The sequence below is a fragment of the Phyllopteryx taeniolatus genome, chromosome 2 (assembly GCF_024500385.1).
Source record: "Phyllopteryx taeniolatus isolate TA_2022b chromosome 2, UOR_Ptae_1.2, whole genome shotgun sequence".
NCBI classification, from domain to species: domain Eukaryota; kingdom Metazoa; phylum Chordata; class Actinopteri; order Syngnathiformes; family Syngnathidae; genus Phyllopteryx; species Phyllopteryx taeniolatus.
In genome coordinates, this window is record NC_084503.1 from 37,085,293 (window position 1) to 37,229,471 (window position 144,179).

General features: G+C 41.7%; 1 protein-coding gene and 1 long non-coding RNA gene across 6 annotated transcripts; both read left to right on the forward strand.

The window, feature by feature from the left end:
- Window positions 1-8,135: 8,135 nt before the first annotated feature.
- mafa (MAF bZIP transcription factor a) lies at window positions 8,136-96,107 on the forward strand. Of its 5 annotated transcripts, none has more exons than XM_061766059.1 (3): window positions 8,136-9,479; window positions 20,433-20,498; window positions 92,835-96,107. In XM_061766059.1, the coding sequence occupies exons 1-2, from the start codon at window positions 8,455-8,457 to the stop codon at window positions 20,458-20,460; spliced, it is 1,053 nt and encodes a 350-aa protein (XP_061622043.1). In that variant the 5' UTR covers window positions 8,136-8,454; the 3' UTR covers window positions 20,461-20,498; window positions 92,835-96,107. The 5 variants fall into 5 exon arrangements, with proteins under 5 accessions (XP_061622043.1, XP_061622044.1, XP_061622047.1 ...); XM_061766060.1 differs by lacking the exon at window positions 92,835-96,107 and adding an exon at window positions 79,244-79,678; XM_061766063.1 differs by lacking the exon at window positions 20,433-20,498.
- Window positions 96,108-134,612: 38,505 nt separating this feature from the next.
- LOC133466217 (uncharacterized) lies at window positions 134,613-137,489 on the forward strand. The gene is made up of 7 exons (XR_009784887.1): window positions 134,613-134,746; window positions 134,841-134,951; window positions 135,109-135,245; window positions 135,331-135,369; window positions 136,688-136,837; window positions 136,968-137,138; window positions 137,203-137,489. It is a non-coding gene; the product is annotated as an uncharacterized LOC133466217 (long non-coding RNA).
- The last annotated feature ends 6,690 nt before the right edge of the window (window positions 137,490-144,179 follow it).

The window sequence follows — 144,179 nt, forward strand, 5'->3', positions numbered from 1 at the left end:
TATATCTTTCCGAAGTTAATCGCCTGTATTGGTATCTACAAACACAAAGAGAGTTGGTCCCATTCAGTGGAGTGACTGTAAGCGGTGATTAATTAATTTAGAGAATGAAAACAAAAGCTAATATCATGTCTGTGAGTTAATCATTCAACAGATGATAGTACAGTGGAAGCTCAAAGATTGACCACAAAGGTCGACCTCCAGTTTGTTCAGATTTAACAATTTTTCTGTCATAAATATCCATCCATCCATCCATTTTCTGAGCCGCTTCTCCTCACTAGGGTCGCGGGTGTGCTGGAGCCTATCCCAGCTGTCAACCTGTACTGGTTGCCAGCCAATCGCAGGTCATAAATATCAATCAAAAATTATTCATAATTGCACTTATCATTGGCGTACATGGTTACCTGTAAAGGGATATTACTGCTTGTCCTTCGGCGGTGAGTCGATTTACATTAACGCTGAACACAGTTGACTTTCTGATGTAATTTCTGTTATTATTATTATTGTTACAAGATCTGTATAACTCTGCTTCACTTTGTATATATTTTGGATACAATCTCTCCACACAATAAACTTTAAATCAATATTTTTTTGACAGTGACAATCGAAGCTACAAGTTGAATGACTTAAAGATTTGACTTTGACTAATCAATGATGTCATTGATGTTTTTTCAGTCGTCAGCTTGCTGTGCGCACCTCTAAACTTGCTCACTCACTCCCCAGACATGCTCAGTTGCACAGGCCCCACCCCCGCGACTCGTTTATCCAATCACATTCATACACTCGCTCACGCAATCACATTCAGATACCTTCATGACCTCGCAGACAATCAGCATTTCGAAAACTCTAACACCAATTAACATAAAAAAACCACATGGTCTTTAAGTTATAATAAAATAAAAAAACAATCTGAAGAAATACTGCTTTGCAGTAACTTATTGCAGCAAACTTGCAGTTGCGTTACGTGGAATGTTTTCTAAGAGCCCAGTGTGAGAACAAAGTTTTCTGCGATTTGTGATTGGCTGAATGAGTCGTGGGTGGGGGCCAGTGGAAGGAGGAAGAGGTTTGAAGACTGACATTTGAGACTGCAATATTTTCAAAGCTGCGATTGGCTGGCGACCGGTTCAGGGTGCGAGACCTCTCGTCCGAAGATAGCTGGGATAGGCTCCAGCACGCCCGCGACCCTAGTGAGGATAAAGCGGTATTGAAAATGGATGGATATTTTCCAAGTGACCGTGGTACCGGTCTGATTTTTTAGTGAAATACTGCCACACGCTTGAGGCACTGATGCCAGTTTGCTGCGTGAACCCACCACCTTTTGATTTTAGCGAGACATCCGAGTTGTTGCCAAAACACGTGATTGGTGATTAATCAACCTCAACCTATAAGCACCATTGTGGAGTAGCCGGCCTAGTAGTCGGTTCAACCGCTAACTGAAAATTGTTATCTCTGATTATTTGTCACAGCTCTGTTGCAAAAGTACCAAATGACTTGGTTAGTCCTGTATGTCTAAAAAAAAGTCAGTGATTATTTATTTATTTATTTATGTTTCCCTCTCGTACTCGTCGGAGTCAGTTTCGTTGCCGTGCGGCTCCTCAGAAATGATGCTGGCTTTTACGAAAGCTCGAACAACAGTGCAAGCAGACACGTTAGCCCAAGCATCCACAATCCATTCACATATGGTGGCGTAACTCGCCCGGCGCTGCCTCCTAGCCTTAGTAAAGCTGTGTTCGCCATCTGTCATCCATGGCTCCCACGCCGCTCGCAACTTCACTTTGAACGCCCTGTTTACACGGATGTCCAGCGGTTGGAGTTCCTTCGTCAAGCCTCCCAGAATGATGGCAAGCTCCGAGTTATTGCACTCAGTCGAATGGTGACTGTAGAGACGCTTCTCCCCACTGTTCTTTGCTCTTTAATCCATTGCAAGGGCCACCTCGCCTTGTTTCCGCGGAAATTCAGCTTCGTCTTCTTGACTTGGCGAAGCTCGTTTTCCTGCTTCCTCCACTTGCGAACCATGGATTCGTTGATCTTGAATTCTCTCGCGGCTGCTCGATGCCCATGTTCCTCCGCGTAACTCACAGCTTGCAGTTTAAACTGTGCTTCGTAAGCGCGTCTCTTCGTAGGTGCCATTTTCGGGGGTCCTTAGCCAAACCGATGCACATACCGGAACTATATACCTACTGGGGGTGTGTCTTTAGCATCCTCTGTCACGCGCAGCCTTCCCCCTTTACGTCCGCATGCTGTCGTCTGTCACGTCCGCCTTCCTCTATATAAGCAGCGTGTCGGCAGGAAATGCTCCCAGTCAGTCAAGCGGAGCGCTCATTAAAGTCACACAACAACATTTACAGATTTTGGAACTCTGTGCACACATAAAGCATGCCCCATTATAAGGCGCCCCGTCCATTTTGGAGAAAAATTAAGACTTTTAAGTACGCCTTATGGTCGTGAAAATACGTTAAATATAAAGAGACTCTATGTTTTTAACATTTCATCAGACAACACAGACACACACACACACACGTAAATATGATGCACAAAGACGTAGGGTAAACGTGGCAAACAAACACACACATAGTACATGACTTCTTGGTTGCAAAGTCTAAGTCAAGTGAAAGCAAATAGGACGAAGCGTTAACCTTGTAAATCTATCCAACAGTTCATATATCATTAAGTGCTGTACATATTAACTTACACATGACTCTAAACCATTGTGTTATGTTTATTTGAATGTAATTATGGCTAATTTGTGGAGTATTGACTCCTCGCCTTTGATTGTTATACATCTGATCGGACTTGGCAGCCTCTATTTGTCTTCAACCAAATAAATTAGCAACTTAATAGATATTTGCCGAGCGGCAAGGGGTGCAAATGTGCAACGTTAAAAGTCAAAACACGTTGTCACTGCAGGTCGGCTCACTTGTCACGAAGATCTCAAAAGACAAAAGACAAAGTCCTCTTGTCACACAGAGCCCACACGCTGACCAAATACTTGCCACCAGTGTCAGAGAGGCCATCCAAAATCCACTTCAGAGTCCAGATCTGTTCTACTTGTGGCCTTTTTTCTGTCTGTACTATCCTCTGTTGCACCCTCCACAGCCTCACCCTGACTCTAAGTAATGGATCAGGGTTATTATGACATGGCTGTGCCCACATTCTGTTGCTAGGGTGAAAATTAATATTGCAACTTTGTTGTTCTCACTCAACTGTTGATGAAATTGTACAGGCAGAGAGCAACACTTTGTACAAAAAGAAATGCATGTTGTGTCTTTCCTGATATATTCTTAACTACACAAATGGGGTTTGTGTTCTTTTAAAAAGTCGTGTTGCGTTCAAATGTTCTGATACTTGCAGCGGTATTATCAACTCGCAGGTTGTCTTCAGAGCTGATAATGTAATGGGCTCAGGTTAAGGACTGAATGCAAAAGTGATGGAATGCAAAGGAGCTGATTAGATTGCTGTCTGGACACACACACACACACACACACACACACACACACAATAGACTAACGGTCATACAACAACCAACTCAGTGAACTATGCTCTCTCCACTCACTCACGTCTATCATCGAACACTGTGGAGGTGTGCAGACCTCAAAGTCACATTTCAACAACAGTCTTCACAGTTATTTTTTTTGTGGTAATTACATTTGTATTCGCTGAACACATTATTCACACGGAACTGATTAAAAACTGTTACATCGTCTGCATTGTTGCAGCTCGCGATGGGCATTTGACTACGTTTCCTATATTGAAAATTACATGTTTTTGCATTATTGTTTTTATGACAGGTTTTAGAGGGGAGCCATCTCCAAATGTTATGAACTCCTACTTCCATGCCAGTGCTGTACTGAGCTGACTCGTTACCCACAGCTGACGTCATGATGGACTTCTTTAGCCAGCAAACTAGTCGCGACTGAATAAACAGTGTATATAATACACTTCATTCTTCTTCAATTCTACACAAACTAAATTCTTAACGATTATTCAATCAATTATTATGCACATCCCTATAGTTGAAATTGAGACAGTGTACATGTAACCATATTACATGGCTACTGTCATTATGAAAACAGCGCAGGATACTTCTATACAAAACTGTAACCACAAACTTTACCTCTTTTTTTTTTAACATTTATTTAATTTTTTTAAAATGCCCAAAACCTTCCTGTACCATAAAAGTCACATACTGCATTTCTTTGTACAGAAAACATTCTTTAGATATGTTTCCTTTTTTTGGCCTGACTTAACGTCCTTTCTTTTGCATTAGTATTCTGTAGATGTTTTTATATTTAGCATGTTTCCTTTCAACAGTAAGTGATAAATGGTTATGGAAACAATGACAGCGTGCATTAATGAGGCATTGGAGGGGGGGGGATGGGGGGAGGAAATGCCACAGTGTTTTAGCAATACTCTCCTATTTAACATAGTTGCTATGGTTTCAGAGGTACTTGAATATCACAAATGGCAAAAATATGAGACATTGCTGATACTGTACATAATGTTACAATGTTCAACCTCTTTTTTCCTTCACATTGTATGAATTCTGGTGGATTGATACCTTCTCTCTCCTCTCCGCACACATCTTTCCTCACCCGGCATCATCAATAACTTCAGCCACACAAAAGCAGCTAATTTAGGTCCGCCACTTTCTTCTGTCATGACTAATGAGCTCTCCCTTCGTTTGTGTATTAGTCTCGCTCTGCTGTGGCCGTACCCCAGGGAACGGGCCACTGCTGCGCAGGTAAGCCCAAACAGATGACAGGGCAACCGAGTGGAAATAGAAACAATAGGCTTCTATTGGAGATTGTGTTCTAATCTAAAAGTCGGAGCGCTGTATTGACGAGCAAACGCAGAAACATGTTATGTTGCAGGTATGTCTGCACCCAGAGTTGATTCATTTCAGTGCAGACCTGCTACTCAAGAGCAATCTCCCAAATATTACACTTGAAGGAGTATTTTGGCAACACTTACAATTAATACATGAAAGATAAAATTATGAGAACAAATGTGAAATGTCAGAAGAGAGTTGTATTTTTATGAGGAAAGAAAAATCAAGAATATACACTTGTATTATCCCCTATAATTACAATGCCATATTTCTGTTCTTCTTTATCATGATCAATATGATATGTTTAAGATGATGCATAGCATCTGTTGATAACATTGTGCAGTATGCAGTTATAGACGCATTAAGCACTATATTAAAATGTAACTATTATTGATCATGGACTTACTGGGTATTGTGCATTGTGTCGTATGCATTTTCTGGATGGGCGTATTGTGTGAATGGAATTTATCTGCTTATTTTCTATGTTTGATGTTGTGACTACAACATCCATTCATGGTCCATACAAAATGACTTATTTCAGTCCTATATTAGGTATGTGGAAGATTGCCAATACAATTTTGAATTGATTTGGTTAAAAAAAGAACAAAAACCAAAAAAAACATTGGAATAGCACCCAAAGGAAGAATACATAACTTTGAGGGCTATGAAATAAACTTTCACAACTATTGGCTTGCAGGGTTTCAACTGATTCAGCCTTTTATACAAGACAATTGTAAACTCAATTTACAGTTAGTAGAGCACATACTTTGGCCAATTAAAGCCAAACACTGCTAATTTGGATTAGCATCAAACTGTGTATTTAAATAAATAGCAACATCTTGTTAATGACTGGATTTTGACTTTAAGAAACATGCATTATGTACTATAAAATGAACAATGTGAAAAATGTGTGTTCCTACAATCTGGTGTAAAAGTGGACATAATATTTCTTGCATTGCATTGCTACCGCTAACTACCTAAAGAACCAAAAGGCAATGGAACACAAGCTAAAATACAAATAAGGTTTCTCTCCACCGTCAAGAAATAGCAATTTGAAAGCACCATGTCAGTCAGTTCCCCTCTCTTGCAGCATTATTACTGAATGCACCTTGTGCCCTCAGTTTATTGCATTTTTGCCATTATAGCATACACAATGGGGAGCTCATGCAAACGGCACAAAAATTCCACATGAATGCAATGCCTTTCTGGTCCTGTTACTGCGTGAGAACGAGCAATATGGAGGAGGAACTTTATCAGTGCAAGTATATTTAATGCCAGCCATCTTAATTGTTTACTCCACTGAAATACCTGTACATGTACTATATTAATAAGATATAACAAGTTAGGGGTTGCTATACCTCTCTACTGATAGCTACATTAACTTCAACACACACAAAAAGTCGAAAAACGTTGTTTACACCTAAACACATGGGGGTGAAAATCGTTGGTAGTCCTCTGTTGATGAAAGAAAAACATACAAAGATCCATAAAATAACTTGTTACTGACAAAAAGTGACAATGAACCCAAAATTACAGAAAACTAACAAATGACAATCGTATTCTGTTTTACTTTTGTGGTCCAAGAAAATATTCAAACTAATGAAACAGGCCTGGACAAAAATGATGTTACCCTTAACGTTATATTTTATTGCACAATGTTTTGAGGGAATCACTGCAATCAAAGGATTTCTGTAACCCGCAATGAGACTTTTAGCATGTCTCCACATGTATTTTGTCCCACTATTCAGGAGCAAAACGCTCCAACCCTTTCAGGTTTGGAGGGTGCCTTCTCCATACTGTATGCACAATAGTATTTATATCCGAACTCTTCACAATAGTCTGACGTTGTGTTCATATCCAATCTTGTTTTTTATTAGCTGTGTTTATCCCTTTGGAAGACCCATGACCAAGACATTTCGCTCCAGATCGCCTTGACAGTCTTGACATTTCTTTTCACACAGCACAGGTTCAAGACACCCTGCGCTGGATTTGGCCAAGCAGCCCCAAAACATAACCAAGCCTCTTCCTTGTTTCACTGTCCTGACTGTTTGTTTGTTTTCTTGTACACACGACAAAGGAAAAATTGTTTGTACACATTTGTTAAAGTAAGAAAACCCCACAATTGTTTCAAGAATATTGTTCAAGAAGCACTAAGCCTTGCCAGTATGCACTTCAGCAAATGCCAGTTTCATCAGTTTCAAGTTATTTTAATGCTCAATTGTAGCTTTTTCTCTCATTAACAGAGGGATAACAGCAATTTTGTCCACGTGTGTACAATAAGCACTAAACGGCATAGTACGTAGGGGTGAGAAGGTAACCGGGATCACTTACTATACAGCAGTCGTGTGGCTGTGTTGTACACTTGTCAAAGTAGGAGACCTCTGAACTGAGATAAAGTGCATTATACGACCGCCTTGCAACAAGAGCCACCAGTGCTTAGATAAAGTCATTTTATGGCCGTGGGATATTATATCAGTTACATGGAACACTGGATTCATGTTCATGCACAACAACATATTTGACTTCTTAGACTGTCGGATAATACCAAATGTGTTATAAAGTGTATTATTAAATATCTGCATTGCTTTAAGAAGGACAAACACTGTAATATTAAAGGTTTTATTGTACTTTTTTTTAATTTGATGATTGGGTGAGGGAATTTGATGAGGGGATTTACATCCCCGATATGTCCAAAAGGTGGCAGTGTTGAGTTTTATACTGGTGCTGTGGAATTAACAGTTTAACATTTTTTTTTTTTAAGTCATTTTCTCTGATATGAACTTCGATAAAGTCAACAACCCATGCATGCGGGGCATGTTAAAAGATATATTTAGTGTCAATATTGTAAAATATGTTTAAGTATGCATATACAGTAGAGTTATTAAGTGACGACATGAAAATGAAATGCAGTAATATTCAAAAGAACATCGATTAAAAGTGATCGTTTTAGAAATAAGACTATTAAATGGGAATGAGTCATGCACGTATTTTCCACTGACATAAATGAAACAACTGCAATGTTGTCATGCAAACATGCGTAAAAGAGTAGGGAAAGTCTGCTCCCAGCTGAGTGTCAGCTGACGGCCTTTGACAGTTGGACACGAGAGAGATTGGGAGGAAAAAAAAAAAAAAAAAAGAAAAAAAGTTTGGTATCTGTCGTCGACTAATATGCTAATTAGCACCCGGAGTGTGCGACCCCATTGGCTCCTCGTCCGAGACAATTTCCCACTTGCAGCCTGACGTCATGTCAGCTCCAAAGCTCTTAAACTCAACTGCTGTGTGATGCCTGCTTCAAAAAATCGCTCCCGTGTCCAGCCCTCGCTCGCAGCCAGCCGCCTCGGGTCGCGATGTCTCCGTGAGAAAACCGGGCGCGTGGAAAGTTGTGTTAAATGTTTGAAATTACAACGCGCGCGCCGAGAAGGGACTCCGCTCCTCGTGCGCGCGACAGCCTCCGCCGAGCGACGGCCGAAGTAGTCGGAGCCGGGACGCAGAGAAACTCTTCTCTGTGACGCTTTAAGACAAACTCCCTCAAAGTGGCTCACGTTCTCGCCAACCAGCCCGGCGCGACGGCTGCTGTTCAGCCCGCCTGGAGGACTGTGAGCAGCAGCAGCAGCAGCAGCAGCAAGAGGATGGCATCAGAGCTGGCAATGAGCAACTCCGACCTGCCCACCAGTCCCCTGGCCATGGAATATGTTAATGACTTCGATCTGATGAAGTTTGAAGTGAAAAAGGAGCCGGTGGAGCCCGATCGCACCATCAGCCAGTGCAGCCGCCTCATCGCCGGGGGATCCTTGTCTTCCACGCCGATGAGCACGCCCTGCAGCTCTGTGCCCCCCTCCCCGAGCTTCTCGGCGCCCAGTCCGGGCTCGGGGAGCGAGCAGAAGACACACATAGAGGACTTCTACTGGATGTCCGGTTACCAACAGCAGCTCAACCCAGAAGCGCTGGGCTTCAGCCCCGAGGACGCGGTCGAGGCGCTCATCAACAGCAGCCACCAGCTCCAGTCGTTCGATGGCTACGCCAGAGGCCAGCAGTTCCCAGGCGCAGCCGGCCCGGGAGGCGCCATGGCCGGGGAGGAGATGGGCTCCGCCGCGGCGGTAGTGTCGGCGGTCATCGCTGCGGCCGCCGCTCAGAACGGGGCTCAGCACCACCACCACCATCACCACCACAACCACAGCGGGGCCGGGGGAGGAGGAGGGGGCAGCGGAGGCGGAGGTGGCGGTGGCGGTCACCACCACCACCAGGCGCCGGGCATCCAGTCCAACGGCGTCTCCGGGACAAATCACCACCCGCACATGCGCCTGGACGACCGCTTCTCAGACGAGCAGCTGGTCACAATGTCCGTGCGGGAGCTCAACCGACAGCTGCGGGGGGTCAGCAAGGAAGAAGTGATCCGGCTCAAGCAGAAGAGGAGGACCCTCAAGAACCGAGGCTACGCGCAGTCGTGTCGCTTCAAGCGCGTCCAGCAGCGGCACGTCCTGGAGGGCGAGAAGACGCAACTGGTGCAGCAAGTGGAGCACCTCAAGCAGGAGATCTCCAGGCTGGTCCGGGAGAGGGACGCGTACAAAGAAAAGTATGAGAAGCTCATCGGCAACGGCTTCAGAGAAAGTGGCTCGAGCAGCGACAACAACCCTTCATCTCCGGAGTTTTTCATGTGAGTCTCCACATATTCGCGCAAAAGAGTGAAAAAAAAAAAAAAAAAAATTGCCCGGCTTTAAAAGTTTCAGTTTGAACTTTCTTTTCCTATCACCATTTGGCGCAAATGCCTACTAAGAACTATTTTGTCTTTTTTTTTTTTTTTTTTTTTTTACTTTTAGTTTTCATTTGACATATTTTAAACAGGTTGTTGATTTAGATGTGGAGAGATGTTTTTGACTTCACACAACTCATCGATTCTACTTCTTTATTTTATCATAATTGACCCATTTGTCATTATAGTTCTCAACCGCCATTAGATTTGCAGTGTCTTGATTTGGATCCCACTTAGTTCAGCAAGTGCATGCATGCACTCAACTTGCCCTTTGCCACTTTTTTTTTTTTTTTTGGAAATCAGTGTGCAGATACTTGTTAAAGTGCATTCATGGATTTGTTTTGTTTTGTTTGCCAAACTTGGAGGATTGCCAGCCATTTCATGCATTTGCTTCTTAAAAGACTATGTATTCATTTTTTGTTTCCCCAAAAAAAGTTTTTGGAACTATTCTGCATGCGGGACATGTATGTTCTTTTTTAAATGCTGTTTTATCTCTCTGTGCTATGTCTTTTTTTTTTTTAATTGTTATTATTTTGTGAGATGACTTCAGCATGGCATTCATATTTCATTTATGCCTCCTCACTTTTTTGGGACAGCTATACAAAAAAGTGACAGGACTTCCCACCTGTGTACAGTGCGATGGCGTTTCAGCTGTGTTGAAGTGCACCACCACCCAACTCTTATAGGCTGCAATGAATATGATGGAAGTGGATCAGCGGGGATCCTGGTTCAAGGAGAGGAAAAGGAAATCTTTTTAAAAAAAAATTTTTTTACTGTTATTTAAATAGTATTCCTCTGCATTTGACTAAAGATGAAAGTGTAATATAAGTACAAAGTTTTATAAATTTACGTTGAAGAATAGACAAAAAAAAAAGTGCCACCGTTTCATGCATATAGATGACTAATATAGTTCATAAGCAAAAGCATTTGGACACGATTTGATGTGACTGGCTCGGGTCAAGTGGATGCGGTAAGCAGAAGGTTGTACAGTGAATTTGCAGCATATGAGTGAGAACTCCATTTGCCACTATTTTCAAAATGCTAAATTGTTAAGCATTTGAGCTTGCGATGCTTTTAAAAGAGTTTTGTAAAGAAGTTGAAGTATTGTGAGTGCAGTGCACTAAACATTCTGGGAGTAAAGAATAACTGTTTTGCACAGTTATTTGGCCCTGTTAGGTATTCGTAACATGCAATACTTTCATTATCACGTAAGGAAAGAAGAAGTTGTGTTGAATTCAACAAACTCAATATTTACAAAGCAATAACAATTCTTATAATTGATAATGTCTGGACATTGTTAGATGGTCAGGGATTGATACCCTGCATGTACAACTAAAAAACGAGGGCGCTCCTTTTGAAAATATGTGAATTAATCTTACATCATACATACATATAAATATATAAATATATATATATTTTGCTGTGCAAAATGATTTCACTCACTAACCGTATGTGATGTTCATATGTGCTCGTTTTTGTCCTTTCATACAAATAAATGATATGCAATAAATGTATAACTGCCTTCAATAAGTTTCTCACTTTTCTTTAAATGGTCCTCAGAATTTTCACTGTCATCCAAACGGGAAAAAAACAAACAGTGAAATTCATCAGGAAAAGTTTTGCAGCACAAAAGATTTTTTTTTCATGTATCAATGTCACACAGACACCCCAAGATGGTATTTACCCCAATTATTATGCAATATATATATATATATATATTTAAAAAAAAATAAAAAATTGGGAAAGCAGTGCATGTTGAAATTATTAGAAGCAGAGATATCCTACACAGATTAATTCATGCAGTGATTGTTCTTGTTTTTTAATTATACAGTCGGCAGTTTGGTACGGACGTTTCCAATGCTACATTTCCTCTGAAAAACATTTTCCATAAGAGCAAGTCAATCTAGAATTATATTCATAGCAATGGAAAGGGTCCATGAATTAAAACATAACTAGGAAAAAAATATGTATAAGTGTCTTGTATATACTTGGAGTTTTATTTTTTTTCTCATACATGTACATTCTTTTACTTGCATGTTCCCGGTAATGAGGGTGTGTGTGTGTGTGTGTGTGTGTGTGTATGTATGCAAGCATGCATTTAAGTACTGTACATGTAATGTGTTTTAGTAAAAATGTGATTTGTGCATGTATCATATTCCCTCTCCCGTCATGTTGCGTGCTGCTTGATATGTTGTCAGGTTTTTTTTTTGGACAACGTGTGTGCACACACACTGTTATTTGTGGATCTTTCAATTCCATTCCACTTCATCCTGTTTGTCAGAGGGCCTGGATGTTGGCTCGGTGCAGAGTCCGAATGGAGGCGGGGGGCTGTAGGGAGGGGACAGTCATGTCATGTGAGGAGGCACTGCAGAAGGTGCCAATACCAGTGGGCAGAAGAAACCCAATCCTGTAATTTGGTCGCTCTTGGACTTCTCTAATAGATTGTTTTAAATATTTTTTATAAACATCACTGAACGTTTTTTTTTTCCTAACAAGGACTTCTTCTCAAACACAAGGAATTTGTGCAAGTTGTCTAATGGTCATGTTTGGTCAATTGTTGTGATGGAACAGGAGGTATAGACAGAGCAAGCCTGGATTTTTAACATAATCATGCAAACTCTGTTTGTGACCAGTTTGGGTCCTACATAAAAGACATGTTTTCAAATGAAAACTTACATGTGTGCCTGTCCAAAGATGAAAGTGAGGGACAACGGGCCGAAAGGGCATTTTCGTTTTGTGGCAGAAAGACTTTCGTCCGTAAAGGCTAATGAATCCATCAACAGATATTTTTGACGATGGCACGACTCCGTCACCTCCTTGCTAATCCTGCAGCCTTGTTGGGACATGGTTAGACTGCATTGAGTAATTTTTAAATAAAACTACATCTTAATCGTAGTAATGTGCAACACATTGGGTCATTTTGCTAACCAACGCTTGCATGTCTACTTTTATTCCAGCGATTTCCTCAGAGGTGTATGCTGTTTTGCGCAGCCGACAGAGGGGAGAGACTGAGACAATAGTTGGGCTCGTGCTGAATTAAATGGTTTTGCTGATGATTAATAGTGGTGTGGCCCACTAGCTCCTGCGATGTAGGGATGATAAATCGAGAGCGTTGCTCCGTGCAGCTGTGCCGCTGTCGGGTCTTTGCATGCGTGCACATGCTACGCAAATCACGGCCAAGCCGCTCTCCTTCCACACTGTATCCAATTACATCTATTTGATCTGAGATGCAGTGTTGCTATTTTCGTATTTCACTATAAGAGCGATGTACTGAAAGGCTTTAGAATGGATGGATATTTGTTTGCTTTTATTTCCATTCACAGAGGGTATTTGCTGATTCAAAGGGGATCTTTTAAATAGCTGGGCTTTCTTTCATATATTTTACAGCCTAGTGTTGTGGGTTTTTAGTGGTATGTAAAAAATTACAATATGGTTTCTGGTTTAAATGTTCTCTTTCAACCCTTTTTGCATGCTCATTTTGATTGTTTCCTTGTTGGCAAACATCAATTTGAGCTAAACTAACAACACACTTGCATACTTTTTAGAACTGAAAACACCCTCAGAAATGAACATTAAGTCGATGTGCATTGTTCCTCATGTGATTGTGGCGTTTAGGCTGCCTGAAGACTGATATAGTTAACAAAAGCACCATACATACCCATACAAAGTTCAATCTGTGGCATGATGTGGCTTGCAGTCAACATGTGGGCAAAGCGTGGACGTTAAGTCTTTAAAATCATCAGAAGGAACTAGAGGAGTCGCTGGGGAAGGATCTGTTGCTTTGCTGCTTATGTGTGCTCATGTTTTTGTTTAATGGGGATGTACACAAGTGTACAATAGGTGTGAGGTGTTTGTCTACCAATGTATGCGTGCATGTACAGTATCACCTTGTCATCTTCTCGAGCCGACGATGAGTAGAGGTCAAAAGGGACAGTACACAAGGCTGCTTTCAAAGTCATTAGAGTAATCTCTGCCCCGGGGAGCCCACGCTCATTTCCTCTGCCCAGAACCCACCAAATGAGATGGACAAGCACTTCCGACATACCACAGAACTCCGTCTATTCTAAATGATTCATTTTTATTTTTTTTTACCCATTTCCTGTGTTTTTCCATTGTCTTATTGTTAATGAGCAAACATGACAACATCATTTGATACATGGTGGATATAAAAAGTCTACACACCCCTGTTCAAATGTCAGCTTTTTGTGATATAAAAAAATGAGACCAAGATAAATATTTCAAAACTTTTTCCATCGCTGAAGGGATCTCAGCTGTATGACTCAATTGAAAAAAAAAGATGTTTTTTTTTGAAAGAGGAAGTAAAAATAACAAAACAAAACAAAAATCATTTGGTCGCACAGGGGTGCGCACCTTCATTACTGGGATGTGGCTGTGTTCGGAATTAACCAATCAAATTCAAATATTTATTTATAGTGTGCATTTCATACACAAGTCAACCTAATGTGTTTTACATGATTAAAATCATTTAAAAAGAAAGAAAAAAATAGCTTATAAACATTTAAAACAAATAAAAATAAAAATAGAATTAAAATGGCGGACAGTGCAAGAAATATTTAAAAGTGGAAATGCTCTAACAAGCATAAGCAAAAAGAAGAGGTTTTAACCTGAACTTAAAAACGTCAATTCTGTTGGCAACTTATTCCATGTATGTGCAGCATAACAGCTAAATGCTCCTTCACCATGTTTGCTTTGGACTCTGTACTCCACTATTTGACATGACTCTGTGGATCTCAGACCCCTACTGGGTTTATATATCATGAGCATTCCTTTCAGGACCTAAGTCCATCCATCCATCCATTTTCTGTACCGCTTACCCTAACGAGGGTCGCGGGCGTGCTGGAGACTATCCCAGCTATCTTCGGGTGAGAGGCGGGGTACACCCTGAACTGGTTGCCAGCCAATCGCAGGGCACATTTAAACAAACAGCCATTCGCACTCACAGTCACACCTACAGGTTATTTAGAGTTTTTAGAGCCTTCCAACCATCAGAATCAGAATCATATTTATTTGCCAACTATGTCCAAAAAACACACAAGGAATTTGTCTCCGGTAGTTGGAGCTGCTCTAGTACAACAACAGACAGTCAATTGACAGAGAACACTTTTGCGACATAAAGACATTGACAAAGAAAAAAAAAATAGTCACTGAGCAGTAAAGGGTTGCTAATGATGTGGTAATGCCGGTACACAACCATGCATGTTTTTGGGATGTGGGAGGAAACCAGAGTACCCGGAAAAACCCACGCAGGCACGAGGAGAACATGCAAACTCGACACAGGCGGGCTGGGATTTGAACTCCGGACCTCAGAACTGTGAGGCAGATGTGCTAACCAGTCGGTCACTGTGCCGCCGGACCTAAACCATTTAGTGATTTGTAGACCAGTAGCAGAACTTTAAAATATATTCTAAAGCAGACTGGGAGACAGTGTAGAGACTTTAGAATTGGAATAATATGTTCTGACCACTTTGCTCTGGTCAGAAACCGAGCTGCAGCATTCTGAATGAGCTGCAGCTGTTTAATGCTCTTTTGGGGGAGTCCAGTTAGAAGACGAATACAATAGTCAAGTCTATTTGAGATAAAAGCATGGATGAGCTTCTCTGGTCTGCTTGGCACATGCAAGCCTTCACTCTGTTCTTCAGCTGGTAGAAGGCAGTTTTAGTACACCAAGTTTTCTGACTGCATCTCCGTTTTTTAAAGAGAGTGACTCCACGTATTTACGAATAGCAATCCTCTTTTCTTTATTGACAAAAAACAATTATCAGTTTTCCATCCATCCATCCATCAATCCATCCATTTTCTACCGCTTATCTGAGGTGGGGTCGCGGGGGCAGTAGCTTTAGCAGGGACGCCCAGACTTCCCTCTCCCCAGCCACTTCATCCAGCTCTTCCGGGGGGATCCTGAGGCGACCCAGTGTCTCCAGCGTGTCCTGGGTCATCCCCGTGGTCTTCTCCCGGTGGGACGTGCCCGGAACACCTCACCAGGTAGGCGTCTGGGAGGCATCCGAATCAGATGCACCAGCCACCTCATCTGGCTCCTCTTGATGTGGATGAGCAGCGGCTCTACTCTGAGATCCTCCCGGATGACCCTATCTCTAAGGGAGAGCTCGGACACCCTGCGCAGGAAACTCATTTCGGCCGCTCGTATCCGGGATTTTGCTCTTTCGGTCATAAGTGAGGTTAGGAACGTAGATCGACCAGTAAATTGAGAGCTTCGCCTTTCGGCTTAGCTCCTTCTTGACCACAACGGACCGATACAAAGTCAAGTCAAGACGCTGTATTGATCTGCCTGTCGATCTCCCGTTCCATTCTTCCTTTACTCGTGAACAAAACCCCAAGATACTTGAACGCCTCCACTTGGGGCAGGATCTAATCCCTGACCTGTAGAGGCCACGTCACCCTTTTCCAACTGAGGACCATGGTCTCAGATTAGGAGGTGCTGATTCTCATCCCAGCCGCTTCAGACTCGGCTGCGAACTGGTCTAGTGAGAGTTGGAGATCATGGCTTGATGAAGCCAACAGAATCACATCATCTGCAAAAAGTAGAGATGCAATACTGAGGCCACCAAACCGGACACCCTGTATGCCTCGGCTGCGCCTTGAAATTCTGTCCATAAAAGTTATGAACAGAATCGGTGACAAAGGGCAGCCTTGGCGGACTCCAACCATAACCGGAAATGACCCCGACTTACTGCCGGATATGCAGACCAAACTCTGACTCCGGTCGTACGGGGACCGAATAGCCCATATCAGGGAGTTCGGTACCCCATACACCCGAAGCACCCCCCACAGAACCCACCGAGGGACACGGTCGAACGCTTTCTCCAAGTCCACAAAACACATGTAGACTGGTTGGGCGAACTACCATGCACCCTCGAGGACCCTGCCGAGGGTGTAGAGCTGGTCCACTGTTCCACGGCCAGGACGAAAACCATACTGCTCCTCCTGAATCTAAGATTCGACTTCCCGACGGACCCTCCTTTCCAGCACCCCTGAATAGACCTTACCAGGGAGGCTGAGGAGTGTGATCCCCCTGTAGTTGGAACACACCCTTCTTCAAAAGGGGGACCACCACCCCAGCCTGCACTGTCCCCGATGTCCACGCGATGTTGGAGAGGCGTGTCAACCAGGACAGCCCCACAACATCTAGAGCCTTTAGGAACTCCGGGCGAATCTCATCCACCCCCGGGACCTTGCCACCGAGGAGCTTTTTAACTACATTGGTGACCTCAACCCCAGCGATATGAGCGCCCGCCTCATAGAACCCAGACTCTGCTTCCTCATGGGAAGGCGTGTCGGTGGAATTGAGCAGGTCTTCAAAGTATTCTCCCCACTGGCTCACAACGTCCCGAGTTGAGGTCAGCAGCGCCCCATCCCCACTATATACAGTGTTGATGGTGCACTGCTTCCCCCTGCTGAGAAGCCGGATGGTGGTCCAGAATTTCCTTGAAGCCGTTTGGAAATCGTTCTCCATGGGCTCACCGAACAACTCCCACGTCCGACTTTTTGCCTCAGCAACCACCAAAGCTTAATTTTATTTATTTATTTTTTAAATAAGAGTCAGTACACACCACCATTTAACGTAACTCTGATTAACCTCAAATAAAGTTTAGCTGTTCTAGGCGGCATTTCCTGACATTTTTGGTTTCTAGCAGAAGCCTGAAGGTTTTGTCCTCACACTGACTGCTATTTTGAACTGTTCAAAATTCTTTCCACCATGACTCAGGTCTCAGTTCCAGCTGAAGAAATATGTCCCAAAGCTTATTATGCCACCACCATGCTTCCCTCTAGGTATGGTGGGTTTTTTTGGGGTGATGAGGAGTATTGTGTTTGCGCCAAACATACCTTTTGGAATTACAGCCAAAAAGTTCAATCTTGGTTTTATCGGACCATAGCAATCTTTTGCCACAAGTATTAGGGAGATTTCAAGTGAGCAGAATGTAGCTGTTTTTATTTGTAAGATAAGGTGTCCATCTTGACACCCTACCCCATAGCCCAGACATATGAAGAAGACAGGAGATTGTTGTTACATGTCCTAAACAGCAAGTACTTGACAAAAATTCCTGCAATTCCTTCAATGCTGACTTCTTGACTTTTGATTGACTTCTTAGCAGCCTCCCAGACCAGTTCTTGTCTTTCATCAATTTTAGAGGGATGTCCAGTTCTTGGTATTGTTACTGTTGTGTGACAATTTTCTCCACTGGATGATGGATCTTCACTGTGCTCCAAGATATATTTATTGTCTTTGAAATTATTTTCCACTCTTTTCCTGTCTGATAACGTTGAACAATGTTATCCCTCTGATGCCATAGAAGCTATAAGATGTGAATACAAAAATGTCAGGAAAAGTCTACTAGAGCATCTGAACTGTATTTAGGGTTAATCAGAGGAAATTTAAATGGTGGCAGAATGAATGCCATTGGTTAATTCTGAATACAACCACATCCCCAGTTATAAGCGGGTGTGCACATTTGTGCAACCACATTGTCAGTTTATTTATTTATTTATTTATTTTAACTGCTTTCAAATATATACAGCATACATCCATCCATCCATCCATTTTCTGAGCCGCTTCTCCTCACTAGGGTCGCGGGCATGCTGGAGCCTATCCCAGCTGTCATCGGGCAGGAGGCGGGGTACACCCTGAACTGGTTGCCAGCCAATCGCAGGGCACATCGAAACAAACAACCATTCGCACTCACAGTCATGCCTACGGGCAATTTAGAGTCTCCAATTAATGCATGTTTTTGGGATGTGGGAGGAAACCGGAGTGCCCGGAGAAAACCCACGCAGGCACGGGGAGAACATGCAAACTCCACACAGGCGGGGACGGGGATTGAACCCCGCACCTCAGAACTGTGAGGCTGACGCTCTAACCAGTCGGCCACCGTGCCGCTATACAGCATACAGTATATGTTTAACAGGTCATAGATCACATTCATGGTGGAAAAAAGTTTGAAAATGATTTATCTTGGTCTAATTTTTTATATTACAAAAAGCTGGCTTTCGAACAAGGGTGTGTAGACCTTTTTATATCCACTACTATCCCATCCATTTTCTGAGCCGCTTCTCCTCACTAGGGTCGCGGGCGTGCTGGAGCCTATCCCAGCTATCATCGGGCAGGAGGCCCAAACAAACAACCATTCACACTCACATTCACACCTACAGGCAATTTAGAGTCTCCAATTAATGCATGTTTATAGGATGTGGGAGGAAACCGGAGTGCCCGGAGAAAACCCACTCAGGCACGGGGAGAACATGCAAACTCCACACAGGCGTGGCCGGGGATCGAACCCCGGTCCTCAGAACTGTGAGACTGACGCTCTAACCAGTCGGCCACCATGCCGCCTTTATGTCCACTTGATTAATTCATTATTCTTGTACCTAAAGAACATTGAAAAACGTTTTCAGAGAACCAATTCCACTCCAATTCAATTTCTTCTACATCACTCAAATACTGATTGAAGCATGACACAAACTTGTTTCATACTATTTTATACTTTTTACAGTGTCACAAATGGCTATCACATCTGAGGATGGTATTTTCAGATTTACAGAAGAAGATAATGAAAATCCGGTCTCCTGTCATTCTATATGAGTGAGATAGAGTGTGGAAACACTAAACTCCTTCAGAATTAAACTGACATCAGGGAACCATTAAGGTGCTTATTCAATCTGAGAATGCTTTTGCTATTTCTATAAACCCCCCCACCCCTTTTTTTTTTTTTTTTTTTTTTTTTGAAGAGGGAAGTGACTGCATGCTTCAAATAGACATTAAACGGATACGTGTGGTGTCATTAGAGAGTTGTCCTTGAAAGACTGGCTGCAGGTTATGTTGGTAATGAGGTGCTCGGGACCTGCTGTGGTAACTTTATATGTCTGTAAATGTACCCAGACCAAGAGACGGTGACTTTTAAATAAATGCAACATCATCCCTCAGCAACTCCTTTGCACATAATGTTGACTTGTTAAAATATGTGGGGAAAAAACAAAAACAAAAAAATCAAACACTTGTAACAATCCTATATTTGATCCTTTACAGATTGTAATAAAAATATCTAATAAGGATTTTTCATTCAAAAACTAAATTAAGCTAGTTAAGATGTTTGTACACAAGCTGTAAAATAATGATAATAATACAAATGATTTATGCATCACGGATTTGAAAATGCAATGATTTAATTTTTCCTTTAGTGCAGTCTAGTTTCATCACCGGGCCTGTTTGGCATCAAAGCACAGGGAACTGAGTTATAAGCTAACATTTCCCCATAACATTTATCGAGCGGCTGAGTAACTGCGCACACCTGCTCTCCACTTGAAAACGAAAGTGTCTCTCATGAAGTGTCAGCGTCGAAGGCCAGAAATGCCAAACATCACAGTTCATTAATCTGCGCAATGAATTTAGTCCCTTTTTGAACAATTAATTGGGTAATTTAATGAGCTGAGCAGGTAAAAAGTATTTTGCCTTCTCTGTGGAGCGACACACTGCACGCTTAGATATTTCGTCTCTGGTGGTTACAGTGTTTTGATGCATTGGGCTCTGCCTGTAAAGTCTATTTGCATGCAAATTTTTACATTTCCCTCTGCATCAAACACTTACTGTGATCCATGTACTGTATTCAACCAGACAGACAAGGCGAGAGAGAATCTTGCTCGGCATGGAATTATTTGTTTCTTTGTGATTGTGTGTTGCATTTATTTGTGTGCGTTTGACAGGGTGGCAGAGAATGACGCATGCCGGAGGAAACAGAGGAATGAGAGCAAATGCCACAGCGTGTATTTACCTTGATAGTCATTTATCCTCTCCTGTGTTTTTTCCAATCTTATCTGCTTCTCTAGGTCATCCAGAAAATTCCTCCATCTGTGATTTCAAGCCCCATTCCTCCGCGCCCTTGGCTCCCTCAGGTAAAAAAAAAAAAATCAACTTTATTTCCGTTAGCTTTTTTTGTTCTTTGTCTTTTACACTAACTGAGTGTAAAGTCCTTAAACAGTGAACATACTGTAATTCCATTGTGTAAGTTTGGAATATTTTAAAGTGTGGTTTATGAAAGATTAAATACATAAATAAATGCACTATATATAGAAGGAAACAAATAACCTTTTCTAGCTAGTGTCAATGTAATATTTTCACCAAAGCAAGTCTGCAATGTATTAGACCACAACTTGTAAAGTAAATGTCATTATTATATTATATTTTGTATTAGGAATGCCAGTAGTCATCTACTGAAATTTCCGATTACAATCAAATTTATGTATCAAGAGTTGAATTCACTGAGAAATTCCTCATTCCTCTTTTAAAAGGTAAAACACAGAGCTCACTTAAATTGAAAGTGTCAACATTAATGGACTTTGTGATGGTGGTTGGTCTATTTTCGTTTTTATTATAGGTGGTGTGATGAATGAGTTAAGCATTGTATCTGGAGTGTGTCATGTCATAGCAGGACTCCGCTATTCTTTTGTAGCAAGTTTGTTTTGGTTTGTACGTGCACACTGGGTCAAGTATGTACAATTATATATATTGGACACTACAAATTTGAATGCACAAAATGATGTACAATTTGGAAACCAGCCAAAATGTATGGTGAAATAGTACTCAAAATAACATTTCAACTACAGAACTGTGGCTCAGTTGGTAGAGCGGGTTGTCCAGTGAGCAAAGCGTTGCTGGTTCAAATCCGGGCTCCGACTGTCTGCATGTGTCCTTGAGCAAAAACACTAAACTGTAATTTGTTCCCAGTTGGCCTGGCAGCACCTTGCATGGCAGCAGTTGCACTTTGGTTTCTGAATGTATGGGTGAATGTGAGGCTTTGGACACTGTGATAGTGCTATATAGTGGAGTCCATTCACAAAAAGTAAGGAAATGTGATTTTGGTTGACCCTTCTTGCCTATAAATCTTGTACCCTTGGAAAGCCTATTTGTTTCCCTTTTAAATGGTGCCACTTTTGTAAGGAATATGCAACTGTGGGATGAGCAGCAGCACTTCGAATGTGGGTTGCACCCATGAAAAAAAATTCCAAATCCAAAACTCGAAAAGAAAACGGCACTTTAAGAAGACATTTTCTTCCCCCTGTTAGCACTTCGGTATTGTACGCTGTCTTCTAAAGACTTGCAGTCTTGTACATGTGCGAAAGGTGCGATCGCACAGGGCAACATGGTTGGGCGGGGGCGGATACGCGCAGGGATTTTTGATATGGGCAATATTACCGTCAGGACCCCCTTTCCGTTGCCAACTGGATTTACAATGTAAAGACTTACCACCTGTTGTTTTGGGACTGTTATTGATCGGCGAAAATGTATCATCAGCACCCCCCATCGCTCAATCCTCGATCTGGCAAGCGCCATTTAGGAATGTCGGGGGCTCATCTAGGGCCGGCACGCAGCGCGCCATCCAAGCCAGCACCACTACTGCTTGTAATCAAAGTTTGCAGGAAGATAGCACTGACGACTCTCTGCTCAGACAATCCGGAACGGACCGTCTCTCAATTTTGGCTTTGTTCGTGCGGTTGTATTTCCTGAGATATATTCACAGAGGCATAACACCCCAAAAACCAATTTTTCCCCACTTAAATAAAGTTGAAGAATTGTTCAAAAGCAAACCTTCAGGATGTGCCTGCTTATATCACATAAGGAGGGAAGAAGTTTCGAGTTTCAATGTACATATGGGCTTCACGTATTGACGTGTTATAAATTGTTGGGTTATTTACTTGATTATGTCTAAGTGGGCCGTGTGGTGTGTGATCAGTAGCTGGCCTTTCTCCAGCTCTACTTCACTTCAAGAGGGAGGTAGGACAAAAGCCATCAGGAAAGACAAGGACAAATCTTGCATAGATGAAGTTTCTTAAGTGATCCCCCCCTTCCACATGTCATCACTGTGAATTAGGCGCCCTCTGCTTGTGGCTGAGGGGTGGGGAGTATAAACAATGCCAAAGGAACGGATGTTAAACAAATTAAAGTGGAAAACTATGAGGATGTCTATCTGAGACGCCCTCGTAAATCTCCGCTCCCTGGCCGCGTCAGCGTTCGTTGCCGATGCGGCGTTCTTACAGCCTGCCAGCAGAGCGCAGAGGGGCCGTGTACAGTGTGGTCTGTTCTTAGCGGTCTAAACCGTACGGGAGGCGCGTCTTTGTTTTACGCAAATCCAAGTATATGAGGAGGGGAGGAGGGCCTATGAGTAGTCGAACCACGTAGCTCCGGGGGGACAAGCTGAGTGATGGAGATGGAGAGCCAGGTCTTGGTGTCCTTGCCTGTGGAAAGTGTGTCTGACGCCGGCCAGCACCACATAGATGCCATCAAAATCACTGCGCCTTTGCCTAAGCCATGCAGGACTGTGAGTGAGTTAGATGTTGAGGTGATAACCTCAGATAACCCCACCAACTGGCCAGCATGTGCTATGAAAGTAGACACAGTAGACAAAGAAATGTTAGAGTTCAGAGTCCCAGGAGAGCTAGGGACCCAGGATATGCTGACACTGATAAAACACCAGGTGTGCACATGTATATATATATGTATCAGTATGTGGGAAAAGAAAAAAATAAATAAATAAATAAAATAGTGAGATGAATGTGTGCAAATATAGATTGCAGCCGGCTGGTGTGTGATCACATTAGCATTCTGTTAGGGCCAAACCCAAGTTGAACTGACGTCAACGAAATAGCTGCAGGAGTCCGACTGCTTCTTTTGCCTCATCATCAGTGTTGCACTTCAACACACCACAAAAGCCAGCTGACATCAACTAGTAAATACACGATTGAGACACACCACTTACTGTATGCTATCTTGCCGGTAACTCTAAAGAATGTCACGGCCAGGTAATGTAGTGAATAATGTGAAGTCTCTTCACATTTAGACTAAGTCTAGCTGATTATGTGATGGACATTCCATTTTCCTTCTGTTGAACCCTCACATGATTTGATGAAGTCTGTCAAGATATGCTGATGTCTCACAAAACAGGCAGACACTCTAATAGAGCAAATGGCTATCAATCTTTTTCTCTGGCCAAAATTTGTTTGCTGCCTTTTTCGCTTTCTCACGAACTGATTTATTGAAGCTGACCAGCCAATTAGACCTCTGCTGCCAAATCAACAAGCCCAATCGGCTGGAAAAGCACACAACTCTGACCACTAATCGATGAGCAATGGCCGACCCTCGGCCCAATGTTTGCAGGGCTTGCCCAGGTTTCACCCAAATCCACCTGGCTGTCAAAGAGGTTGTTTCTTATTGTCACATTTACACAAAATGATCCAGTTCCCCTTTTCATTTGCATCCTTACTTCAATGTTTTGCCCAACAAATCAGTTTGTTCATGTCAGTCACACATGCTCAGAGCTGCATGTATTTACAGACAGGCTCTTCTATCACAGCGAGGTCTATTTCTGGGTCCCAGGATGTTGCTCTCCGCAATTGAGGGCAGGTGACATCGATCCAGATTGACCTCTCGTGTGGAGGGGAAAATTAATGAGACAGACGAAGGCGTAGAGGCCTGAGAGAGACGGAGAGGGGGCATGGAGAAATACATACAGTAAACAACCTTCTGGATGATTAATCCAAGACTGGGTGTGATCCCTCCTTACTCCTTTCCACCTCCTCCCCCAGGTGGGAGGGAGAAACTGGACACTTCTCAGGGGGAGTTCACTATTTTTAGGCCTGATGACCAAAAGACACTTGAAAGGTAAAAATAAAGACACCCATGTACAGTGAGATGGGAGCAGTTTGCGTCACTACCACATATCAAGCACACATATCAGTTTGAGCTTTAAAGGAGCTGAAAGGTGGGACACTAGGCTTCATTTGTATGTGAAGTGGTGCTAGATTTAGTGTAGCGTGGTTGGGCAGCGCTCCTCTCTGCTAATTATTTCCCTGAGTTCTCAGTGAGGAGGGCCTCTCTCGCTCAGACAAGGGAGGCTCGACAGTAAGTGCTTTGTCAGCCGACTCTGGGTTTGAGGTACTGTTGGGTCTCTGGTGGACAGTCAGAGAGGCAGGGAAGCCTGGGACTTTGGGGAGAGAGCATCATCACGCATCATTGAAGGGGAGGGGAGTGATATGCTGCAGTTGGGGACATTTTAGTCTGTACTGGCCGGATTTGGTTGGTTCCTATTAGAGTAGTTTCTTACAACTCCTTGTTCTCATAACACAAAAAAGCATCCATCCATCCATCCATCGATTTTCTGAGGGTCGCGGGCATGCTGGAGCCTATCCCAGCTATCATCGGGCAAGGAGGCGGGGTACACCCTGAACTGGTTGCCAGCCAATCGCAGGGCACATACAAACAAACAACCATTGGCACTCACATTCACACCTACGGGCAATTTAGAGTTGTCAATTAACCTACCACGCATGTTTTTGGGATGTGGGAGGAAACCGGAGAGCCCGGAGAAAACCCACGCAGGCACGGGGAGAACATGCAAACTCCACACAGGCGGGGCCGGGGATTGAACCTCGGTCCTGAGAACTGTGAGGCAGACGCTCTAACCAATCTTCCACCGTGCCGTCACAAAAAAAGCAAATGCTGTAATTAGTAACATCTGTAAAATCTTTAATTAACATACAGTAGCACCTTCAGATATGAGTGACCCGACGTGAATTTTTCGAGATACGAGTCGTCATTCGGATGATTTTTTTTTGGTTTGACTTGTGATCAAGAATTTGAAATACGGTGCTGCACAGTGGAAGTGATCCCAGTTCAACTCACTTCACAACAAACATCAGTTTGGCAGAAAATGAACAATTCTTCAGAAGAAGAGGTTTCAAAACATTTAATGCCCGTCCCAGTTAAAATTTACTGCGAAGCTAAACATAAAACAAAGAGAATTATACATTATGTATTTAAAACAAACACATAACTTTGCGTTAAAGTATGTTAGCTTAACACTAACAGATAATGGAAAACGCCACAGACAGGCTAATTAATAGCATATATGTGACCGTGTTGTAACGGTTTAAGCAACACATATTTGAACACAAATGGTGCAGGTGCCGCAACACATGTAGACAGACAATGTAACATTACTTACAGGCAAGTATAGTTTACTGTCTCACAGTAGTTGTGAAACTATTCTATGTTTGTGTCTGTATGACTGTATTATACGGCCCCCGATGGCCAAGTTGCGCACACCAGAGGGAGCTGCAATGAATTAATCATGATGTGAAAACTGTTTAATGCTTTGAATTCTATACAATTATGTTATCACGATACATTTTATAAAGTGCAATATTATAGCGTTCAATCTTATGAAAAAAAAAGACATTACAAAAAAAAAATATGTCTGGCTTTTTTGAGCGGCTGGAACGGATTAATGTTAGTTTCATCCACTTTTAATGGGCAAAAATTTAAAACTCAAGTATTTTGAGGTACGAGCATGGTCACCGAACGAATTAAACTGGTATCTCAAGGCACCACTGTATATCTAAATAAAGCATTACTAGAGCAGAAACAATTTTAGTGTATTATGGCCTTTATGTTTGTGAAATGTGTAGCAGCAGGATTTGCTACTTTTTTCGCTGATGAAACCTTTCAAAGGATAGAAGCAGTAGTGGATATAAAAAAATCTCTCTCTCTCTCTCTCTCTCTCTCTCTCTCTCTCTCTCTCTCTCTCTCTCTCTCTCTCTCTCTCTCTCTCTCTCTCTCTCTCTCTCTCTATATATATATATATATATATATATATATATATATATATATATATATAGGCGGCACGGTGGCCGACTGGTTAGAGCGTCAGCCTCACAGTTCTGAGGTGCGGGGTTCAATCCCCGTCCCCGCCTGTGTGGAGTTTGCATGTTCTCCCCGTGCCTGCGTGGGTTTTCTCCGGGCACTCCGGTTTCCTCCCACATCCCAAAAACATGCATTAATTGGAGACTCTAAATTGCCCGCAGGCATGACTGTGAGTGCGAATGGTTGTTTGTTTGTATGTGCCCTGCGATTGGCTGGCAACCAGTTCAGGGTGTACCCCGCCTCCTGCCCGATGACAGCTGGGATAGGCTCCAGCACGCCCGCGACCCTAGTGAGGAGAAGCGGCTCAGAAAATGGATGGATGGATATATATATATATATATGAAAACTTTTGGCTCAATTACTCACTTAATTCCTATGAGTAAAATAACAACAAACCCAAACAATGCATACAATTGTGAACAGTTTAATAATATCACACAATCCGGTAAATGAAATAACAAGGTATCAAATAACCAAATGAATGATTTGAATATAAACATGTACGTGTTAGTTCCTACACTGCCTTGAACTGAAATTCAGGTCCTCTAAATTCAAATGTCTCCATCTCAACCCTATTCTGTCTGACCGCCTCCTCCAGCACATCCTGTTCTTCCTCCCAAACAAACTTCCTACCTCCTCCTTTCATACCAAAATCAAGTTAACCGCACTTCTTACCCCTCCTCACCACATTGCACCTGCTTGCCTCTGCTCCTTCTCCAATTACACACACTAACACACACACGCTTGCACACGTACACACACTTTCTCCACTTCCATTCTCTCCCTCGTTAGCTTGATGAATGGCTTCACTGCAGGGAAAGTGCTGATTTTCATCCCTCTGTCTGATTTCTGCTGGCTGTTATTAATTTCAAACACTCAGAGAAAAGCAAGCGAGTCGATAAATAAGGAAATGAACACCCTTCATCCTGCCATGCCGTAGCACTCGCAGTCAGTCACCCTCTGCAGATGCCAGGCCTGCTTTTAGAGAGTTCAGATGCACGTTTGAATCACTAGAGGGTTCGATATTTTTATTTCTAATAAAAAAAAGTATTTTGCTACTGCTGCATCCTATCACTCGTTTATGGAGAAAAAAACCCAAACAAAAACAAAACAGAAATAAAATGACCACAAAAAGAAGCAGGTCCAAACCAAATGAAAGAATATAAACAGCTCAGATGAATATGTTAATAAATGTATACATGCAGAGACGATGGAAATAGAAAAATATAAGTTGCAGGGGGACATGGTGGCAGCAGGCAAATAATGATACTGTATAAAAATGCACATTTAACTATATTATGTAGTCCGTACAGTTGTAAGTGATTAGTCAAACAGCTACAAACAAACCGTAATACCTTCAGAGACACTGCAATATCTTTCTTGCTGATGGGAAAAAAAAGTTTCACTTTTTGAATGTATGTAATTAAAACCATGCAGTGTATTTCAATAAGATGAGTTGGCCCAGGTACTAAAATCTCAAATATTAGAAAAGAGAAAGGATAAACGGGTCTGTTGAGTGCTCAGTTAATATACAGTCTTGAACACATATTAACACATATCAACATAGTTTATTATTCCCTTGGCAAGATGAAAAAAATCATAATAATAAACACAGAATTCTTTGGAATGAGAAGAACGTAACATAAATATTAAAAGAGAGGAGGCCAGCAAAGAAGACAGAATAGAGAGCAAAGAAAATTGTAGGAGGGGAGGAAAAGGTACAGAAAGGAAATAAAAGGTGGGAGAAGCACAGGTTTGGAAAGGAAAGAAAAGGAGAAGTGAGGAGAGAAAAAGTGAAGTATATGGACAGGGATGATCGCTAAGAAAGGAAATGAAAAAAGGGAGGAGAGGTTGTAGTGCCATGGAGCCTGCAAGTCTTCTGCAAGGCTCTGCGAGTGTCGACAAAACTTTTTACAAGGCATAGTTGCTCTCATTGTTAACTGTTAAATGCTGGGGCTGCGTTGGAGCAGTGGAAATCAAGGGAAGGAGTGGGGGAGTAAATATTTGTATCACTCAATTTCTCTCATAGTTCTGGTTAACCAAGCAGGGAATGTTCACGTTGAGGTCCAGTACAGCCTGGACAGTGTCACCCTGAAGAGAATATGTCTTTAGAGGCCTAACGAGGAGGCTCACAAGTTCCAAAGGCCATATGCGAGTCACACTCCCGTGTCATGTGGGTGCACTCTGTGAAGCGACACTACATTGGTCAACTTGTTGTCTTTTTGTAATGCTTTGGAAAAAAATATTGTTGCACACAAGAATTGACAGTCCTGCTTTGCTCACATTCGTTTGTACAGCCTCAGTATGTAGCAAAACTAGCAATCAATCTTCTTCGCAACTGATTTAATTACTTAATCTCAGTGCATATTTGAAGTGGTCGCGACAGAAGGAAGCTGGTGAGAGCAAATGAGTTCGCAGCTGATGGTCTCTCGCTAAGAGTAGCGGACAGCAGTGTAGGATGATGACATTATCGGAAGCAGCTGCATATTGATACCAAAAAAAAAAAAAAAAAACGAGAATATGTACTTTCTCAATATAAACACCCTGCTGCTCTTGCATTTCATCAATGACATTGTCCCAGATTATCGCACTACTCGTCACTTTAAACTGCATACACTCCTTGAAGTCTCGGCGCCCTTTGCACAATGGTCATTGCACCAGACTATTGCAATATTAGTCATTCGAACTGCTTGCTCTAAGTGCTAGAGGACTCTGCATATTTTACACAATTGTCAAAAAATAATAATAATAAAAAAAAATTACCGGCATTACCAGACAACTGTTTTTTTTTTTTTGTCAATGTCTTTATGTCTCAAAAGTGTTCTCTGTCAATTGACTGTCTGTTGTCGTACTAGAGCGGCTCCAACTACCGGAGACAAATTCCTTGTGTGTTTTTTTGGACATACTTGGCAAATAAAGATGATTCTGATTCTGATGACCCCTAACAAACCATAAACAAATCATAGTAAAACACAGTTTTCCATAGAAAGGTGTAGGCCAGACAACATGCTTTTCAGTTGAATGCCCCTGAAGTTGTACAATGAAAAAATGAACCAAGATTTTCATCCATCCATCTATTTTCTGAGCCGCTTCTCCTCACTAGGGTCGCGGGCGTGCTGGAGCCTATCCCAGCTGTCATCGGGCAGGAGGCGGGGTACACCCTGAACTGGTTGCCAGCCAATCGCAGGGCACATACAAACAAACAACCATCCGCACTCACATTCACACCTACGGGCAATTTAGAGTCCCCAACTCATGCATGTTTTTGGGATGTGGGAGGAAACCGGAGTGCCCGGAGAAAACCCACGCAGGCACGGGGAGAACATGCAAACTCCACACAGGCGGGGCCAGAGATTAAACCCGGGTCGTCAGAACCGTGAGGCTGACGTTCTAACCGTCCACCGTGCCAAGATTTTCAGGGGAAAAAAATGCTTGCTCTCGATCTTCAGTCCATTTCTATTTACATTATCTCCTATGGGACCAACTGTTTTGAACTATGGACAAATCAAAGGTCGACCATATGAAATATAGAGGTGCCTTAAGATACGAGTCACCCAATTTACAGGTTTTTCAAGTTAGGAGCTGATTCATTTGATTAGACTCATGAGCAAACATTTGAGATACTGTATGATCACAGTAAACTCCACTCACTTCACAACAAGCAGCAGTTTGGCAGTTTAAAAAAGAGGTTTCAAGCTGTGTATTGCCACTCCTAGATGAGGTTTACTGTCAAACTAGACCAAATAAATTACACATTATGTATTTAAAACAACCACACAGCTTTGTTGTGTTACAACCGTTTAAGCAACGGGAATTTGAACACAAACGGTGAAGCGACACATTTAAAGAGACAATATAACAAGACTCACAGGCATGTACTCGTGATCTTTTGCAAATATAACTAATATTGCTGCAGTTTACTGAATCCGTTATGAAACTCTTCTTGGTGTGTGAATCTATCTCTGTATTATATTGCCTCCAAGTGGCCAAGACCTGCACACACAAAGGAGCAGGGCAATGTCCATTGAATCGAAGCAAAACAAAATGTGGAATAAACTGTTAAATTCTTTACATTCTATTTAATTACGTCATTACTATGACATTACTTCATGTTTTTATAAACTACAGTATTACAGAGTGCTATTTTTCTTATTAAAAAAACTTTTTGTTGTTTTTTGGAAAGTTGGAATGGATCAATGGCATTTTCATTCGTGCAACTGGGAAAGATGATTTGAGATATGAATTCCTTGAGTTAAGAGCCTGGTCACGGAACAAATAAACTAATAAAAGGAGGTACAGTCACATCTACATCCAAAATTCATTCAGGATCCAAGATCTGAAAATTAAATATGGACAAAAATGTAATCACCATATAATAATTGCATCTAATCTAATCCAACAAGAATACATTCATGGTTTGACATTACTGGTTATTATGAAACATACAAATTGGGTTCAGATATTTTATAGCGTTATAAGCAACTGAATATGTTTAATGGGATTTTCCATACTGAATGCAAATTGCTTCAGTGTGCAATCTGGATACGATCTGGATAGAATTTTGGTTTGACATTACGGCTTCTGACCCTTGCATACATACATGATATATGATCATTTCGTCTTACTATGTGGATTGTCACCTTATACTGCATGTGTTCGTAACAAAAAAGTTATCAAAAAGTGTCGTCTGAAATCAAATACACGTAATCCAACAACCAAACCACACCAATAAAAAAGAAACCTCCATGGCAGATGAAAAGGGAATTAATGAATGACTTGGTCCCTACACTATCATAATGTGTCAGCCAATAAGTACTCATACTGGTGCCATGACTCGATCCCTCGGGTGATCATGAGATAGCTATCAAACATAAATGCAATTCCAAGATTTGATGCATACAGTACTGACATACAAACTCTCATTTTCTTTCCATGTCTCTTGATAGTAGCCCTAATAGACCTTCTTCCCAGTGGCACGCTGCAGTTGCACTCACTTACAGTACGATGGCTTTAATGAGATGTCTGTGCAGTTTGTGTGTGTGTGTGCGCGCGCGCGTGTGTGTGCATGCGCGCGTGTGTGTGTGTTTGCGACTCTGTTTGCCTGCCTGAGAAAGATGTTAGCGATCCTCATGGCCCTGTTTATCTCCACCCTTGTGTTGGAGTAGAGGGAGGTCAGAGGCAGGGCTGCCTGGATCCTTCTCCATTCCCACGGCTGCCGTCTCACAGGCACAGTGGCCACAGGAGGATAAAAAGACTATGGATTTTTTTTTGTATCCCTCCTTCTCCCTAAACACACAGAGAAGAAAGATTACACACAAGATGAGCACATCCTAGCCCATTCAAAGCAGCTTTAAGCTCAACATTAGATGGAACTGGCCTGAGCGCTACGGTTCATGGAACTAGTGCACACACAGACACACACAGACACACCTACACACGATAACGTAGACAAGATACCTTCGTACAGTTTTCTAGTTTGCTGCCTCGTCATTTATGCAGCAAAGCTCTGGCGTTTAACCATCGTGTGCAGTTTACACAACATAGGTACAAATGGGAACATTTGAAAATGGGATTCTGAGGAGAAGTAGAGACCATCATCACTTCTGTGTAAACAATGAAAATGGTAGCGTGAAAATGAAGATCATGCACGTGTGTTTAGTGTAGGGAGCTCAGGGTGGTTTAAGCTTACAAGTGTGCATATTACATTGTTTTGACCTGAGTCACGTGTCCGTGTGCACATGAATTGTTGGGCTCACCATTGATGGGAAATGATTAGGGTATTTAACTAAAAGGTATCGGCTTGATACATATTACCATAAGACATTCTTGTGAGATTATGATACAGTATGTCTTTGCTGCAAAGCGTGACATCTGGTGCAAACTAGCAATTGTGGCATCATACTGTATGCATCACTTGTGAGGTTTGCTACTTGTTATCGACACCAGAGAGAGAGGGCAACTTTCCAGTAAAACAGAAGGCATGTGTCATGACACGAGAAGGACACAGTGCCTTTAGCATAGACAACATTGTCACATATGGAGCAGTCAAGGTCGTGCATATACATGCATATTTAATTGACAGAAAACATATTATATTACCATTGTTTGTATTATACCGAAAGATTGTCTGTCTTTTCCTTTTCCAAATTCAAATTTTCAAGTCAGTTTGTGCTGTACCAATCGCAAAGCTTCTCTGAGATGACACACCTTGGCAGCATCTTGCACTTGCACTGCGTGTGCCGTAAATAGCCCGAGTGCACCGAGCAGCTCTGCTGTGTTTGGACCTATTTTAGGGCTGACACAGGAAACAGGGCCATCCTGACAGTCACCCTGCCAACCGGTACCGCACACAGAAGCCCCGGAACCTTCTGTCACACACGCATACATACACACAATCACACAAACAGCTGCTATTTTTCATACTGTATATCGTGTCATTTACTAACTTGTCAGAGGATCATCCGACTAGCAGACGGATGTTATTTTGGCGAATCTTGTCTAGTTTCACAGTTCTACTTCATTATTCCGCAAATATTCACCGTTCATCCAAGCACCCTGCAGTGCCAATTGGTGTCCACCACACATCCCCCATCTTGTCTTCTTCGTCATAAAACCTTGCACTGCCAGAGCGAGTTTAAATCCAAGACAGCTAAAATCAACCATACTATTTGTGTCTATAGCATCTGCATCGTAAGCAAAAGGTAAGCAAAGATTCACTTGAGCAGAGAGCTCAATTACTCACAACACTGATTTCTGCTGTTAGCTGCTTGCAGTACAGCTGGAGGCCTCGGGCTGAATGGACAGTTAATTTGGATCTAATTGAATTATTGTTTCTTTACTGGTCTGTATTTTTTGGTGAGAGTCAATTATTCATTAACCTGCTAAACATTTTGGTAAAATTAAGTGAAGCCACATGAGCAGGCGCATTTAAGCATAAAGACGTAAACACTGCTTCAAACACCTCTTCAGCAGTCTCTCATATTTGAGCTGGAAGATAAATGTTGCAGGCTTCTCCTGCCTCCCTGTGTAATTATGTGCATGGTGATGTGCTTTTACAGCCTGCCTAACAGTCGGAAATGATCTCCTGGAAATGAACTCCAATTAATTTTGACACTTTGCAAGCGTACGAGTGTGCAGAAACACTGTAATGACACTTAACGGGAAATTGGCTCCAGTTGAAATATTTAATAAACTGTATTGCAAGTTCAAACTACTGTACCTTGTATGATTCTGACAGCTTGTTCCTGTAACACACATCCTTGCAAGAAAAAGAAAAAAATGCTGCTTCGATGCATATGAGGGGGTAAACAAATGGCAGAGGTGTCACACTGACCAGATACTAGACCAATTATTACATTGTGACAGAGACACCTCAATGTTTAGTCACCCTTGCTTTTTCTCCTCTCCCTGTGAAATGAACAAAATGTCAGAGATTAGTACACAATTGCTTTGAAATCCCAAATATGTAATATATTTGAGTTTTTTTTTTTTTTTTTTTTTTTTTAGTATTATTATTATTATTATATTTTTTTAATAGGGAAGTCTATAAAAGGAAACAAAAAGGGACCTTTCGGTCTTTTATGGTCAGTGACATGTCATGCCACAGTGATACCTTTTGTGCCACACATTCTGTTGAGCTGGCACTTTTGCAGAAGAGCACCTTTTGTTTTGGGGGGAGGGGACTGGGCGTTACGGCCAAATCTATTGTCCAGACACAGCCCCTTCATGAATTACACTTTTCTATTTTCTAATAAAAGCTACCTCCTTTAAATGGCTAATTTTGCAAAAGTTCACCAGTCGCCCACCGTGCCCAAATGCATATTCATTTATTTATTTATTTATTATTGTGGAAATTACCTCAGCCTTACTCCAATTAAGACTTCTGGGAGCAGATGGGTTTTCTCCAGGCACTCCGGTTTCCTCCCACATCCCAAAAACATGCATGGTAGGTTAATTGACAACTCTAAATTGCCTGTGGGTGTGAATGTGAGTGCAAATGGTTGTTTGTTTGTATGTGCCCTGCGATTGGCTGGCAACCGGTTCAGGGTGTACCCCGCCTCCTGACCGATGATAGCTGGGATAGGCTCCAGCACGCCCGCGACCCTAGTGAGGAGAAGCGGCTCAGAAAATGGATGGCTGGATTGATGGATGGGAGCAGATGCTGCATCATTCGTAAATAAAGCACTCAGAGTTTCTTGAAGGTAGAAAATCACAATTCAAGTGAAAGTCCACTAACCATTTGAAAGGCCATTCTTCCATTCCCCGTTTTAACACCTTTAAAATACAACTTTTCCCCAAATCTCAATTGCATGTGTGTTTTCCTTCAACAATCACACAGATTTTGCAAGGCTTTATTTAAACAGATAATCAGCTACTAGAGGCCCCTAGCATTCCCTAAACCAACTCCTCGCCTTGCCTCTCGGTCTTTCAAAACAACAAAAAGGAGGGGAAAAACGAAAGGAAACTCCTCCAGAAATTAAAAAACTTTTATGCAGACAGTGCAGAATAGGATTACCCTACAGTGCTTCACTTCCAACTACTAAAATACTTTCCTCCAGTAAAACAACTGCAGAGGAGGAGGTGCATCCCCTGCGCATTCGACCTAATCTGCATGGATTCTTCCGCGTTCCATCCTTATATTTGAGGGCGTCGCTACCTAACAGCGTGAAGGACTGTGAATGGCAAAGGATTCTATTTCACATACAGATGCACAAGGTTTCGCGTACAGAAATAGGATATAGAACAAGGAACTGGTGTGTTTTCCATTTCACTCAAACTTTTTTTGTAGTTTACCACACTTCTGCATTGTCTAATTCTATTTGTTTGACTGTTTTTTTCTTCTTTAATTTATTTGGTTGGAAAGATAATGTTTTAATATATAGTTTCCCCAAAAAGCTTCTGAGGTAGTCAATTTCAGATACAATGACCTATTTTCCTTGAAAAAGTAATGCACATGACTTGAGGAAGAAGAATATTGTCGCTGTCAGGCAGAAAATTGTATGTCCAAATATGGTCAGTTTAATATTTTTTTCCCAAATCGATACAATTGGTGTGTCTCCACATGGTCTGTTATTTTTACGCTTTATTAACCAATCTAGTGTTGAAGAGAACAAATCAACTCTCTTGAACGCTCAATTATCTGAGGAGTGTTGTAAAACTCTTCCCTCACTCTGCAGGAGCCGTTCAACATCATGTTGACTCATGATTTAAAGTCTGGATGTTTGTTAGACAATAAAAAGTGAAAAAACGCGAGATACATTTGAGTAACCCTGTTTTGTTAAAAACAGATCGCTGCAATGCTTAGGTGCAGAAGAAACTGGTAAACCATCAAGGTAACTTTGCGTGCAGATTAATTTCCGCTAATTACACAGCTTAGTCAGCGCCTCATTCTATTTATTGCATTATTTATGGTTGGTATGGTATGGTTTATGGTAAGACTTTTGAAAAAAAATAGTTTGGGAAGATGATGTAACCACAGTGTTTTGATTTTGTGAAGTATTAAAGGTTTCTTGTCTGGTCAGGCGGTCGGCGTGAGCGCAGACTTTGATGTGGACGTGTCCTACCATTTTAATCAATGCCAGTGTAGTAAATTAGGGTATTAGATTAGCGATTGAACATGGTTTGGAGTTCTGTTGATGTTAGTGTGAATGGTATTTGACAGTAATATAAGGTATATACATACCAACTTGAACAATGTGGTGTTTGGTAACACAAGCACGATGGAATTTTTTTTAAATTTTATTTCTTGCATAATAGTAATTTTGGAGATGTATTCTTCCAGACAGTGACGATAAGCTACATGAAAGTACAGTAGTAAGGTCAAAATCCACAAAGAAGTATTCCCCTTATTTTTCTTAAATAAGGCAATAAACTTGCAAACACAACATTTCCCCATCCATCCATCCATTTTCTGAGCCGCTTCTCCTCAATAGGGTCGCGGGCGTGTTGGAGCCTATCCCAGCTATCATCGGGCGGGAGGCGGGGTGCATCCTGAACTGGTTCCCAGGCAATCGCAGGGCACATACAAACAAACAACCATCCGCACTCACGTTCACACAGGCAATTTATGCTCCAATTAATGCATGTTTTTGGGATGTGGGAGGAAACCGGAGTGCCCGGAGAAAACCCACGCAGGTACGGGGAGAACATGCAAACTCCACACAGGCGGGGCCGGGGATTGAACCCCGGTCCTCAGAACTGTGAGGCTGACGCTCTAACCAGTCGTCCACCGTGCCGCCAACATTTCATCAAATGAGAGAATATATTCTGGACAGTTACAGTATCATCATGTTGATTTCTTCTTCTACAGTGCTTTGCTTTTCTTCCGAGATCCTAAGAAATTGTGACAACTGATTTGTAAATGTAACACCTTTACATCTCTGTGTTAAATGGTTGGTGGTCTTTACTTAACCATGGCCACAAAACCAGAGTGACGGTTGTTGAGTACCACATAAAAGACAAACATTAAGCAAATGAGTGTTACAATTGAAAAAGCCAAAGTTCATTCAGAAGGGGCAAGAGAGCTGAAGAGCACCTGGCGTTTTTTTATTTTTTATTTTTTTATTCCTTTTTACGGATTATAACTCTGTGGACTCCGTGGAGAACTGAGGAATTGTACTGATGAGACATTTCTGTCAACCAGGGGTCAAAATCTCAGGTTGACTAATTTCTCTTTTAATCTCACATCCCATACCTTCTTCTGTTTCCTGTTCCCTTACATCCACCCCATATTACAGCTATACCCATGCATCTCGCTATGTCATTGTCTAATTCATCTCAGGTACTCAGCCCCCATCTCGGAGCTGTGTTTTAGCTGACCCTATTAAAAACAGACAGCTTTACAGCAGCAATCCTTTCTTACTGGCACCCTAATTGTTCTCAGAGAGAAAAGGGGACTCGACTTATCACAATTAATGTAACAGCACATTTGTGAACTTTAAACAATCCACATTGAACATGTTTTCTATGTTAAATGTAACGCTACAAAACTAGGGGGTTTGATAAACTATGTTTCAACTGGGTGTGTGAGTGTGCTTGAGGGAGTGAGCGTGGTTTGAGTGTTTCACTGAGAAAATGTTATTACATAAATGGACTATACAAGACAAAGACGCTGATATTATCATAATTAAAAGTGAACTGTACCATATGGCGAGGGAGAGGAAGTGTTCATAAACAATCAAACTGAAAGCCTCTCAGTGAACGCAAGTACATGAAACCCTCATTTTTCAGCCACGACAAGTGTGAGGGTGTGATGATATGCCTTGAATAAGCGCAGCACAGGTGTCATTGCTGGATAGCAAATGCACTAGCGCCCATGGGTGTGTTGTGTTCTGAAAAGATGCGGTTGAGATGCTTTACTGCTGCTTTCGGAGCTTGATCGTTGGAACTGAGATGTGTTCTGCTATCTTGCCAAACTGACTTTTTCTATATGGGATGTAATATTGGCTCTATGGTGCCTCAGTAAACATGTGAAATCCATCCATCCATCGATTGATTTTCCGAACCGCTTATCCTCAATCTGAACTAAAATCATCCACGCATTCCTAAGTTTCAGATGTTTTTCTGCCAAGAGGCCTGAAGTCATTTCAATCAAATTTCTCGAGCTTATTTTTGTGTCACAAGCAAAGATATCCGCCGTTCCTTTCCACTCCCGGGATTTCTGGGCATCACTGCTAAAGTTACTGCCCCCGCGATCCGACCTCGTATAAGGGATAGAACATGGATGGGTGGATGGATGGATGGTACGCTGTTAACCAATGTTAAGAATGACTACTCAACGCTCCATGTGTGCGTCACCTCAAAAAGCCTCTCTGCTCTCACGGGAGTGTCCTCTTGCATTTTTCCAGATTTGAATCTTCAGTCCAAAAGCTGTCAACTTCATTGCTTATTTTAACGTGACAAGATTGATTGGATCTAATAGTACCTTAAACTCTGCTCTCATCTTTGAAAAGGACAGAGGAGAGTCTCTGTTTGGGGGTGGAGGGTGGTGGGTGGAGGTTGGGTGGGGTGGGGTGGGGGGATCAAGAATGAAATGTTTATTCTCTGGAACATTGCTTAAAAAAAGATGATTGAGCTGTTTCCACAGCCCCCCAAAAATACCTTTTCACCCATTTTATGCATCATTTACATTTTACTGCACTGTGCGCTGTAGATAATTGAAATCAGACCCAAATCTATATGGCTCTATAACCCCTTTTTTTCCTCATCCCATATAGGAGTGTAATGTCTGGCGCGTGTCTTGGACCGGCTTTGGTGCTGCAGGTCCAGAAATAGTTGAGTCACGTGGCTGCTCAGTGGGATCTGTTCCCCTGGCAGGAAGGTGTTATATGGTTACAGTTATTTCTGTTGTCTGTCTGGGGATAGTTTTTACCGTGCTCCAGAGGATCAATACATGTCATAAAAAGACTGCGTCACCCATTGCCCTCTTTATGCAGGACAGCAAGGGTGTGTGTCTATGTGTGTAGGTTAAGGAGGTGTGCATGTGTGTAGATTTTTAACTGCTTGCATGCATAAATAAGTGAACACATGCATGGGAGAGCAGGGACCTTTGTGTAAGTGCAGTTACAGTAAAGCAAATTTAGACTCCCTTAAAGCCACCCTCTTTGTTACTTTGCAGCCATTTGCTGTAATCATTTAAGTTAATTTTTTTCCTCACACAGCACCCCATATTGACAGAAAAAAACCGAATTGTTGAAATTTTTGCAGATTTATTAAAAAATAAAAACTGAAATATCACACATCCATTAGTATTCAGACCCTTTGCTCAGTATATAGTAGAATCACCCTTTTGAGGTAATACAGCCATGAGTCTTTTTGGGAATGATGCAACAGGTTTTTCACACCTGGATTTGGGGATCATCTGCCATTCCTCCTTGCAGACCCTCTTCAGTTCCGTCAGGTTGGATAGTGAATGTTGGTGGACAGCCATTTTTAGGTCTCCATAGGGATGCTCAATTGGGTTTAAGTCAGGGCTCTGGCTCTTAGCTGTGAGCTTAGGGTCATTGTCTGTGGTCCTGAGCACTTTGGAGAAGGTTTTCGTCCAGGATATCCCTGTACTTGGCCGCATTCGTCGATTGCAACCAGTCGTCCTGTCCTTGCTGCTGACAAACACCCCACAGCATGATGTTGCCACCACAATACTTCACTGTTGGGACTGTATTGGACAGGTGATGAGCAGGGCCTGGTTTTCTCCACACATACCGCTTAGAATTAAGGCCAACAAGTTCTAATTTGGTCTCATCAGACCAGAGAATCTTATTTCTCGCCATCTTGGAGTTCTGCAGGTGTTTTTTTAGCCAACTCCATGCGGGCTTACACGTGTCTTGCACTGAGGAGAGGCTTCCGTCGGGCCATTCTACCATAAACCCCGACTGGTGGAGGGCTGCAGTGATGGTTGACTTTCCAGAACATTCTCCCATCTCCTGACTGCATCTCTGGAGCTCAGCCACAGTGATCTTTGGGTTTTTCTTTACCTCTCTCACCAAGGCTCTACTCCCCCGATTCCTCAGTTTGGCCGGACGACCAGCTCTAAGGTCGTCCCAAACGTCTTCCATTTAAGGATTATGGGGACCACTGTGCTCTTAGGAACCTTAAGTGCAGCACACATTTTTTTGTAACCTTGGCCAGATCTGTGCCTTGTGACCGTTCTGTCTCTGAGCTCTTCAGGCAGTTCCTTTGACCTCATGATTCTCATTTGCTCTGACATGCAATGTGAGCTGTAAGGTCTTATATAGACAGGTGTGTGGCTTTCCTAATCAAGTCCAATCAGTATAATCAAACACACCTGGACTCCAATGAAGGTGTAGAACCATCTCAAGGATGATCAGAAGAAAAGCGCCCGAGTTAAATATATGAGTGTCACAGCAAAGGGTCTGAATACTTATGGCTGTGTGATATTTCAGTTTTTCTTTTTTAATAAATCAGCAAAAATTTCAAGAATAATTTTTTTTCCCCCTGTCAATATGGGGTGCTGTGTGTACTTTAATGAGGGGGAAATGAACTTAAATGATTTTAGCAAATGGTTGCAATACAACAAAGAGTGAAAAATTTAAGTGGGTCTGAATACTTTCCGGACCCACAGTATTTTAACATTTGTGTTTATAGATAAGCTGAGGATGCGTATACATGGGGTTGAGGTTTATTCTATGGAATTTCTGAAATGTATTTTACAGGAAAGGAAATGAGTGAATGAATGAATGAAGGTGATTTAAGAGGTGTTAAAACATTCAATATGAGGGGTAACATGAGATGGGTTATCATTTACTGTTATTCAGTTAGTGATCAAAACTACCCAATCGTTACCCAGTCTCTGGGTTAAGGTTTATTTGTCCATGGGATGTGGATGCAATATAGGACAGGGGAGCATATTAAGGTTTGGGGTACATATGAACATGTTCATTGATTTATTCTAGTATGCCAACTCATTTTAAATTGTTGAAGTCTCTGTAAACTAAATATAAATGTTTTCTGCATTTGACACACCAAAGAGACATGCATTCAATCACAGCTGCCAATGAGGCACTCTAAACTGGCTACACCAGTGGACTGTCCAAAGGGAAAATGCATTTTCTGTGTGTAGGCATAGCTAGCCAGCTAACTGCACCTTCCAATTGCGCCAGATAACCCTTGTTGCAAACAAAGGCACTTAAGTTAAGTTCTTATATGGTGGGGGATGGGCAACTCATGGACGGTGTCAAATTGAGTCACTATGCCCTGTTTTAACCACACCTAAAAAAATAAAATAAACAAATAAATAAATAAAAATAAATAAATAATCAACAAAACTAAAATGGTGACAACAGTTTAACAGCGTGGGCTCCATTTTTGGAGAGAGCACATATGTGGTGGGGCCCAAATGCTGGCAGATCCTGATTTTCATGCAAGCGCATGGCTTCTGCGCTTCTTTGCCAGTTTGGCAGACCAGTCTGTACCAAGCAGGGCATTCCGGAGATGAGGGAGAGTCTTTCGACTTTTTCCTGGTGGTGTGCCAGTTTGGTGGCAGTAAGTTGATATAAATTTACACCTGTCTAACTCTTGGCGCATGGTGGAGAGACCGCTGGACGAAAGCAATTTTGGTGAAATTGTTGGGGCACAAGCACACAGATATCAGCTCCACGGACATATTTAAGTTTCCAGCAGTTGTAACCAGCTGTTTACCCGCTCATGTTGTCTGTTGCGTCACCGGCCAGAGTGTCGGTTGTCCATTGATGCATGGGTCACTGCGATTATGCATCGTCTTCTTATGCACAGAGATCTTTCCGTTGAGTCTTTCAGTTAATTGCGCCCCATTGAAAGGGAATGAGAGTAGCCGCTTTGATTGGCGGCAAAAAAAAGTCAGCTGGAAACACAGTGATGCAGCCTTCCCACTACAAGATCCGCCGTCCTGCCCTGGTCTACGAAATTACCAACACCGGTCTAATCCACCTCTGCTCTGGATTTATGCCGTTCATGAATATACAGCCCTAAATATACACATTGCAGTACTACATAGTTCTCAGTCTTTGCACATTTTTAGCTATTATCTTCAAACGAATAATGTTTTTAGAAACAAATATCAGAATCCAATTGCTTTAAAGTCAATTTAACTAATGGTAGTTAATTTAACCTGAACGAAATCGCCCAGAAGCTATCTTCAGCCTCAGCCTCTTATATATATATATATATATATATATATATAGTCTCACTTACAACAAACATTTGTTTCAAAATAGCCAAAACAATTACATTCCTGTTTCAGTCATGCAGGGCTAAAATTTAATTGGCTACACCCTATTGTGTTTGATGCAGTTGATTTCATATGCCTCAGTTGCTTCAAGACAATAGTATATATATAGTTGATGAATGAATTAAGCACGTGGAGTATCTTTGCTATATGTGCCACCAAAGTTGCAGTCAAGGCCTGGGGACTCCCAGATGAGGGCCTGTAACAGCACAGGCAACGGAAGCTGGCTTGCAGCTAATTGGTTCCTGCGTTAGCAACACAGGGATGGTGTCAGAGTCAGCACTTTCCTCTCTTTCCTTTTCCCTCTCAGTCTTCCCACCTCATCTGCCAACCACAGATGCTTAAGGTTTGACATCCCTTAGTGACGCACGAGCCAAGCTCATAGCTGCAACTTTATGTGTTGACAAAGAACAGTGTAACCTCAAAGGTCGAACACAATCCATTCCGGGAAGGGGGTGTGGATTTAGAAATTTGTTGTTGTTGTTGTTTGCTTTGAAAAAATTATAATGGTAACTGAACTAATGGTTTACTGGGTCAAACTGTCACCATCCCAAAAAAAATCTATGTGCCCTGCGATTGGCTGGCGACCGGTTCAGGGTGTTCCCCACCTCCCGCCCGAAGATAGCTGGGATAGGCTCCAACAGCCTAGTGAGGATAAGCTTATCCTAGTGAGGATAAGCAGTAAAGAAAATTGATGGATGGATTGAAGTCTTTACAGGCACATTTTAAAAGTAACAGTTCAATAGTCATACAGGCTTACAAATAAGGTTATCGACCAGTTTATAATCTTCTTCACTTCCAACAGTATCTTTCTTATAAGACCTTGTTGAGGTTGGTTTCCCTTGGGAATTAATTAAGGTAATCCCTTTATGCAACTCTGTGGCAAATGTGATGATATCATTTATGATGGTGGTTCAATTTTTGTGTGACTTTAGAGGCATGGGTTTTATTTAAAGATTATAGATAAAATCTGAATTATATGACTTCAGGGGAATTCAATTTAAGGGGTTACACTGCACTTTTTTTCAACATATTACTGTCTCGCAGTTTATCACAGCATTTACAGCCATGCTATGTCCTATGTACTGTCTGAACCCTCCAACCAAAGCCCGTAGCATTCGTACAGCAGATGAAGGTCACTATGTAAAATGACCCTCCCCCTTCAAATACACACCAACTGATGACCAAAATGACAGTGAAGGTAGACCAATGCTGGTAATCACAGGTTATGGCAGTGATATGTGCGCAGCAGGCTATATAGTATATTGTCTATGGCTGTTTCCTGTGTGTTTATGTCTTTTCCAACTGTGGAATAGGAGAATGCGAAGCGTATCCCACTGTGACGAGAGTGGACTTGAAGAGAGCAGATTCTTCCTGCTCCGATCACAAACCAGACGTCTGTCAGACCGCAGGCTGCTGTTGCGTGTTTATCATGGCAGGATGTCCTTTCACAAACAGCCTCAAATTTATGAGGCTTGAGCTCACCCATAAACTTTATCAACACTCTTGGCTTTGACAGAAGACACATGGCTGGGCTGTTTCTTCTTGACACTTTAGGATGCTAGAGTGATTTGTGAACTATATGAATGAACATTTGATTCAGCACAGTTTATTGTGGTCAAGGATCATTGCAGCATCCCTAAATTAAATTATACATTTTACACACAACAGAGAAGAGAGTTGTTAACAACACAGGCAAATTTGAATGATTTAAAAAAAAAAAAAAAGGCTGGTAGATAAAATGAGGCTTCAAAATTGTGAAAAATCAAGCCGTTGCCTCCGCTCCCTGAACGCTGTGGGCGCGTCTGCTGAATGCGCTGAAACCACGCCCCCCTCAACTGTCAACTGTCTAGCAAATACCACACATCTTCCTACATATCCCTACATATTTGAGCCACGAAGATATTATCCGCTTCAAGTCTCCAGTGGCTGGAATATATCCCACCGAGTCGTCGCAGGGCTTTCCACACCCTGATAAGTGGCACGAGTCACCAACTAGTTTGCGACCTGATAGGCTTCCGGAAGCTCCCCGGAAGTTCTTATATGGTGGGGGAGGGGCGATTCATGCCGGGGCCCAAATGTGTCACTGCATTTTGGGACATGGCAGCCATTTAGGCTTAGCAGTAACCACTGTGAAACTAAACACAGGTTCAAGGCTAAAGGCTTCTTTATACTCGCGCGGGCGGCTACCGCGCTGATGTCACTGCGGCTATCCCACGTGCAGTTTGCCTTTATACTCGAGAGCAACCCACTCGCGCTGTTTTGAAAATGTCCTGCAGTTCTCCTCCAAGTCGGGGGGTGTCGCTACGGCTGGTATTGGCTCGGACACCACAGGGTGGAGTTTCCTCGGGAGTATAAAGAGGCCTTAAAGAAAAGGCTAAGGGTTTAACCTTGTGTGACCATTAAGAAAATAAAAAAAAATAAAAATAAAAATAAATATTTAACTGATTTCTGGTATTTGTATATTCCATTGTTTCATACAGTCAAAATTTTTCACAATTCAAACTAAATATAGTTTGACCAGCATCTCAAACAATGGTTGTGTTTTCCAGTAGATGTAAAGTAGTATGAGCATTGTTAAAAGCTGCTGGGCTGAGTCAAACTCTGCAAAAGACTGTGAACGTTAATATATTTGCACTTGGTGCTTCGTGTGTCTGCTGTCAATCCTTACCAAAAGCTGCGCTCACGCTCCAGCCTGATGACTCCACTGCTGACCTCCTCAATGAGGATGACAGCCCAGTCTTGGCCCCCTGGCTGCCCCACTACATTAAACATTGATGGACCTTAAAGCGAAGGCTGGAGCCTGTCTTGCACTGTGGTCTAGCTATGGCCCTCAGCAGCCAACTCTCTTCTCTGGTTGCAAGCAATTCCTTTTTTAAATTTCCTTCGTGATGTGTTTTTTTTTCTTTCCCTATTTTTATTTTTTTTTCTTCCGTGCATGTGCCTTGTCCTGCTGTAGCGGTTATTTACACATGGGCATGAGAATCTGCCTGCAGCGGCATGTGTTTTCAGTGTATATTGAGACACAAAATCTACAAAAATGGGAGTGATAAGAGTTTGCCGCTGCTGCCTGCGGCACGTTTCACAGCAGTTAGACGTCGTTTCCTGGAAACGACTGTATGTGTTCGATTCCTGTATTTGCATCACTGTCGACCTGGGGTGCATTTATGTTCTGCATTATGACTCTCACCACACAGCTCGACTATATGAAAGGAAGTGGTAGGAGACACCAATACTTTCCTTCCTTTATCAGTGTCTAAGTGTGTGCGTGTATGTTCCAGTGTTGCTGCATAACATCCGAGCATGATCATAAAACCATGGTATTGCTTCACAATCACAAAAGATTTAAACATGCATCATTGTGAGTCACAATGGAGAAAAGATGAGATGTTTCCTAGTAAGAATGTTGTCTTTTAGTTTAGATTTTTCGAAAATATCCAAGTGCAGTGTTAGGGGTCAAACGATATTAAAATTAGGAATGTTTACTATATACTGCATGTTATGGCATTTTTAAAATATGTCTAGCCACTTCAAAATCACAGTTAAATACTGTATAACACTTGAACCATATTTGTGGAGTGATTAAGTTGCTAATATATTTTTGTCTCCCATTGAAAATGTCAAGAGACATTTTATTGTTGTTGTTGTTTTTCCCCAACATCAACTTTTGTCATCAGGTTGCAGCTGAGCAGCATACCAGTCTGGAAGTATAGTGTCCTGTTACAGCTGTACATGTCAGAGCAATGCATGTGTATTTTTGGAGTGAAATATGAGCTGTGTGGGACCGGGCACGAATAAAGGCTCAGATATTAGTGTGTGTGTGTGTGTGTGTGTGTGTGTAAATATGAAAAGTTAAATTGTTAGTATGCATGTGTTTGCTTGTTTGTGTGCTGTAGGTCAAAGTAGTCCTCACAAATAGAGCCGATCCCTGCGATTGGCTGGCAACCAGTTCAGGGTGTACCCCGCCTCCTGCCCGATGATACCTGGGATAGGCTCCAGCACGCCCGCGACCCTAGTGAGGAGAAGCGGCTCAGAAAAGGGATGGATGGAAATAGAGCCGATTAAAGACAGTGCATCCTTCACATACTAAAGGCCTAACACACAATGACACACGGTGAACCGTGAAACCTCTCAGGCCAAACACAATCAGTTGTGGACCTATGGTCAGCTCCGTTGAGGAACATTTTCTCTTCTTTACAAAATAATACACATTTTAATTTATCTTTAACACAAATGTAAAAATCGGTGAACCTGATGCATAACTGCAAACATAGTACTCATTTGATGAGTGACCATGAAAGTGGAGTGCATGTTGTTGATGATGAAAACAATGTAAATGCTGAATAATTAAAATGAAATAAAATTGCCCTTTGATGACACATGACAAATACAGAAAGGGAGAGAGAGGATCTCTGAAGGTTAGTGGCTAGAAGGGGAATCTAAAATATAAAACACAGCTGATTTTGCCATGTTTATTCAGTTCTTATTTTATAATTGATGTAGCCATATTGTACCGGGCATTCGGTCAGCCAGGACACAGATGCATATTTCTATTCTGTCGCTACACTACCACTATACTGTGATAAATTCTAGTTCTGATTATATGGGCATTGTCACTTCTTCTTCACTGGTATTACAAAATACCTTTTTCTTTTTTTTCGGACAGAAATTCCAAATTGCAAAACTGTAAGAGCATTTTAACATTAGTTGGTCTTATTTGTGATTGCAGTAACATGTATTCTATTATATATATTTTTTTCAACCTGGAAGAGTCCGATTAACAAAATCATCTATATCGGCAAACTAAGCTTTAGGATTTGTATTCATTTGAGGAGTTCAGAGCAGGTTTTCTCCTCAAGGTAGTGAAATCCCTTGAGAATAATTCTTGGTGAGAAAATCTCTCTCAGCAACAGCAAACAGCGATGAATAAATAAATCTGTTTTAATAAATGATCAGTGATTGTTTGGCTCTAAGTGGTGTTGCTGTTGCGCGGCATCCTGATTTAGTCGAAGCCCTCAGCCATCCCTCAGTGGAGCCATGGTCTTAACGGAAGAGAAAGAGCTAAAAAGCTTCATTCTTCTTCATACCTTCAATATTCATTGAGAGCTCTAATTGCACCTCACAGACAGAAAGAAAGGAGGAGAGGTGGGAGGTATCTACTGGCTAATAGTCTGTAAGGGAGGAAATAAAGAGAGCAAGAAAAAAAGGGAGGCATTTGGGAAAAATATCCTCAGGAGGTTCCTTCTTCTGTCTTTTCACCTGTGCATCTCTTAGCTATAATGTTAATGCTCATTAGCCAGTCTGTGTGATATTCCACGTACTTGTATCCACGTTATGGATACATATTCAGTGCTCTTTCCTCACCCCCCGCCAACCCTTTTTTAAAACTTGAAAGTTAGCTGGAAAGATATTTAGGAATATTCGCTCAAGGTGCACTCATTTGATGGTGTGGTGCATGTCTTTGTGTTTATAAACTACAAGCACAGCACTTTTCTCTTCCCACATTTGGCACCTCTTTCTTTTCCCCCCCATTTAATCTTTGCTGGAGTTGATACAATAAGTCTTCATAATCACTGGATCGCTGTCTTCTGACTTACTTGGGATGACTGAACAGGCTTAAATGGATGGAGGAGAGAAGAAAATGAAATTGAAAACACAATGAGGCATAAGCAATGCTAACATTGTCATACAGGTTTTCAATGAAAATGTGCTGACTTTGACCACTAGGGGCGGTGTGTGCAGGCACTCTGGTTTATCACTCCTCCAGTGAGCCCCTCTCACAGTCCCCATGTTGAGGGCACATGAAATACTGCTGATTTGCAGATTTCACTTAAATCCTGCCATCTCCCAAACAAAGCAATAAATAATGTTTGTTTGCTTTTCTGAAAATGTTGTACTGTTTAAGGTCAGCTCAACAGCAGAGAGTGTGTATGTGTGTGTGTGTGTGTGTGTGTGTATATGTGTATATTTTCTTAAAAGAAAATAGGACACCATTGTTTCTTTACATGCTAGTGTTGACATTTCTGAATTTCCAACCAATCAGCAATTACCTATGATTAATATCAGTCACTCTCCATTGGTTTCTTATAGTTCACTTCTTGCTTTGCTTTTGTATCCGAATTTAAAGCCTATATTTTGTAGATTTATGTTGTAGTATCGTTAGATAATTTCTCTTTGTATTGACCACAAAAGCTGCGGCAACATGAATTTTTATTTGAATGTTCTCTTTCGCGGGAGTCCTGCTATTCTTATATAAACATCAGCTAAGGAGAGAACGTGAGAAAGCCGCTCCATCCGACCAATCCAACAGGTCGCGCATTGCCCAGAGAGTGCAAGACTCTTCTTGCCTGAATCATTCTTGCTCACCGGCTGTGGAGGCTGGTGCTACTGAGCCTAGTTTTAGAGCTCCCGCTGTGTTTGATTGGAATCATTAAAAGTGGGGTCTGATTCACATGGCATCCACCTGCTTGAGGGATGCATTCTGAAAGAGTGAGGGCTGCATGCCAGTTGCCCATGCCTGCCTTAGTGGTTGCATTGTACTTGTCAAGTTTAAGTTGATAAATTGTGAGAGAAATCCTTTATATCTGCTTTTACAACATGGCTTAGTGGTATATTTTTATGCTTTTACACAAGCTCCGTTTCAGGCCACCGTGGACAAAACGAGATGGACGTGAGACAACACGAGGGACAGGATGGGTTAGTGGGACACGCCGTGATTGCTGTGGATGCTCAACCTGGTTTTAGAACTGTGAATAAACTTGCCACGGGGTGAACACAACAAAACCTGACAGAACGTAATAAGGCGTCACAAAACTCGGTAGAGGTCCAGACTGGGAAGGAAAACATACAGTTGAAACCAGATGCTTACATTATCCATCCATTTTCAACACCGCTTATTCTGGTTAGGGTCACGGGACGCTGGAGCCTATCCCAGTTGACTTCGGGCGAAAGGCGGACTCCACCCTGAACTGGTCGCCAGTCAGTCGCAGGGCACATATAGACACGGACAACCATTCGCACTCACATTCACACAGTCACTGAGTGGGAAGTGAACCTACGCTGCCTGCACCAAAGTCAGGTGAGTGTACCACTACACCATCAGTGACTTATGCTTACATTACACTATATAAAAAAAGAATCATACACTTTTTTCCCCCTCAGTTTCTGACATGAAATCAGATTTAACTTTTCCTGTTTTAGGTCAATTAGGACTATTAAAATTATTTATATTTTTATATTTAGATTTTTTTAGACAATTTTTCATGACTTTCTTCAGAGTCAAAAGTTTACATACATTTTGCTATGGGTCGTTATCTATTTGGAAGACCCATTTCCTCCCAAGCTTTAACTTCATGGCTGATGTGATGAGATGGTGCTTCAGTATTTCCACATAATGTTCTTTCCTCATGATGCCATCTATTTTGTGAAGTGCACCAGTTCCTCCTGTACAAAAACAACCCCACAACATGATGCTACCACCCCCGTATTTCAAAGTTGGGATGGCGTTCTCAGGCTTGCAAGGTACCAGCTTTATCCTCCAAAAATAATAATACTCAAATTTTAGTTTTGTTACCCCACAGGACGTCTTTCCAAATATTTCCATGTGCATTTGCAAACTGTAATCTGTCTTTTTTTCTTTTTCTTTTGGAGTTGCCTTCTTCCTTGCAGAGTGGCCTTTTAGCCCATGTCGGTACGGTACTTGTTTCACTGTGGATAATGACACACACTTAACAGCTTCAGGCAGCATCTTCACATGGTCTTTTGCTTTTGTTCTTGAAATGGTATGCACATTTCAGACCAAAGCACTTTCATCTCTGGACACAGAACCCATCTACTTCCTGAGTGGTATAATGGCTGGATATTCCCATGGTGTTTATACTTGCATATAATTGTTTGAACAGATGAATGTGACACCTTCAGGCATCTAGAAATTTCACAAAAAGATAACCCAGACTTCTGCAGGTCCACAATTATCTTCTGATACCTTGGCTGATTTAGTCCCCCCCCCCCCCCCCATGATGTTACACAAATCACCAGTGTGTTTCAGGTGTGCCCTCAAATATATCCACAGGTGTGTCTCTAATTAATTGAAGTGTCCAAAGACATGAGATCATCGTCTGGGTTTTCCCAAATTGTTTAAAAGGCAAAGTAATCTCACTGTATATAAACTTCTGACTTTTAGTAAAGTAATGAAAGACTGTCAAAAAAAATAATTGTCTCATTATTCTGGCATTTAGCAAATATAAATAATTTGTGTACCGATTTTTTCACGACCATAAGGCGCACTTAAAGGTTTTTTAAAGAGATACATTTTTGAATGTATCTCAAGATTAAAATTAACTTTGCTGGTTGCATTCCTTAACCGAAGAGCACTGACGTCCGTATTATTGGGAAGCTTTTATTTTGAAGGTGGCGTTCTCCGCGAGTTGGCGACCTATTACCGTAATGCCTAGTATGAACAAAATTAGGGGCGGCTGGCGCACTGCTAGTTTACGAGTGGAGGCTGGCTTGACCGCAGTCGAAAACGGCAGCTACGAAGAGACACGCTTACGAAGCACAGTTTAAACTGCAACATCAGTTACGCGGAGGAACATGGGAATGGAGCAGCCGCGAGAGAATTCAAGATCAACGAATCCATGGTTCGCAAGTGGAGGAAGCAGGAAAACGAGCTTCGCCAAGTCAAGAAGACGAAGACGAACTCGAGCAATGGATTAATGAACTCCAACCGCTGGACATCGGTGTAAACAAGGGGTTCAAAGTGAAGTTGCGAGCGGCGTGGGAGCGATGGATGACAGATGGCGAACACAGCTTTACTAAGACTAGGAGGCAGCGCCGGGCGAGTTACGCCACCATATGTGAATGGATTGTGGATGCTTGGGCTAACGTGTCTGCTTGCACTATTGTTCGAGCTTTCGTAAAAGCCGGCATCATTTCTGAGGACCTTCACGGCAACGAGACTGACTCTGACAATGACGAGAGGGAACCTGGCGTGTTTGATGGAGAACTTGCCCACCTGTTAATTTCGGATACAGAACATGAGGACTTTGATGGATTTGTGGATGAGGATTGATAAAAAAAATAATGTGAGTAACCATGCCTGCGCCCAATAAGATGGTGCGCCTTATGTATGTTTTAAATACAGAAATAGACCCCGTAACCGAGACTGCGCCTTTTAGTACGTTGCGCCTTATGGTCGTGAAAATACAGTAATCCTAATTTACCTAAATTACAGACATTTTATTCTGATTTCATTGTCAGACAAGGAGAAAACAAGCATGTGTCCTTATACAGTGTATGTAAACTTCTGTTTTCAATTAGGTATTCCCGGCCTCTCATAGGCCTTTTAAGTTTTGTCACGTTCTGCCACGTCTGGTGCAGGCTTTCTCCCATTTTGCCATGTTTTAAAGCAGTTCTCATGGCAAACTAGGATGTACAACTTGTTCAATCAGGGCGCGTCCCAGTGTGTTGTGGTTTACTGGCCGGGCACAAGGATCCATCTCATACAGAAAAGTGCCCACACTCGTGTTATATTTACCTTACAATACCATGGAATACCTGTTTATAATGCGTAATATTGAATGAATGTGTGTGTGGGAGTGAGCGCAAGAAAGCGCTCGTATTCGCATTTTCTGGTAATGTGAACGCACGCTGCAATGTGTTTTGATACAAGAGATGGATTAGTGAATTAGTTGTTGCGAGAAAACGAATAGTATCAAACATTCATTGAGCGGCAGTATGTATTTTTCAATATAAAGAGTACACGTTGACAACAAAACAAGCTTCCTAAGCTTAAAACAAAAAAAGAGGATGGAGTAAAAATATATTAATTCAGTAAAGGTATAATATTTAAAAAACAATTAAGTATAAATACAAACAAAATAAAGTATTACAAAAGGTAGGTGTATGTCATACAGTATGTAATACAGTACAACAGAACATTGTGGAGACCGCTGGCAAGCTGTTGTGCCTGTTTTTGCTATTTTGTACATAGTTTTATCGATTGTCTAAGATGAATGCTGAACTTTAAACCCATTTGTTAGACTCAGCTTGCTTGATCTAACACTCTGCGACCCCGAAACAATTTATTTAAACAGCCTTTTGCTTTCTGCTGCTTACTGCATCGCCACTCGTTAGCCAAAAGCTAGCTTCGCAGCTGGGGCACACCTGTGTGGGACTCTTGTGTGGCTCCCATGCGCCCCTCTATGCTCTGTGATGGATAATCTTCTGTTGTGCCCCACGAAGCACTCCTGCTTAGACCAGTCTGTTGCCACCTGCTAACCCTCCTGAACACACACCAACTGGCCGGCAATATATTGTGCTGTGTCTGAATATCATGAGCGCAACTGTGCCGCTTCGTTACTCGGTGGTGGAGATGTTACATTTCCAGACCTTTTCAAGCATAACCCCTCCACTTGTCCACCATACTTTTGAGGATGTTCGTTAGTTGTTTGTTGTGGGTGACGTCATTACGCTCTTGTGCGGCACTGATGCGTTCAATTGGGCCATGGAAATTGGCCAACTCTTCCACTGCCGCTGCCCGCAGTCAAAACGGGCATGCTCAGGTACCAAAATATGGTACCGATAGATTTTAGGGGAATTGGAAATCGGTAGAACGACCGAATTCGGTACTGATTTCGGTACCTATACCTAGTCTCCATACATGTTAGTAGTAAATAAGTCACTGCAATATTTAGATCATGTACTCCTAGATAGTTTCGCTTTGTTGTCTGCAAACTATTACGACATTTTATTGTCCTTTTTACTCACATTCTTTCCACTTCATTCATTCTCCTTTGTACGGAAGACATAGTAAATCACTTGCCAAAGTAAGGAGGTAGGGCATTATACTTTGTTGTTATCTTAACACACATCCGCATGAGACAAGCATCAAACATTCCGCATCCTCACTTGACACAAGAAGCTTCCAAAGGGGGGTGGGGAAGAGCTGCCGATGACACGGTCAGTGGAGTAAGCGTGTCCTGCATCATGGGCCTGGCAGCTTTATGTGCCCTGGGGGACCATTAAGATACTGGCGTCCAGGCCCTGAGCTGCTCCCAGAGTTGGGGTTAGAAAAGCATGGGGGACAGGGACAGGATGCCTGTTTGTTCGGACCTTATTCTTATCTGAGACGTGCCTTCCCATTCAACAAAAAGTGAGTAAGCCAACTAACAATAAAAAATGTAACCACTCTATCATATTAAAGACATGTAGTATCTAAGCAGTTCCTGTGCAAAGACCACTAAAAGGGAATTTTGTTTTAAATACAAACAGCTGAGTAAAAGTAGAGGTACCCTTGAAGAACGGATTACTTCCTGCTGTGCACGTACCTGTGGCATGTCACTGACAGATGGATGGGTCAGTGTTTGGTTTAGCAATGAGGTCTTTGTAGAAGGAAACTCTGGAATCACTGTATCAGTGTTTAGACAGATACTGTTTGGCCTGAAAGATACACATGCTTTTGCCAAGTCAAAAGGACACGGATCATTCCCCGTGGCAAATGCAAAGAAAAGGCCGAAGAACCTTTCTAAGAATCGGAATAAAAGATGCAAGTATTGAGGTTTTCTTTAAATGGTTGATTTTGTGTGTACGTGTGTGTGTCATGTCTCTCTCTGTGACCTTGTTTTTCTTTTTTTTTCTTGCAACTGTAGTTGGCCACTTGGCAGGAAATTTGGGAATGCCTCAAAGAGATATTGTACCCCATCAGATTAAGGAGTTAATGAGACCATATGTAGGAGGAGACGGAGACAAGGTGAGGAGCACAGACAGGTTTAGACACAATGGGAACACTTGCAGACTTGCTTCTAATGAGATGGCACTGATGACGATCCGGGACTTCACCATCTGCGTTATTGTTGAGAAATATGAGCATTGTATAAATATGGCAAGCTTGTGCCATAGTGGAGTGTGTGAATGAATCCTATAATCCGACAACAAAATGTTCTTCAGGTTACAAATGGATCGAGACTGAATCGACAGCACCACTGCTTGTTTTAGCCAGTCGTGTACTCAATTCTGCCTCACTTTCTTCAAGACACAATCAAAAAATCAATTCAGAATTCTCAGCAATCAGTTAATCCACTTTTTGAGTATTATATCCTAGTCTACACCAAATGGTATAGTTCAAGTCACCATTTGCCACAGTAAACCAATGTAGGCAGAATTGTGCGAGCTGTGTTAGCCACATAGAAACCGTAACATCACACAAGTGTGACACAGTGTAACCTGTCAACCTGTTCTCACATGGGAATGAAGGTTCTCTGTTGACCAAGAAATAGAATAAAGTGTGTCCAGTAGCTCTCCCCTAATAGACCTACCATACACCAAGGTTGGGAAACCAAAACGTGGTAGGCTATGGTACGGATTCTGGTACCATAATAAGGTTTTGACAATTGACTGAACCATACTGAACCAAATTGTGCTGTTTGGTAAGAACTTGCACATACATCTATACCAAACTTGGCAAAGATGGAAAGTACACCATCAAAATGTAACTAATGAAACAACATTGTCAAGTCCGGAAACTCATGGCTATAGGAATAATAACATGGCGTGTTTTCCTGCTGTCATGACTAAAAGCCAACTGCCAAAGCAACACAGAGGAGAAGACGTGAGTCAATAGAAGCCTCAGTATTCGAGGTGCGCGCTGCTTTCTTCGAGGCGTGAGCAAGCGTTCCCTTTACAACTTCTGACAGTAAAATGTGAATCATCCTGTATTTCATCATCATCACACTCTGCCTCCCTCAAGAACACAGCATGGGGGCCGTGACTGCTACTGCCCTGTTTTCTAGTAAGGTGTGAGCAATTCATCGTTATTTCGCCTTGTTATCGCAAACCACCACCCTGTTTGCATCTGCAAGTGTTTAACATTGCTCAGGAAAATTAAATCAATCAATATAATTCAAGTGAAGTTGCTTGTGTTTTATCTAAGTAATAGGAAGTCTGCATCTGTGTCAAAAGAACAATCAAAAAAAGGCAAGAGCACGTCTTTGTACTTTAATCACTGCAGAGGTCAAGATGAGTTCCATTGAAAACTTGTGGTTAAAGTGGTCACACTGAGGTTCACAGTTATGAGTGAGTGTGTGCGAGAAGGTGTATAGTGTGTATAGTCACACTCATAACCTGTGCAACCTTTAGCGAGGACTGAAGATAACATGGGACATTTAATTTTAAGTTTCTGTCACCACAAACATTGTGGGTACCCTTATCCTCACGAGAGAGTGGAAGTGAAGGAAACTGAAAAAGCAACTCAGAACACAGTTCAAACAGATAATGAAGTGGATTTATTGGAGTATTAAACTACAACACACTGGGCTGTTCTTAGTAAGTTGTGTGAATGTGTGTGTGTGTGTAGTCATAAAATGCTTTATTCATAATTATTTTGTTATCTTAAACCTTGCAATAAATGAGCTTGCATTGAATTGCCCTGAATGTGCTGTTCTTAGACCCATAAAGAAATGTTGATTGATCACTGTCATGATACACTTAAGAGAAAGCCCAAGGTTTTTTTTTGCCCTACAAGAGAAAATAATACTAATCCAAGTGCAGTTAGGTCCACCTCTAGAAAAGCATCTGCATAGACAAAGTAGTAGCAAAATAAAATTTGAAGTTATGACCAAAGTAAATCTGACTCAGAACTTTCCCTCTGCCTCAGTGTTTCACATTACAACAGATGGTCAATAATGCGTGCAGTCTTAGTTTGTGGCGTTGAGCTGTTATAGGTTGCAGAGGAAAATAAAATAAGTTCAAAACCGTTTTTTTTTTTTTATTTTGCTTCAGAATTATTTGACTCAGTGAGAGGATGACATTTGCCCTCCACTTGGGTCGTCTCTTACAATTGTATTTGTTTCCCTTTGTAAAGTGATTGTACGATATGAGCTGTACCTTCCGAGCATTGCAAAAATGATGGTATCTAGTTCTGCTCTATATCTCACCATAAGCCCATCGTTGTTCTCAAGACTCATATATTTGTCAGCGTCACATGTGTGAAATGAAGCTTCCTGTTTAGATTGTGTGATCGCTGCGACCGCTTAAGTGATCTCCTTTGGTATGGTTGCAGGGAGACACAAGTCGAAAGTGTAATGTTAGGCAGCTAGACAAAAAGCTAATCCTAAATAAGGTGGAAAACACCTAGCTAAAAAAAAATAATAATAATAAATTATGCAGGACAGCCATAACTTGCATGTATCCGTCTCCCTCTGAGTGTGCATGAGGCAAAAGTTGATATAAAAAAAAGATAGAGTTTGAGGATGTGAAGGAGAGACAAATAGAAGACCATACTGTCTAAGCTCCATTGTCATCTGAGTTAACAGAAGCACTGCTCAGTCCATTAAGGTGAGGTGTTTGGAGAATAAATCATCTAACCTCCTCCTGTTCAAAGCCTTACCTTGTCAAAGCTAATGTAACCTACCTCTGTCTGCACCCTCCCATGCCACCATAGGCCCCGCTTCTCCCTCCCCAAGTGAGCAAAGCCGTTTGCAGCCTCAGGCAAGGGCTGGGGAACATAAGAGCAATGTCACAGCAGAGCCGGAGACACCAGGGTTGTTTACGTGCAGGCTACACTATTTGAATCACACGCCGGTTCCCTCAATGTGACCCGAATAGCTTCTTCCATTAAAGTATGGTCAGCCATCAAAAGGTGTTGCATTTTTTTCCCTTGTAATTCAACCTAAATATTTTCCATACAAATTGTAAAAAGAAAGCAAAACAAGTACTCTAAATGGCATTTGGGGTGACCAGAGAAAGAATGAATATGGATGACAGCAGCGTTCTTCATGTCTCCTTTGTGTCTGTCGCACAGTGTGGTTTTTACCACAAGACACGTCCTCTAGTCTTCAGGGAACTAGAAGGCCAGCCTCTATAGATGCACGGCCAAGCAACAAAGACTTTGACCGTGACTAAGGGGTTTGAGAAAAACCTACACGTTGATGGCATTACTAACAGAGTTTAAGGAAAGACAACATACATGCTCTGTCCATGCTCAAGACGTTTGATTGTGAGTGTGAATGCAAGGTGGACCTATTTTCCGTTACATTGCATCTTGACCTGTACATTTAGAATAACTGTGAAACCTCTATTCTTTCACTTTGGTTCTCACTTAAGGGCGAGTCCCAATTATTGGTTAGATTTGTAGTAATAGTGCATATAATATATATATATATATATATATATATATATATATATATATATATATATATATATTATATGCACTATTACTACATATATATATATATATATATATATATATATATATATATATATATATACATATATATATATATGTGTATATATATATATATATATATATGTATATGTATATGTATATATATATATATATGTATATGTATATGTATATGTATATGTATATATATATATATATGTATATGTATATGTATATGTGTGTATATATATATATATATATATATATATATATATATATATATATATATATGTATATGTATATGTATATATGTATATATATATATATATATATATATATATATATATATATATATATATATATATATACATATATATATATATAGGCGGCACGGTAGCGACTGGTTAGAGCGTCAGCCTCACAGTTCTGAGGACCCGGGTTCAATCCCTGGCCACCGCCTGTGTGAAGTTTGCATGTTCTCCCCGTGCCTGCGTGGGTTTTCTCCGGGAACTCCGGTTTCCTCCCACATCCCAAAAACATGCATTAATTGGAAATTGCCCGTAGGTGTGACTGTGAGTGCGAATGGTTGTTTGTTTGTATGTGCCCTGCGATTGGCTGGCAACCAGTTCAGGGTCTACCCCGCCTCCTGCCCGATGACAGCTGGGATAGGCTCCAGCACACCCGCGACCCTAGTGAGGAGAAGTGGCTCAGAAAATGGATGGATATATATATATATATATATATATATATATATATATATATATATATATATATATATATATATATATAAAGTGTATAAGTGCAGTCCATTTACCATTTAATAGTAGTGTTTTTCCGTGGCTCCTCCCATGCTTAAGTATGCACACCTATTAGAGCATTATTCAGTGACTGCCAGTGCTGGATAAGAGATAATGTGTCTGCCCTCACTGCAAGCGCAATTAGAAGTGTTCAACACCAGCAGCCTGATACAGAGACTAACACCACCTCTGACTCTAATGGAGTTGAAAGTCAATGCACTTGAATTATTTTAGGTAAAGTCCTGATTTGCTCTGCTTCAGGTTGCAGTGGTCAGTTTCGTTTGTGGAGGCTAGAGTTCGATACTGTAGTCCACTGGAGACAAGCCCGGCCCGAATCATACCTTGATGAAAACTTAAACTGAACCGCTTCTTCGAAGCATGGCTCTTGATGACTTGCTGATTTACTTTTGCTGTCAATCGCACCTCCATCACAAAATCAATCTGCAATCGGTATGCCACCTCTACTTGACAGCTGCTTTCGGTCTCTATTATACTCAAACCTTCCACTATTCAAAATTCCTATTGGGCCAACAGAACCATAGCATTCTTTATGTTCTGGAATATTTATGGAAACTTTATTTTTATCAGCATTTTATTGCTAGTCTTGTACAAATAAGGCCCCAATAGAGCGTCGAGCCCCTGCCCTTGCAGTTATAGCAATGTAAACATGGGAAAGTAATTTGAATTCTAACAAAGTGGAGATTAGTGGGTGACAGTTTGTGGCATGGATGATTATTTCTAAAATAATCCTGCTTTGATATGCATCTGCGGCCCGGCAGGAATTTTCAATTTGTTTTCCCATAGCTGCATGTAAACAAGCTCCAGTGTCTCCTTATCGTGGCGTCACACGGACGTGGAAAATGCACAAGTCCTCAAAACCCTGCACCCCTCCATTTTCCTTCTTTCCTTTCCCGCAAAGCTCATCTCTCCATCCTGTGTCTGCCAGGAGGAGTCCGAGCAGCAGTGCTTGCCTGGGTTTCAACAAGTCACTTTATCAGGAGCATGTAGCAGGTTTTATGTGCGTAGTTGCAAGTCATTTGCAAACATGAAGTCCTCACTCTCCCTCAATGTGTTCTGCTTGAGGAATTTGGGCCATTCCCCTGTCTGAATGGGCAAATATGCGACATGGCAGAATGGACTCCTGTGTGCCAAAGGAGCAATCCCAAACACAGGCCTGAGGCCTGTGATAAATGTTTACACTTCTGACTGTCAACTCGGGAGTTGCGGAAAGAACTGGATGCTTATTTGAATGACTTTCATAAGAAATACACTTCAATTTAAAGTTACAAACTTCATCCAAAATATGGATGAAAATGCAACATTTTAAATGCATTTGGAGTTAACACCGCACGGGATTCAGCTCTCATTAAAAAAGAGTGTAATGTATTTCACAAGGTGCCAAAGGTGGTAATGAAAAAGCCAAGGTAAAAGGGTGGCATTCATTCATGTGGATGGAAAGCGGCGGGCTATTTATCACTCTCTGATTGACTGCTTTTGCCTGAAGCTAATCAGCATGTAGCTCGCCGTGTCTTAATGTTTATGGGGATTATATGAGGATAAACACGGTAATCCCCAATGCTGTGCAGGACTTCCAATTATCACAGCGCTTCACCAAAAATAAGGTCACCATAGATTTAACCTATTAATGCAATATAAGCCAACCGACATCCCTTTGCTCTTAATTTTCACCAAAGTTACACCTGACTTGAGACAAGAACTTGGCTGGGAGTCAAAGCTGATTCATCTCGGCAACAGTAGGTTGTGACTGGTGATGACGAGCTCGGTACGGCTGCGGTCGCCGCCGTGACTGAGGCAGGCTTCATTACAGATAACAGGCAGAGGTGAATGTCTGGTCTATGCTGACAGTCTAGATCGATTCAGGGTGGATCATTTACACAGAGCGATCACTCCCCGGCCCCACCTGAGCACTGGGGTGTGGCCGGAGAGTGACTCATGTCATCACAGGGACCTGACAGCCCTGACTTCTGTGGCGTCCTTGTCACAGCAACTACCTGAAGTAGTCTGAACTTGGATGGCATCAATCTATGAATCAGTTTTGTATGAGCTGTAAAATACAAAATTAACAATGATGAAATAATACATGCATTTATTTTCTACTGCTTATCCTGTTTAGAGTTACAGGTGAGCTGGAGCCTAGACTAAAAAAAAACGATGGTTCAGTTTCCTGAATATATATCAGTTAAAATTCTTCAAATGCAATCTCTAGTTTGCAATGTGTGCCACCCCTTCATCAGCAAAGTAGCTGTTGGAGACTTTTCATATCATGCAAAAACTTTACTTGACTGAAACAACCCTTAAAATATCACACCCGTTGTTTTGAGTTCACAGTCAAGGTTAATGATAGGGGTTTTGTCAGTCTTAATCTAAGTGGTAGATGCTTCAACTGTGGAGCTGACTATCTCAGAAAAGTGACACATTGACTTTGAGTCATCCTGCAAGGAGAAGTTGGACCAATAAATACTGGTCAAGAACTTTGGTGTAAAAGGCAGTTTTTTGTTTGTTTGTTTTTTCAATTGCATGTTGGTAACACAAAAACGTGTTGCTATCCATTATGAAGCGCAATTTCATTAATCCATCTATTTTTTGAGCCGCTTATCCTCACAATGGTCGGGGGAGTGCTGGAGCCTATCCCAGCTATCATCAGGCAGGAGGCGGGGTACACCCTGAACTGGTTGCCTGCCAACCGCAGGGCAAACATAAACAAACAACCATTCACACACACGGGAAATTTAGAGTCATCAATTAACTTACCATGCATGTTTTGGGGATGTGGGAGGAAACCGGAGTGCCCGGAGAAAACCCACGCAGACATGGGGAGAACATGCAAACTTCACACAGACGGGGCCGGGATTTGAACCCCGGTCCTCAGAACTGTGAGGCAGACGCTCTAACCAGTCAACCACCGTGCCGCCATTTCATTAATCCGTCATGATTTATTATTATATATAGCACAGTTCTAAAATGAAAGCATTCTTGAAAGAGCATACATATGCATTTCCCCACAAAACATACAGGTTAATGTCATTGTAAAGTGTAAAGATAAAAATTCGAAAAAAACAGTGAGATTAATGAGAGACTTTTCAATGTGGTATACTGGACACTCTTCAAATCTCTATGAAGTCTCTCAGTGGGGAAAAAAACAGTGGGGGAAAAAATTGAGGCAGGGAGCGATAACGAGCGAAAAAGAAGGTTTATCCTAGCAGCTCTGTGTGTGGCTTGACTCATGTCCACATTGAGCCAGGTGAGGTTTCCATTTCCCCTTAATATTTTAGTTTTCTTCAAAGAGGTCTTGCTGCACATACTGAAGTCTCAGTGTGGGTTTAAGATTTCAACTTCCTGTTATCTTGGACGTGTCTCGTGGTATGCTTCACTGATCTACTTCCTCACTCAGTTTATCCCACGTAATAATGAACCAGGACATATTGTATGAGTATCAAACCCCAAACCTATTTTAAGCTTGCTTGCATAGCTTATTGACAAAAATGCATTTTGTCACTGCAGTCTGTTTTCAACTGACCTCCTTCAAATTTTACATGAATTCTATTTGACAACAACGTGACATAGTATTGAAGGGGTATTGAGGTAAAAAGGTGAATGAGTAAATGATCTTCATTAAACTTGCAGGTCCTGGATTATTATTCTTTCAAACCAAGTACAGGATAAATTATTATAAAATGAAGTTTTCAAAGTAGCTCAACTGAAGATCAGATCATCTTTTAACATCCATTGCTACAACTCTTCACTGGTCGCCAAACAGGATTATTTCTTTGTGTTATAGTGCACATGCAATGGTTGTGCAAGCAGGGGGTAATATTGGTGCATGTTTTTTGTTTAAGAAACCAATCCATTTTCCATACCGCTTATCCTCACTAGGGTCGCGGGGGTGCTGGAGCCTATCCCAGCTGACTCTGGGCGAGAGTCGGGTAAACCCTGAACTGGTCGCCAGCCAAACGCAGGGCACACAAAAACAAACAACCATTCACACTCACATTCACACCTACGGGTAATTTGGAGTTTTCAAATAACCTACCATGCATGTTTTTGGGAGAAAAAACACACAGGCACGAAGAGAACATGCAAACTCCACGTAGGGGAGGCTAGATTTGAACCCGGGTCCTCAGAACTGTGAGGCAGATGTAGTACCCAGTCTCGCGTGCAGCCTTGTTTAAGAAATGATCACCCTAAATGGTGAGCTCTTCACTGAACTACACATTTTGATGCCCGCCGCACACCGAGCGACATGGCCAAACTGACTGAACCGCAGCGCTGCCAACCTATGAATATTCACTTCCAGAACAATTTGTCCAAATCGGTCTGAATTTCCAAATTTTGAAAATTTTGTCAAAAACACTTCTGTGGGACAGTCATAATCAATAAATTATGGGTTGAATAATTGTCATTTTAATGATTTAATTAGACTGATCGGTGTTATCGGTATCAGCCGATAATTAGAATTTTATGCTGATCGGCTGATCGGCTTTCATAAACCGCCGATCCGATCAATGACGTCATCGATCGGCTCCGCACAAGATATCTTCGTCGCGTATGACTCCAAAAGCTAGTTTATTTTTAGCCTTGTCACGTGTCATGTTGCGCAGTACTGTAATCATCTGACAGTCAATAAAGTTTTTTTAATCTTGTGGGTGAAAAAACACATCGTCGGTGTGGGACTCTTTTGCGGTGTCTCAGACAAACAACACGTAAGTTATTTGCAGACTGTGCACACAGTCTGTGTACGTCGTGGGGAACATCATCTAAATGCTTCAACACAACAAATTTGATTGAGCACCTGAAGAAGGTACACGAGGAGCATGCCGCGTTCAAGCAACGCAGCGTGCAGGGGAAAAAGTAATAATAATAAGTCAAACGGACTCGAACTCTGGACAACACCCGTCCATATAGCTGGGACAGTGAGAAAGTTAGAGTAAGCATGCCATTGACAGTATTTATTAAAGTAATTTAATTGCAATAAAGTAATTTAATTACAGTAAGTTAGCACACGTTATTTCTGTCATGTAATGTTGTAAACTTATGTCAGTGGCCAATCTTTGAATGCCCCCTAGAGGTCATTGGTGTTTTAACTTTTGTCTAAAATGCTAGAGAATAATTTGAGATGGGACGGGCTCCAGGACGCCCGCAACCCTTGTGAGGATAAGCTCTACAGAAAATGGATGGATGGATACAGTATACAGTACACAAGTATATACAATAAATGAACAAGTCATGTAAATAGACACATTGCTCCATCAAGTTTTCCATTGCAGCGCACCGGTAGATGCGAGGTCCTCAATCGCTTTCGCTGGTCGCGAAAATAATTAAAGTTGGCGACCAAAGAGTCTACTTCAGTCACATTTGACCGCGTCACTCGGTGTGTGGGGGGGCCTTAGTTAAATGTGCAGGGATCTCGTTTAATGTGCGTCCCGCGTCCGAGACACACACAAGTTAGCAGGGACGAATGAAGTGATTTCAATCTGTGTCTACAGACGTGTGGTTTAAAACCCGCCAAACGTACTGTATGTGTGTGTGTCGGTGAAGAGCTTCGACACAGTGAATCAAAAGTATGAATCCTGTCTTGGTGCTAGCCAATCAGAGGCACAGTAGGGCAGGTTATCGTTCCATACAAAGAACACAGTTTTTTTTTTTTCTGGACTCGAAAGATTTTCATTGTTGTGGTAACACCCGTCACCCCACTCAAGACGTATCAAGCCGCTGGCATAACGGTGTTTGCTCCGTACATGCACACAACTGGGACCATGGGAAACTTAACCGTTTATTACGTTTGCTAGCCTGTAAACCTAACGAGCTAGCGAGCTAAGGGCTGCAGCTAATAATCTCACTTGACCGCGGAGACATTATGAAAACGTCAGCGCTCTGAGATGTGTTTTCCCCACATAAAACACACAGGAAAGTTAACTGTTTATGAACCATAACCACAATGGCATACATCAATATTCAGGCAGTAGTTGACTTCAGCGTCATTTTCAGCGCCATATGATTGACAGGTCTCACATCACAGTTCAACAGCTCGAGGGCGGGGCTTATTTTACATGTTATGTATTCTATTTTTAACCAGGTAAAAGCTTATTGAGAGAGAAAATCTCTTTTTCAAAGGCAGCAGAAATTATACAGTACATAACACGACAACATTCACACAATAAATAAAAATTAAGACTAAAAAAAATCTGATATTAAAATGTATGGCTTCTGATTTAAAAACAGTGACAAAGCCATGGTGTTTATTTATTTATTTTTTTAATTCATTCAAATTTGTCAGGCTTTACGACATTTTTCTTTCATGGGTTAATGCCTCTATACCTACAGTATGTGCCAAACGTTTAATATTTGTTTAAGTGCAGTTTTTGCAAACAGATCCCGAGTCTATTTTATTTTTATCTTTTTTTATTTCTACATTACAATGCCAATGTTCAATGTTCTTTAGAATTGAAAGTTAATTGTTTGTAAAAAGGATGTACTTGAATTATCCATCCATCCATCCATCCATCCATCAATCAATCCATCCATTTTCTGTGCCGCTTATCCTCAGTAGGGTTGCGGGCGTGCTGGAGCCTATCCCAGCTACGTATTTTCGGGATGTGGGAGGAAAACGGCGTACCCGGAGGAAACCCACGCAGGCACAGGGAGAACATGCAAACTCCACACAAGCGGGGCAGGGATTTGAACCCTGGTCCTCATAACTGTGAGGCAGATGTGCTAACCATTCATTCACCGTACCACCTACTTGAATTATTATGCTTTATAATAACATTATATCAGTGGTATTACAAAAATATAATGATACTATCGTTTATCGTGACACTTTTTGGGAAAACATCGACCTAAAAAATTTCCTATCATGGCAGGCTGAAACATAATATATTGAGATAGAGAAAGAACAATGGATAACACAAAGAAAATGATACAAATTGTACAAATAAAAATCTGCAATATAGCCGACCGCGAAACAACAACCTTCATATAACGGAGGATTGCTGTATTTGTACTCCGTGATCACAAGTTGCAGCAACTCATTGTTCCAGGGCTGGGTCTCATTGTTTCCAGACATGTGCATCCTGAGACTCACATAGTCTAGAGTGTAAAATGATCTGTGAATATGCATTGTAAACATGGAGAAGCAAAACTCTGGGGTTGGTTCTTCAGAATGAAGCTAGCTGTGTGACAATAACATGTCACAATGTTTTGAGCACTATACTGTATATGAAGATGAACACAAAATGGAGTATGTATGTGTATTAATAAGTGACCAGTTACCATCAATGGGGCTATGGATTTTTGAGACAAATAAATGTAGCCCTCAAAGGCAGTACTCACAAAACCGTTGAACCCTCAGTTCACTGGGGAAAAGAAACCCAAACCGATTGTCGTAGGAACGAGCCCTCAAAACGCTTCAGTAGGCACAGCGACTGGATCCCGTAGCGTCGAAGCGGCAGCCCGGTGGCGTTGAGCAGGCAGGACCCGTGGCGTTCAGCAGGCAGGACCCGTGGCTTTGAAATAGTAAATCCGTTCGCGTTGCCAACAGTCAAAAGTCCGTTCACGTTGAAAACAGTCCATAAAATCCGTTCGCGTCGAAAAACCATGTGCAGACCCCCCCGAAAAAAAAAACTCTTCCTTTCCCGCCGCATCTCCCGCTCTTTATTCCCCCCCACGACCCACGTCCTTCCCCCAATCCCATTGGACCACCACCCCTTCAATCAATCATTAAAACAAAAAAAACCCTGAAATGTTCACAGACCCCTCGGAACGCAGGACACCCCAGTATCCATCCACACAAAGAACCAAACAAACTTTTAACTAGTTTTCACAACAGCAATTCAAACAAATACAGTTCAACACATTTTAGTCAGTACACTACATAAATATGGTATTACTTGAACTTCATAGCCAGGAAAGGGCATAGAGTACCTAAACACACGATGCATATTACAAAACTGTAAAGTTACTCTTTCTGATCTATGGGAGAAACTTTTTGAAGTGGTCCAGCATGCCTCATTCAGCAGCCCAACTTACAGAAGCTGAGTGGATGGCCGGTCCATTAAGTATTTAGGTGCGCACAGAGATGAGAAAAGTGGTGGCCTGCATTTAGATGAAAAAGTAAGCATGAAAAGCAAGTGGGATGGCTCCCGTTGGGACAACACTGGTTTTCATTAACATTGATACATTTCAGAGATTTTTAAAGGCATGGATATGATTTAGATTTCAACATGTCTTATTTTTGTGTCCAAGTACAAATATTTAAACGTCCTTAACCAGATGTGTGGTGCATTGGCTCTGTGAAAGCCTTTTTTTTTTTATCTGCCGGTCTCAAAAATGACAAAATGCGACAAAGTTCATATAGGTCTGAGTCAATACCAAAGTCTCCTTGCATTTCCCTTAAGGGAGTGCTTGTCAATCCAGTTTTTATTTCTTGGGCATAGCATAGCGCTAATGAGGAGCACTGCTTATTTAAACTTGGAGAGGTGCTGTCAAATCTCTGGTCCAAAATTCTGAGTGCTTTCCCTGGGACACTTTACCTTTGGGATGACAGATGGAAGAGTTTGAATATTATGCTCATTTAGGTCAATATTGGCACCGAAAAAAGGGTTGTGGGCTAAGTAGCTACATGAGTAAGGCTTGCTAAAGCAGTTAAATCTCAGTCTTGTATCGTAACACCATATGTCGCAAAAATTAGACATATATCCTGGCTAGAACATTTCTCTGGCAACAAATCATTGCAGTATTCTGTAGACATATCCAATTGTTGAAGCAAGTTTTAAAATATACTGTATGAGGCAAGATCTCTGACATCAGCACACTATACAGTTTGTTTGCATCTTAATACATCTTTAAAGCTAATTTGGATTCTCATGAGACTTCGATGTTGTAGACCCTTTAAATACAGTTTATGTCCCTTCAAATATTAAATGACTTAAATGCATGCCTTGGTTTCATTTATAAGTTGCCTTTGTAAAGAAATAGTTCCCCATGTTTTGAAGTACACATCTCATATTGTGTTTGTTTGAACTTGTACTTACTCTTAGCACAACAGGAAGCCATTTAGCACGCAGTCCCCACCATTGTTCCAGTCTGTTTCTTTCAAAAAGCATTTATAGCGACTCCTAAACGCTCTGCCAGGGGAGAAGCAAAGATTTGCTGATCATTTGCTTCAGCTAAAATTGCACCCAGGAGGTTTGCACACTTAACACATAGCGCATGGAATATTTACAAACCGAGAGAGGCAAACAAGGGTGTTGAAGGACGTTGCTATGAGTGATGACAGGGTCATATAGTCTACCCAGGACAGGTAACTTCTGGAACACTACAGCTTCCTTTTTCGTTACAGTATCTCAGAAATTTCACTGGACCTTTTCCTGTCACTCATTTACGTATTACCTCTCATCTTTTCTGATTCTAAAAACAACCGTCTTTGCTCACTAAGTGCTTGTGATTGACTCTACTATGTTTGCATTAGCAACACGAAAATTCCCCAAATATGACAGTGAGTCTGGTTGGAATGGCCACTTCAACCTGAGTATAACGCACCAAGAATTCTGAAAATCTGATGATGGGTCCGGAGAGGGGTCCGTTTTCTGTGTGGAGAAAAAATGGCCTTCTTGTGTAACATTTTTGTGCCATATCAACTATAGAAAACTGGTCAAAAACCACCTTTAAATTACAGTAAAACAGTAAAACATTATTTCTCAACATATCTCCTTGACCCTTTCATTTCATCTGCTTCTCAAGGAACCCCGTCCCTTCTGTAATTGGCTGACAAGGGTGAGTTAAAAATATACAACATTTGTAGAGGCCCAAATTCCAAGAGGTTCTCCAAGTCGACACAACAAATTTACCTATCCATCCATTTTCTGAGCCGCTTCTCCTCACAGGGGTCGCGGGCATGCTGCCTATCCCAGCTATTGTCAGGCAGGAGGCGGGGTACACCCTGCACTGGTTATTCGCCAATCGCAGGGCACGTACAATTCGCACTCACAGTCACACCCACGGGGCAATTTAGAGTCGTCAATTAACCTACCATGCATGTTTTTGGGATGTGGGAGGAAACCGGAGAAAACCCACGCAGGCACGGGGAGAACATGCAAACTCCACACAGACAGGGCCGGGGATTGAATCCCAGTCCTCAGAACTGTGAGGCGGACGCTCTTACCAGTCTCCCACCGTGCCGCCAAATTTACCTAGACATTTGAAATGGTGTTTGTTGCCATAAAAGTTTGACTTTAGTGCAAATGGAACATTATTCGTGAGAAGAGCCGTGTGAGCAGTAGAATACATGTACTTTCGTGGTCAATTGTCTTTTCAGCATTTTATATGTGAAGGAGGATTTTAGAGGTGTTTTTTTTTTGTCACGATCATTACCATTGTCCTTATTGGCATATCACCGCTGATACCTTTGTGAAAGGCTAAAATGCGATAAACACATCCATATGGATTAGGAGGTGAAGGAGCAGAGTCGGCTTCAAAGCACATCTGTCCGGGGGGCATTAAACACATGGCTTAGCTTTAGAAGAGTCATAGGTGGCGAGTGTTGGTACTTTTCTATATGCAACAGTGTACTTCCACACGGTTGTGCATTTTTGGATTAAGTCCATGGCATGCAAAAGAATACATACAGTAGAGTATAAACTGAATTTCTCTTTGTGAGATTCATATTCATACAATAAATAAAATTTACAAAATGACGGCTGTTTATTATTTCTGAAAATGTTTGGGAAACATTGGCCAAGTAAATCTTTTTGCAGCACATTTTTATACCATAAAATAAATAGGAAACCAATATGTCCACCTGTTTATGAAATTTGCTGCATCCAAAGCTTCTGCAGTACTGTACATATGCGAAATGCAGAAGTGTGATTCTTTTTTTCTTTTATGTGTTAAGTTTGTAACTTACATCAAAATGCAAACCTTGAAGACTGTGCTGCATAGGCAAAGGTCACATATTTTAATTTGCATGCACAGAGTAAGACTAATTAACCTACAAATCTGAAGACAATGACCGTGATGTTCAAAGTCAAATTTACTGTAGCTGGCCTTGCCAACTATGAGTGTTACAGGGCTTCTGAATTATTATGGTATGCATTCAGAAAGTATCACACAATTTGTCAGGGGCAGTAATATTTTGCAGTATTAACCTTTTTGATGACAAATACAACAAACCCATGGTCATATGGATTTTACTACCCTTTGACCTATCTTCTCCAGTCTTGTTCATTGCTTAAATTTACAAAGTCTGTTCCTTGACCCTTGCTGTTATAAGCTGCTTTTGGGTCGTCAATGGACATAAGTTAATTTCCATGGCACAATGTCAGCATCACCAATGACTCAGTTGACAACTATGTGGGTGGGTGGCAGTTGTAAGAGGATTACAGCGACCAGATGTCTGAGTGTTTAGTTTTGGCTTTAGCTCAGACAGGTTCAGGTCCGACTCGCCTTTAAATACTGTACATTTATCCTGTGAAAAAAGTGCACTGGATTCACAGTGCTTCCTGAAGAAAAACAATGTGGAATATCATATAGGGTCAACCTCCATAAACTTCAAGAATAGACTATCTTGAAACACAAGTGCTCATTAAAGTATTAAGTAATGGATTGTACTGTAAGTACGCAGCAGTGTCAGTTCCATTTTACTTTTTGTAGTCCATTATACTCAAGTGTTTATTGAAAAATACACATGCATTTGTTATAATGTTTCAAAATGCTGATGCTGTGGAAGATCATTTTTTCCCATTTGTCTTACATACATTATTTATTATTTGAATAGTTTAATATGTAGCTGTCAGATCATGCCGGCAAGTGTTTTTCATTATTTTTCCAATAACAGCTGAGGTACCACAAAAAGACAGTGCAGATGTGGTTGGTCCCACTGAAAACTCCCAAACCTCAAGACAACAGCTTTTTAACATCATTCAAAAGGCGACTTGGTCCTCTCCATGTGATGTGGCTTGGGGCAGCTGGATATTAGCAAGGATTTGAGGCAGAAACTCATGTACCTGGGGCAGGAGTCAACCAGCTGTTGTACACCGTTGCCACTCAGTCACCATCTCTTTTCACTGCCCCGTCTGTGCCCCTAAGCACATGTGGGACTCCATTACCTCTGCGTATATGGTGGGAATGTCAGGACCTCCCCCGTGTGGAGGGCGGAACTTCAGCCGTCACATCAGATTGATGAATAAAGGTCTGAGTGCGACCTGGCTGACTTTCACTCTTGTCATAAAGACATGGGGGACACATATGGCATTGAGTCAAGTCTACCTGAGTTCATGGTGTAACAGAAGGAGGTTGAGATGACCGATTTACAAATATATTCACATGATATATCTTAAAATGAACAGCATGGTTTTAAACTGTAAAGATGATCTCAGAATGAATCAACAGATATCCCGAAACTATTAATGGAAACAGTACAGTACCAAATGGAGGGCATATTGTTTGCTGAAAATGTTGGCCAATTTGTACGATCTTTGGGGCACTGGACCCCAGTATTTTGTATTAGATTGTATATTTATTTGGCTTGGATTCACAATACCTACTTCGGGTTTTATAATAGATATTGCATGAATGTCATGTTTAAGCAGAACACGATAAAAGCAGTTAACTCTGAATAGTTGATGGATCTGTAATGAATGAACCCGAGAAAATGTATCCAATATGAACAATTTAAAAATTCAACTGACTTTGTGTATTTTCGTGCATTTTACATTGATGCAGCTGCAATCCATATTATCATACAAGTTCAGACTTGGGATACACCTCTTACCACTTAATTAGTCAGGTATTGGCAATGGATTTTCACAGAGCTTGTGAAGCTTGTGAGCAAGGCCCTCATTTAGGTCCAATAGCTGTGATTTCTGATCCCACAACCTCGTCCTCGTTGGATTGACAATAATTACAACAGGCACACTCCAAAAGCTTGTAGAAAGTCTTCCCAGAACAATGGAAGAACCTGTTATAGATAGATAGATAGCTAGATAGCTAGATAGCTAGATAGCTAGATAGATAGATAGATAGATAGATAGATAGATAGATAGATAGATAAAAAGTGATGTTGTTTTTGGCCAATATGGCAGTTCATATAGACAATCATATCAAATGGTAGCATTCTTTCGTCACAGTTGTTTGCATTGAAAGGGGAAGCATAGGACCTTGAGCAGATACCTGCAGCGTTGTACAGTTCTGCCTCTGGCTCTTTCTGTATCTGTGTCGCCTGTTGGCATTGGAGGTGACGGCCTCTCAGCAGAGGAAGCACTTTGAACCTGAGGGCTACTCTCTCCACCAAAGGCTAAGCACCACTACAGATCAAGGGGGCTTCCCCTAAGCAAACATTTACTGCAGTAAAGACAGGGTCGGGCCCTAATGATGTAGGTCAGCGGGGCTTTTTACAGGAAGGCCCTTTATGGAGACGGAGGCCAGAGATGGACAAAAAGCAGGACATTAGCTGTCAGCAGCATCAGCAAGAGTTAGATCTGGACGCACTTTTATAGCTGTTTGTTGGTGCAGAGGGAGAGGCTCATAAAGATGGAGACGCTTATCTTTTGTAGACCCTACATGTTTGTGTCACAGTCCAGTCTGTTCAAGGTGAACTGCCATGGACCAGTCCAGATCAGAGTTGGACAGCAGGCCATGTTCTAATAGTAGTGCAACCTCTTTTTGTGTGTGCCAAATGGCCAATTTTGAATCCTTACATCTCCAGTAGTGTCTAGCAATCATATTAGTAAACATAATGTGTAAACATGTAAACACAGACTATGACAATGGTGTAATAACACCATGATTTTTTTTCTGACACCATAATCAGTTCCTCCAACAAGGTTTTATTTGGTGACTGCGCTGAGGGTCTTTCTCTGCCCGAGGAACTCTCCTCCTCATGCTTGACACCTTTAATGACTTCTTAAATGTCACAGAATGTCAGGCGGGGGGATAAAAGTAGAGGACCACCTCTTGCTTGCCGGTGAACCTCTGTAGTTTTTACTACGCTACAGTGCTGCTGGCCAGGACACATGCACTCAGGTGTGGCACACACTTTTTCACTAGTGACATGATTTAATGCACTTGCTACTAAGCAGGCAAACGATAAGAGCTTCTTGTCAGCGAAGGAGCACTGATGGAACACAGCATGCCCTTACAAATGTATGCTTTGAGCATGCTTCTTATGAGACAATCATCTATCACATGCAGTTTCATATAAAACCTAACATGATAAAGCTTTCTCTGTAGTGCACATCTAGCCTCCACACATGCTGCATTTTTCCTCCCTTTGCTGTTTCTTTCAAGAGCTTTAAAATCAGTTGTATTCTCAGGGGAGCGGACTGCTGCTGGGATGAAATGAGCATCAACTCTGCTCAATTTTCCATTGAGCTAACCAGGCAGCTCATCTCCATTAGTGTGCGCCTAACCAGCCCTACTCTGGATCTCCTTGGCTGTGATCTCACCACAAGCCAGCTGGGTGGATGTGCGTGTGCGCCTACACACGCTTGTACGATTTTACGAGAGCTCCGAGCCCTACAGCTGTGCGAGATCTGAGTGTTAGGCCGCAGCGAGGCTCGGTTAAGCTCAACAGCATGAGACTGTATCAATTACGCCGCAAAAGCGATACGGACACAGTGTGCAGCCTTCAAAGACAAAGACTATGATCGCACAACATCTCCGTTCCTTTAGCCACATAGGCAGCTGGATAACCTTCACACAAGTTCCGCATCCCAGGAGGAACTATAAAAACTGAAAAGTTTTGTTTTGATAATCCAGGGGCAATTTACAGCGGGTACGGAAAGTATTCAGACCCCCTTAAATGTTTCACTCTTTTTTCATATTGCAGCCATTTGCTAAAATCATTTAAGTTCATTTTTTCCTAATTAATGTACACACAGCACCCCTTATTGACAGAAAAAAACTGAATTGTTGAATTTTTTTTCAGATTTAATAAGTATTCAGACCCTTTGCTCAGTATTTAGTAGAAGCACCCTTTTGAGCTAATACAGCCATGAGTCTTTTTGGGAATGAAGCAACAAGTTTTTCACACCTGGATTTGGGGATCATCTTTCATTCCTCCTTTCAGATCCTCTCCAGTTCTGTCAGGTTGGATGGTGAACGTTGGTGGGTAGCCATTTTCAGGTTTCAATTGGGTTTAAGTCAGGGCTCTGGCTGGGCCATTCAAAAACAGTCACAGAGTTGTTCTGAAGCCACTCCTTCAGTATTTTAGCTGTGTGCTTAGGGTCATTGTCTTTTTTGAAGGTGAACCTTCGGCCCAGTCTGAGGTTCTGAGCCCTATCCCTGTACTTGGCCTCATTCATCTTTTCTTCGATTGTAATCAGTCTCCGTGTCCCTGCAGATGAAAAACACACCCACAGCATGATGCTGCCACCACCATGCTTCACTGTTGGGACTGTATTGGGCAGGTGATGAGCAGTGCCTGGTTTTCTCCACACATGCCACTTAGAATTAAGGTCAACAATTTCTATCTTGGTCTCATCAGAACAGAGAATCTTATTTCTCACCATCTTGGAGTCCTTCAGGTGTTTTTTAGCAAACTTCATGCGGGCTTTCATGTGTCTTGTAATGAGGAGAGTCTTCCATCAAGCCACTCTGCCATAAAGCCCCGACTGGTGGAGGGCTGTAGTGATGGTTGACTTTCTAGAACTTTCTAGAACTTTCTCCTATCTCCCGACTGCATCTCTGGAGCTCAGCCACAGTGACCTTTGGGTTCTTCTTTACCTCTCTCACCAAGGCTCTTCTCCCCCAATTGCTCAGTTTGGCCAGACGGCCAGCTCTAGGAAGGGTTCTGATCGTCCCAAATGTCTTCCATTTCAGGATTATGGAGGCCACTGTGCTGCGATTGGCTGGCAACCAGTTCAGGGTGTACCCCGCCTCCTGCCCGATTACAGCTGGGATAGGCTCCAGCACGCCCGCGACCCTAGTGAAGAGAAGCGGCTCAGAAAATGGATGGATGGATGGATGGATGGATGGAGGCCACTGTGCTCTTACGAACCTTAAGTGCAGCATACTTTTTTGTAACCTTGGCCAGATCTGTGCCTTGCCACAATTCTGTCTCTGAGCTCTTCAGGCAGTTCCTTTGACCTCATGATTCTCATTTGCTCTGACATGGACTGTGAACTGTAAGGTATTATATAGACAGGGGTGTGGCTTTCCTAATCAAGTCCAATCAGTATAATCAAACACAGCTGGACTCCAATGAAGTTGTAGAACTATTTTAAGGATTATCGGAAGAAACGGACAGCACCCGTGTTAAATATATGAGTGTCACAGCAAAGGGACTGAATACCTATGGCTTTGTGATATTTCAGTTTTTCTTTTTTAATAAATCAGCAGAAATTTCAACAATAGTTTTTTTTATGTCAATTTGGGGTGCTGTGTGTACATTAATGAGGAAAAAAATGAACTTAAATGATTTTAACAAATGGCTGCAATATAACAAAGAGTGAAAATTTCAAGGGAATCTGAAAACTTTCTGTACCCACTGTACTTGGGGTACAAAATGATACCATGTTCACAAACAATATACATTAAGCATGGTCCAGGGGGTGTTATCACATATATAAGAGGTGTATATACACATTTAATTTCAAACAATTATTAATTTATAACAGCTAAGTGCAACTTCTGTCAGTTTGACTATGGCTGGTAGAAGTGACATTCGGTCCATATTTGTTGTAATAATGCTGGCTGAGTCAAGCAGCACCAAGGTTTTTCGTTAATAGCCGTCCATGAAACAATGTCTTAGGATGTGTAAGCATTTCTTTGAACATCACAAAGATCTTGTTCCCAGGCTGTAGAATAATGGTATATAGATGGATAGATGAGCTGTAATCCATGAAGGTTCAGCTCTGCTTCCATCATCCTCTTCAGTATTGCTGTGCTTCTTTCAATGCAATTCCAAAAGTAAACTGATTCCACTCTCGTATGAACAGTAACTAAGTCATAAAAAAATAAATAAATAAAAAAGATCACCCATTTCCAAAAGTCAAATGATAACATACATTTAATTGTGATGTCACACACACCAGCTAAGGCCAATGACGGCAAATAATGAATCTATTGTATTGTACGTACCGTATTTTCACGACCATAAGGCGCACCGCATTAAAAGCCGCAGTCTCAGTTACGGGGTCTATTTCTGTATTTAACACATACATAAGGCGCACCGTATTATTGGGCGCAGGCATGGTAAAACATACGCGAGCTTAAAACATACGGTAGCATGCATGCACGCTAAAACATACGCTAGCATGCATGTTAGCGTATGTTTTTAAAAAGGCAGCGGGAGCAAAACTGAGTTCGGTTGTACTTTATTGAAGTATTTTACAATGTACTTACGTTATTTTTTTGATCAATCCTCATCCACAAATGTATCAAAGTCCTCATCTTCTGTATCCGAAATGAACAGCTGGGCAAGTTCTCCATCAAACATGGTGGGTTCCCTCTCGTACTCGTCGGAGTCAGTCTCGTTGCCGGGGGGCTGTTCAGCAATGATCCCGGCTTTTGCGAAAGCTCGGACAACAGTCAAAGCAGATACCTTAGCCCAGGCATCCACAATCCATAAGCGTGTCTCTTCGTAGGTGCCATTTTCGGGGGTCCTTAGCCAAACCGAGGTGTTTTTGCACAATGCACATACCGGCACGATATACCTACTGGGTGCGTGCCTTTAGCGTCCTCTTTCACGCGCACCTTTCCCCCTTTAACGTCCGCATGCTGTCCTCAGTCACGTCTGCCTTTCCTCTATATAAGTCAGTAAAGCGGAGCTCTCATCAAAGTCACACAACAACGCATTACAAGGCGCCCCGTCCATTTTGGAGAAAATTTAAGACTTTTAAGTCCGCCTTATGGTCGTGAAAATACGGTATGTATCTTTCACTACCATTGTCAAAAGGATTGAATCTGGTGACACATAATGCAGATAAACAGCAAATTAAACTAAATAGTTGCAACACCCATCTTAGTGGATCAATAAGCAAGCGACTGAAGGATTAAGCGGTCAGTATATCACCCAACATGTTAAAAATTGCGGGAAAGGTTAAGTTCCCATATGACATGCTGCGCGGCACGGTGGACGACTGGTTAGTCGCCTCACAGTTCTGAGGTCCGGGGTTCAATCCCCAGCCCCGCCTGTGTGGAGTTTGCATGTTCTCCCTGTGCCTGCGTGGGTTTTCTCCAGGCACTCCGGTTTCCTTCCACATCCCAAAACCATGCATGGTAGGTTAATTGACAACTCTAAATTGCCTGTAGGTGTGAATGTTAGTGCGAATGGTTGTTTGTTTATATGTGCCCTGCGATTAGCTGGCAACCAGTTCAGGGTGTACCCGGCTCCTGCCCGATGATAGCTGGGATAGGCTCCAGCACGCCCACGACCCTAGTGAGGAGAAGCGGCTCAGAAAATGGATGGATGGATGTATGGATGGATGACATGCTGCAAAAGTCTTTTGAGAACAAACTGCACCACCTTCAGTCAGTAAATACTGTAGCTAAGAAAGACACAGAACATAATTTACTCAGTAAAAAATTGATTAATGTGTTGTTTTATAAGGTAATATATTTTCAATAGACAGTTTGCCACAAACACAATTACTCAGCATACATTCTGGCATCAGTCTCTCTGAAAAAGTAACATGGACAAATGTACTTATTTTGTTTGGCTCAGCACCAAATGACAGAGTTAGAAAGTACAGTATAATGATGATAATATGAAACAACTATAATGAACACAATAAGAGCATTCATTACTTAGTTTGACGCAAAACAATGAGAAAGTACAAATGTCGGGGAATTGTGAGTGAAGTTGAATCTATTTGAAACGTCCAGTGTGTTGCATATGGCACAGTGAGTATGATCGAGAAGGAAAACAAAGGAGTGAGTCGAGGTAGGATGTGAGTGTCTTCTCAAGGGACCTTAAACAAACCGATCGGACACAGGGAGAACACTTAGAACTGCGAGAGACACTCTAAAAAGCCACTGAGGAATTGGGCTCTTTGTGGGAAACTTCATATGTCTTCCAAACTAGACATATCCTCTACTTGTGTGTATACAGGTATATGAGGCTGTTTATACTGTAAGCTAATAAGCGTATACCGTATCTGACAATATTGCTGTCACGTAAACAGATACAAAACTTACCATACTCACAACTGCTTCTCTAAATGAAAACCGCTACACAATGTAATAAATGTTCCGCTCCTGTTTTCCAAAAAAGTGTCTCAAGTGAGACGAGGCAAAAAATGCTTTCCACTTAGGAGACGTGGTGACCTTATTCCTTCTTCATGTTCATGCAAAGTATAATTTTGCCTACATCACCACATTTGGCTAAACAAGATGAGCTTAAATTTAGGCTGTGGGATGTCAACACAAACACAGCATAGAAAGTTCATGTTTAATTAGGCGCCCCCCCCTTCCCGAAAGTTCATTTCAATTAGTCCCACCAGAGCCCCACTTCCAGGTCTCAGTGATTTGTCAATGCCTTAACTTATTTGTAGCACGGCAGGCCACAGTGAAGCATGCAAATGTTGTGTTTGTTTCTGCACGTGTGTTGCTGTTGTTTTGTGTGTGTGAACTCGACAAGAAAAAAAAAAGGAACTCCTGTGCCCTTGACATTTCCTTTGCATTCTTAAGATGAATTGCCTGTGTTATTTACGTTTTCAGGAGAGGTTCATTTATCCCTGCTTTGTTCCCAAACACTCACATATAATACACGACAGCCATAAAAATAACCACTGTGTTCAATGATTTAGTTGCATGGAAAATATTCATGCACTACGGATTTATTAGGTTTGTTGTGGTTTCATAATCAGCTCTCTAAACTAAAAATAGTTGACAAATTATATTGTGATTTTTTTTATATAATAAATTTGATTCTAATTGTTTAATTCTTGTATGCTTAATGTGTTTCTACAAGTGTTTTCCTCTTCAGTTACAGAGCTATCGTGATGTAGTGTAGATTGTTTCCTCCCAATAAAGTTATTGCTGCATGGCCACGATTCAATTATTGTAAATCTGTTAATTAAAAAATAAAACAAAAACGGCGACAGGCATGGCAGTCCAAGGTACCGTAAATCCCAGTTATCTGGTATATGCTGTGTTCAGACAGCCTATACGTCCTTCCAAGGATCTCAAAGGTGTTCTGTGTCTGCCCTGTCCATTTTGTGCCACCCTCACAAACATAAGCCGATCAATCAGCTGTAAGTGAAGCCATCAGGTCACCTTTGAAATTTATCATTTTTTGTGTGCATGTAAAATGAAACGGCCCTGTGATGGTATGGCCGCTAAATTTAGATTACCTATAGGCCAACATCCTCTACCCTTCCTCCTCCTACAAAAACAAAGTTCCAAAAAGGTGCTGAGACATAGAGTCCTGAGGAAACAAGAACGTAGCTTTGAGTTTTTAGATTTTTGTTGTTGTTGTTGTTTTTTTGGTTTGTTTGCTACACTAAGTTGTAGCAGACTGATATAATAAAAACGGATACAAATCATGCAGCATCATAACTTGTGTTTCTGTTTATGTTTCATAGGAGGCAGGCTATTTCCTGTTACATCCATCCATCCATTTTCTTTACCGCTTATCCTCACTAGGGTCGCGGGCCTGTTACATACAGGTTGATGAAAAAGTAAATAGGGCATTGAAACAAAGATCGTAGCCCAAAGGCTTTTGCATAGTATTGGATGTTGTAAGAGTAATGCACATTCATAATGATGATGTTTTAAAGTTGGGATGAAGTGAATGTTTACTGGCTAATCAGAAAAAAAAGAAAGACAAATCGCCTGCTTGAATTATCTCTCCTTGCGCTGCGGTGCCTTTTTGTCGCTTTCAGAGGTGCTTAGCATCTCTTGTTTGCACACAATCCACCAGTGATTATTGTCCACTTCTGGCTTTATGCGCACTGATGTATCTTTTCACAAAGCAGCTTCATTTGCATAGATCTGGTCACGTACCTCTCAAATCTCGAGGAGTGTGCTTGAAGGAGAGTTAAAAAAGAGCAATCATGGTGACGGATCTTGTTGTTTGCGTTAAAGGTCGGCGATATGCCTATCAGCTTGCACTCGATGAGCTCTTTGAGTTAAATTTCTTTTGAAGCTATAAATCATTTTGCCGGATAATCTACAACAATTTTGTGAATAACGAGGTCAAAAGATTGACGTTTGTACAGTTTGTTTCCATTAAAAAGTCCTTAAGCTTTGAGTTGGGGTGTTTATGTTTCTTTATGATGTGCTGCCATTTTTCTTTTCTGCTGAACACAGCTGCTGGGGTTCTGCCATGCAGAAAGGACCAATATGGCTCTGTCTGTTAATCAGAGTCCGGAAGCCAAAAGAGAGAAAACAGCGGAGAACCACCCAGCGAAATTTAGCACACGATGGCTCCCAGCGGGCATCATTTCGGGACCAGGGAGAGTTTTTTTTTTTCCCCCTCCTTCTCCCTCTCCTTTTTCCTGCATGGTTAGCAGGTTGGAAAGCTCAAGCTCAACATTGCTGCTGACACAACCATTCAGGGACGGCTGTAACAGCTCTCTTAGCATGGCACCTGTTATTGTGCCGTCAGAGAAAGAGAGCGCATTGGGGAAGAGGGAGAACATTAGGGGAGGTCAGTGCCGACTCCCCCCGCCCCCCAAAAAAGTGAAGCTAACTTTTAATTCAAGCTTTCTCAGAAGTCCGAGCCAATGAAAAGGCAGCTGTATCCTTTAGTGTACAAACCCGACATGTCGAGAGTGATCGCTCCTGTTATGTTCCAGGATGTTGTAATGTGAGTTTTCATCCAGCATCTGAATAATTATAATTAAATTCACCACAGGCTACTTTGGAACAAGGCATGGGCCTAAAACAGTGGTCACTTAAGTTATATTATTTATTCAATGAATCATGTTGTTTGCTTGGTTATTCATGTATTATTTTGTTTTCCAGTCAGTTTTTTTAATGGTGTAAAGGTTTTTTCTGTCTTTATATTAAATATATTTGTGTATATTAATTTTTCTGTTTTGAAGTGATATGAAAACTGTAGACAAATACCAAGAGGAGTCAATAAGGAGTTAATAAACTCCAAAGCATTGACTTATAAAATCATAAGGATAGGAAAGTAAATAAATCCAACCACTAGCTGTCGTTCAGTTGTGAGATATGATTGTGATGACAGCAATCAATCATTAAAAAAAGGCAACAAGAAACTGATTGTGTTGTTGCAACACATAGATTAAAATAACTATGCATTGGAATGATTTATGGATTTAGAAAAACAGGCCATCACGCTTATATACACCCTCTTCTGGGAGCCAGCCAATAATACCATTAACAGCATTGTTCCAACTCATTATGTGATGAGAAACACAGTAATAATTACCAAGCTACAAATGCACAATTTCCTTTATTGAGCTAATTTCTTCGGCGAGCATTATTTGCCCGTCTTCCTCTTTCTCGTCACGTTTTATTTCTTCCTTAATATGCCATAAATCCCGTGCAAGGCTGCAGTGCAAATCCCTGGTGCAGACTCAATATTGTATTTTGTGGTATGTGGCCATGTACAAGCACAGACCTTGGAGTTATTAATCTGAGGGGACAGGGGCCATAGACACAATAAGATGAGCAGTTGAACTCTATCCTGGACTTGATTCTTCACAATCCAAAACACTAAATGTATACATTTTGTACTAGAAGGATTGGCCTGAGGGACTGGTGAATATTAAACAATATTAAAAAAAAATGGGCATTAGGCCTATTGGATTTGTTAAAACAGAAATGTTAATATAGCTCTTGCATTGACTCTCATCAGATTGTGCAAGTGTATTTGATGTTATGACTCGGTGAGCGTTTAAAAGTAAAATAACATGAATTAGTCAAGTATTCATGCTGCCACATCTGATAGAGAGCCATTGGAGTCCCACATGTGATATCATGCAGTTTAGGGCCTTTCTGACAGAAAAGCTGTTACAATGCGCATATGGCCCACTGACAAACGTGACAGATGAAACACTGTCTTTGCTTTTGTTTAAGCACCGGCTCTTCCCCTAATACAAGCCTTTTAAGTGATCAAAAGGGCCCGGCGATATTTGATGTTGTCTGCGGGGCGATGGAGGGTGGTGGTGGTGGTTGTGGTGGGTGGGGGGTTTTCGAGGCAGAGGAGGTGTCATCTAGTGATATAATGCTCCGGTCCTCTGTCACACTGCGCAGTGTCTGCTGGGAAATAATCTGACATCTTGCGCTCAACACATCGAAGCGACGAGTGGAGAAAGAAAGAGGGAAAGAGATGGGGGAGCGAAATGTATAAGGCAGAGAGTGATTGGACAAAGAGAGGAGGGAGAAGAGAAGGGCAAGTAAAAGGGGGAAGACAATCAATTGTGGAGCCCCATCTCCATCATGTCATCACCTGTCAGCATAGATTTAAGAATATAGCTTTTGAGAGACCTTCCAGAGAAACTGTATGATTGATGGTTGAACAACATTTAACGGGGTGTCATGAATGGCACTCCTGCAAAAAAATCAAAACTACTTTAGACCACTTGCAAGTCTGCGTAGGGACACGTTTCCAGATTCAAATATGAGTTTGCATGTTTTGTTGAGAAGAGAAAACGAGAGAAAGTGCAACCGGGTTAATCAGTTGGAGAAAAGAGAAGAAAAAAATGAAGAGATGGTGACAGAGTGAATAAATCGAGTCATTAAGCGTGTGTTTGCGGGAGCCTGGCTTCCATATGACAGTGTGGGTTGGAAGGATGTTTCTGTCTCTGTTCACTGCAGCAGATTAGCTCCTTTTCCGCTCTCCTTGGCACAGCTTTTGCTTCCTGGTTTCAAGGAGAGGCTCTTATTTTTTTTTATCTTATTCTAATTAACCTATTGTAATTATAAATTCAAATATTTTCTTGCTAATTTGGAAAGCAGCTTCTAAGCTCGGTGAAAAATCTATTGAAAAGATTCAGCCCATGTTAGCATTAAGAGGGATCAGTATCCAAGTAAATAAAATGAAATATAAATTTCAGTAATCCCAGAATAAAATTTTTTTTTTTTACTTTTCTTGCATATAGGCATACTGCAAAATTTTAATAAGAACATCTGGAACATGTGACATCAGGATTGGTAGATGCTCAAAATTGCGGGTGGAAAAAAGCGTCCAGTCAACAATCGAATATTCCTTCCACTGTAGGCTTTCCTGTGTAATAAATAACAGCAAAGCTGCAGAAAACAGCACAATAAATTAGCAAACTATGAAAAGATATTTTGCTCCATTTGGTTGGATCTCGTGTAGTATTTCTGTTCCTCCATAATTGTAGTCCATGATAGCTTTAAGTGTCAAACCTGGAATGGAACAGATGATTCACTGGCCAGTGGAAAGACAAAACCAATGATTCCACCTCTGCAGGCGGAAATGTTACTTCAAAACATTCTGATAAAAACTTAAATGTTACATGGACACGTAGAACAGAGATGCAGTTCCTGACCTTTTCAGTCTTGCCTGTGTGTCTTTTGTTTACACAAATTGTATTTTTCTCTTCTGTTTATTTGTTTTTTTACATCTCTTTTGCTCTGTCGTATTTAGATTCAAGTGCAGAGCTCAATCGTTACTGACTGATGGTACCATCAGTATAGTGCATATGTTGTAAAACTGTCAGCTGCTGACAGATTGACAGACACGGTCAAGCCTTAGATCACTGCAAGCGAGTGAGCGAGTGAGAGTGTGAGAGAGAGAGAGAAAGAAAGAGAGAGAGGGGGGGGTCGGGATCCTCATGTTGGATTACTCTCACACTGCCATGAAGGTTAAGTTTTAAACATGGTTTGTTTATTAGCAAGATTACACAAAAAGTGCTTAACTGATTTATGTAAAACTTTGTAGGATGTGTATGGCCAAAGGAACACGCATATTTTTTGTGTGGTCAAGTTTTGTAAAAATTGAATGTTCCAATATCACGATGAGAAGATTCAGAATGAAACTAGAAATGTTTACAGTGGAGCAACCAATGTCAAACAAGATCCATTCAGTCATGCTGGTTGACTTTGCTGAAGTTTTCACAACTTCCTATTGAGACTAATTATATTTTGAATCATGTCTGTTATTTAATTTGTCACCATTAAAAAAAATGTAACTGTTGATGGAATGTTTTAAGTAATTCTTGAACTAAATGTCATACCTGTACATGTATTAGCAGACGTTAATCACTTTTGAGGCCAAATTGTAGGTACAGTGGATATAAAAAGTCTACACACCTATATATAGTCTACACAGTCTATATATATTTTTTAAAAAAAAGTCATAAATCATTTCAAAACGTTTTTCCACCACTCAGACCATAGCACATTTTCCCATGTGTTTGAAAGATTTTGTTATGGTCCAATAAAACCAAGGTTGATGTTTTTGGCCATAATTCCAAAAGGTTTGTTTGGCGCAAATATAACACTGCTTGCTCATCACCAAAAGAACACCATATTAACAGTGAAATATGGTGGTAACAGAATCATGCTTTGGGATCTTTTTCTTAGGCCGGAAATGTATGGGGGGCCTTTGACAAGATGGAAGGAATTATGAACAGTTCAAAACAAACAGCAGTCAGTGTTAGCAAAAACAAACAAACAAAAAAAAAAACTTCCAGCTTCTGCTAGAAAGCCAGGAAAAGCATACTGGAACATCTGAAATTTGTTTTTGGGTAATCAGCAGCACTTTAATTGTTGGCACTTTAATTGTTGAGTGCTGACTCTCATTTAATAGGTTTTAATGTGATTCGGTTATTCTGAACACAACCCCATCCGAGCTAGTGCCACATTGTTTCAACTGTTTAATTTTACTTCCTCTCTCGATAGGATTAAAAAAAAAAAAGGATCACATTAATTGAGGAAAACCTTTTAAAATGATGAAATTCTAGGCTCCGGAGAATTGAGGTTCCACTATACTGTATCTTTTAAGGTATACAATTTGATGTTGATTTATTTTTTTTTCTTGGCAGAGGTCTACATTTTTTTCAATTTTTTTCTGTGATCAAATATGCCATAAAAATTAAACTAAATGACAAGCAAAGTTGGTTGTAGTGCAAGTGCAAGAATAAAATGAGGAATATATAGAGATTAGGTGTTGCTGTGTAATTTGCAACAGCTGTTGATTCAAAGGGGAAAAACTTTATTTGGTCCAGATGGTGTCAGTCAGAGGCAGAATGTGAGAGTTGACTTCATTGGCTCCGGCAATGTGTTTTCCCTCCTGATAGGAATTAAAATGGTCGTTCGTTTGTCACTGCTCACAACACAGTTTAAAAAGTGGCAATGAAATGTTCCTTGGCGATAATGCACCATAATTACTCAAACGCCTGTTCTTTATCTGCAGCAGAGGGGAGACATAAGGAACATTTCCCTCTGATGAAATTTTAAATGCCACAGAGCTTGCTTGATTGAGAACACAGAAAAGTCATCCCTTTTTTTTTTGCCAGCTGGAGCCATAACGCCTGTCATCATCTTGCTCAAAAACAACGCTGCGTGTTATGTGACCATTTTAACAGAAACGAATTGAGCAAAGGCTGGCAGGAGCGTCTCCAGCTGCTGGATGCTACTCAGTATCTGGGCCTGCAATCAGATGTAACACGCTGTAGCAATGAGGTGTAGCACACACCTATCAGGCTTTGATAAATGTATTTGTTTTAGCAGGCTGATGGGTATTGATCTCCAGAGGAGAAGATTATGGGACCCTGGAAGAGGAGAGGACAGGCGGCTCTCTCCGCCAGCATATACCCCACACGTGACACAACACTCAATGTGGAAGACTGGGAAGGTTAGACAGAAGTGGCCTGTGACCGCCATTTGTTTATTGCGGGGGGAAAAGCAACACAACCTCAAAAGATAGATAGAAAGGTAAATGTTCCAATTAGTGGAAGAATGAACTAAGCCAACTGTAGTTATTTGACTAAAAAATTCACCAGATGGTCCCCTTTATTTCTGCTTGAATTCCTGCGGTAAAAAAAACGTGCCTACTTGTCAGTATATCACACAAGAAGATCATCTCAATATTTGATTGTGTCCGGCCTCAGGCTCAGAGCAGTCACAATGCTTCACGGGATACAATATATCACAGACATGCTCGTTTCAGCCCTAGTTTCATCTCTCTATTTTTCCTTTGTCCGTCTCGCTCAACCTGCTCGTTTAAAACTGACAGATGATCCATTGAGCTTTTACAATGCCTGCTCAAAATGTCATTGCTCCACTTTCAGTCACATTCGTCTATTTTCCTCCTGACAGGCACCACAATGTTTTAAATAAAGTAAAATGTACATGTACTCTATATAGATTTGGAGGTACACTACTCTTTATGTGTATTCTTTAAAAAAAATCCAATCAACGTGACTTTATATTTCATTTTTCAGAACCATCACGAACTATAGCTAAAAAACAATATACTGTGCAAGAATTTGAAAATAAATGCAATTCTTAAAAAAAAAGCACAGCTGAGCATTATCATTAGTTCCCATATTAATTTTTGGGATACTTTGCTGCTCCTATTTTACTCACATTAAAAACTCCATGTTCGGTATTGGGCGACATTAAAACAGCAAATGACTCATTCTTCGTGAGATAATCGAGCAACACAGAATGCGCATGGTGCTTCTACACTGGTTCTCTCCCCAGTCTCGAGCATATACGGGAACTAGTAAAACCCCTTGATTTTTGATAGGGAATTTCCTCAGCAGTACATCATAATATGCGCATTTTATTGTTATCTATATGTGATAAATAATGTGAGTGCAGTGTATATGATTAGAGTTTCCACCATAGTGCTTTTAACTCAAAGATGAAAAGAGGGTGTTAAATGATGATGACTACTTTCCTCAGTGCTCCACTGAGTCACACTCCACTTGACCCAGTGGCCTGTAAAACTGCACTTATTGCACTTATCTGATGCAATGATCGCCATGATTTTGAGGTCTCGCAAGGGAAAAAAAAAAAAAAAGTCAAGTTTGTACATTATGTGGACCACACAAATGAGAAATGTTTCAGACAACTGAAGTCCCATGGTATAGTTCTTAACAAATTAGACCACCTGCCATAAAAACGAGAATACACTCTCAGGCATCATGAGGTGTTTTAATGCAGACTCTGAATTTCAGTGAATTTTCCTTTGTGTCAACATTATACCAGTTTGACCAAGGAAGAAGAATTTCAAACTAAATTCACACACAATTTGAGCTGGCTCCCTGCTTCTCTGAGTAGTTAGACAATCATATCATTCAACAACACTAGAATGTTTTATTAATTTATTAAATATAATAATGCACCTTTTCAGCTTCATAAAACAATATAATTAAAATTAATGGATAACAATATCACATTGTTACAGAAAAATACAAAAATATTTGGTAATTACAATTAAAAAAAACTTTACATTCGGTGGTTGGTGGTCTAATAACTAACTAATAAGTTTGTTAAGCTCAGTACATTTTTATGAGAAGGATTTAGTAAAAATGTGAGTTTTTGCTTATTTGCATTTCTAATTCCACTTACTGTCACGGTTTTTAAAAGGATTCCCATTTATATGGACCTGTAAAAACAAACAAAAAAGGTGTCCCTATTTGTCAAGGAAAATCTTGGAATACGTCACATCAGATCAAAGGCCAATATCAATTTTAGTATCAGTTTTTTTCTGTCTAAGTGGGCTATGTTTGCAGAAAATGGAAAGTGACAAAGGATAGAATCAGAATCATCTTTATTTTGCCAAGTATGTGCGAAAAACACACAAGGAATTTGTCTCCGGTAGCCACTGTAGTACAACAACAGACAGTCAACTGACAGAGAATACTTTTGAAACATAAAGACATTGAGAAAAACAGTCGCTGAGCAATAAAAGGTTGCTCGTAATCTGGTAATGCCGGTACAATTTATTTATTTATTTTGACAATTGTGCAAAAGGATGCAGAGTCCTCTAGCAATTAGAGCAGTTTGAATGACTAATATAGCAATAGTCCGGTGCATTGACCATTGTGCAAAGGGCGACGAGACTTCAAGGAATGTATGCAGTTTAAAGTGACTAGTAGTGCGATAATCTGGGACAATGTCGATTGTGCAATGTTGCAGATACTCCTCAGTCAGTGTGCAAGTGGTGCAGATGCTACTTTGGCATGAGTGGCCAGTATTGTTCAACAACAGATATGCAAATAGTGCAGCGTCGCGAGACTACTACAGTGATTGCACGGGTGATGTATAATTGGCCCGACTGAAATGTGACAACAAACTCCATCCATCCATCCATTTTCCGTACCGCTTTATCCTCACTCGGGCCGCGGGCGTACCGGAGCCTATCCCAGCTATTTTCGGGCGAGAGGCGGGGCACACCCGGAACTGGTCGCCATCCAATCGCAGGGCACATATAAACAAACAACCATTCACGCACACATTTACACCTAAGGGCAATTTAAAGTCTTCAATCAACCTACCACGCATGTTTTTTTTTGGGATGTGGGAGGAAACCGAAGCGCCCGGAGAAAACCCACGCAGGCACGGGGAGAACATGCAAACTCCACACAGGCGGAGCTGGGATTTGAAACCCAGTCCTCAGAACTGTGAGGCAGATGTGCTAACCAGTCGGTCACCGTGCCGCCGTGACAACAAACTCAAGACAAAAAAATTGCCAGCATGTTGCAATGGAATTGTAAGTTAGCTGTTTAAGAAGTTGATGGCAAGAGGGAAGAAGCTGTTGGAATGTCTGCTAGTTTTAGTTTGCATTGTTCGGTAGCGCTTACCTGAGGGAAGGAGCTGGAAGACCTGGTGACCAGGATGTGGAGGGTCCAAGAGGATTTTGCACGCTCTTGTCTTAGTTCTGACAGCGTGCAAGTCCTCAAGGGTGGGTAGGTCCACTGTCCGTTGCAGTCGGAGTTTGTCCTTTTTTGTTGCAGCACCAAATCAGACTGTGATGGAAGAACACAGGACTGATTCGATGACCGTGTAGGAACCACAAATATTTGCATCTAAGGACATGTGGCAACCATATTTGCAACTACCAAGAACTGAGAAACGGTTACTGATTTTAAGTTTATAAATAAACTTCTCTATTAATGTACTGAACATATTATCGAATGTATATATTTATTGTACTTATAGATTTAAATTTTTATTATGTCACCATTTTGTTTTTATTGCCTTCTTTTCACTTTTAACGTAATTTACTAGAGTTGTGTTGCTCTGAAGTTACTGGGAAAGTAAATATTTAAATATTATTTATTGGAGGGTGATATCATATTAGAAGATTTTAGTTTTGAAAAACAATGTGTTAGTACTTTATGCCATCATTGCTAATCACTTTGTTTAAAGGAGTGTAAAAATCCTCTTGACAAACATGTTTCCTTTGTTTTCATATTCCCATTATGGATGTCAATGAAACCATATAGCTTCCACTTCCTGTAATAACGCATTAGATTTCCAATACTCCTGATGTGTTTTTCCATCTTTCACAGGTCAAGACTTTGCAGGCTTGTTAGATGAAAAATGATCAATACAAGATAAAGCATCAGCAAAAGAGTAAAAACCCGTTGCGAACATGCTCTTGTGACCAGTATCAATAATTAAGCCACAAGCTCAGAACTTTATTTTCAATGCATGATTGCATGATCCAATGTTTGATTCAGCTATGTACTAGAGTAAAAAGTAAAAAATGAAAACAATAGAGCTTTTGACATCCCTTCCTATTCATTCTTTAACAAATGGTGTAAAATATAGAGGGTGCAGCCAGTTTGTGTGAGAGGCTGTTGATGTTTTATTTTCAGAGCACTAAAATACATCAGCTGGAAAGTTGGGGTGGATAGATGGTGGGAAAAAAAAGTACATCCTTACCCAAAAGCTGAAAAAACTGAAAACTGAAATTTGTGTAGGTGTACACTTCATGTTTGACTGATTTCTGTAGGACACTAAATAACTCAACGTCACGTATAGTAAAAAAATGCTTCTGTGAGAGGCTATCGAAATGCATTATGACAGACTTCAGTTCTCATTTGTTTTATACTACTGTTTAATAAATATTGGTTTACAATCTTAATTACAGGTTAATCTCAAAACACAAAGGTGCCAGGGTTATGACTCTCTCAAGCCATCCTGCAAATTTCCTGTTTTCCCCAACAGCATCCGAAGAGGGCTATAAAAGTGGATAACAACCATTAAAAAGACAAGTGTCAATATCAGCAACACAGACTGACCTGACTTCTTATCAATGACGTATACCAGCTTTTCAAAGTCATTTATAAAGTGCAAAGACAACAAAAAAAGTTGTTTTGTTTGTTTGTAATGTGAGAGGATAATCTCTTTCTGAACTCCTGTTCTGATGCCGGTGTTGCGCAGATACACTAGTTGTGCCCCAGTGGAGTTCTTTGTGAATGTTGCCCAACTTCCCATCGCTGATATAATCTTCTTTTGGCAGCAAACTAGTTGAACATGAATCAACAGTTCTTCTACCGTTTGCAGCCAAGTAGTACACTACATCTTGTCACATTGTTATAAGACATGATTCATCAACAACCAATTTCAGATAACTATCCAAATTATGAAGAAATAATTATTCAATTAATAGCAGTCTCGAAAAGATATCCATCCATCCATTTTCTATACCGCTCATACTCATTAGGAACGTGGGTGAGCTGGAGCCTGTCCCTGCTGATTTTAGTTGAGAGGCGGGTTACACGCTGGACTGGTTGCCAGGGCAAATATAGACAAACTTTCACACTCACATTCACACCTATGGAAAAATTAGTCTTCAAATAACCTAAGAGGTATATTTTTGGAACGTGTGAGGAAGCTGCACTACCTGCAGAATACTCATGTAAGTGTGGGGAGAACATGCAAACTCCAACACAGGAAGGCTGGACCAGAGACTCCAACCCCAAACCTCAGAACTATCAGATAAACGTGCTAACCACTCGCTCATGGTGCTGCCTGTGTATACAGTATGTATAAAATTATGTCGGGTGAAACATTGATATAGTTAACAGTTAACATCTACAATCTCTTGGCTTTAGAATTTAGTATTTACTATACTATAATTTAAAGATCATGTAAATTGAATTCAGGGATTTGTTTCTTTAAAACATTATATAAGCTTAACGATAATTGTTGAAACGTGCAAAAACTACATAATTCTTATGTAGTTATTTTTTGTGGAGATATGGATGTTAAACTGTTTTTCACCATTTCAGTTTTCCTGATTTTTAGGTCGTGGGTACAAAGGCACAGTGTGACGCACTTTATAGTCTAGCACACGTTGCCCATTACCCAGTGTATAAGAACTTGAGCGTCTTCGTTAGCATCATCCGTTATCTGGCACAAATGTGACTTCCAGTTAGCTAGCTAGCTATGCCTACATCCCGAAAATACACTTTCCCTTCTGATACTCCACTGGTGTGACCACTTTAGAGCGCGTTGTTGTCAACAATGAGTACGTATGGATATAGGGATTTTTTTATTTTTTTGTCTGACGTGGCAGCCAGCGTGTGGAACAGGGGTTCGCACTGGCATGTCTGCTTTAGAGCACCTCATTGTCGGGGTGTGGAAAAGCCCTCCAATGACCCAGTGGGATAAGAAGGCATCAGAAAGGTGCTAGACGAAGTAGAATAAATTTTTCCAGGTTGTAGTACAGGTATTTGATTGACAGTTGACAGGGGCCTGGGTTCAGCGTATTAAACAAACACACACACAACGTGCGACAGTGGAGGGAATGGCTTGATTTTTCAAGATTTTGAAGCTTCATTTTATATAATTTGAGATTTTGGGGGGCAGGCTTGTTAACAACACTCTTCTCTGTGGTGTGTCAAATTTAGAAGACATTCATTTTCAATTCATAGGGACTTTAAAAATGAAGGAAGTGCATGTGATTTGCAAATACCCCTGCACCATTTTGCATTTGTACAATTGGTGCCTGAGATCAAGGTCGCTGGTTTAATTGAGCCTGTACGAGACCCATGGCTGAGAAAGCAGGCAGATGAGCATTGATATACTATAAAATGGTTCCAATATGGTTGATCAATGAGGCTTTGTGTGGAGATCCCTTGTGGCTTTGATTTTCCTCTGAAACAACAATTCGGGAACTCTGATCTTCAAAGGCAAACGCCATCTTTGCTGTTGTTGTTGTTTCTCCCCCCCATGTTTGAGTGATGTCACTGAGGTCGATTTTATCCATGTCCATAAAGGCTCTCCCACACTTGAATCACCCAGGAGACAGCATCTGTTGGTCTGTGCAATGGTAACAACCACCAATAAAGGTCAATCTCCCATGGTAATAGCCAATTGGGTTTGTTCCCATTATTGGTGCTCTGAGCTGTGGTCAACAGATGGAGAACTGGCACCACCGCAAGTTATGCTGCAGTCTAAGGTGGCTTGGTTCAGTCTGGAAGCAATCTTGTGCCTCTTTATTTGCTTCAGCTTGTGTTGGCCTGCACATCACTCCATCAACTGCAGCACCAATACGAAGAGACTTCTCGCAGTTGCATCAGAAGAGCATTCATTGCCAGTGGGGGCGAACCGTCTAAACATTTCTGCTAATTGCCTCATTAATGATTCACCAGTGTTAGGCTGCTCTAGCACTTCGCTGTGGGGAGCAAATTGTTCTGATTGGTTTGCCTCTGTCAATTATTGATGAGGCGGGGAGCTGAAGTACTAACACCTGGCTTTGCAGGTCCAAATGGCCCTGCATTCCCATCACATACTCTGTTATCACACACCCTGGGACCACATGGAGTCTTGAAGAGCTGTGGAGTCCTGACTGCTGCCATTTCCCTCAGAGTGGATGTAGCATGCCTGGGGCAATGGCTGTGATCTCTTCGGTGAGCTTATTGGCTCACACGGCTCTCCGCTGTGCGAAAGGTGGACAATGCAGCGATGTAGAGTTTGCAGCAATTTGTGGTTTAGAGGGTAGAGTCACTTGGAGAAGGGCGATGGACTTAAAAGCGTGTATGACACAACTACTAGAATGGCAATCAATAGTTGGAAAGACTGCCTGAATATGAAGACAAAAGGTTCCAAGCAAGGAACAGTGTAAAACAATTGTTACATGAACTGAATAAAAGTGAAATGTGGATTAACTGAGACTGAGATTTTATATGAAGGTGCTCTGGTAGGGGCAGTTGATGAATCATAGCAAATGCTATTTACACCAAAGGCTAACAAAAACAAGACTAAAGATACTAATAATGTACGACAAAAACTATTCATTCAATTAAGCATTTCAGTTAATAAATAATCACTGGAGAAAAACAGCGAACAAAGAAAAATTGGAATTTGCAAGGGAGCATGAAGTGTAATTTGTACTTCAATATCAATTTGTTTTGTTTATAGTATTTATGCAGTGGTATCGACATCTTTGTTGTGGAGCTAATGGCCCACCCACAAAACATGATTGGTGTGTCCCGAATCGACAAATATCAAATAGCTATTCTGTGTTTTTTATAAACATGTATGTGTAGTATGACCAAGTTTAAAAAAACTTATAACACAAAGAAACCTTGGAGAAGCTCCAACGTCTACCTTTGGCCTTAATTGAAACTGATTGAAGAGTCAGCCTCCATACAGACGACACTGTCACTCTGAATCTCTGCCAAGTGGGCTCACTATGTACACTCACAGGGTGGTCACTCTGCCTTTGTTTTTACACTGGCATCAGTGACAGCAGAGCCCTCCCCACCCTTATATCATGTGACCGTGACTCACTGTGTGTCACCCTAAACCATGCATGCTCAGACAAAAGTACCATACAGCTCGTAATGTGGTCTTCAGTGTCTCATGCTGCACATTATAGCCGTTGTATGGAAGCACTACATGCATGTGTGAGAGTGTAGTTGTCTGAGTCACACTTGAATAACAATTTTTTTTCTGTCTGTTCCCTAACTCTCCCTTTTTCTTTTCTCAGACAACTCTACAACTGAGCAGTTCGGACATCAGAACGGCTGGCCAATAGCATGAAGACACCAACAAAGCACAACATTCAAAAACGTCTTCAATGGGGGGGACGAAAGACAGACCTGCTGAAATCCCTCAAAACTGCTACTTCTGACTCTTTCCCTGATATTTTACCTCCATTTTTTTCTCTATAAAACACAAAAAAGGGAAAAAATAAAAAGACTAAACTCAAGAGACATTGACAACGGGAGGATTATTTTCCCTGCAGCAGTAACTTCACTAATGCATGCTTCTGTAAATAGATCATAATAAAACCGTTCCCACACTTCTGATGCGGGCCACATACCAAATCATTCTCACCATCCCATAAACCTTCACGACTGTGTATAGTCCTCATGGCCCACCATTTTCCACATGAAGCCACTATCCTTCTTGTTCCAGACACCATATAATTATCATTTCCAGTATCATTTCTCTTCAGCTTATTGGGACTGTAAAAAGGCAAAAGTGCTTCCAATAATCACTGTTCTGGTCTTCCCCCTCCAGTATCCATTTTAGTACATGTAAATAGAGCTGGACGAAGACAAACATGAAACACTATACACTACATAGTGTATCACTGCAGCTCTTCCGTACTATAGCTCTCAACATTCATACATGGATATTTTAGAAATATTTTTGTTCTAATATAAACATGCTAAAACACAATTATGTGGTTTTATTAGACTGCATAAAGATCTTAGCTATAGGAAAAGACATGCTTGAGACATTACAAGGCAACACCACAAACTATATCTGTAATAATGAAGCCGCCGTGAAAAGGAACCGTCTGTGTTTCAAGAGTTGAACATGGCTTGGAAAAAGTTAAATTTCTCTTTATACTGGTATTATTCGGATGTTTCCTTCATTCATTAGCTTCATTCATTGTAATTTTTCCTGTTGGAGCTGCCCACCTCCTCCTTTTAGGGGCAACCTTTTGCTTTGCATGGTTGTCGGTGCTCTCCTCCTGACCTAATAAACGGGAAAGAACACCTCATCGATTGCAATGTAAACTAGGACACCTCTGTCGTCAGTGGACCATTATGATAATCAGATGGACTGACAGACAAGATGCCAAACCGGTGGACAGACAACTTCAGTGGAAACGAAAGACAACTTTACATGGTCAACAGGGAACCGAACACCGCACTTCCACCATTTTACACCCCCTACCTCTAAGTGAGTGATCTGCACAGAGGCTTCTATCACTTTTTTACGACTCCGTCAATCTGCTTCCCTGCTGCATGACACGAGGAGAACCTTGCTCTTTGTTGGATGCTACAGGCAGCCATTTCACTTGAGGAAACAAATTGTTCACTTTGACGCTCAGTGAAATAAGCTAGAACATGCTAAGAGGTTTGCAACCAAAACACAGCATTGCTAAAATATACCACTGTATATATGTACAGTATTTCGACACTGTATAGCCAGAGATGCTGCATGTTGAGTTGGAACTTGATCACTACATAAGCCTCATCACTTCTCCTCACAAGTAACACAACATGTTGATTTAACTCACCTATTCCTATGGTGAACGTTGCTACTCAACCTAATAGGCAACAGCAGAGTTGATAGGTCTTAACCTATTTTAAAGGACACGTAACCTCACTTTGGATGTCCCACAGAACCTGGCCACAGTGAGCGTGGGTGAAAGATGAGAAGAAGGGAGGCAAACTGGGGTGCACCAATTAAATGGCAGCTTACAAAGTGGTACAGGGCATCGTGCCAGCAGCTGTCCATTCATCCAACGTCAAAAGGATTTGTACATCTCAGTGAATCAACACGCTGCCAGGAAAGTCCAAAACTAAAGTACAGATCAGAAAGTGAACAGTATCCAACTTTTAGTTGTGTCCGTTCACCCCTAAAAGTATATATGTGTTCAAAAGCGATATTGAAGAGCTCAACTCACCAACTGACCTTAAATTGTTAGCATGTTATGTTGCTAGCTCTCTAGCCTGCCATGACCTTATATCCTGCTTGATGTTTACTTTGTGCTAATGAGGATCAGAGGCTTCGAACTGAGTTTACATGATTCCCAACTATAATGCTATACATTTTTCCTACTACTGTTTAATTAAAGGCTATATATTTTAAAATATTAGTAGATGGTTCCTGACGTGACCATTAGGCAGCATTTGCTCGCCAAGACTCCCCAAGCTCAAGATGTATGTCGCCATTCAAAGGGGGAGCGCAGGCAATACATACAGTAGAATGTGCATACAAACACAGAGCGAAATATATTATTTTTGCTGTCGGAGACAGACACACACACACACATACACAGACTAATCTAAAGAGCAAGGCAGTATGTAAACAGATCGTCAACATAATGGGATTGTTCAGTGTGCAACCAATAAGCTGTTAGCGTAATCAGAGGTCAAAGATATATTACCCACTTGGCCATGTTGTAGGTATATTAACATGATGGATATGTGGGTGGGCAGGTGGGTTGTTGGGATGCAAATGGTAGGGAACTCTATGGATGCAGAGTCACCCATTAGTCTACCTTTCTCTCCTCTGCATCCTTTCTCTTTGCTCCACTGACTCAGCTTCTTCACCCACTTCTTTATGAGACGTTTCTCCTATTGTTTACTATGTCTACTCATGTGTCACACAATTTACAAAATTCCTAACCGTCAATTAATCAACTAATCAATTTATCTTCCCATCTGCCCATCCCAAGTATAATCATTTTTAGATGAACATACTGATAAACATATCTCCAGTTTTCTGTGCTTGGAGCACATAAGTGTCAGTCAAGATGGAGGATATTGTAGTGCCCTTTCAGTTAATTAACTTACAGTGTGTGGCCACTTTTTTAACTAGTTGAAAAGTCCATGTCCATCTGACTAAACACCCCATCAATGTCATCACTGGCTCTGTGGACCAGTGGCATTGATTCACAGGGGGACAAGCGTTAAAAGCAATTTTTAAGGTAGAGGATATGTAAAAAAATGACATTCATAGTCCTGCTCAGTGCTGAAATCCAAAACCATAAGGAAGCATTTAGCGGATTTATGATGATATGATTTTTGTTTCACTACCAATTAAGAATAATTGTAAAACCAACATTGTTTCAAAATTGAAATGTGTTTGCTGTTACATTGAAGTAAAGGGCTCTATTTTTGTGAATAGTGCAAATACAACGCTGCGAACTCTGCAAGGAGACGGGCTAGACTCAGTAATTTCATGGACCGCCTTACAACCCAGCACATTTAAAAGTCTGGGCATCACCACAGACACGACACCCCCCCCCCCCCCCCCGCCACCCCCCCACCCCATATCTGAGTGCCTGCCAGTTGGATGATTTAAAAAAATCGAATAATAATAATAATGGGAATAATTAATTGGTTTCTTCAATAATTGAGAGGGTTCGATGTCCGCTGTTCATATATTTATGAATGAAATGCGTCTGATCCACCACAGATGTACGTGGAGCTCGCGTATTTGTCAGCCTGCCTCGACCAAATTCACCAAAATCACATTAGACTAGCCGGGCCAAAAGTTAGACGTGGTCTGAGCTGGCATAAAATGAAGCAAGCGCCAAATAACACACACATGTTGCGCCCGTACGGCCATCTTGGCGCAGACCGGTCTGCCAAATTGGCAAACATGTCAGTGAACCTTGCACTTGTACGAAAATACGCCACCATTTGCGCTCCGGCGCATGATGTGCAGTCTACGAAAATAGAGCCCAAAGTGTCTGATTAACAGTGAGCTCCACCCAGACATATTTGGGGTAGTTGGGACAAAGGTGAATGGATTACAGTGAGACAACTTGCAATTGCTCTGCTTTTAATCCCCACCTTTGGGGATAAAAACTGTACTCTTCAGAAGCCGTACACGTGTTGAAATCCTCTGTATTCTGGCCACCACATACGCTTGTGCTGTGTGTGAACAGTTAGCCATCAAGCCACTCGCTGAGATGAGCCCGACCAAGAAGATTTGAGGAGGAATATAGATAATCGGATTAAAATAAATAAATAAATAAAAGCTCTGGGCGGAACTGAAAGTAATACCATTGATAAATGCCGTAAACCAAATCTTTGGCATCTGATTAGTTAATGGGGGTGGAGGCAATTTAAACCTCAATTTTGTGAATCCCTTTGAAGGAATTCAACAGTATCAAAGCACAAACATATTGACTTTGTTCAAAGCAAGAAAGAAAAGGATTTATGAATATGTACAATCCTGTTGAAATAAATAAATGACCAGAAGGTGTAGTAGACAGGTGGTGTTCCACCCTGCAACGCTTAGCTGTACAGTCTGCTTTCTGACAGGTTTGATTTACTATGCTATTTGCATGCTTTAAAGCACAATTGATGAAGCTAATGTATTTAAAAAAAATAAAAAATAAAAAATACATCAAATGGATTTCCTGGTAGTTGAGACAGGCTGATTTAAGACCATGCAAATATGGTTTTCTCCTATTCAGACTGAGGTATCAGAAGCTGTTAGAACTGCTGGCTGGACATTAGGGTTCACGATATAGAGTTAAGTGGCTTAAGAGGATAGGCTAGGATGCATGCTATTCTCCCTGCTGTGAACAAGGCGTAATCCTTCAGTTCAAGAGTAGTAAAATGGTTGTAGCATTCAAGACAGTTATGCATACATCCCTCTATCCTCTCCCATGCATCAGAATGTTTCGGCCAGCGGGGGATAACCATATGCTATCAAAGTGGTCCACTTCATTACCACGACATCAATGAACCTGACAAAAAAAAGTGTTATGGAGTTCATAAAGAAATATACATTCTCCCACGTGTGATACAATATGAATAATACTTGGCATTGCTTTGTACTCACAGCCAAGGAGTTTGTTTTCATCACAGTTAATGATAGTTGGTGAGCAGAATTATGCAAAGACTACTTCTGGCGACCAGTTCAGGGTGCACACCGCATCACGCCCAAAGTTAGCACTTAAGATAGGCTCCAGCACACCCGCGACCCTAGTGAGGATAAGCGGTACAGAAAATAGATGGATGGATGGATGGATGGACTTAGTTTCCAAGAAAATGTGGGGGGGGTGGAACTATATAAAATTTTAGTGTAGATCAATAACCTTTTTTCTACTTTTGTTCGTGTTCCATTCTAGTTTTAATTGAATTAAAACACTTCTCAATGAGGATGGTCAATGAGATTGTATTGTATTTAGTGTAAGAACTGCTGCTGGTCGACAATTATGTCTCCTCATATCACATCACAATGGGCCCCCATCTCAGTTAGCAGAGGTTAATTTGAGCACGCCCTAAACTGTTGTAAAGATGGATATTATTTCCCACATGGGCTTGAATGAAGACTTTGATTATTCAAAAAAGTAGGCCCTGGGCTGGGTCCGTTAACATCAGAGGGGTCGTAAGCTGCACTAACAGCTTCTAGGGTCTTATTGCAATGGCGATCAGCCCCTTGCCACTTGGCCTCCGTGAACCCTGTTTGAGATAAGCTTCATGGGAAAGCACATTAACATGCTCCTGGAGTCACTTGCCTCCTTTATCAGAGGCGGTTATGTGAAATCGAGTGTTTATGGACCCCAAGTGAGGATACAGTACTGCCTATATGAGAGGCTGGTGTGGACAATGGTCCTGTACTTGTGGGGAGAACTGAGAATATGATGTTGATGTTTTTCTTACTTACTGAGCAATATCTTTTGTGACTGCAATACCCCATGAGGAGGTTACCTAGCCATGAATCATAAACACTGTCTGCAGACAAACTATATCCATGTCTTCCTTTTCTTACCAAGATGGTAACGCGTGCTTAAATGTACATATAAATATAACACACTGTATTATAGTTTCCTGTTATTGTTGATTAAATGAGCAACATTTTTCCTTCATTGCTTTTGTAAAGAAAACTTTCCAAAGGATGCCTTTTTTCTTGCATTGCATTTCCCATAGACAAAAACAAATACGGTGTACCTGCCAACGGCCGGCTCATCGCTGAACGACCCTCTCAGTTTGTCCGCAATGATGGATGGTGATGTGTCTTCTTACACGATGTTTTCACTGGACAGACAGAGGGAGAAAGATATGGCCTCAGCTTAATGTCCTTCCCTGGTGCTGTGCATGCTCTTTCCTATTTGCTTTTCCCTTCACGGCACAGTTAACATCATAAATTAACTTTTCCAAGTACCCTGTGCACAGAGACTAGCGTGTAATAGAGACAAATAAAAAGAAAAGAAAAAAGTCTGTTATGCAATGTTGTTGCACTGGTCAAATCTATATCCTGTAACAGCATTAAGCTATTTATTTGTATCAATGGGGGATTAAAACAAGTTTGTAGGTCATTCTATTTTACTGCATGTGCGGTGTACGCCACAAACCACATTTGCTCTCCATCTAATAGCATAACTGAAACATCGGAAGGAAAACTGACAGTTGATCCCTCGCTTCATAGTTCACATATGTAAATAGGTTGTAAATACCAAATACCTATGCATGCTAATATACAAGCAGTTTGTTCAGGTACTTTTGTAATCCAGAATTCTCGTTAGGCATGGAAAGGGAAAAATGATGAAAAAGCATATGGTTTGTAAATGATAAAAACAAGATCTTCACTGTTAATGTTTTCTTACTGATGCATCGGTCTGACATTTACAGTCCTCTGCTTGTATTATTAATTCATGTTTGTATGTTTCATAAAGGTAGGACTGAGGCAAGAAAGGACCATAAATCATATTTTGGTTGAAAATCTCTGTGTCGTGTGTGTGTGGGTGGGGGGACGGGGAGGCACACATTTACCGCTACATGTTTAAGATTGATGTCTAATTGTGGGTCCTAAGAGTCTTACACAGTCGATAAAATGCCATGAAATAAACTTTAGCTCAAAAGCTGAAAACATTGGTCAAGCGCTGACTGAAAAAAATCATCACCAGCTGTTAAGTGTGCTGCTATTTTGAAAAGGCAAATGTGTCTGAAACAAGAAGGCAATATTACAAAAAAAAATTGAAGCCAGGGCTAAAGGCAATTTAACAAAATTGCAAGAAATTTCATGATTTCAATTTTTATTTAAAAAACAATTATTCTATCTCAAATTTGCCTCTGCTCTAGTAACTTCGATGTGACATTTTATTATGATTGCAATGAGGGATGGTTGGTGAAAATGTCTGATTTCAGTGTTTATTTTCAACCATGTTTAAACATTAAATCTCAAGGCGCTCATGGTAGAAGGAAGTGTCTAATTTTTAACCAGTGCTAAAGATATTTTAACTTTAATAAATAATTATTGTAACAATAAGCCTTGTGTTGTTCTGCTTTATCCTTTCATGTTGCACAAATGTCACTTGAGTGAGCAATAACGATGTGAACAGTGAAAAGTCAAGGAGACAAAAAAAAAAAAAAGCTTTTAAAGACATGATGAAGCCTTTTCACACACAGGACCGCTTCGGAAAGTCAAATCTAACCTTTTTACCACTCTTTCCTTAACCTTTGTGGAAAACGTCATCGGGTTAAGGATAAATGAAAAGGTTCTTCTTTATTAACGTGTCCCCATGACAGCACTTTTCAAAATGAATTAGACTCCACTTTTCCTAACCAGCGTCATCATGCGACAGCGAGTATTACCTACGTAAGTCTGTAGCTACTAGTCTCCAAAGACGGACTAAAAAAGTATTCCTTAAATTCATGGGTGTGTGTCATATATATTTCAGTCCCTAAGAGTGAGAAACACTTAAAAGGCTAAATTTATGTTGATGTGAAAATTCACTGCCCTGAGTAGTCTTTGTGAAATCGTCATTTTAAATTCTTCTGACTTAAAATTAGGATGTTTAGTATTAACACGGTAGCATAAAAGTAATTTAATCACCATCTGTTGCTTATTTTACATAGGTGTATTTTGTTTTGTTTGTTTGTTTTTTTTTGTTCTGGAAATCTCGTCTTCGCATAGACGTAAACTTCTTGGCCTGTTGGTTTAAATATTGAAACTGTAAAGTATTATGGGTAACATCCTTTCATAAAGGTTGGACAAAGTAACCTATACTATAGGTGGCTTAAGGGTTGCATTGAGGCAATACCAAGTATTTTTAGAATTCGAATAACCATTCCTCTGAGTATTTCCCGGTCATCTTGCTCGGTCGGATAGGAAAGGAAAGTGTCTAAGCAAAAATAAGAATAAGAGAGACCTCTGTCCTCTTCCTTTAAAAAAGGGGACAGAGATGTTATGTCCCAAATACATACAATGTAAATGAAAACACACTTAATAGTATACAGTATTACCTGTGCTAACACGGTCATGTTTTTTTTTTCCAATTGGTACAGTTCCAACACCAAAAATTAAGGACAAACCTTTTTGTTTGTATTTATGAAGAAGAATTGTTTTGTTTCTTCAGATTTTAAATTGCGGTTAAATATCCCAACTGTTGTGTTCACTTAGTCTAATTTAGGGATTTGATATTTATCTTGCCTCAAAAAGCAACAAAGGAGCTACCCCTCTCACGATGTCGTCTTCCTCACATTTATCCGGTAGCGTAGATAAACAATGCAGTGACAGTCTCTCATCACTCAAGAGGATAAAACTATGGGCCAGACCCGATAACATCAAGTGTACTGTGTCACCTGTCAAGTGGCGTGTGTCACAGTTCAATGGGAACTCAAAAACACGACTGTGTGTGCGACTGATGGGGATGTTGTGGGTTTAAGGGTGCCTCTTGGCATGCAAGTGCAGGCCTCTTCAGGCAAGAGTGGAGAGCAGAGTGGTGAATGGGCCATGGTGCTTATGAAGGTGTATCAAGAAACAGAAAGAAAGTGGGAGGCGTAACGAAACAAATGAGAAGTACTTGTGCAGACACTGTGAAACTATACTATTTTGTAGGCTTTGTTAGTCTCATTCGCATGCTAAGAATAGGTAGGAGATCTAAGAACAATTATTTTCACCTATAAAAGGCAACATATGCTGGGATCATAAAAGTTCTTATTAGACAGTAATTTATTAAAGAAAGTCATATAAAAACCGAAAGGTAGGGACGAGCATTTTAAGGTGTCGTTTTTCCTTTCATTAAGCGCCAGTGTCAGAGAACGTGTCAATGTAGCCTCATTTCACGACAGTAATCCCTCCCCCCCCCCTCGAGTCTCTGACCAAAGCCACGCCCCTTTTGTGCATGAGACGTGCATTGTAAACAAGCTGACGTTAGCCACGGCTGCTACATTGGTAGCATCACTTATTCGTAATAGAGTAATTATAACACTAAATGTTTCCAACTATGAAAGACAGCTTGATTTGTGTCTGCATCTGTCAAATTCCTTATTTTTAAATTGTATGGCTAACTGGAGGTGGATATTCCTCGATAGGTTAAACAAAGCTCCTGAAGCCCAAGGAAAAAAGTCAGCGCAAGGCTGCATGTGTATGTGCGCGAGTGCACAGCGAACCACCACACCTCATTGGTCATAACGTCTGTCTCTGGTTGTTTGTTTTTCCTGGGGTGTGCTGTTTTGTTAAAAATTCAATTTAGAGGTAATTCTAGTTCTTCATATGTAAACTTTTGAAAACGTTGATTTCTTGTCACGTTGATCTTCACATTTATTCTAAAAAGTGTGTAGCTAATTATACCATGTTTAGAAACCATTTATGTCTTGAACAAGCATCTCAGTTTGCTGCAGAACCGTCCTTTACACGCAATTTCAGAAAATAAAATGCAATTTCTAGTTGTCTTTTAGCCATTCTTAGTCTCATAAAACAGCCGCCACCAAGCAGAGCTATCGTACTCCTCATTTCTCAGCATTCTGAGGGTGTTTCTCTTCTCAATGTTCAATGGTTAAAACGTGCACTGAATGACAAATAATATCCCACAATTGTGATCATTACAATACTGGAAAAAAAGGATTAGCAATGAAGAGAATAGTTCATTGTGGAATTTAACAGCATCTTCTCTATCTATTACATAAAGTGTAGGGGGAGATGATGATGCATGTGGCACATTTTTCGCAAAACATGGGAAGCGTGACTATTTTATTCATTTGCTGCACAAACATGAACAAGGAGGATATATGTTATTGTCTCTGCTTATTGTAATGGTAAAATACAGTTTTGTTAATGTAGATGATTGTAAATGACTCTTCTTTCAGGCAAGAGCAAGGTATTTGCATCCTTTAGCGAGATGAATACCATCACAAATGAGCCTGCACAAAACAAAGGCACAACAGGGAAAATTGTAGGAGGCAGAGGTTTTATGGGTGCCTATTGTGTTAAATCTGGCAATTTTCTTGCATGTTTGTTGTTGCTTTGGACTCATTCAACAGTGAAGAAAATATGGAACGAAATATAGTATAGTACCATTACTTGTTTATAGACAGACGCAGTAGAGCTGTGTGGGAAAATGATAAAAAAAAAAATAATAATTATTGCATCATATCAGTGATTAATTGACATAAATCACATAAACACAAAGGGGATATAACATTGACAGCAGACAATATAAACTGAAACACTAACGCCATGATATAAAAAAAGTATTTTAAGTTATTATTTTATTTAAATTGCATTGTGTTCACTCTTTAAGCCATGCAGCATGCAGATGTTCATATTTGCTCTTGTTTTACAAGACACAACACTGAGACACTGTTGTGCAAACATCGACTCTGATTGTTGATGTCTCTCCAGAGTTCTTTACTTGGCAATCGAAACTCAGCGGAGCATGAAGGCGTCACTGTTCATGGATATAACAATCACTCTCTGGGGTTCTACACTCGGTAACATCAAGGAATATAAGAGGATATATGACTAGCTAACAGTGTACTTCATATTGTACTAGCATACGCATCAGGTAAATCATAAATGAATGATAATCCTTAACTTGTATGTGTAATGAATTAAAGTACAATCTCTGAGGTCAAACGCAATCCAACTTGGGATGCTGGTCACTTTTAATTTGTTTGCATTGTTTGCAATTACATAAACTGAAATAATAAATTAACACGATGAATAACCTGTAGGGCAAGGGAAATACAAGTCAGTCTGCATAAAGACAATATATCACTTTTTGTTACATCCCAGTCTTATCTATTATCATTGTTGTCAACTTAGCAAATTTATTTTGACAATTAAAATTTTAGTTGAACTTTTGTAAGACAAATTTGTAAATGTAAATTGTTAGACATCAATTTATCTTTTTTGGGTTCACTGTGAGGAAGGCACGGGGGAAACTGGTTAGCACAGCTGCCTCACTGTTCTGGGGACCGGGGTTCAAATCCAGCCTCGCCTGTTCGGAGTTTGCATGTTCTCGCCGTGCCTGCGTGGGTTTTCTCCGGGTACTCCACTTTCCTCCCATATTCCAAAAACATGCATGGTAGGTTATTTGATGACTCTAAATTACCGAAGGTGTGAATGTGAGTGCAAATGGTTGTTTGTCTGTACAGTGGGGCAAAAAAAGTATTTACTCAGCCACCAATTGTGCAAGTTCTCCCACTTAAAAAGATGAGAGAGGCCTGTAATTTATATCATAGGCATACCTTACCTATGAGAGACAAAAAAAAAATAAAAAATCCCGAAAATCACATTGTCAGATTTTTAAAGGATTTTTAGCAAATTATGGTAGAAAATAAGTATGTGGTCAATAACAAAGGTTCATCTCAATACTTTGTTATATACCCTTTGTTGGCAATGACAGAGGTCAAACGTTTTCTGTAAGTCTTCACAAGGTTTTCACACACTGCTGGTGTTTTCGACCATTCCTCCATTCAGATCTCCTCTAGTGCAGTGATGTATCGGGGCTGTCGCTGGGCAACTCAGACTTTCAACTTCCTCCAAAGATTTTCTATAGGGTTGAGATTTGGAGACTGGCTAGGCTACTCCAGGACCTTGAAATGCTTCTTACGAAGCCACTCCTTTGTTGCCCGAACAGTGTGTTTTGGATCATTGTCATGCTGAAAGACCCAGCCATGTTTCATCTTCAATGCCCTTGCTTATGGAAGGAGGTTTTCACTCAAAATCTCACGATACATGGCTCCATTCATTCTCTCCTTAACACGGATCAGTCCTCCTGGTTCTTTTGCAGAAAAACAGCCCCAAAGCATGATGTTTCCACCCCCATGCTTTACAGTAAGTATGGTTTTCTTTGGATGCAACTCAGCATTTTTTCTCCTCCAAACAGGACAAGTTGAGTTTTTACCCCAAAAAATATATTTTGGTTTCATCTGACCATATGACATTTTCCCAATCCTCTTCTGGATAATCCAAATGCTCTCTAGCTAACTTCAGACGGGCCTGGACATGTACTGGCTTAAGCAGGGGGACATATCTGGCACTGCAGGATTTGAGTCCCTGGCGGCGTAGTGTGTTACTGATGGTAGCCTTTGTTACTTTGGTCCCAGCTCTCTGCAGGTCATTCACTAGGCCCCCCCGTGTGGCTCTGGGATTTTTGCTCACCGTTCTTATGATCGTTTTGACCCCGCGGGGTGAGATCATGTGTGGAGCCCCAAATCGAGGGAGATTATCAATGGTCTTGTATGTCTTCCATTTTTTTAATAATTGCTCCCACAGTAGATTTCTTCACACCAAGCTGCTTACCTATTACAGATTCAGTCTTCCCAGCCTGGTGCAGGTCTACAATTTTGTTTCTGGTGTCGTTTGACAGCTCTTTGGTCTTGGCCGTAGTGGAGTTTGGAGTGTGACTGTTTGAGGTTGTGGAAATATGTCTTTTATACTGATAAATTCAAACAGGTGCCATTAATACAGGTAACGAGTGGAGGACAGAGGAGCCGCTTAAGGAAGTTACAGGTCTGTGAGAGCCAGAAATCTTGCTTGTTTGTAGGTGACCAAATACTTACTTTACACAATAATTTGCTCATAAATCCTTTCAAAATCTGACAATGTGATTTTCTGGATTTTTTTTTCTCATTGTCTCTCATCGATGAGGTATACCTATGTTGAAAATTACAGGCCTCTCTCATTTTTTTAAGTGGGAGAACTTGCACAATTGGTGGTTGACTAAAAATTATTGCCCCACTATATGTGCCCGGCGATTGGCTGGCGACCAGTCCAGGGTGTACCCCGCCTCTCGCCCGGACTCAGCTGGGATAGGCTCCAGCATGCCCCCGACCCGTGTGAGGATAAGCGGTATGGAAAATGGATGGATGGATCGGTTCACTCTGCGCCTTTAGTGTTATCTTAGAAGATTTTGTCTTATTATAAAATTGTGAATTAGTGAAAAGAAATTGAAGTGGATCTGCGGGGAGAAAATGTTGCAATGTATCTCTATTTTTAACCTCAAGTTCTTTATTTTCCCACAGCCTTTGGGTTCTTGACAATCACATATTGACGTAAACCTGGTCAAGGTTGCACAGGTCACTTGGTCAGCTTGTCGAACATGTCCAGATCATGAATGCCAAACTGTCCAGAGGGCAGACAAAGCTCTAATCCGTTGTTTGTACAGCAATCAATGTCATATTGATCACAGACTAATTATATAATCATATTTGTATTAATACCATATACAATTGATTACAGACTAAATGATACTCTAGACTCTAAACTATTTGAATGAACAAGTTAAAGAGAATACCACGCTTTTCCTTTCTTGCACTTTTAACTACATTTGATAACAGCAGTTGATCAAGCATGAAAGGTTAAAGTGTGTTTTGCTTTTTTCTTCAGGTTTGATAACAAACACCAGTATAAAAATGGGTGTTAAGAAATATAAGGAGAAGAAAAGATACATTTTAAGTTACAAAAGGTAATAAGCCTCAAATTCAAAACAGTAAAAGCGTCAACTATTTGTATTCACAGTATGTCCTTTGCGACCAGTGGTGTCCACTGAAGCACCTACATTTACAACAGATACAGTGGGGCAAAAAAGTATTTAGTCAGCCACCAATTATGCAAGTTCTCCCACTTAAAAAGATGAGAGAGGCCTGTAATTTTCATCATAGGTATACCTCACCTATGAGAGACAAAATGAGGGGAAAAAAATCCAGAAAATCACATTGTTAGATTTTTAAAGAATCTATTAGGGAATGATGGTGGAAAATAAGTATTTGGTCAAAAACAAAAGTTCATTTCAATACTTTGTTATATACCCTTTGTTGGTAATGACAGAGGTCAAACGTTTTCTCTAAGGTTTTCACACACTGATGCTGGTATTTTGGCCCATTCCTCCATTGAGATCTCCTCTAGAGCAGTGATGTTTTTGGGCTGTCGCTGCGCAACACAGACTTTCAACTCCCTCCAAAGATTTTATATGGGGTTGAGATCTGGAGACTGGCTAGGCCACTCCAGGACCTTGAAATGCTTCTTACATAGCCACTCCTTCGTTGCCTGGGCGGGGTTTGGGATCATTGTCATGCTGAAAGACCCACCCATGTTTCATCTTCAATGACCTTGCTGATTGAAGGAGGTTTTCACTCAAAATGTCACGATACATGGCCCCATTCATTCTTTCCTTTACACGGATAAGTCGTCCTGATCCCTTTGCAGAAAAACAGCCCCAAACCATGATGTTTCCACCCCATGCTTCACAGTAGGTATGGTGTTCTTTGGATGCAACTCAGCATTCTTTCTCCTCCAAACACGACAAGTTGAGTTTTTACCAAAAAGTTCTACACTGAACAAAAGTATAAACGAAACACTTTTGTTTTTGCCCCCATTTTTCGTGAGTCCCTGAGACATTGCATGGAGCCCCAGATCAAGGGAGATTATCAGTGGTCTTGTAGGTCTTCCATTTACCAACCACTCCCACTGTGACTTTGTGACTAGTGCATAACTAGAGCTGGGCTTTGTGTCAGTCTGCGAGGAAGCAGACTAGACCCAGTTTTGGTCATGTAATGCACCAGCATACACCCAGCCCATTTAAAAGTGGAACCTCTTCGCTGGTGTGTGCATCATCACAGCACACTTCAATTCTATCTAATTAAAGCGCCTTCTCTCCATCTCTTTAAAAGCGGCACAATAGTGTTTTATGGGGACATCTCCATATGTGGAAGAGGACACAGCGATCTCTGCATGACTGGCGCATTGAAAGTTAGCAGGTACCCTGAATAAATATAGAATGAGCTTCTGAAAAACGCTTGCAACTTAAATCTGTCCGCGGACCTCAGGTATCTGCAGACCCTTTCCAAAAAAATTAGAATATCATGGAAAGGTTGATTTATTTCCATAATTTCATTCAAAAAGTTAAAATTTCATAGATTATAGATTCAGGGCCCATAACATAAACTGTATTTATTTGTTAATTTTTACATAATTTGGGCTTCCAGCTCATAAAACCCACGAAATCAGGAATTCAAAAAAATTGAATACTCGAAGCAATCAGCCAAAATTTTGCAGGCCATAAATGTTTTAAAGTGACTGTCACTCACTAATCATCTACTAAACTAAAAGCACCTGCACAGGTTTCCCCAAGGTGTCATTAAATTGCTTTACTTTAGTTCAATTGTCTCAGTTCAATAAGGGGAAGACTGCAGACTTGACAACTGGCCAGAAGACCATCATTGATACCATCCTAGGATCGGTGACCCACAAAAGTTCATAGCTAAGGAGGCTGGCTTTTCACAGAGTGCTGTGTCCAAGCATATCAATGGAAAGTCTCATGGAAGGACAAAATGTGGCAGAAGATGATGTTCCAACAGAAGAGATGTGTCATGAACATGGTTAGGGCGACGGCGAGGAACGCAAGGCAAGAACATGGTGGACCCAATTGCAGGGAAGCAGGGAGACAAGGCAGGAGTGCGGGAATCTCAAAATAATAATATTTAATCACAATGATAAAACAACTGGCGACTATGACAAAAACAACTGGCAACTATGACAAAAACAACTGGCGACTATGACATGGCAAGACATGTGACAACGACAATGAACCGACGAGAACTGAAAGAAACCAGGGAACTAAATACAAACAAATTGACGAGCCAACGAGGAACACCTGGACAAGACAAGTGGCTAGAGAGAGCTGATTGGTCGACACAAAGTAGACGAGAACAGGTGGACACAACAACCTAATGAGCACACGACAAACATGGAACACAGGAAAACATGGAACAAAACTAAACACAACCCAAACCAAAACACAGACCATGACAGTACCCCCCCTCTAAAGGAACGGATCCCAGACGTTCCCCAAACAACAACCAAAAAGTCATCAACCCAGGGTGGGCGGAAGGGGGCCTGGAGGAAGGTACAGAGTCCACCCCTCAGGTCAGTCTGGTGGCCATCCAGGCCACCCGAGGTGAGGTGCTTGGCTGAGCGGTTCAGGAGGTCGTCCAGGACGCCAAGCACCAGGGTCTTTACAGGGCCATTCAGGCGGACGGCCACGGTGCCGAACCCAATGGTAATGCAGGGGCCAGGCAATAGGGTTGGGTGGCGGCCGCTGGACGAGCGCCGCCGGAGCGTGGTCGGGTGGCGGCCGCTGGACGAGCGCCGCCGGAGCGTGGTCGGGTGGCGGCCGCTGGACGAGCGCCGCCGGAGCAAGGACGGGTGGCGGCCGCTGGACGAGCGCCGCCGGAGCAAGGACGGGTGGCGGGCGCTGGACGAGCGCCGCCGGAGCAAGGACGGGTGGCGGCCGCTGGACGAGCGCCGCCGGAGCAAGGACGGGTGGCGGCCGCTGGACGAGCGCCGCCGGAACATGGTCGGATGGCGGCCGCTGGACGAGCGCCGCCGGAACATGGTCGGATGGCGGCCGCTGGACGAGCGCCGCCGGAGCAAGGACGGGTGGCGGCCGGTGGACGAGCGCCGCCGGAACATGGTCGGATGGCGGCCGCTGGACGAGCGCCGCCGGAGCAAGGACGGGTGGCGGCCGCTGGACGAGCGCCGCCGGAGCAAGGACGGGTGGCGGCCGCTGGACGAGCGCCGCCGGAGCAAGGACGGGTGGCGGCCGCTGGACGAGCGCCACCGGAGCAAGGACGGGTGGCGGCCGCTGGACGAGCGCCGCCGGAGCAAGGACGGGTGGCGGCCGCTGGACGAGCGCCGCCGATGCGGGAGCCTGGCGCAGCTGCCGAGGAGCCGGAACGGGAGCCTGGCGCAGCTGCCGATTAGCCGGAACGGGAGCTGCAGTCGCTTCCTCAGCCTGCCGCCATTGAGGTGTGGGAGTAGAGAGTACGGGAGGGGAAGAGTGCACAAGGTCTCGGGAAGGTGAACTAGGAAAAATGGCTGGTACTGAACATGGCTTGGGGGCAGGTTTGACTAGACGTGACTTAATTGGAGCCGTGGAACAACGTGTGGGAACAGGTGAAAAAGTGAAAAAGTGATTTGTGAACAGGGGGGAAAAAACGAGGGGGCAAAATTTGACCTTTACTTGGGCGCCTCCGTTGGCCACCACGCGGCGGTCCCGGGTAGATGGGCAAACGGGTGCCCAAGAAAAGGTCCGAGGGAAAGGATTTGGACTCACTGGGGTTGGAAACGTGGAAACGTGACAAAAACTGACGAGGACGGGATAAACTAGGGAAGGAACCAGAAAAATCTAAATCTGTGTCAGAGTCAGAATCCGACAGGAGGTTAACTAAATCAGGGCCATCTTCACAATCAGAAAAATCTGAATCTAAAGAAACATGTGGATGTACAATAGTAGGGCATGGTGAATAACTAGGACAAGTGGGGGGACCCGAGGAAAAGGACAGAAAAGACTGAATGATAGGGCTTACTGGAGGAGGGTAGGTATGGATGGCAGGCTGAGGACGGTGGGAGGCAGTTTGGTGGCGTCCAGGGTGACGCCATGTTCTTCCCGCTGGGTCCTGTTCTGGTCAGTTCATTCTGTCATGAACATGGTTAGGGCGACGGCGAGGAACGCAAGGCAAGAACATGGTGGACCCAATTGCAGGGAAGCAGGGAGACAAGGTAGGAGTGCGGGAATCTCAAAATAATAATATTTAATCACAATGATAAAACAACTGGCAACTATGACAAAAACAACTGGCGACTATGACATGGCAAGACATGTGACAACGACAATGAACCGACGAGAACTGAAAGAAACCAGGGAACTAAATACAAACAAATTGACGAGCCAACGAGGAACACCTGGACAAGACAAGTGGCTAGAGAGAGCTGATTGGTCGACACAAAGTAGACGAGAACAGGTGGACACAACAACCTAATGAGCACACGACAAACATGGAACACAGGAAAACATGGAACAAAACTAAACACAACCCAAACCAAAACACAGACCATGACAAGATGACCGTGGGCTTCAGCGTATTATGAAACAGAGAAGATTCAATAATCTAGCAGAGATCCAGAATGAGTGGAATAAGGCGGTAGTCACAGCTTCAAAAACCACCACATTCAGACGCATCCGGGATATGGGCAACAACTGTCGGGTTCCTTGGGTCAAACCAGTTCTTCAATGATTGTTTAAGAGGACTTCATGAGTCCTTCTGCTGAGGATCTGTATGAAGATGCAGATTTCATCTTCCAGCACGAAAACCTGGTTTAATGCCCATGCCATCACAGTGCTTGAGTGGCCAGCCAACTGGCCGGATCTAAACCCCATTGAGAATCAAAGGGGTTTTACAAAGAGGAAAATGAGGGTCATCAGACCCAAAAACAAAGAACTGACAGCAAGCATCAAGGAAATCTGGGCTTCCATAACTCCCAGGCAATGCCACAGGCTGATTGTCTGAATACCACGGGGCATCCAGGCAGTGATTAAAGCAAAGGGATTCCCAAACAAGTACTGAAGACTAACATATAATTTTGAAAGTACCATATTATGATTGATTTAATGTGACCCTCATTTTTTTTTTTTTCTACAAAAACTGACAATGGTGATTTCTTCACAATATTAATTTTTTTTTAATTCCTGATTTCGTGGGTTTTATAAGCTGGAAGACCAAATTATGTAAAAATAAACAAATACTTGAAATTGTTTAAATTGTGGACCATGAATCTACGAAAGTTTAACTTTTTGAATGGAATTATGGAAATAAATAAACTTTTCCATGATATTCAAATTTTTTGGAAAGGGTCTGTATCCTTCCAACAATCATTTGTTTCCAACATAAAGATGAGCAACCAAATGAGGACTGCTTGGTTTGTTTGGTGTAGTACAATGCTAGTCCCTCATAGAAAAGTCAGAGTGGTGACATGCTCAGATTTTGATGAAGTGATGAAGGAAAAGCCCTTACATCCTCCTGACCTTCACCTGTTGTAGAGACAAATTGCATTAGAGGATGACATGTCATTCATCTGAGCTAGCACTTGGAGGATCGTTTAGTTAATTTAATGATTAATAAGTTTTACACCTCTTAATCATTTCATTTAGCCCAGTGATTGAAATCCTGGTGCGCTGGACAGCGCACAGTGGGAGGCAGATGAGGATGAAGACCGTCTGACTAGGATGTGTCAAAAGGAGAGTGACGTCGAAAAGAAACGAAAGGAAGGAGCGAGAGAATCTCCCTAAGGACTACAGATCAGTCTATTACCACCGTGACCTTTTCTCTCCATTGCATATGCCATTAGAAGGGGGGGTATGTGGAAGTAAAAGCCTTGATTAACACAGTGATCCAACATGTTGAAAGAGAAATGGAAAAGAAAAAATATGTTCCTTCATTAGGAAAATGTTCTGCATTATTAATGTTAGAAAAGCTGGACTGAGGGGACCTTGGCACATTAAGGATTCTTGGTTTAACCAGAGGTGATCAGTGTAGAGCCTCAAAGTCTGCGTTGTACAACACATTTCCACAGAGGTCTCACTCATGGAATTTACAGGGATCTCTAGAAATGAAACAAACTCACACATCAACGACAATACTAGTAAATGAGTATTGCGATAGTATATGAGTAGTATATTAGTATTTATATATACATGATTAGAATCAATTGCATGGCAAGCTATTTCACCAAACACAATGTTCGAATTAACTTTCAAACTTTATAAAAGAGACTTTTAACTGACTGGACTAGAAAATACAGCGGAACCTCTCCAGTCAAACACAGCTGATCTCAAACGCTGGCCGTACTCCAATTTAGAAAAATGTTTTCCAATAGGAAATAATGGAAATTGGTCTCTAGCACTGTCAATACATACTCTGCTTTAGATGCTGACGACGTAGTCCGATATGCTGAAGTAACACTATATTTCCTCAATCCATTTTCTATTCCGCTTATCCTCATGAGCCCAGATTCGAATCCCCAACCTCACACATAACCCCCCACAATGCGCAACAGTATTTATAGGTGCATCACTGACACTGTTCCAAGCAGTGAATACAGATTAAGTGAACTCATATCCTCAAATCTAATGATGTTGAAGATGAGATGAGTTTAGTTAAACTGTGACCCATTTCTCTTGGTCCTGCTACAGCTTCAAACACTAAATTGTATAATCCTCAACTCCCATATGTCATAATTTAAGCACAACGGTCAAAAGCTAAAGTATTACCAAAGCGTACTTTCCTGCAGGTACAATATAGAGAATTAACTGTATACCTAGTTCTTGCTATGAAGAAGGCAGGATTTCTCAGATAACTTAGCAACATTTATTGTTCAACATGTGAAATGAGAAATTAGAAGTTCATCATAGCGTGAATTTACATGCTGTGTCCTCATTCTATTTTGCTCACTTGAGCTGACCTGACAGCCCCCTTCAGAACATTTAAAACACACAGTGACCTTCTTGCATTCTGTCCATCGCCAACACCCCGTGACCCCATGTCACACAAGGTCACAACAGATCCAAGCACATTGGTTTCTAAGCGAGCTCCACCGTGTTTGCTTGAAAGCAGCGCTAAACACAGAAAGACCTCCAGACAACCTTCAAAAGCCTGTTCCAATCTATACAGCCAGCAGCTGATGTTTATCTGCACTATGGCAGGAAGGAGTCCTCTCTAATTGTGTGAAGCCACGTATTGTTACGGAGGACAAAGAGGCTCTATTAAGTTTGTGATATGAGAGAGGTGGCGACACGTAACCCAAAGAGTACCTGGCATCAGCTGAGTGTGTGCACCACATATACTGTATTTGCCAAAGAATTCTTCACAATTTTCTACCTCGATCACGTGGTTTGCGACTGCATGGGCAAAGCAATGAACCAAGCTGCTCTCTTTTTTCCTTGATTTTTTAACTGCACCAATGTATGTGGCTAGATTTTTGCCAGACCTCTAAAGTCAAGGTCATACGTTTCCAGATCCAACCCAAATTTCCAGAATGTTTCTGAAGCCATACAAAACCTCAGAGGTCAAATCAGCTCGGTGTACATCAAGGGTTAACTTTTGTCACCATACATATAGCTCAGTCCCCAGGGACAGAAGAGTGAGAGTAAGAACACAACTTATTGTTTTTAAGTTTCATAATGGCAAAGTACACATTTTTAAGGGTTTGTTTTCTATATTATATACTGTATACAGTGGGTACGGAAAGTATTCAGACCCCCTTAAATTATTCACTCTTTGTTATATTGCATCCATTTGCTAAAATAATTTAAGTAATTTTTTTTCCTCATTAATGTACACACAGCACCCCATATTGACAGAAAAAAACAGAATTGTTGACATTTTTGCAGATTTATTAAAAAAGAAAAACTGAAATATCACACAGCCATAAGTATTCAGACCCTTTGCTGTGACACTCATATTTAACTCAGGTGCTGTCCATTTCTTCTGATCATCCTTGAGATGGTTTTACACCTTCATTGGAGTTACTTCAGCATATCGAACATATCTGGAGAGACCTGAAAATGGCTATTCACCGTTCACCGTCCAACCTGACAGAACTGGAGAGGATCTGCAAGGAATGGCAGCGGATCACCAAATCCAGGTGTGAAAAACATGTTGCATCATTCCCAAAAAGACTCATGGCTGTATTAGCTCAAAGGGGTGCTTCTACTAAATACTGAGCAAAGGGTCTGAATACTTATGGCTGTGTGATATTTCAATTTTTCTTTTTTAATAAATCTGCAAAAAAATATTTTTTTTCCTGTCAATATAGGGTGCTGTGTGTAACCCCATTTTGACAGATTAATGAGGGGGGGAAATGAACTTAAATGATTTTAGCAAATGGATGCAATATATATATATATATATATATATATATATATATATATATATATATATATATATATATATATATATACATAGAGTGAAATTTTTAATTTAATTTAATTTTAGGGGGTCTGAATACTTTCCGTACCCACTGTATATACACATACACACTATATTGCCAAAAGTATCCCTCACCTGCCTTGACTCTGACATAAATTTAAGTGACATCCCATTCTTAATCCATAGGGTTTAATATGACATCGGTCCACCCTCTGTAGTGATGACAGCCTAAACTCTTCTGGAAAGGCTGTCCACAAGGTTTAGGAGTGTATTTATAAGAATATTATGACTATTTTTCCAGAAGCACATTTGTTTTGTTGGATGAGAAGGCCTGGCTCATAGTCTCTGCTGTCTTCTTTTCCTTTCGGCTTGTCCCGTTAGGGGTCACCACAGCGCGTCATCCTTTTCCATGAGAGCCTATCTCCTGCATCCTCCTCTCGAACACCAACTGCCATCATGTCTTCCCTCACGACATCCATCAACCTTCTCTTTGGTCTTCCTCTAGCTCTCTTGCCTGGCAGCTCCATCCTCATCATCCTTCTACCAATATACTCACTCTCTCTCCTCTGGACGTGTCCAAACCATTGAAGTCTGCTCTCTCTAACTTTGTCTCCAAAACATCGAACCTTGGCTGTCCCTCTGATGAGCTCATTTCTAATTTTATCCAACCTGGTCACTCCGAGAGCGAACCTCAACATCTTCATTTCCGCCACCTCCAGCTCTGCTTCCTGTTTTCTCTTCAGTGCTACTGTCTCTAATCCATACATCATGGCTGGCCTCACCACTGTTTTATAAACTTTGCCCTTTATCCTAGCAGAGACTCTTCTGTCACATAACACACCTGACACCTTCCTCCACCCGTTCCAACCTGCTTGGACCCGTTTCTTCACTTCCTGACCACACTCACCATTGCTCTGGACGGTTGACCCCAAGTATTTAAAGTCCTCTACCCTTGCCATCTCTTCCCTGTAGCCTCATTCTTCCCCCACCACCCCTCTCATTCATGCACATATATTCTGTTTTACTTCGGCTAATCTTCATTCCTCTTCTTTCCAGTGCATGCCTCCATCTTTCTAACTGTTCCTCCAGCTGCTCCCTGCTTTCACTGCAGATCACAATGTCATCTGCAAACATCATGGTCCACGGGGATTCCAGTCTAACCTCATCTGTCAGCCTATCCATCACCACTGCAAAAAGGAAGGGGCTCAGGGCTGATCCCTGATGCAGTCCCACGTCCACCTTAAATTCTTCTGTCACACCGACAGCACACCTCACCGCTGTTCTGCTGCCCTCGTACATGTCCTGTATTATTCTAACATACTTCTCTGCCACTCCAGACTTCCGCATGCAGTACCACAGTTCCTCTCTGGGTACTCTGTCATAGGCTTTCTCTAGATCTACAAAGACACAATGTAGCTCCTTCTGACCTTCTCTGTACTTTTCCATCAACATCCTCAAGGCAAATAATGCATCTGTGGTACTCTTTCTAGGCATGAAACCATACTGTTGCTCGCAAATACTCACTTCTGTCCTGAGTCTAGCCTCCACTACTCTTTCCCATAACTTCATTGTGTGGCTCATCAACTTTATTCCTCTATAGTTGCCACAGCTCTGCACATCACCTTTGTTCTTAAAAATGGGCACCAGTACACTTTTCCTCCATTCCTCAGGCATCTTCTCACGCACTAGAATTCTATTGAACAAGCTGGTCAAAAACTCCACAGCCACCTCCCCTAGATGCTTCCATACCTCCACAGGAATGTCATCAGGACCAACTGCCTTTCCATTTTTCATTCTCTTTAATGCCTTTCTAACTTCCCCCTTACTAATCATTGCCACTTCCTGGTCCACCACACTTGCCTCTTCTACTCTCCCTTCTCTATCATTTTCCTCATTCATCAACTCCTCGAAGTATTCTTTCCATCTACCTAGCACACTGCTGGCACCAGTCAACATATTTCCATCTCTATCCTTAATCACCCTAACCTGCTGCACATCTTTCCCATCTCTATCCCTCTGTCTGGCCAGCCTGTATAGATCCTTTTCTCCTTCTTTAGTGTCCAACCTGCCATACATGTCATCATATGCCTCTTGTTTTGCCTTTGCCACCTCTACCTTTGCCCTGTGTCGCATCTCAATGTATTCCTTTCGCCTCTCCTCGGTCCTCTCAGTGTCCCACTTCTTCTTAGCTAACCGTTTTCCTTGTATGATTTCCTGTACTGTGAGGTTCCACCACCAAGTCTCCTTCTCTCCTTTCCTGCCAGAAGATACACCAAGTACTCTCCTGCCTGCTTCTCTGATCACCTTGGCTGCAGTGGTCCAGTCTTCTGGAAGCTCTTCCCGTCCACCGAGAGCCTGTATCACCTCTTCCCGAAAAGCTGCACAACACTCGTCCTGTCTCAGCTTCCACCACATGGTTCTCTTCTCTGCCTTTGTCTTCCTAATTTTCCTCCCCACCACCAGAGTCATCTTACACACCACCATCCTATGCTGTCTAGCCACACTCTCCCCTACCACTACCTTACAGTTGGTAACCTCCTTCAGATTACATCGTCTGCACAAGATGTAATCCACCTGTGTGCTTCTACCTCCGCTCTTGTAGGTCACCCTATGTTTGTGCCTTTTCTGGAAAAAAGTGTTCAGTACAGCCATTTGCATCCTTGTTGCAAAGTCTACCACCATCTGTCCCTCCAAGTTCCTTTCCTGGATGCCGTACTTACCCATCACTTCTTCATCACCCCTATTACCTTCACCAACATGTCCATTACAATCTGCACCAATTACGACTCTCTCTCTGTCTGGGATGCTCAGAACTACATCATCTAGCTCCTTCCAGAATTTCTCTTTCACCTCTAGGTCACATCCTACCTGTGGGGCATAGCCACTAATCACATTACACATAACACCCTCAATTTCAAATTTCAGCCTCATCACTCGATCTGATACTCTTTTCACCTCCAAGACATTCTTAGCCAACTCTTCTTTTAAAATAACCCCGACTCCATTTCTCTTCCCATCTACACCATGGTAAAATAATTTAAACCCTGCCCCTAAACTTCTAGCCTTACTGCCTTTCCACCTGGTCTCCTGGACACACAATATATCAACCTTTCTCCTAATCATCATGTCAACCAACTCCCGAGATTTTCCTGTCATAGTCCCAACATTCAAAGTCCCCACATTCAGTTCTAGGCTCTGTGTTTTCCTCTTCTCTTTCTGCCGAAGAACCCGCTTTCCACCTCTTCTTCTTCTTCTTTGACTTCGACCCACAGTAGCTGAATTTCCAACAGCGCCCTGCAGGTTGACGGCGCCGGTATGGAATTCTTTGGATGAACGCTCATATTTGTTTGGCAAGGTTTTAAGCCGGATGCCCTTCCTGACGCAACCCTCTGCATTTATCCGGGCTTGGGACCGGCCTACAGGTTGCACTGACTTGTGCCCCCCATAGGGCTGCATTCTCATAGTCTCTGCTGTAATTCATCTAAAAGTGTTCTATAGGGTTGAGGTCAGGGATGTGCAGGCCAGTCAAGTTAATCCATATCAATCTCTTTCATCGATGTATTTATGAACCTTGATTTGTGCACTGATGCAAAGTCATGTTGGAACAGGAAGGGACCATCTCCAAACTGTTCCCACAAAGTTGGAAAAGTCCAAAATATTAGCCTCTGAGCTCTAGTGAAAGGAACTCTCAATTTTAAAGTTTACCAAGAGATCTTAGTCAAACATCCATCCATCCATTTTCTGAGCCGCTTCTCCTCACGAGGGTCGCGGGCGTGCTGGAGCCTATCCCAGCTGTCATCAGGCAGGAGGCGGGGTACACCCTGAACTGGTTGCCAGCCAATCGCAGGGCACATAGAAACAAACAACCATTCGCACTCACAGTCATGCCTACGGGGAATTTAGAGTCTCCAATTAATGCATGTTTTTTGGGATGTGGGAGGAAACCGGAGTGCCCGGAGAAAACCCACGCAGGCACGGGGAGAACATGCAAACTCCACACAGGCGGGGCCGGGGATTGAACCCGGGTCCTCAGAACCGTGAGGCTGACGCTCTAACCAGTCGTCCACCGTGCCGCCCTTAGTCAAACAATTAGGGGATTATCTTTCTGTTGTGAGCGTGCATACAGGGCATGGCGGCGGAGTATATAACTCACTGTTTTCCTTGTGACAACAGTACCTGCTAATTCCAGGACTTTTTGAAGTTCTCCACAGGTGGTCATTGGCTCTTGGACAACTCTTCTGATTATTCTTGGCACTCCTCTATTAGAAATCTTGCGAGGAGCACCTGATCAAGGCATATTTATGGTGGTATGATTGGCTTTCCACTTACGTATTTTGGCCCCAACCGTGCTCAGTGGAACATTCAGAAGTTTAGTAACCAATGCCATCATTATGTTTTTCAACAATTACTTTGCGATGGTCTTGAGACAGCTCTTTGCTCTTGCCCATCATGAGATGTGTCTTGACTCACACCTTGGCAATGCGACCTTTTTTGTAGGCCATCAATTAGGACTGAGCCGGCTGATATTCATTTGGACTGACAAGGGACTGGATTGCTGTTTGATTATTGATAGATTTTAGGTGTTGTCTTGGCTTTACATGCCTTTTTGCACCTCCCTTCATGTGTTCAATAATTTTTCCATGTGTCATTTCACATTTTTACCCACAACTTAATTTATCATCTTATTTGTTGTACTTTTTTTGTATGTATGGATTACCTGGGTTGTGCCCAACATCTGGTGAAATTTTCATGTCAACAGCACCTTCAGAAGTATTTTTTGTGAGAAAAATCGTGACGTGTTATTTCAGCCGCTGTGTATACACATATACTTGTATGACAGTTCAATGTAATTTGCCACTTAAAACATTGCAAAGTTACAGTATATACTGGTAACCTTGAGTCCAATTTGACCCCGGAACAAATTATTATATCACTTTCCGTATGAGAACATTTTATTCAAAATGCAAACTCCAAGGTCACACAAGGTTCCTCTGTATATAGTTTATTATCCTACCGTAACTTTAAAAAAAAAAAATGTCAACAAACGTATGTGGAGGTTTGGCCAAGGGAAAAGTCTCATGCAGATGCAGGATTTGTTTTCCCACTTACACCATGTCATTCGTCTTTTAAACAAATTGAGCGCCAAATTGACCACATCCTGACCTCTGGTTGATCTAAAGCAGTTAGATGTATTATATCAAGCAAACACATGTAAAATAGCAATGATCATTCAGTGCTAAACTGCTCATTCGGTGACGGCTTCGGTCACAAGAGTGTCAATGATCTTGGATCTTAGAAGCCACGTTGCTTGATGTGCTGAGGAACGTCACCCTCCAATTTCTTCAACTGGAAAATTGACAAAATCTAAGATTGTCTGTTCATCAAAACAGACTAATGTCCACGAAGCTTGCTGAAGTCTGACGAAAGGCAGAGATGGGCAAATGACTGATTTCAAATGAATTGATAAGTATTTGGGTTGGACGCCTGTGTGCTTAAAAGCATTGATGAAACCCAAACCTGTTCAAAAGCTACTTAGGAAAATAAACTTGTCCTCTTTCCAAATACAAGTTTGTTTGAATTGAAATGTCAAACCAATATTATAGTTGTGGTTATTGCTGAGAGAAAGGAATGGCATACATTTACTAAATTAGTTTTTCAGAGAAGAGAGGACTCAAAGGAATCTCACTTTGAGGGTAGTGAAGTTTGTGCACTGCCTGTTTGTTGAGGCAGGGAACCAACAGCCACAAAACTCTGACAGCAGTAGCCTTCCTCAACAGGGTGCACCTGGACAACACTGGGACCAGTGTTTAGAATAAACAAGTATGTACTTTTCCTTTCAACACCTTTGTCCTCACTCTCAGGACTATAAAAAAGGCAGCGAGTCACTGAAAAAGTACACAGAGAAGAACCACATGAAAAGATGGACTCACATAAAGAGCTACACAACCCTTGTTCATTACCATTTAGCTCGGGGTAATTATTGCTTTTGTTGAAGTGATGCCAAGAGGTTAATATGCATTTCATCAGCAGCTTTTCCTTGAATGTGTGGTGTTTGCTGGCAATGTACTCTAGTTGGCAAGGTTGCCCTCGGTGTTTTTAGTTACTCAGTCACGTTTTAATTGCCTGCTTCCACCTGTAGAAAGAGGAGAGGGAGGTCCTCCTCTCGTCAGCAAACGCAGCACGCCTTGAGATGTCATCTGCTCTCTTTAACAGGCCAATGACTGCTTCCTCCTGTCACAACTTTGACTTCCTGCACAAACATAACCTCATTAAAACTGCCACCGCTGGTTAGTGGGTGGGACTCTTGGCCCTCCCCTCCAATTAAGAGTAGCAAACTCCATTGCTCTGACAATTCCCACTTTGAGTTAAAATTGGAGTGATCTAGGGGCTAACGTCATGTGTCAAAACATAATTAAGATCTCAAACATGCCCCTGTCCAAAACAGAACAGGGAGTAAGAGCGAGCCAGAGCGTGAGGATTGAGGGAAGAGGGGCCATTGAATGAAGCCACTGAAAGTGAGAAGCAAGCAAGAGGCATAATTATGAGAGCTGACTAAAGTACATCACATTATCACCCTTCCGCTCAAGTCTTTGAAATTAAGTCATTTTATATGAGTCAAAGGAAGAGATGTCCATCATATCTGTTGATACATGGATGCACAAATGTCAAAAAGTCAGTCAATCCCATCCATTCCATTAACTGCAATCAAATCCTCCACAAGGTAGCGAAATGTCCTCTCATCTCCTCTCATCCAGGCGGTGGAGAGTATTAAAACAGAGGCAGACGCAATGACTGTGGGCCATAGAGGTTTGGGGTACACAGAGGGCAGCAGCGGCAGTGTGAAGCACGCAAACACGAGACCGCATGCGGCCAACACACAGCAAGCTGTGCCCTTTGTCACAGCTGCCAGTCAGCCACATCTGATTGATACTACAACTGTCAAATGTTACTAATGTAGCCTCCCATATGAACCCCTCGCTGATAAAGACGTTTAATTAAACTTCAAGTCTGGCAAATTACCAATGCAATTACTGCAAGGTGTAATCTACGGCATGCTAAGATCCAAATGCTGTATCTATTTGCTAAACAGGCACAGGAGGGTTTTTGTTCCCCATTGCAAATTGCAATAACCCTCCCTCCCAGCCAGCCAGCCTGCCCACCCCCGTCTGTGTCCTGTAGGATGGGGCGAGGTAACCAGACAGGTGTTCAGGTGGGTGATGTTTGACATGCTCACACAGCATGCGTTCATCACTGGGAGGTCGCTTGCTTGACAGCAGCAACTCCCCAACCATGATTACATTATCTGCTTTTGAAGGTCACTCCCTGTTGTCGAGACAAACAAAACGTTTGGAAGACAGGTATGCAAAATAAATCATTGATGAAAAAACAATTATAAATATCGAGGATTGAGTTAAGTGTTTAGGTACTTGGAAAATTACTAAATGTGTGAGGTAAGTTGCGGCTAACTTACCTGACCATTACACACTCATTTGTTTTGAAGAGTAGACTTAGAATGTGTAAATTGTGTATTTGATATTAACTGCAATTGACTGATAAGCATGTTAACAAATTACTTACAAAACATAAATAAACGTTTTATTATGTTGACAGACCCTTGAATTGATTATTTCTATTTCCTTGATTTAGTATGAGAAACAACAGCGCGGAGGATATTGTGTTCAACGGTGGAATTTCCACTGTTCAAAAGTAGCATTAGCTATTATAAACGCAGTTGGGGTTAAACATTAAAATTGAAAATGTGCAGAGGTAAAACAATATTTGAACAAGTGAGGGGTAACTTGCATAACACATTATCTCCTCCATTATCTCTCGACTGAAGGCTTGCTATGATTAACATACAAAATAAGTGTCTGGTACAAGATTACAATATTTTTGGGGACATTTTTTTTGTCTGCAGTGGTTTGATATTCATTATTAACAAACCAAGGACTATAAAGTCATAATCTTTATTGGTCCATCCAGTTCCAACAAACCTATTTTGTGACTTTCCCCCTCGGGGGAGCTGTGCGACTGAAGGGGGGAGCACTGGAATAAATGGGCCCAGTGTTTGTAATGGAGAGGAGTGTGGCTTAAAGCCAGGGATTTGAGTTAGCGGGACTTGGTCCTGGAGAGGAACACTTCACACTCTGCCAACTGGGGCTGCCCATGCAGGGAATGGCACTATGTAGTGGCTTTGGGTGTGGGGGGGGTTTCTTTCAATCTCCTGTCTGTGTTTGGATGTTTGCGGGCGATTAAGGGAAGTCCTCTGGAGCATGCTTGTCCGCCTTCCTTATGCAGACTGACAATGAAAGCCGCGCTCAGTCTTGCCTCTTCCCAGCATTTGCAGCTCGAGCTGTGGGGTAGCCATGGCAAGCATGTGCTGAAATGCCACATAGCCGGCGTGTAGACATGTCTACTTGGACAGTTGATTGTGGGTTTTTTTAAATTATTATTATTATTATTTTTTAAAGCAGGCAAGCTCAATGGACTTTACATATGCATGCAAGCAACAGTGAAACAAAGATGTACACACACTAATTGCTGTAAGTGAGCAAGCGTTAGGAGCGGGTGGACAGGTCTGGCTGAGCGGACGGTTTCACGCGTTCATGCACTGCTGCTCCTGCAGCATAATGGGGTGTGACGCATCAGGCTAAGTGGCTAATGGGGTGTGAAGTCATTAGAACACTGCCTGTCTCTAACTCCATCTCACCAAGCAACTATATCTCATTTGTTTGCAGCATCTTATCCCTCCCAGTACATACACTGCCCAGTGTCTTTTCCCCTTAACTTTATATCTATGGTTATTCTTTCAGCCATCGACTATAGCAAAGAGCTCTTCATTTTTGGCTATGCTATTTAATGCTGTACAGTATCTATTCACCCGCCTCCCCTTAACTCTAGTTTGTGGTGAAAACACATTTCCCAAATGAACTTTCATGGAACAGCAATAAAGGAGAGTGTTGAAATATTGCTAGTATAAAAAAGTGCACGAACGTGACAAATACGGTCAATAAATCATAGATTAGAAATATAAATTTGTAGACACGTGACCAGGAAACAACAGAGGGTGGCCACCATCTGTTTGCTGAGATCAGACACAAGAAAACAACTTTGATAATGAAGAACAGACTAAAGAGGGAACAAATACCTTTGTGTTGTTTTCATTCTATTATTGCACATCCATCTCTTATTTGCAAATTGTCAAATGGACTAAAAAAACTGCGATTGGCTGACAACCAGTTCAGGGTGTACCCCGCCTCCTGCCCGATGACAGCTGGGATAGGCTCCAGCACGCCCGCGACCCTAGTCTGGAGAAGCGGCTCAGAAAATGGATGGATGGATGGACTAAAAAAACATATGGAAGGTTGAGGAATGAACCTGAATTTTACATTCCCAGTATAAAACAGATTATCTTTTCTGGAATTTACTAATCTTCAAATTGAAGCTTTGTTTATTTTAAAAGTATAAAGTTTGTTATCTATATTTTTTAAGCTCTAGTACAACCCCTGTGTTATGTCCAAAATTCTATATAGAACTGCAAATATCACTCATTTTCCATTTCAAAGTCAAAACAGTTTAACCTTGATAGTGGCTGGTATGATAAAAGACTGCTTAACTCTCACAGCCTACTACTTTCTAATGACATGTATGTTTATTTGAACTAAAGACACTTGTCACATAACTCCTAAGTGAAGACAGCGTTACCTGTAATATAGTTCAATGGAAAAGGATCAGAAAGTTAGGTATGCTTCCAAAACATCTGATATTGGGAATTCAGCCTAATATGAAAACATAAGCATATTAACACACTTTGCTTACCCTGTCGAGTGCAGTAATCTTACTCAGCTTGTTTTTTCACCACAACAGCTGTGCTTTTTATCTGAGCCAGGCAGGTTGGGGTACATGATATAAATACATGATTCCCATGCATAAGCATAAAATTTCCTCACAACCCCCCCCCCCCCCCCCCCCCCCCAAAAAAAAACAATATTAGTGTCAGTCCAGTACACAGTCAACTACCAAGGGCAGAACACGTGGCTCGCAATTACGCAATGCACAACATGCTTCACAGAAAGACTGTCATTTCTACTATGTACTCTGACAACATATTTGGATGGAAATGGGGGCAAAAACATTTTCTAAATTGTATTTTCTGTTATTAAAGAACAAATATCGCTACGTCAAATATATACTTGTAAAGTTAAACAAACAGCCGATATAAATATATCAGACTTCAGTTCAAATGGCTCCTTAGTCCAACAAGTTTGACTGCAATTTTTGAGAAATATTGCTCCAGTTTCATCACAAGCGACAGCTTGAATCTCTGCCATTCCTCTCGTACTCTAAGGGCTGCCGCACACCGAGTGACGCGACAGAAAGCGACTACTGCCGTGCACTGTGCAGTGTTCAGCGACAAGTTTTCATGAGTAGCCAACCGCCACCTGACCTGGCTACTCAGTACAATATATCTTAGTCAATGGTAAGATGACACAATTAATAATAAAACAACCTAACGTGCCCCTCCCTGATCCCTGATCACATATTGTCAAAGTTTGCCAGTTGTCTCAAAGTTAAGGTTGAGTACACGTTTTATTTTTTGTACATTTTAATTTAGAAAGCAGTTGAATTCTTTTTACAGCTGTAAATTGAAGTGTAAGCGTTAAACTGGTAAACTTAAAATGTTTTATGATGGCGACCTAGGAACAAATAATTTCTGGGAATTATATTCTCTGGACCTGAAGATGGAGACCAACATCAACTTCATTCTGAAAAAGGCCCAGCAGAGGACTTACTTCCTGTGGCTGCTTAGGAAGCAGAGCATGCCACAGGAGCTGTTGAGGCAGTTTTAAACAGCGCTCATTGAATCAGTCCTGTGTACATACATCACAGTCTGGTTTGGTGCTGCTATAAAGAAGGACAAAATCCGACTGCATCGGAGCATCAGGACTGCAGAGAGATCATCAGTACCCCCATACTCCATACCCACAACATCTTGGTTACCACCTTTTCCAGCTGCTTCCCTCAGGTAGGTGCTATAAAACAATGCACACCAAAAGCAGCAGATATTTCCAACAGCTTGTTCCCTCTTTCCATTAACTTCTGAAACAGTTGCTTACAATTTCATTGTGACATGTTGCCATTATTTTTGCGCATCTCTGTTGTGACATTACCATACTCATTGTTGTAGCTTCGTCACTGTGTTATTTGTATAACTGTTGAGGACTACTGAGGACTCACTGTACCCATTGCAAAATTGTCATTGTGTAAACATTACCACATTTCTGGTACCCTTACTCAATGACTCTCCATACTTGTGTTTTTATGTATCAAATGTATATTTTGTCATTGTGGCTTATTTGCTGTAGTACTAGGATGGCTCCATGTACCAGAGATATACGTGGCCAATAAAGATGATTTTGGTTCTATTTCCAATTTGACCATCAACCATTGTCCTGAAAGAGATTGTGTTTGTTGTAAGATACACTGTATCATTTGAACTTTTGCAGGCACAGAAAATAGCCCCAAATAAAAATTCTCGTCTATGGGCCCACACCCTGATGGTCATATATAATGACAACATCAGCTGGGAGCTACATGCAGAACACATTTAATTTCAGGGGTCTCTCGAGCAATTCATGTGTAATTAGATCAATACCCACATTTTACCATTTTAATATGAATAGATTAGAGGTTCCCCAAAGGGATTAAATGTTCATTAGAGGACCAGCTATTATAAAATAATTAAATATAATTTTGCATCTCAGACTAAGTAGTAATGCTTATCTAACATTTACACAAAAGTGTCATATACAGTTATAAACACTTGATTTAACTGAGACCATTTAACAAACTGTATCGTTAAACATCAAGGGTTAAACTGATGATTGTGTGTCAGACGAGAAGTTTTAGGGAGTGTAATGTTGAGAGTGGTTCCATTGGCCTTGTCCACCATTAAAGTGTCTGCTCACCTGTGAACAACCACTGCTGTGGAGCAGGAATGACACCATATGCACAGGGTGGTGGCAGCGTGGCTTGGGAAGAGGATGGGCAGGAAAATTGGTGCTCATTGAATTGGTGCTAAACAAGGTAAGTAGCAGAGCTCAATAGGATATTTAATAATTATGGACCATGAATGTACTAAACATTGTGGCAGCCAAACATTTGAAGACGGGTATTTTAATGTACAAACAGCAGGAAAATGTTCACAGTGTGATGAAGAATGAAATATTTACAGCCACACATTACTCCAGTGCAAACTAGCAACAGATAGCAGTGATGGCAAATGGCTTGTTCTTGTGGCACCATTAGACCAATGACTTCCCTTTCCATGACATGTCATTCTGTGACATTCATGGCCATAGGATGCAGAGTGATACTCGTCATGACCGTCCAACTATATTCCATATGTCAGAGAGAGGCTCTATTGCCTAGCTATTGGGAAAGGGGCATTCTCTCCACCCTAAGGGCCTCTTTATACTCCCGCGCCCGCGTTGCATCATGTGACCGACGAATTGGCCCGCTTAACGCGCACGCGGCAAAAATTGTTGTTGCGTGTAGAATGCCGCGGAGAACATCTCTCGTGATTGGTCCATTTTAGTCACATGCTGTGATGATGTAATCAGCGTTCCTCCCGGTTCCACATAGCACCTACGCCGCCGCCTTCTCAATCGATTTTACAGCATAATTAAACGCATCATCTGGTCATCTAGGTCCATTTGTTCTAGCAGACTCTGTTCCACGGTTGCCATTGTTGTTGCTTTGTTCCTTGTTACGGATAGGAAAGGAAAAATGGCTACCGGAAATGGCCAAAAAAATGCAGAGGAAACTCCACCCTGTGGCGGCCTTGCCAATACCAGCCGTAGCGACACGCTTGGAACTACAGTACACTTTCAAAACAGCGCGCGTGGGTTGCGCTCGAGTATAAAGGCAAACTGCGTGGGGGAGTGACGTCCGCGCAGTCGCCGGAGTATAAAGAAGCCTTAAGTGCTCACTTCGGGTCATGTGACTGCCAAGTACTTTGGAACACTCGTTACGGAATATAGGAGCAGGAAATGATTATCAGGGGGTCAATTTATGCGAGGGACAGGCAGCATGACAGAGTGAGAGGTCAGCTCCCGTCCATATCTCTAGGCATTAAAGATTGACATGGTGAATCTGACAGGGCTCCTCCACTGCCTCAGTCCTTACCACATGCATGCACTTCCCTATTTAAATATCTGACAGACGATGAAAGTGCAGCCATTAAAACGTCCACGGAGCGCTTCAGGAATGAAATGGGGGAGATAAAAGAATTCCCCTGGGTAATCAACGGGGCTATGAATTAGCCCTGAGTTTTAGATGGGGAGAGAGGGTATAGTTTAAAGGACGGCATGCGCGTTTAACACATTTGTGGTTCATTTTTTCAGTCAGTCCAATCAGTCCAGATAAGACACTAAGAACAAGCTCATATAAGCACCAAACTGGCCTAACAGCCATCCTACTACGTTGTGGGTGCCCAAGATAAATGTACGGGTACTCAAACTCCTGGACTTTCACCTTTTCCTTTGGTCAGTGTTAAGTTCACCAAGGCTCAGTTCTCGTAACCATTTTCAGACTAAATGTACTGTATCTTAAGAGACTAAACGAAAAACACAGGGTAGTTGCTCAGTGTTACCACAAGGGCAAACATAATGCAGAGTCAAGAATTTGAAGATTACGATAACAAGTGGGCAAACTGATGTTGGATAAAGCTTCTTGATGGGCCAAGTAAAACTGTGGTTCTCAGCTTTCAATTGTTGTTCAGCACCACCTTTCTTGTATGGCAATGTAGTTGTGTAGTGAACTAAAACACTTGCTCATCCTCTCTTTTAGTCACCGAGTTAGTTCAAAATCAGAAGACCAGCTTTATATACTGTATCTTTAAGATACAGGAGGCCCTGGATATAGACTGATCGTCGGTTTTGACATTGCTCCTCAGTGAATGGCGGGAGAACATAATTTAGGATAGAACATAATTTAGGTTAGTTCTGAGAATGTGACTGTGCATGGTCTTTAACAGTACAACTTTAATTGGATCATATTTTTGGCTCTATTCTTTAGCTAAACGATGAATAAAAGGTGGTTCCCACCTCATCAATGGTATGCCCCTGTGAACTACTATGCTGAAACCAGAGGAAAATGAAATAAAAAATTTTAATTCTATCCAACTTCGTGTGACAAAAAGTCCAAAAAATACTGAATGTGCATACAGCAAATGACACGTGTGTCTTCTTCTTCTTTTCCTTTCGGCTTGTCCCTTTAGGGGTCGGCACAGCGCGTCATCCATGTAAGCCTATCTCCTGCATCCTCCACTCGAACACCAACTGCCCTCATGTCTTCCCTCACGACATCCACCAACCTTCTCTTTGGCACGTGTGTAATTTATTATAATGTATGAAAAAACTTTCACATTTTATAAATGTATGCCACCACCTAGTGGTTACAAAAAAGGTGTAGCCTACACTTTCATTCCAATATGACAGGGGGTACGTATGACTGCATAATATGTACAGTTCTGCTCATAAGTTTACATATAAAAAAAGATTACATGTTCAAATAAAGCGCTTAACTTCAGAATAATTCTTTGAAAAAAAACTAACAAAATACAGATAATACTTCATGTTTTGATCATATTGGTAGAAGCAAAATCATGCATTCTAAAAATGCATTATACATAGGTAGATGGGTTTTCCAGAATTTTGAGGTCAACTTTGGAGGTGCGTATTATACATGGGTGCGCATTATACACGAGAAATTACGGTAATTAACCTATAAATTCAGGTGCAGGGTCAATGTCACCACCTGTTATCCCATACTGAAACATTTCGGAAGACTGGCAAGCCAACTGAATATTTTACATTGGAGACCCCTTTTGCACTAGAAGACAATATTTTCTTATGGCAAGCATTTGATTTCGGAATGGTGTTGAGTACGTGTTGTTTGAAGAAAACAATAGGTGATATAATTTTTTCCACCCCTCACATTCTTAAAGAATTGATACATTTTAACAATTATGATCCAATGAAAATATTGGAGACTCAATCCCAAGTGAAGGCAGGAGTGACATGACAAAGATGCACGGACAACATACAGCAGTAGGATGCCTGATGTTGCAACACCATTTTATGCAGCCGTGCATTGAGAAAAATCATACCACCATCAGATAAAACTGACTGCAATGCAATTTGGACCAGATATGATATCATTCAGCTGCTTAAGAATGAGCACATTGTGTGCCATGAGCAGCAGTCGCTTCATGAACATTTTGCCTTGGAGACTGAGGGAAAACATTTTTGTCCTGCTGCTGTTCCATAAAATTACATTAAAATTTGACTCAAAAGGATGGATGGTTGGCAGAACTCCAATGTTTAGGTTTGTATCATCTGCTTGAATGTTACTCTACATAGTCATATAAATCCCCTTTAAAGCACCAAGAGCTATACAGTAATTACTTAAAGTCATGGATCCATGTAATAATTGTGAGATGCACAATAACTAGCCAGAGGAAAATATCGGTCATTTATTAGCAAAAGTCATTTGATTATAATTATACTTTATATGTTCAAGAAAACTACGCTTTTAAAAGGGTTAGTAAAAATCACTGTAATGCTTCAGGCACCTTTCACAGAGGATATTTGTGTCATTTGTGCTGTCATGTTTTAAGGAAAAGATACATCCATCCATCCATTTTCTACCGCTTATCCGAGGTCAGGTCGTGGGGGCAGTAGCTTTACATCCCCATAAAAACAAATATGCACATCCCCTCAAATGCATGTCCCCTTGGGCCTTTTAACTTAAAAACATGCTCAAAAAGACACCCAAAAACATTTGACTTGATTTTTGTGATGCTACCAAAGAAAGTCATCAGTGATGATAAACAGCATATGAGCAGTAACTTAAAATTTAAAAGGCTCAAAAGGCTACTGCCCCGGATGACGTCTATCCCTCCTGCATGAAGGTCTATACTGATCAGCTGCCTCCAGTCTTCAGTCAGATCTTCAATAGATCTCCAGAACTGTGTGAAGTCCCAATCCTGCTTCAAATGCCCCATCATTATCTGAGTGCTGAAAAAAACCCACTGTATTTCAGGACTGAATGAATACAGGACTGTCGCTCTGACATCCGTGGTCAAGAAGTCCTTTCACCTGCTATCTGCCAATGGATGAAAAGCTTCCTGACAGGGAGGACCTCAGTAGGTAAGGCTGGCATCAGCATCGGGGCCCCTCAAGGACACAAATCTTGTACAGGCTGCTGCAAAGTAGCCAAATTACTTAGTTCAAATGTCAAATTACTTAAAGCATTGCCAGTACATTAAACAAGCATACGGTAATGTTTATTAGACCCTCAATTTACATTATTTCCGGACAAAAAAAAAATTAAAATATGAACAAAAAAAAAGGTCAAAGGGTTTGTATGCGAACAGTCTTCTTTCTTCTTTTCCTACGCCTATTCGCACTAAAGTACAGGTTCGGCAGCTGTATTCTAACAAAGTGATTTAAAATTGGCCAGGAAATCTGAATGTTATTGGTTGTATGTCTAACAGCGATACAAATATCCTGGTAGTTATTTTAAATGTCATGAATTTAAAATCCACTGTGCCAACACATGAATGTCCAATTTCAGAAGCATCTTCAGAGCCAGCTGTTAAGATGTTAAAAGGTAGAGCTCATCTCTGGGGTGGGCTGGAGCGATGCTGGTTGAGGTGAAAGGGTTACGAGGGGAACGAGCACAGCAACAAGGGCCTCTGTCCCGGGCCAGGCTGTGAGCTACAGCCTTGTGCTGATAAGACTGTAATAGTCCTCCTTTGAGGACCCAGGGCTTTGCTCCCCTTATTAGTCATTTATCACACCTGGCAGCCTCACTGAACCATAATTACTCTTCCCTTATCCCCCCGCACTGTCATGTCCATGAGCACAAGTGGACGAGAGGGGGAGGGAAAGAAATAGCTGTGAGAAACAGTGTTTGGAGAGACTGGACGGAGAGAATGCTTTGTGGGAGGTCATGTAGAAAGAGAATGTACTGGTGGAGAACAGTTGTGAGTGGATAGAGTCCAAAGTAGACATGACTAGCATGTAATATATACAGCCATGCACCACTATGACAGAATGAACAAATGACAGCCATTGTTTGTTTCTTTTCTTTTTTATAAAAAAAAAAACAAATTGTGGCGAAACAAAACCCTAAAAGCAGTAATTAAATTCACTGTAGGTAAAGATGGAAAGGAATGTAATCTCACAAAATATACCCCTTGAAAACAGAGCAGTCATTGTGCTACAAATGAGAACCAGTTGTTTCCAACCGCAGTGCACCCACTTAATGTTTGACAAGACAAGAATTAAGGGGTGGGGAAAAGTAAAAGTTTTCCAATCCACTCAGGCAAAAACAACTGTTTGTAAAACTGATTGGTGGCACATTTTTGAAAATGTATTTCCGTAACTTTACAATAAAAGTTATAGATACAGGATACTGGTTTACCTCCATTTAAAAATAATAATAATAATAAGAAGAATAATAATACCAAAGAAAATAAGTAAAATAAATCTGTTTTAGAATAAAATAATCATAAAATGGATCTTAACTGAGCGGAAAATGTTTTAAGTAACATTTAAAAAGTATTAATGCTCATACACGTAAAAAGGTAAACTGCTCATAATCAAATCATAAAAACCAAGATTCTTAATAGTCACAGGTGTCAAAAGGACTTAATAGTTACTGGACTGTTAATAGTAAAACATTATTATAATAAATGACACGACCTTAACTGACGAAACGTATGGTGAAAATTGCATTTTACTGCGGTCAGGTAATTTGAAACATTTTTGTATTAGCATCAGAGAGCTTGCTTCTCCTTGCCTCTCACATAATGGTTGAACCTTTCACAACCTCTCCTTTGTTTTTATGCTTGGTATACAGTTATATGCTTGTCAAAATTACTTTCCAGACTAAGATTTCTTTCACGATTGAGTTACAAAGACATTTTCTCTGCAAGTTTTATGTTGTTGCCACGTGCCTGGCTGTCACGAACGCACCCGCCTTGACATTGTAAGCAGAACCAGATGTGAGCTACATGCTCCCAATCTCATGTCGTGCTTCGGCAACAACGCCCCAAAGCACCCCATTTCTAACTGTTGAAATCAGGTCACACACTCCAGTCACTGGTGCATCATTATTAAAGGGGTTTCAATTTTCACGAAGAATAAAAACGAAGCAAGTATGTTATAATTACACACCTGTATGTAGTTGCGGTTCTGCAGATGTACAGTTAGATGATGTATTAAAACCACGGTAAAGGAGGATCACTCCGCATGTGTGCTTTCACAGTATGCCTGTTAGAATGAATCGTGCCAACAGTTGTGTCCCCTACAGATGGGGACAACACCAGGGCTCCCCCAGTCAGGTCCAGATGTGTGATGCTCCGAACAACAGAGGGAGCATCGAGAAAGGGAGGGAGTGGGCTGCAGGAATTTTTCTGCTATTAAAAACTCAACAGATGTGTGAATCCCAGAGGAAAGACATCTGGGTTACACATACTTTTTTCATCACCACGCTAGGTGCTCTTGGATTTTTAAGATCCGTATTGCTGCCTTCCTCCATTTTAACAAGCATTTTATGGAGCAGCTTCCTTAATAGCCACTCACTTATAAAACAAAGCTGTAATGACATGCAAATGACTCATGGAAACACAGTAAAGAGGACATGATGGATGGACCGTCTGCCCACTAAAAAACATACACGTGTGCACACACCAAAACAGTGATAAATAAAAGAAATTGTATCTCATGCAACAACGTTTTTACTCCTCTAGCGAATGCCCACTCAATTTAACAGCAGTGGGCAATGGTTACCATTATCTTTTCAAATTTACAAAATTGCCTATTCCCTGTAGACTATTAGTGGGGAAGATTACGCAAAAACGTCTTAACTGCATTCCATCAGACTTTGTGGAGGAGTTCATAAGAACCCATTATATTTTGTTAAAGATCCAGGAAGTTGTTTCACTATTTTTTTAACATGCTACAACATTTTTATAAATTTTACATGTGATGCTATAAATTGTGTTGAATGAATTCAGGCATTTGTGGGAGTGGGTATGAATGAATGAAGAAAGTTTTGAGTTGGTTCAAATTAGGATTCTCCTACTCCAGTTCGATAAAACACTAGAACCTCAAGTTGAATGCCCCTCAAAGCATCCATGCATCCATTTTCTGTACCGGGTATCACGATTTGTGTTGGCGATGGTGGTGGGCGGTGAGAGCATGCTGTGACAATGCGAGAGATTGGGTGATTTCCGAAGACGAAAAACATGGTGGGTGTCAAGAACGGATGGAGACTGGACCCAAGAGCAGGCGGAGGCTGAGAGGTTGTGATGAACAGTTTATTGAAAAAGGGAAATGTAGATGGTCCTTGAGATGCGCTGGCAAGTTGTGGAGGCAGGGAATGCGTGGCAGGCGGTGAAAGGGCAGGCGGCTGGCTTGGCGGCAGGAATTCAGTTGGCGAGGAACACGGAGGGAACACTGAGGACAAGGAGAGACACGGAGGTCAGAAAGTAGTGATGTTACGGTCTGTGTCGAGGCTTCGAAGTGTGTGTGTCAATTAATCAGCGAAAATCCAGGCAAAGTGTGGTTCGGAGCGTGGTTTGATGACATAAGCGATGACGTTCGAACCTTCCTGAAGCACCGTATCACATGACTGATTCAGGAAGTGGTTTGCTGGTTTGGCGTGTGAACCACGTGTCGTTTGAAATACAAGGCACAGAGAAACGCAATGGAGTCGACCCGCACATCTTGTGTTTGGTTTGGTTGGTGTTTGGTTCGTTATTTGCGAGTGTTTAAAAGATGGAACCAGTGACAAAAAAAAAGTTTCCCCTGTTTGGGAGTACTTTGACTTGATAACTCCCAATAAGGTTTGTCTCATATAGTAATTATAAATTATAAAGCAATGTCTGCTCAGTGCTCACAAAGTATAAACCATTTTCTGCATGCGTGTGTTTGCCACAGGTGAAGTGTCTCTTGTCATCAAGAGAGCTGGGGTACATGGGAATACCTCAGCCATGCTGACGCACCACAGAGCCCTGCATCAGGACACAGTGTCAGCTGGTTCAAACTCTGGTAAGTTATTTTGGGTACAATGGAAGTACACATTATACTTTGTCACTGCCTGAGAAAATTAAGACATTTGTATATGTACTTCACATGTGAGATGAAAGTTATTTGAATTGTCTTTTGTTGAGTCGTTATGCTTTTAAGTAATTATTTTGTTTTTCAGGTGAGAAGTCTGATATAACGGAGGCATTGATTGCCATGGTAGTGGAGGATTGTCTGGCATTCTCTATTGTAGATGGGACTGGGTTCAAAGCATTTGTGAAATCACTGAACCCATATTATGTACCCCCTACTTGCCAGGTGTGAATTTAAATATATCGAGTACAAGTGGTTCTACTATTGCTTGTGAATTGTATTTATTGCTTTGAGTTTCATCTTGTATTAGGCCCTGAAGGAGAGGACGTTCGTTTATGGCTTGCTTGAGGTATGTTCCCGTACTTTGAATACGATATGGCTCGCAAGCAGGCAACAAAAATGTTATGTAGCCTAGCAAGCTAGTGCTAGGACCAACGGTTGTACGTAAACATGCCGCCGTTCTGTCGAATCATGCTCTAAAGTTTCGGTGTGGGTGAAGTCATTTAATTAAATATAAAGTAATTTAATTACAGTAAGTTAGCACCCATTATTTCTGTCATGTAATGTTGGTTTGACCTGACTGATTAGAATACACGATCTGACTAAAACAGTGATTTCCAACCTTTATGGAGCCAACGAACATATTTTACAATTGAAAAATCTCACGGCACACCAACAAACAAAAATGTCACAAAAAGTGGACACATTAATTACCGTATTTACTTCCTGCCATCTAATAGAAGAACATTCATTTGTTCTGTCTGTCACTATGCCTCATTTTATATTGTAAATATAATTTTTTGAGCAATTACATACACAAGTATATACAGAAAATGAACAGGTCATTTAAATAGACACATTCCTCCATCTTGTGATCAGATCGGTTATCGGTTTTTTAAACTCGCTGATCGGTGATCGGCCCCAAAAATCCTGATCGTGTAAAGCCTAAAAAAAATAGGATAATTCGAAGGAGAAGGCTAAAACCGCTGTAATGAAAGCATCATCAGTGAGCCTTACTTCAGACATGTGGACCTCCATCAACACTGATGCATTACTTGCCGTCACTGGCCATTTCGTCGATGAAAATACCATGTTACAGTCTGTTGTGTTAGGTGTTACGCACTTTCCACAAACACACACTGCCTTAAATTTGGCCAGTGTAAAAAAAGACCTTCTTGTACAGTGGGGCATCAGTAACAAGGTGACCTGCCTCGTCACGGATGGAGCTGCCAGTATGGGTGCATGCGCTAAAGAAATGGGAGTTTGCCATGTCATCTATGTGGCACATTCATTAAATCTGATTGTCAAAAAAGCACTTCTAATGAAGAACTATCAGAAATAAGGGACATAAGCAGGTAGATCGTTGGATATTTCAAGAGCAGCACTACTGCAAAGGTGAAGGGTTTTTTTTCCATATTTGTCTCTCACTCTCACACAGACACACACGTGTATATGTAGGGATAAATAATAATAATTTGCTGTACATGTAGGAGAGACTATCGCATGTTCAACTGCAAATGGGTCGGCCTGTTCTCAAACTGATCCAGGAGGTGGAGATACGTCGGAATAGTGCATTTAACATGCTCCAGAGACTTTTTCACGAAAGGGAACTGGTTGGTGCAGCCCTGGCTGGCTTGAATACTGACATTGCTCCTCTTTCTTCCCAGCATCTAAACATAATTTCAGATTCTTAAAAGGATCAGGCACCGTTCAACGATGCAACAATTGAGTTTTCAGAGGAAAACCGTGTGTCCGGGTCTAAAGTCATCCCTATGCTGGTCATGCTCCATCATGCTCTGGAAGAAGAGGAAATAAATGTGAGCACTCCAGAGGGCATGGCATTAGTGGGGTTTCTAAAAAAACAGCTAAAAGAAAAACTCTTCAATTTGCAATCTCAAAGTATTTTATCTCTCAGCACTATACTGATCCAAGATTTAAAACAACTAGGTTTCTTCAGTCCACACGAAGCTGCTGAGGCAGAAAGACGACTGACCTCTGAATGTGCTTCAGCTATAAGACGCGCTTCAGCCCGTACTTCAGCCTCTACTTCAGCCTCTACTTCAGCCTCTACTTGAGCTTCATCATTGCCATCTGACGTTTTACAGTCACAAACACGAGGTAATGTATATGGTATATGAACATTTATTTTTCTATATAGTGACTTACTGTTTTTCTCTCTCAGGAAGCAAACTGTGACATCGCCTAGACAGATCCATTCCGCAAAGTATAACTCCCACACCTACATCACTGTCAGTAAATGCAACAATCGAAGTACAGAAATACCTGGCAGAACCAAACATAGACAGACAGGAGGACCCACTGCAGTACTGGAGAAAGCAAAGAATTTATTTTCCAAATTTATTCACACTGGATGTCATGTACCTTTCCACTCAAGCTTCATCTGTGCCTTGTGAGAGGATTTTTTCCAAAGCAGGAGAAATCCTCAAACAAAAAGCAGAACCGCCTTAGTCCTGGCTCTTTAGAGAAACTACTTTTTAAAAAATAAAAACCAATGAAAAATATTGGGGTTTTAATTCTCTTTATTGAATTACAAGCACTACTACATGCAAGTGCATTCCTATTTCTAATACTGTGTTTCACTGTGGTCCTATCACTTGTTTTGTAGGTGGCAACTAGATTGCAGTAAATTTTATTGACCTCTTGATGGCACCATAGAGTAAATGATTCCTAAGGAAGTGTCGGTACATGTGCCGGCACAGTTGACTGAAAGTATCGATGCTTCATGAGGCTTCATCTCACCATCACTATCAGAAAGGACACAAGGAATTGTGTAGCTCACGTGGCGACTAGGGAGCCGTTGTACCGCTGGAGAATGCAATACTCTGGCAAGGATTTCCGGGATCAGTCAGGCTTAAATGCAGGTGGTAACGAGGGCTGATTGGTGACAGGTGCGCGACCGAGGAAGGTGCTGGAAAGAGAGAGAGGAGGGGAGAGAGAGCGAGAGGGTGCAATGCGCCACCCAGGCTCCAACAGTAGAACTGCAGGGCAGCTCATGACAGCGGCGCCCCTTGCATAGACTTGGAAAAGCAGCTATTGCAAGACAAAATTTCTCTTTTCATAAGTCTTTTTCCTTTTTCACCGGCGGATTGTCGCTTCGTTCTTTTTTAACTCGCAGAGAGCCACTTTAGATTTGCGCAACTACAGCAACGCAAACTCGTCTGTCATGGAGGATCCCAGCCCCCGAGTCGAGCTGCCGCTTAAGAGAAAAAGGCGGACAGAATCTCCGTCTAATTCATTAAACATTTCTGGCCAATACTAGCACCTCTATTTTTCAGAACAGTCAAGGAGATAAACGATAAAGGTCAAATAAGTAGCCATATGAACACAGCTTCAATTAAATTACAGGAAGTCCTCGAGTTATGACGCACTCGACCTATGACGTTTCGACTTTACGACGCCCGTGCCTCGTCCGCCATTTTGTCCCAGCACCATAGTGTTTCTGCTTAGCTAGTGCATAGTGCGTGTTTGTGCGGCGGGGGTATCTTTGCCTTTTTCGCCCTCCTTTTTTCACACTCTCAGCAGTAATGGTAAGTACAGCATCTTATTTTTTTATTTTAATGTATTGTAGTTTCTTTATACGAAGCGTTAACCTTTCCTGCTACGGTCACCTGACCGTGGTCGGGAGACGCAGGGGTTAACTCCCTTCTCTCGTTGCACAGCTGAGCTGGGTGGCGGCAACAATAAAGGCACGAAGCACCGATTTACTGCTTTAATGGCTTTATTAGCTCCTTTGCACATTAAACGTCAACGGGTCCTCCGCTAATTGCTACTCTTCCCCGGTCGCCGTCACTACACTTGCCACTGTACACACTCGCACCTGTGCGAGACTCGATCCTCCTTCACAGTCCCGCCGGACGACGCCTGCGCAGTCCCGTCTCAGTCGCACATCGACGCACACGCCCACACACACTGAGCTTGCTGTCACAATCGCGTGGGACAATACCCATAACAGAAGTATTTCGCCGTAAATTTCGACTTTAACAGTAAAATCCGATTTACGCGGAAAATCGTGTCATGTCGCCAGCATAGGAACGGAACTCGTTCGTAAATCGAGGACTTCCTGTATTACTAAAGTCAGGTAAAGACGCCACTCTCCGGGCTAAATACCTTATCACTGATTAATGTAGATATCAAGATTATCTCGAAAGCCCTCGCAGGGACACTTGAAAAGGTACTCCCGTCGATAATCCACTATGACCAGACAGGTTTCATTAAAGGTAGAATTTCCACAAATAATGTCAGACATCTATTAAATTTAATAAGCATGTCGCAGCGTAAAAATCTAAATGTAATCATCATGTCACTTGACGAAGCGAAAGCTTTCGATAGTTAACTGGGCTTTCCTGTTTGCAGTACTTCGCAAATTTGGCTTTGGAGACTCATTTATACATTGGATAGCAACAAAGCGACAGTCACCAGAAATAGGATTACATCACAAAGTTTTACTAAGAGGAACCAGACAAGGCTCTCCACTCTCACCAATGCTATTTGCAATATTTATCGAACCTCTTGCTACCACTATATGTCAGAATGCTAATATTAACGGTATCTGCTCTCCAGTGACAGAACAGAAAATCAATCAATCCATTCAATCCCACATTTAAATGGTTTCAAACATTAGATTCTGCCGTAATAAATTTTTATTCAAAAAATAAGAAAAATATAATTACTTTATCCACTCTTCGGAAAAGTAAACAGGAGGGAGGCCTAAATGCTCCCAACTTTAAACACTATTATTTAGCTAACCAATTACAATACCTCATCAAATGGATGCACCACAATGAGGAGCATCATTCTTGGGTAGAATTGGAACAGATAGACTCCCATTTATTTCCGCAAGTCTTAAACGCCATAAATGGTTCAAGAACCCAATAATCGCATCCACCTTAACTGCTTGGTGGAAACGTTTAGAATCTACAGGATCTCAATTAGCTTCCAGTATGCTCTCCCCAATCTGACATAATCCAGATTTCGAAATTAACAATATACCCCTTTATTTTAGCACATGGGAAAAACATTGAATTTTTAGGACACGTGATGAACTGTCCAAGAATTCCAAATAACAGGCAGAAACTTTCTTCAATACAATAAATTAAAAGCAGCAATAAAAAAAAGAATACCAACACTTCAGAGCAACCTCGAACAGCCGGAGGAAAAAAAATCTCTCAAAAATCTTATAAATTAATTTCATGCACTAAATCAATGCACTTACTAATCACTAAATGGGAAGAATACCTTTCTATGTCCGCTGACCGTAACTGCTGGATACAGATATGTAACAATACGTTTAGAATGACAAAAAACGCAAATTTACAGTTTATACAATACAAAGTGTTCCATAGAACACAATTTACTCAATACATAAAATGGGCTTCTCTCCATCTAATATATGCGTGCAATGCACAACCACTGTATTGACCTCCTGGAGAGCATTGATGGTGTGATGGTAGACTTGCCCATGTTCTGTGGGTGCTGGGGCGGTGCCAGCTGGCACCCGCCTGGGTCCCCCTCTCTGGCTACCGGTGGGGGCGCTGGAGACCCCTGTCGCTCCTCTGCACATTCCCTGCGTCTCTCTGCGGTCGCTTCTCGTCGGGGGGGGGGCCAGGTGGTCCCCTGTGGGCTGTGGGGCCTGCTGTGTGGTTTTCATCCCTGCCAGGTTTGGGGAGAGGGGGGGTCAACCTCCCACACTCACGGGCCTGTAGTGGGCGCTGTCTGGAATGTGTGTGTGTGGTGGTGGTGGGGGGTTCTTGGGGTCGGTGCTGCAGGGCTGGGTGGAGCGGCCCTCTTTGTCTGTGGTTGTCCTGCCTGATGGAACCGACCTGCAGGAGCCCTGCCTCTTAAATCACTCACCTAGCACACACTCACACCATTCACTGTAAATATTTTTCTCACTAGTCACATCTGGGCACATATACATATCCTGGGGGACTGGTATGGGGTCTGGAGGGTGCGAGTGTCGGACCGGGTTTCAGTACGTCAGTGCTGTTTCCCAGTCCGGGTGCCCTGCCCCTCTACCCTGCCTGTCCCCCAGGATTTTAATTCATCACACACACTCATCCCCATCTCTTTTAATGCACCACATATACCCATCTCTGGGGAACGGTGGGTCTTGGGTGGGGTGGATTTGCCTGTTAGGCAGCAGTGCCTGGCAGCCCTGAACCCGGCTCACTGGCCTCTCCAGATTTTAATGAATCACACCACTCGGGGGGGGGCACTGATACACGAGGTACGCCCAATGACTGCCAGTCGGGGACCTGGCAGTTGTAGTAGCAGAGGGGGAGGTGGGTTCTCACTAGCTTCATGTCGGTGAAGCCGGGCCCCCCTGGATGACTGCTTGGCGTTGGGGCTCTCCTCTCCTGCCCCATGGCTGCTCCCTGGGTTCCCCCCCCCCCTTATCATTCCCTTGTCGGGCGCCCCTATCCGCCCTCCTTTCCAACAAACAAGGGACAACGTCCCACCCTCAGGCTGGGTGGGGACTGGCTGAATCGTGGGCCCTACAGGTTGGTGGGGCGTCTTGCTCTCCTTGGGGTGGAGGGGGGTGCACAGGGGGGTGGGGGTAGGCTGTGAGGGGTGGCATTGGGTCCATGCGGCCTCCTCCGGGTGGCCGGTTGTCGTGGCGCCTCGGTGGGGCCGCCTTGGGTCCCTCGGTGTCCTCCGGGCTGCTCTTGGGTGGACTCCTGGGCCCGATCCTGCTTCTCGATTGATTGGGTGGGGTCCTCAGCCGCCGCGGTACAGACACAGCAATTACAGGACACTTCTGTCAGTCATTGTGCCTGCGAAACGGTGTCAATTCACTTGCATGTCTCTACATGCACACACCCCTGGGACTTTTTTGCTTATTGCGACAAAGAACTCATGAATATGTGAATTGCTTGAGTATCCCCTCACTCACACTCTTATCCTATAGACTTTTATAATTTACATACCCACCTAGCTTCAATTGTACAGCCGGGTTCACGACCCTTATCCTGCATGCTTCTTCTCCTGTCCTTGTCCTGTCCTATCTTGTCCTGTCCTTCCCTCACAGGGTGTAGCACTACTGCCCCATACAACACTCATATCAAATGTGTCAGTGTTCTCGATATATAAGGATTTACTTTTCTCATCTTGTTTATAGTTAGTGCTTTGTCTTTTCTCACTCCCCTCTAGGAACTTTGTTCTGTTCGACTGATCTGTTCTGACTCTGATTCTCAATAAATATCCATTATAATACTAAGAACCACAGCGACAGCTTAAAAACTCCACTGTGACACAGTAAAAATGTTAAAAGAGATACAGATAATGCATAAAAGAGATACAGATCCTCCATTCTGCTTGACCTAACAGCCAAACAGGACAACAACAAAAAAATAATTTTCTGTACCGCTTATCCTCACTATGGTCGCGGGCATGCTGGAGCCTATCCCAGCTATCTTCGGGCGAGAGGAGGGATACACCTTGAACTGGTCGCCAGCCAATCGCAGGTCCAACCATAAACAACCAACCATTCGCACTCACATCCATACCTACCGGCAATTCAGAGTCTTCAATTAACCAACTATGCATGTTTTTGGAATGTGGGAGGAAACCGGAGTACCCGGAGAAAACCCACGCAGGCACAGGGAGAACATGCGAACTCCACACAGGCAGGGCCGGGATTTGAACCCCAGTCCTCAGAACTGTGAGGCAGATGTGCTAACCAGTCGGCCAACGTGCCGCCCCCCTCAAATCCTAACAATCGGAATACTACCCCGCCAAAAAAATCCGTCAAAGAGTACATGTTATGGCAAAGTGTGGAAAAATGTGATGACCACAACAGAAAGAAAAAAAATAATACTTATTGTAAAGTGGGAAAGTGGTACACGTGCAGCACAGCACAAAATGGCTATGTCAAAAATAAGTCAAGAAAAATTATTAAAAGGGCATGTACACGGACTTTGTCTTTATGTGCAGCAACTCACATAAGGGCAAACAATTTATTGTTCATTAGTTTTAGTGTCAACTGTGATTAACTTTTTATTTTCATTATTGCCTGCAAAGTTAATAAAGGTTTAATGATGGCAACTGTTTCACCCTGACCACATTCAACGTAAACATTAAACACACAGTTCAGAACTACAGTGGACATAAAAACCCTATTCATACAGGTTTTTGTGCTGTAAAAAAATGAGACCGATAATTTCAAAACTTAATAGTGGTGGAAAACATTTTGAAATGATTTATCTTGATCTCATTTTTTAAATCACAAAAACAAGGCATTTGAAAAGGGGTGTGTAGACTTTTTGTATCTACTGAATGCATTCCGATGATGAATGGCACATCAGAGGAGAGTATGAGCATCCTTCTCATATAAAATGCACTACATCTACACTTCCTATGCCAAACAGATTATTCTGTTGTTGCTATAGACTGTTGTTTGGTGTTGTTTAGTGTATTTGATTATTGAAATCTTATTGGTTATTATAAATAGACAAGAAATATTGGCAATTTTACAATGTATGCCACATCAGTCTGGTACCTCTCAACATGCTGTTCACCAGCCTGGTAACATATTCCTTTTGAGATAGCATTCCACTGGGGGTGGGGCATGTTCATTATGACATTGTTAAATCGCCAAGGTGGGACAAATATTAGACATATGAGCAAAAGCCACCTCATCATTGAGTTGATCATTTTATTCTGACTTGATTATTTGTCTTTGTCGTTTTCTTTCAGTTCGACTGACCTCCTTTAGTTCATCAATGTGTTGGTGCTACTACAACAACAAAGTGTGTATACAATATGTGGACCCTCAAGCTGCAGCAGCATCTGCACACTGACTCCAATTAAGAGAACAAACCACAGGGAAGCATACCCACTATCAGCAGTTCAAAGGTCAGCTGACAGGAAGGAAGATAAAGGGGAAGCAAGTGCACGAGAAGTGCAGCAGAAGGCCTTCCCTCTATAGAAAAAAATGACATTTAAATAATCAAGTCAAAGGAATCTCTCTCTCCCACACGTTCTCACTCTGCATTTCACCACCACCCGTTCAGTCTGTTTCCTCTTCCCTCCTGTCTTCCTAGGTTTTGTTCTATTTATGACTTCCTCTGAAATCGCAACACTTGTGCGAGCCATAAATCAGCTGCTGAAAAGGAAAGTGGATGAGAGAGAGAGCTAGAG

What these genes read in the sequence shown, in the direction of transcription:
- mafa (XM_061766059.1), top strand. Translation starts at nt 8,455, where the DNA reads ATGGCATCAGAGCTGGCAATGAGCAACTCCGACCTGCCCACCAGTCCC. An exon ending in TCATCTCCGGAGTTTTTCAT is followed by an intron (nt 9,480 to 20,432) that starts GTGAGTCTCCAC and finishes CTGCTTCTCTAG; the next exon opens with GTCATCCAGAAAATTCCTCC.